Source organism: Phyllostomus discolor, chromosome 8 (genome assembly GCF_004126475.2).
Source record: "Phyllostomus discolor isolate MPI-MPIP mPhyDis1 chromosome 8, mPhyDis1.pri.v3, whole genome shotgun sequence".
In the NCBI taxonomy this organism is placed as follows: domain Eukaryota; kingdom Metazoa; phylum Chordata; class Mammalia; order Chiroptera; family Phyllostomidae; genus Phyllostomus; species Phyllostomus discolor.
The window spans coordinates 89,978,482-90,096,800 of record NC_040910.2 but is presented as its reverse complement, the minus strand read 5'-3'; the positions used below and the strand labels follow the sequence as shown (position 1 = coordinate 90,096,800).

The 118,319-nt window shown below is 43.9% G+C and overlaps 7 protein-coding genes and 1 long non-coding RNA gene across 25 annotated transcripts; 3 read left to right on the top strand and 5 right to left on the bottom strand.

Annotated features, from left to right (window-relative positions):
• Positions 1 to 1,105: 1,105 nt before the first annotated feature.
• On the bottom strand, positions 1,106 to 3,515 carry LIMD2 (LIM domain containing 2). Of its 2 annotated transcripts, none has more exons than XM_028521671.2 (5): positions 3,372 to 3,515; positions 2,546 to 2,639; positions 2,307 to 2,351; positions 2,086 to 2,225; positions 1,106 to 1,998 (listed from the first exon to the last, which is right to left on the bottom strand). In XM_028521671.2, the coding sequence occupies exons 2-5, from the start codon at positions 2,585 to 2,587 to the stop codon at positions 1,839 to 1,841; spliced, it is 387 nt and encodes a 128-aa protein (XP_028377472.1). In that variant the 5' UTR covers positions 2,588 to 2,639; positions 3,372 to 3,515; the 3' UTR covers positions 1,106 to 1,838. The 2 variants fall into 2 exon arrangements, with proteins under 2 accessions (XP_028377472.1, XP_035889420.1); XM_036033527.1 differs by lacking the exon at positions 3,372 to 3,515 and adding an exon at positions 3,306 to 3,325.
• A 3,400-nt stretch (positions 3,516 to 6,915) lies between these two features.
• STRADA (STE20 related adaptor alpha) lies at positions 6,916 to 37,368 on the bottom strand. Of its 12 annotated transcripts, none has more exons than XM_036033515.1 (13): positions 37,243 to 37,351; positions 28,301 to 28,380; positions 26,278 to 26,335; positions 24,017 to 24,045; positions 15,546 to 15,648; positions 15,003 to 15,124; positions 13,499 to 13,607; positions 13,253 to 13,376; positions 11,230 to 11,401; positions 10,591 to 10,695; positions 8,444 to 8,685; positions 8,101 to 8,143; positions 6,916 to 7,826 (listed from the first exon to the last, which is right to left on the bottom strand). In XM_036033515.1, exons 2-13 carry the CDS (start codon positions 28,334 to 28,336, stop codon positions 7,674 to 7,676), a joined length of 1,296 nt encoding a protein of 431 aa, XP_035889408.1. In that variant the 5' UTR covers positions 28,337 to 28,380; positions 37,243 to 37,351; the 3' UTR covers positions 6,916 to 7,673. The 12 variants fall into 12 exon arrangements, with proteins under 12 accessions (XP_035889408.1, XP_035889409.1, XP_028375618.1 ...); XM_036033516.1 differs by having other exon boundaries at positions 28,325 to 28,380; positions 37,243 to 37,348; XM_028519817.2 differs by having other exon boundaries at positions 37,219 to 37,339.
• On the top strand, positions 35,597 to 53,709 carry LOC118502169. The gene is made up of 2 exons (XR_004904865.1): positions 35,597 to 36,410; positions 53,263 to 53,709. It is a non-coding gene; the product is annotated as an uncharacterized LOC118502169 (long non-coding RNA).
• CCDC47 (coiled-coil domain containing 47) lies at positions 41,881 to 60,818 on the bottom strand. Its single transcript, XM_028519593.2, has 13 exons — positions 60,416 to 60,818; positions 54,170 to 54,438; positions 53,607 to 53,714; positions 52,927 to 53,101; positions 50,990 to 51,111; positions 50,659 to 50,724; positions 50,148 to 50,249; positions 49,854 to 49,964; positions 48,919 to 49,004; positions 47,556 to 47,614; positions 46,905 to 47,014; positions 46,524 to 46,691; positions 41,881 to 43,578 (listed from the first exon to the last, which is right to left on the bottom strand). Exons 2-13 carry the CDS (start codon positions 54,431 to 54,433, stop codon positions 43,498 to 43,500), a joined length of 1,452 nt encoding a protein of 483 aa, XP_028375394.1. The 5' UTR covers positions 54,434 to 54,438; positions 60,416 to 60,818; the 3' UTR covers positions 41,881 to 43,497.
• A 112-nt stretch (positions 60,819 to 60,930) lies between these two features.
• Positions 60,931 to 91,557, top strand: DDX42 (DEAD-box helicase 42). Of its 6 annotated transcripts, XM_036033512.1 has the most exons (19): positions 61,205 to 61,369; positions 62,581 to 62,583; positions 65,960 to 66,196; positions 68,317 to 68,467; positions 72,683 to 72,744; positions 74,070 to 74,106; positions 74,936 to 75,085; positions 78,057 to 78,161; positions 79,868 to 79,987; positions 80,805 to 80,981; positions 81,555 to 81,683; positions 82,493 to 82,592; positions 83,168 to 83,215; positions 83,721 to 83,818; positions 85,348 to 85,624; positions 86,117 to 86,343; positions 87,777 to 87,887; positions 89,080 to 89,181; positions 90,084 to 91,404. In XM_036033512.1, exons 3-19 carry the CDS (start codon positions 65,976 to 65,978, stop codon positions 90,774 to 90,776), a joined length of 2,808 nt encoding a protein of 935 aa, XP_035889405.1. In that variant the 5' UTR covers positions 61,205 to 61,369; positions 62,581 to 62,583; positions 65,960 to 65,975; the 3' UTR covers positions 90,777 to 91,404. The 6 variants fall into 6 exon arrangements, with proteins under 6 accessions (XP_035889404.1, XP_035889405.1, XP_028374960.1 ...); XM_036033511.1 differs by lacking the exons at positions 61,205 to 61,369; positions 62,581 to 62,583 and adding an exon at positions 60,931 to 61,192; XM_028519159.2 differs by lacking the exon at positions 62,581 to 62,583 and having other exon boundaries at positions 61,205 to 61,358; positions 90,084 to 91,557.
• Positions 91,558 to 91,720: 163 nt separating this feature from the next.
• On the bottom strand, positions 91,721 to 98,426 carry FTSJ3 (FtsJ RNA 2'-O-methyltransferase 3). The gene is given in 27 exon segments (XM_036034522.1): positions 91,721 to 92,332; positions 92,419 to 92,513; positions 92,590 to 92,773; positions 92,894 to 92,993; positions 93,089 to 93,174; positions 93,620 to 93,778; positions 93,780 to 93,874; positions 93,956 to 94,079; positions 94,183 to 94,364; positions 94,366 to 94,371; positions 95,117 to 95,252; positions 95,363 to 95,509; positions 95,604 to 95,684; positions 95,908 to 95,966; positions 95,968 to 96,015; positions 96,099 to 96,203; positions 96,319 to 96,341; positions 96,344 to 96,433; positions 96,515 to 96,557; positions 96,559 to 96,636; positions 96,638 to 96,711; positions 96,796 to 96,895; positions 97,329 to 97,408; positions 97,528 to 97,574; positions 97,867 to 97,972; positions 98,138 to 98,221; positions 98,375 to 98,426. Coding segments are annotated over 27 exon segments (2,577 nt in total). The 3' UTR covers positions 91,721 to 92,139.
• A 246-nt stretch (positions 98,427 to 98,672) lies between these two features.
• Positions 98,673 to 102,846, top strand: PSMC5 (proteasome 26S subunit, ATPase 5). Its single transcript, XM_036033523.1, is given in 18 exon segments — positions 98,673 to 98,793; positions 99,364 to 99,436; positions 100,353 to 100,422; positions 100,730 to 100,827; positions 100,989 to 101,045; positions 101,124 to 101,324; positions 101,326 to 101,355; positions 101,657 to 101,783; positions 101,885 to 101,943; positions 101,945 to 102,076; positions 102,150 to 102,219; positions 102,222 to 102,247; positions 102,327 to 102,372; positions 102,375 to 102,415; positions 102,417 to 102,437; positions 102,531 to 102,561; positions 102,564 to 102,616; positions 102,721 to 102,846. Coding segments are annotated over 18 exon segments (1,281 nt in total). The 5' UTR covers positions 98,673 to 98,701; the 3' UTR covers positions 102,775 to 102,846.
• Positions 102,345 to 112,644, bottom strand: SMARCD2 (SWI/SNF related, matrix associated, actin dependent regulator of chromatin, subfamily d, member 2). The gene is made up of 13 exons (XM_028520823.2): positions 112,124 to 112,644; positions 107,482 to 107,666; positions 107,246 to 107,288; positions 106,972 to 107,094; positions 106,106 to 106,261; positions 105,587 to 105,682; positions 105,348 to 105,449; positions 105,069 to 105,216; positions 104,787 to 104,898; positions 104,469 to 104,604; positions 104,160 to 104,282; positions 103,923 to 104,024; positions 102,345 to 103,846 (listed from the first exon to the last, which is right to left on the bottom strand). The coding sequence occupies exons 1-13, from the start codon at positions 112,337 to 112,339 to the stop codon at positions 103,793 to 103,795; spliced, it is 1,596 nt and encodes a 531-aa protein (XP_028376624.1). The 5' UTR covers positions 112,340 to 112,644; the 3' UTR covers positions 102,345 to 103,792.
• Positions 112,645 to 118,319: the final 5,675 nt, after the last annotated feature.

Below are 118,319 nucleotides of genomic sequence, written 5' to 3'. Positions count from 1 at the left end.
GGCTGGGGCCACTGCTAGCTCAGAGATGGCACCCCCTTCTCTCGCTCCCAGGAGCATCGCAGAGGGCAGTTTGTCAGCCCAGAGTGTCACCAGTTGTCTGGGTTCCCAGCTCCTTTGTGACATCTAGTAGTCTTCCCAGCCTAGAGGACTCTTGGTCCCATCCTTTCAAGGAAGGAATCAGATGCCTCCAGGAACCATCTTTCTCATATTCCCAATATGAGAAAGCTTTGAGCAGGGAGAGACCATCCCTGTCCCCATCTAAAGCTTCTGGTGCACCCAGTGCACCCACTCTGCCACTTCAAGGGGCATTGTCTACCTCAACAGCACAATAACCCATCTGCCACCAGAGCTTAAGGCCTAGCTCCCTACCCTGTCCTTTGGGCATGAGATCACTTAAAAACCTGAGTTGTACGGTGCAGTGGCAGCAAATCCCCAGGAATCTGCCCTCTTGCTCACAGGCAGTTTCGGGAAATCAGGACAGTTGGGTCTGGGGCAGGACAACCCACCCTTCCTGCCTTTATCCCATTGATGGGGAATGGGGTCTTAGATCCTCCAAGCTTGCCTTATTTGTCATCCCCTCAGAAGAGCAGACAAGCTACTTGGACTCCCTGGGACAGGGACTAAGGTGGCCCCACACACCAGACCTTGAAAAGGCAAGGCAAGATAATAGATGGGGGAGGGGCGCAGACACTCGGAAACCGACTGCACTTGCTGGATCTGCCGATTCCCTCCATCCCTTGCTGATTTCCAGGGCAAAGGGGGCCCAGACCAGGGCTCAGCAGGAGTCTCGCCTTGTACCCCAACATACTGAAGCGCATTGCAGCCAGGCACGATCACACACTGGTAGACTGGCCCTCTTAGCCAACACAAGGCTGAAGGACAAAGGAGTTTCGGTTATAAACACACTCGGTCTAACAGCATGGAGAGCCTGGCTGGGCCAGGGACATCCTTTCACTCCGGCTGGCTGCTATTTCTGACACTCATCACTGCTCCCCGACAAGGCCAGATGTGCTCTGAGCTGACCCTGTTCCCCCTCTTCACCTCTGCATGGTGAGTCTGTGCCCTTTCTTCCACAAAGACCCCCGTGAGGCCACATAATACAGAGTCAGGATCTGTTGAAACATGTTTAAAACAGGGTTGATCACAACGGAACCGGCAGAAACAGGAGAGAAGGGAGTGTGGCTGCTGCCAGTCTCTGGCTCTCAAGCTGGCAGGTGCTTTAGCTTCTGTTGCTCGATGCCAGTGGTGCGAGATGGTCCCAAGCCCCACTGGGGCCTGCCCTGCCTTGCTTTGCAGGGAGGGCAGGGCTGCTTCACTTCCCCTCCCCTCCCCCACGGGGCCCTGGTGGGCATTCTGAGGCCCAGCAGAAGGCATGCTGCCTCTCCTTCCTCCAAAGTCTCCATGGCTCAGAACCAGGCTAAGGGCAGAGGTAGATGGGGAGATATGGGGGCCACACAGGACCCCAGGTGGCAGTGAGGGAGCTTAGGACCCTGAGGGGAACATGCTGACTCCTAGTTGGAGAAAAGGCACCTAGATAAGGAAGCTGGGCTTGGGGGCCTCCAAGGGAGCCAGGGGGTGAGGTTGGGTAGGCTGAAAGAAGCAGGAAGCAGGGAGCAGGGTGGTGAGCAACCCCCTAATCCTGGTTCCCAAATCCCAACCCAATGAGAAAGAAGGAATCCTGGAGCAGAGCCCTGCCCCTGTAACCCTCTGCCTGAGCAAGACAGCCTCATCCCATTCCCACCCTGCCTCCCCACCCAAGCCCAGGTCCGATCTCTTTCCCACACTTCCCACCATCCTGCTGCAGGCCCTCCACAGAGGGAATGGACGGTCAGAGGGCCTCAGGCTGTCTTGGTGCTGGTGTCCACCTCCTTGTGGGCCCAGAGCTCCTTGTGCTGCTTTCGGCCGAAGCCTTCATCGTAGTTGCCTTTGCTCTTAAACAGCTGCTGAAAGTGGGGCTTGCAGTAAAATTCCCCGTGCAGTGCCGCGTAACTGCCCAGGCTGCAGAGGCAGAACAGCTGTGGTCAGGTCGGGTCAGGGCTGGCAGGTGAGGGCGAGGGCAAGGGCAAGGGCAGGGCAGAGGCGCACCTCAGCTTGGTGTGGCAGTGCTTGCAGCAGAAGCAAGAGTTGTGGAAAATGAGCTTGTCTGCCACCAGCCGCTCCATGGGGTACACGGTCTTCTGGCAGGCAGCGCAAGTCTCCTTCACCTGGGCGCGAAGGCTGAAGGACTGTCGAGGGGAGAGACTCAGCCAGGGGTCTGACCAGCGTCCATCCCTTCCCCCGCCTACACCCCACTCTCACCGCCCTACCTTGGAGCGCTGAACGGTGCTGGGGCCACAACCGCCTTTGGCTTCCTGAGGGGAGAGAGCCAGTCAGGGCAGGGGCAGCAGAGAGATGCCCCAGACCTTCACTGGGGTCACCAGCCCAGCTCCCAGGGGCACTCAAGGGGAAAGGGGCAAAGGGTGGTAGGCAAACACACCGCTCCTCACCCCTTCACCCCAAGCCAGACACCTGGTCGGGGTGTCCCCCCACCCGGCTGATCACCTACAGGAGAGGGGGTGGCCTGGGCGGCTCCTGCAGCCTGGAACATGGCTGGTTGGAAGTGATGGAGGCCTGGGTGGAGACGCGGCACCCGCTGGGTTCTGCAAGGGGAAGTCGGTCGGTTGGGCCCCACAAGTCCTTCCCCAGCCAGCAGGGTGGGGGTGGGGGTGTTTACAAGCAGGGGGCTGGGGGGCTGTGGTTGGGACTTTTTCTAAGTCATTTCCTGTTGCTCTGGGTCTTGCCACTTCCGCCCTCACCCACCTCCCCCTTCTCCCGCCCGCCCCCCACGCTGCTCCCCAAGGGCCAGGGGTCCCTGAGTGGAACCGTGTATCGGGGGATGGACAGAGCGGGTGAGGAGGGGGGCTGCTCCGCAGCCGCCGAGAGCGCCCCGCGGACCAGGACCCCGCATGCGGTGGGGGTGGGGTGAGAAAGGTCAGGAGAGGGCGGGCGGGGCAGGGCCGCGGCGACAACCCGCTGCCCTGGCCTGACCCCAACCCTACGCAGCCCAGCCCAGGGCCGAGGGCGCCCACAGCTCGGCTGACCCAGCCTCTGGACAGCGCTGTCCGGCAGCCCCGCGCCTCGGCCCCCAGACCCGCCTGGACCGGCCCCACACCGGGGCCCCCCGCGGGCCCAGCCCAGGGGGTCCTTGGCCCCGTTCCCGCCCGGAGGCCCGGCCCGAAGGCCAGCCGCTAGCCTCAGGGCCCGGGCGGCAGCGCCGGGCAGAAGCGCCCTGGGGACCCCGGAGAGGCGGCTCCCGCAGCCCCCACCTAGGCGCCCTGATTTGCGAACCGGCTGCAGACCCCTTCCTCCAGCCACACGCCCGCGTATCTCACCGGGTCCCGGCCTGGGCCGCGGGGCGGGGGTCGGTCTCCCGGGGGCGCCTCGAGTGCGAAGTGGGCGCGGGTGCGAGCTGCCGCCGCCTGCCTGTGGTCCCCGAGCCAACGCCGCCGCCGCCGCCTTATCGCGGCGCCGCCCCCGCCGGCCCCCGCCTCGCGCCCGCCCATTGGCTCCGCCGCGCCCGGCGCCGCCGCCGACCCCCTCTGCGCTTTGTCTTCCCCTCGCTCCCTCGCTCGCGGTCCCCGCCTTTGTCTGCCCCCCGCCCCAGCGCCCGCTCGCGGCGCCCTGCTCCTCCCCTCAGGCCCCGCGCTCGCTGGCCCCAGAGAACCGGCCGCTCGGTCCGCCCGACCCGGACGGGGAGGCAGGGACGGGAGCCCCGCGGCCCCGCACTGCGAGCCTCAGGGCGCGGATGAGTTCGGGACGAGACGCCTGGGGTCGCGGGACAAAAAGCGCTCCCGGCGAGACTCCTTCGGCAGAAGGGGAGTACCGGGCTTCGCCTGGGCCTGCTGCCTCAGTTTCCCCTATTTGGCCTTGGAGGGCGCAGGCCCGACTGCCCCCTTTCTTCCCGGAGTTCCGTGGGCCCTGCAGCCTGATAGACCCCGCGGGGCCCGCCCGGGAGGCCCGACCTGTGCCGGTGGCTCCCACGCCCCCTGGGGCTGCTCCGCGTGCACTGCTGCCGAGGAAGATGACAGCGGTGGCTGGGGCGCGCGGTCCCGCCACGCGCGGCCGCGGGGCTCCGAGGTAGAGCCTGCGCCTCACGGAGGGCCCTGGGACCTCGGTGTTCAGTCACCTTCACCTGCCCACTCTCCGCAGGGTCGGCCTGCACGAGGGTCCGGTGGGACCACCACCCCTTAGCGCCGTCCCCTGCGACCCTCAAGACTAGGGGCCCGGGAAGCTGCTGCCTTAGGTGTCCCAGAGTACTTGCTCTCCGAAAGCGTTTCTGTGGCCAGATTTTGTGGGGTTAGTCACCCCGGCCCTTGCGAGCATGTGCCCTGCCAGGCGTCAGGACACCCCTTTCAGGGAGGGAGATTTCCCTCAAGGCGAGCAAACCCCGGTGCACCCAAACCTCACCGGAGGCAAGGGAGCGAGTCCTGGAGGTCTGCAGTGATCCGTTCCCTGTACTGCAGCTGGTGACGCGGCTGGGTGAGAAGCGCGCCGCCTCGACTCGACCGTTCGTTCACTCCCTGCTTCGAGCCCGCGCCCCGCTTTCGAGCGCCCCGCACGACGGGTCTGAGGCAGGCGGCCATCCCTCACGTGGGGCAGAGTCTCGCTGCGCGGGAAACGGGCCGGAGCAGCCTCTGGACGGGCCTCTGCCTGGAGGGTAGGGGTCTGCCGGGCACCCGGGACTGCAAAGCCCTGCCTGCCCCCGGGATGGAAGCTGTTTCTCGAAGCACGGCCCTGAACACGGCGCAGGAATAGAACTAGCGGCCCCGGAGCGCGGCCCACACGCTCGCCGGGGAGCAGAGCAGCGCGGCGCCCGCACCTGGCCCACGCAGCTCTCCCACGCTGCGTGTCGCTTCTCCGCAGCCTCCCGCTCCTCTCTGGGGGGGGTTTGTGTTTGGGTTGAGCTGCAGGCCTGAGGGCTGCCTGGATGGGGTGTGTGTGAGAAACTTCAGGCCGAGTTTTCACACCCGTCATCAGATTCTCAAAGGGGGCGGTAGTGATTTCAGAAGGGTGAAGCCCTGGGGCAGAAGCAGCGGCCCAGCCCCAACCCTGAGGCCCCCTTGCCCTGCCCGGGGCAGTCCGTGGGCTGAACTGCAGGCAGCTGCCAGAGCCAGCAAAAGGAGCTGACAAGGTGAAGAAAGCAGTTTACAGGCCACGGAAACCGTCTGATAATGATGTTAAGAAAAAGGAACTTGAGGTTTAAAGAAAAAAAAAATGAGCTGGGCAGAGGAGAAGAGAGTTGGAAATAAATGTGACCTGGCCTTCTTACTGCATTTCAGGTCTCCCCACCCCACCTTGGGGTTAGTCATTCCTTCACATCAACCCCTGTAACTGCCCAAGGTTTCGTTCTTTATTTATTTTTATCCTCATCACCTGAGGACATTTTTTCATTGCTTTCAAAAAGAGGAAGGGAGAGACAGAAAAACATCAATGTGAGAAACATTGATTGGCTGCCTTTTCGTGTGCGCCCTGACTGGGGATTGAATCCATAACCTGGGTAAGTGCCCTGACGGGGAATTGAACCCACAACCCTTTGATCTTCCGGTTGCCACTCCAAGCAATCTCTAAGCAATTGAGCCATACTGGCCAAGGCCATTTTGTTATTTTTTAAATTGGTGTTACAGCTTCTGAGGAAAGGGAAAGTGAGAACATTTGATGGTTCAAAGCAGCTTCAGGGGAGGGGCACTTCCTTAATCTGACATTTGAAGTGCCTCACCCAGAGCAGGGCCCCTCTCCCAGGGGGACAGGTGCCAAGCTGGGGCACACGCAGGCAGGAAGCACCTCGGAGACCCAGGTTAGAGTCCCCCCCTGGCCTGGCCTCTCTGGCTGCCAGCCAGGATGATAGGGCAGGGCGCCGGTCTGATTCTTAGGTTACCTGCTCTTCTGGTATTAGTTCCAGTGGTAAGGAGACACCACAAGTCATGTTACAAAAAAAACCCCTCCACCCCCTTTCCTGCTAAAGGTGAGCATCTTCTGCCTGGACTCCTGGTGGCCTAGAGGTGGCCCTGCAGAGGGGCTGGTCTCTGGCACCTGTCAGGGGTGTCCAGGCTTCCAGCGTCTCTGGGCCACAATGGAAGAGTTGTCTTGGGCCACATGTTAAATACACTGCGATATGTAATCACACACCCACAAAAATTTCACGGTGTTTTAAGTCAATTCATGATTTTGCATTGGGTGGCCTTCATAGCCATCCTGAGCTGCATGTGACCCACAGCCTGCAGGTGGCAGACCTTTCCAAACCCAAAGTATTTTGATGGCCATACACTGTTAATAGTCTCTAAATTTTAGACAGTTAAGAGACAAATCTATTATGTGTTTTATTTAATCCTCACCTGACTACCTGCTTATTTATTTTAGAGGGGAGGGAGGAAGAGGAAGAGAAACATAGATCAATGGTTGCCTCTTGTATGGGCCCCCAAACGGGGATCAAAGCTGCAACCTAGGTGCGCCCTGACTGGGGATCAAACCCACAGCCCTTTTTCAGTTACGGGACAATGCTCCCACCAGCCGAGTCTATTACAGGTTTTGACAGAACTGGCGTGCCCTGGCCAGTGTGGTTCAGTTGGTGGGAGTCCCTTCAGGTTCGATTCCCTAAGTTGAGGGTTTGATCCCCAGCCGGGGTGCTTCTGGGAGACAACCCATCGATGTTTCTCTCCCTTCATTTCTCTCAAAGCAATGAAAAAGTGCCCTCGGGTGAGTGTAAATGCATATCCACACATGTAAACAAGAGAACTGGTGTGTTGTGAGGCTGTCTGTCCACTGACAAGTCACTGCTGCGCTCCCATGAGCACTCGCGGAGCTGCTCTCGGACGGCAGAACCCGGGGTGGAGTGAGACGCGTTTGAGCCTGTGTGGCCAACACACGACGATGCCACTCTCCAGAGGGGGCTCTGAACATTTTAATGTGTTCTGGCAACAGAACTAACACGCCATAAGGATGTGAGCCCCCTGGCTAGGCGAGACTCCATGGCCCTCAGAGGAAGCACCGAGGCAGCGGCAGGAGGCAGTAAGATGGATGGACTCTGGGTGGGAAAGAAATGCTCTATGCAGACGAAGTACGGCAGGTTTTAGGTGTCAGGGCCCAAGCGATAACAAGGATCAGGACGAACTGCCCCAGCTTTAACCTGATGCTTAAAAAGGAAAACAAATGCCCTTCCCTCCAGTTATCAGGGAGAGGTCAGAGGAGAGAGGGCACAGATTGCCTACTGCTTGCCTCTCCGTGGACCCACAGGATCTGAGAGCACTGGAAAAGAATGGAATCTGGCTGGTAGGAGAACAAGAGTGAGAAGAGGAAGTCACAGAGTTCCCTGTGTCAGTGAGTCAAACCCCAGACTTGAACTTCAGCCCCCAAGGGCCAGCTTCTCTTCCTTCTGAAGAGGCCGCCAGAGCTCCCTGGGCTGGGAATGTCAGCTTTCTGGCCCGTCCGGATCCCTTGTGTCTCAGATGCCTTGGAGCGGTAGAGAAGTTTCTCTCCAGGAACTTCTCTCCGGTCAGCAAGCAGGCACCTCTCCGAGCAGAAATGCCCTCTCTACCCAGTCTGCTCCTGAAGGACGGGAGTGTGGCCAGCCCTCAGGAAGGGCCCCAGAGGCTCCCACGTCCATCCCATGCTGGGAGGTGAGCACCTTCTCCAGAGACTCAGAACTCCCAGTCTTCCACCTCCAGCTCTTCCAAGTTTGTTACTAGGCCAAAGATTCCACTGTGATCCTGAGACTGGCTGCCCTCAAAATTGGTGATTGGGTTGACGGGCCGAAGTAACTCAGGCAAAGCCTCTGAGGCGCGTCGCTTGATCTGGGGGAGGAGAGAGAGTGGGGATGGATCCTGTCACTCTGGGTCCCAGGACATCACGGAGCAAGGAACCACGGCCCAGTGACAGATGGGCCTTTGGAGTCAAGAGTTCCTATAAGCGGAAAGAGCAGCACCTTTAAGGGGCTTCAGAAAATGGTCATTTCTTTAATTTGAAGGGAAGAGGAGAGAACACCCTAAAAACCCCAAAGCTAAGGGGACTGGGGGAGTTGAAACCACATGCGAGAAAACAAGGGGCTTCAGGAAAATGCTACTGTACCTGCTTGAAAAAGGAATGGTTCAGGAGGGTGCTGGCACTGGGTCTGCAGAGAGGGAGGGAGAGAGACCAGCATCACCCTGGGCCCCCAACTTCCAAAATCCTGTTTCTTATACTTCACCCCAACGCCCCTCTGCTTCGTCCCTCAGATCACTAAGAAAAGCAGCCAGAGCTGCTTAGCCTGGCTTCTTAGCAAACCCTTGGGCCGACCCCTCTTGCTATGGGGGCTCTGGACTCTTCTGGGGAACCCAGACTTTTACAGGACAGATGCATCCTCTCAAACCCTGCCTTAAACCCAGAGCCCCACTGCTCCCTGGAAGGCCCACCCCCAGCCCAGCAGAAGCACCTTACGTCTGGGTTGCGCTGAAGGCACTGCTCCACGAAGTGGTGGAAGTGGGGGGAAAAGGTTCGGTGATAGGGGTGGGACAGCGAGTCACCATTGGAGGTCCTGGGGGTGCTGGTGGCCAGGCTCTCGTTGAGGCCAGAGTTGGCTGCTGAGCGTGACGTGCTCATGGTCAGCTCCTCGGCAGGGATGGTGCTGGTGTCCAACAGGCAGGGCACAGTGCCATTCAGTTTCTCCAGCAGCATCTGGAGAGGACAGAGCCAGGACTGGGCTGGAGGGGCCCCTGGAGGCCTAGAGAGTTTCTTCACAAATACACTTTTCCCAACATACAAACGTGATTTGGGGGAGTAGAGAAAGGACAGAAGTAGAATAAATAACTTTTCCAAAGGAGTGCTGGCCACTGGCTTGGCAGCCACACCCTAGCTAGGGTGTTGGAAAGGGGCTGCAAAAAAGTGGCCCCTTCACCATGGCTGGAGGGAAGGGGCTCACAGCCTCCTCCCCTTTATAAGGCATCAGATCCTTTTAACTGTGGGACCTCACCCTAGGGTGAAGGCAGCAGCTGGCTGGCTTTGAAGCCCAGCCCCAATCTGCCAAGCCCAGGTGGGACTGATGGGGTCTATCGGGCTGCACCTGCAGCGCCACATCCTGGGCTGTCCCCGCAGCAGGCTGCACGGGAGCAGGATGCACAGGGACAGGCAAAGCTTGGGCAGCTGTCTGAAAGCCCTCAGACTCGGCACATGTAGAACCAACCCCATGCCGGGGATCGCTGTTCCAGTCCCCAGGGATTGAACCCTGGAAATCGCTCAGGAGCTGTGATACTATAGTAGCCACTCGCCACAAGTGGCTCTTTATTTTTAAATGAATTTAACTTAGGTTTAAAACTCAGTTCCTCAGTCTCGCTGGCCACGTTTCACACGCCTAATAGCCACAGGTGGCTAGTGGCTACCATATTGCACAATGCAGATATTGTGTCACTTCAGAAAATTCTATTGGACCGTGCTGTTTCTGGATCTGAACCTCTTATTCATCTTAAATAGCCTTTTAATTCTTTCCTGAGCATCTTTCTGTTAGTGCCTTATAGTTAGGTTTTCTAGATTCCAAGATTGCCACACCCTCCTAGTCTACCAGATCTAATGCACCTGTTGGAGTGATCTTCCTCAAATACATTGTAGATCTGATGCTATCACTCCTGTGCCTAAAAGCCTTCAGTGACTCTCCACATGCTTTGTGACAGGAACCAGATATCCTGGCATGGCACACGAAGCCGTGGTCTGCCCTAGCTCCCTCCTCCAGCCACATCACTCTGCCCGGCCCCAGGTGCACCTGTACTTCAGCCATTTACCACGACTTGTTGTTGCCAAGATCCCGTTCTTTCTTGACTCTGGGTCTTGGCACATGCTGTTTCCTCTGCCTAAAAGAGTTTCTTCTAGCTGCCATTCTTCAGTTAATTTCTATTTACCTTCAAGACTCAAGCCACCCCTTCCCAGAAGCCTCCCAGGCCCCCTGCTCTGCAGGGTTCCCTTTGGCCATTCCCGAGCTGCCCTCCTCCCCACAGGGCAAGCGGCTGTGGTTCAAGGGAGAGGCTCACTCAGACTGCGCAACCCTGCTCCCATCCCTCCCTGTTCCAGATCATGTCCCAGGTACCTGGGACCCAGGCGATCTTTGCCCCAATGACCTAAGTCTACTTCTTGGACTTCATAAAGCCTGACTTGATAGGCCTCTTCCCTGGGTCTATTGTAAGGGATGTGAACAGATGTCTGAGAATTCTAAATGAGAAACTGGTTTTCCATGTAAATTTATCAAGGTAGGGAGATGACGTATTTCATAAAGTTATAAAAATGTGTGAGATTGATTTGCACATTTTCAATAGACACCCGGTCTGTGGGCCTCCCTTCCACCTCCATGCCAGGACCTGCAGTTGCTGCAGTGGGCCTGCCCCTGAGCTCCCTCCCCCGGTCCCCACTGGCGCAGCAAGTATCACACATAAGTAAACAGTTACGAAAGCATCATCCTGGGTGAGCTCTTGAAGGAAGAAACTGTCTCTCATCTGAAGATCCCTGGTCAGTGTCCTGAGTGTGGCAGGTACTCAGTGAGCACTTGTGGAAGGAGGACAGGCAGGCAGGCAGGCAAGCGCTGGGCTGCAGGCTTACCTGGGTGGCAGGCATGTCCTTAAAGGGCACATGGCCGTTGGCCAGCTCACAGGCTGTGATTCCCACACTGTAGATGTCAGACTTGGCATCATAACCCTGAAGATTCTAAGTTGGGAGAAAAATGCCACACATCACTCCACTTTAGCCTTGGTCATTGTTCTTAGAAAAAGAACAGGGTGGAGCAAATACTGAGGAGTGGGAAAGAATGTCCCCAAATTAGGACCATCTGCTAAGACCCTCCTTGCTACACCACTAAAGAGGACTGCTCCGTGGGAGAACCGCCTGTGTGGTGGTGCTATGCAACAAGCAGGGGGAAGTGTGGGGCCTGCACTCCTGTGAGTGGAGGGACGGAGAGAGTGCCGAATGCACCTTTCCCACAAGAAGCAGAGATCTCTGAAGGGAGCTGCAATAGTGTCAGGCACAGTTTGGGACTCCACAGAGGGGGAACGACTCCACCTGCCAGGGATACATCATACCCGTGCGAGGCCTCCCAGGTCTGTCAACAGGAAAGCCTCCCTCCAGGAGCCCGTACTGCACTCGGATGGACGCAGAGAGCACCCCACCCCAGGAAAGTCCTGAAGGCTCCCTTGGGAAATCACAAGGTGGTGGGGTTGGGGCTCGTCGGGACCTGGTGCAGACCTGCTGGAGGACCTCCGGGCTGAGCCAAGGCAGAACCTTGATACTGTACTTGGGAAAATCGTGGACCACACGTTGCCGCTGCCCGTGGCTGATCATGCTGAGGTTGCTGCGTAAACCGGACAGGTAGACCTTCCCATCCACAGAGATCAGAATGTGGCTGGCTTTCACACTCCTGGGGGGGGGGCACATGGTGGGAGAAGGCTGTCATGGGGCGGCAGGAGCCCCTTCCACCGCAAACCTTTGGTCTTTACACACTAGATCCAGTCAGCTGTTTCCCTGGCCGTGTGTGTGTGTGTGTATATGTATTATACACATGTTAGACATATTATATATACAAATATATTTTTGTGAGTTTGAAAAATATACAAAAAAAGAAAATAACATGACCCCACTTACATATCACCAGATTTTAAAACATTTATACTTTGTTAAAGTTCTTTTATGCTCACAGACCACTACTTCCCCTACTAGCCACTACTGGTGACCTGTACTTTTTGAGTAGTCTTGTCAAGTGTGTCATTGTTTTGTTTGCATGTATTTTTAATTTACCTAATGCTACTGTGTTATGCATCCCATTCTTCCATTGTCTCTAAGTTCTGTTTTGAGATCCATCCATGCTGCCATCTGCGTACACCTCATCTTTGCCTCTAACTGCCACCTACACTCTGGGGTGGGACTAACACTTACTCATCCACTCTTCCAGCACGGGACACGCGCACTGTCTCCCACCATGAATATGAACAATGACATTGTGTACACGGCCCCAGTGGGCGTGTGTGAGGATTTCTTTGCAGTGCACACCCAGAGGCAGCACTGATGGTCCCGGTTCCGAGTGACCCTGACTGGTTGCGTTGGGCCGTCTTCTGCTATACAGATAGGAGGCCCCACCTCCTTATCGCACTGGGCCTCACCCAGCCTCCAAATTATGCCACTTGTCTGCTGTATAAGCTGACATCTTGTTTTTGTTTTTTTTTTAATTTATTTTTAGAGGGGAAAGGAGGGAGAAAGAGACAAAGAAACACTGATGTGTGAGAGAAACATTGATCCGCTATCTCTTGTATGCCCCCAACTGGGGACCTGGCCTGCAATCCAGGCGTGTGCCCTGACTGGGAATCAAACCAGCAACCTTTCAGTCCACAGGCCAATGCTCAGTCCACTGAGCCACACCAGCCAGGGCATCCTCCTGTTCTAATTTGCTTTTCTGATTATTGCTAGATTTGAGTGTATGTTCATATGGCTGTTAGTCTTTTGGGTTTCCTCTTTTATAAACTTCATATCCTTTACTCATGTCTCTATTACTTGGCTATCCTTCTCTTGGTGATTCCCAAGACTGCCTGGTTACTAATCTCCATGGATTTAGACAAAGCTAACATCTTCCATGCTGTCACCCATTTCTCAGCTTTGTTCAAGGGGTCCTTTATCGGAGAGAAATCTTTAACCTTGATATAATCAAATACATCAAGTTTTTGTCTTATGTCTTGGGCTTCTATAATATTTAGAAGTTCTCCTATACTTTTAGCCTCAAAAATATTTCCTCACATTTCCTTGTAAGTCTGTAGTTTTACACCTGACATTTACTTAGGCCTTTAATCCCTCTGAGATCTTCTGTATGTGAAATTAGGCAGGGGTCCAGTTTTATAACCTTCCCTACTGTGAGCCGGTCTCCTGACACCATCTACTGAACATTCTTTCTTCTCCCCAGCCCTCAGCATAGGGCCAACTCTGGGCTGGCTGCACACACCGGTTTGGGCGCCCCAAGGAAGAAGTGAGATGGGGGTGCCACAGTCCACCTCAGCTGTCCCTCCCACACAACACTCAGGACCACGCTGCTCAGGAAAGAGAAAGTCAGCAGCTCCAGCACCGACAGGCTAAGTGCTCTGTCCACCAACTCAGAGGCCAGGGCAGAATCCCAAGCCCGATTTACACTGGTTTCACTAACTTCGGTCAACCTTCCAGTGTTACTCGAGGGCTCACGGGCACAGACTGCCGCTCCTGTAAAGGGTGAATGCGCTCCAGAATGCACCTGTGTACATATCCCATGTGGTGGATGTAGTCGAGGGCCTTGAGCACCCCCTGCAGGATGTAAGCGATCGCCAGCTCATTCATGCCATCCATGAAGTGTGTACAGATGAGATCTTTTGCGGAACCTGAAGAGAAGAATTATGGGGAGACAGGGAAGAGTAACAGGGAAGGGAAACTGCACGTAAGCCAGCTGACAACAGAATTCTCAGAACGAACCCCTCTCTGCCAGCAGCCCTTTCCCACTCACCATATGCCATGAATGATGTGACAACCCATAGCTCGTTGTCTGCAATAAAGGTGGCTTGATACGGCAGGATATTGGGGTGGTTGAAGAGTTTAGAGACGTGAAGCTCCCCCTGAAACCAACGGTAAGCTGAAGTCAGAATCAAGGGGCACTGAGGAATGACACTCCACAGGAAGGTGGCAGCATGAATGATATAGGGACCTAGTACTTTCTTCTGGGTGCTCTTCTCAGAGTCCTGAGAGCAGGCTAAGCAGATGCCTCCAGGATGAGAGAAGCTGGCTCTGTTCTCCCTGCAGGGAAGGCAGCGCTGCTCTGCCAGCCAATCCCAGATAGCCCTCAGAAACAATTCCCCACCGACAGGAAAACTGCTAGCAACACAGTTCACCCCCATGGAGGTGATGAAAACAGACTGTTGACTGAAGACTTACGAACTTCTAAGTTTAGCTCAGTTTCGAGGGTCAAGGCACAGAACTCCTCTTGAAGATAAAAAAAAGGAAACGAAATATTTTCCTCTTATAAAGGAAAACGTAGCCAACAGAAACAAAGGAAGAAAGCATTCAAGAAAACGACAACTATTAATATGGAAAGCTATTTCTCCAGCAACTTCAGACTGAGAGATCGTTTCCTTAGGAGCAGCTATAGAAAGTGTGAGACCTATGCAATTTTAAAATTAATTTCGACAAAAGATGTGAAAAAAAATTGGACAAGTGAACTCTAGAAACTCTAGGGCCCTGGCCTTTGGGATGTGAGCTGAGGCCAAACAGGCAGTACCTTCTGTTCTGCTCCACAGAACATCCAACACGCTCTAGGACAAAGTCAGGTATGTGTTTCCCCAAATAACTCAGTTGGCTCTGATTTTCTGTCCCATCCTCTGATCTGCAAAACTACTCTGAATCTGTGAACTGGTATTAGAGCACCGTCAGATGAGCGTGATTTCAGAAAAACATCGTAAATAAAGAAGGGAAGGGGGTGCAACTACCTGTACTGAAAATACGCTGACACAGGCCCTAAATCTAAGGAGTTCCCGGAGCAAGCCTCCATCAGCCAAGGAGAAACTCAGTCTGCAGCCAGTCGTCAGACCAGCGGTCTCTCCTTCTCCAACAGAAAGGAGCCTCGGGCAAATAGGACGCTAAGAGCCACGAGATGGCCACCCGTGGCAGGGCAGGTTGCCCCCATCTGGAACAGAACTGCCTGGGTTTGAATCCTGCTTCTGCCACTTACTAGTGCGTGTGACTGTAGGCAAGTTACTTACTTAGCCTCCCAAAAATAAATAAATGAAACACAAAGGACTCACTGGAGAAAGGGGGACTATAAATTGGGCTGAGCAGTATTACAAAATCCTTAGTACCAACGGCCCAAGATTCTTCATTGAGACCATGCACAACTTGTTGGCTCTGTCTACCTTCATTTCCTGCCAGTTACTTGCAGGAGACGTAGGTAAAGCACTTTGTAATTACTACTGGACCTGAGAGCCCACCCTCCAAATGTCACATTCACATCTTATCACCTGCAAGAATGTCACCATCTCGTTGGAACAGGCTTCTAGGTTAACCCTTCGGACCGTCACGTACTCTCCAGTTGGTTTGTACCTTGCTAGATTCACTGTCATCAGGTCCTCAAAGCCTTTGCCTACAAGAAAAGAGGAATGCCATCAATAAGGACAATACCAACAAAGGTCCTCTTTCTCCTTTAAGAGACTTGAATTTAAAAGAAACTTCAAGTTAAAACTTTTATTACTTTTACTTTCATGGCTGACAGTTCTTGGTTTTTCTCCTGTTAGTTCCTTCTCAACCAGCCACTCGGACTGACTATGGCCCAGGACACCACAAGTGTGCAGCCAAAGAGAAAAAACTGCAAGAGTTCCTTTCCTGGTAATATGACCTCTCTTCCCATACTTGGAAAAACAAAGCCAAAGAAGACCCGTAAAAGCCAGTTGTATCACCACGAATCCTGCAAGTAGCTGACAGCCTCTGGCACACGTTCCGGGAGATGCTGGGAAGCTGCAGCCGAACCCCGGAGCATGACAGTCGTGACAGCACCTGGACATTACCTATAATGGTGAGGAGCTCGTAACACCCTCCTTCCGGCAGAAAGCTACTCATGATCTCCTGCTTGGGGAAGGATGCTATCGACTCTGAGCTCGCCTCATTGGTCTAAAGAAAAAGAAAAAGAAGTTAATAAGATAAAATTGGGGGTGGGACGGAAGTGGGCAGGTGGTAATTCAGACCCACAAGGAGACTGGCATCTAGACAAACAGAAATTCTGACTCTGGGGCAGAGAGCTGGTACCAGCACTCTCTGAGGAGGAATGTAGAGGAAAGCATTAGGGGCTGGACGTAGCCCGGGGACCGCAGCCAGTGTCGGCGCTATCCACAGATGGGGGGGGAGGCAAGGCCGGTTCCAGTCGGCTGTTGGTTTGCTTGTCCTTCCAACTGCCTCATTTGCCAAGAACTATGACTTCTTTTAAAATTAAAAAATCATACTTTTTCAACTTTAACAGACATTTAGTATTGTATTATTTTCAGGTATACAGCATAGTAAAAACTGAAATTCTCACCTGGGGAAAGAAAGGCACATTAACAAAACAGAAGGGAGATGGGAAGGTGGGAGAGTCTCTTGCATTTCCTGTTGCATTAGGGTCCTATTTTTAAGGTCCTGACTATAAGATCCCAAAGATCACACACTCAACCTTGCTATAGAAGGTCTCCCTTGCTTTTGCTCTTTAGCAAAGCAAGACCCCAGACCAGTCATTCCCTGACATTTCCAAGAGAAGCAAGAACACAGCCAACAGACATACTGGGCTGCGGGAGAGAAACAGATCTGTCAGGTCTCGGCCATCATCCCAGGCAGCAAAGGCAACCTGCTCCTTGCACCTGCCCACTCGTGCTGCAAATGAAGCTGGAGCCCGGCTGTTTAGGATGCGGGCGTCACACCACCACTGGCCTTCTGGGTCCCGAAGGGAAGCGCCCAGCAAAATACAGGGTGGACCAACAGCTCTTCCTTCAGCTTAACAGGCCCAGACCTAAATGTACTTGTAAGACTTAGGGGCTGTGTATTTTTCTTTCTTTTGGATCCTCTTTCTTTGGATGTGCACCTACCTAAAATGGAGAACCTTAGGCTACTTCATATTTCATATGCTGCGTCCATAAACCTGATCTCTACTCAGAAAGAGGTCTTTGTGAATGCACAAAAGGTTCTTGCCTCAGCACAAACCAGAACCATGTGAATTGAGAATGTTCTGACATGGTGGCACCACCTCATTTAATCAATGTTGTAATTCTAATATTCATTTATATTGTTGTATTTAGCCAGATTGCACACCCATGCTATATAATATTCACCTTGGGGACATATCTCAGTTTATCCATCCCAACATTGGTAGGCTTCTGGGTTATTTTTCAGTTCTGCTACTCTGAACCGTGCTACTAGAAACACCTTTGAATGTGTCTCCTGACACATATATGCAAGAGTTCCTCTAAAGCTGATACCTAGGAATGGGAATGCTAGGTCACAGAGTATATGAACAGCCAACTTCACAAGATAATGCCAAATTGCTTTGCAAAGTCATTATACCAAGACACTCTCCCACCAGCAATGTGTATGTGTGTTCTTGTTGGCCCATCTTTTCCCCAACACTTGCTGCACTCGGACTTAATTTCTGTCAGTCTCATAGTCTCCTTGTGGGTCTGATTTACATTTTCCTGATTGCTAATGAAGTTGAGCATCCCTTCACATATTTATTGGCCATCTGGGTTTCTCCAAAGTGGAAATCCTTCTTTCTGTCTCTTGTCCCTTTTTCTACTGAGTTGGTTTAATGCAGGATTTCCCCAAAGTAGGCCCCACAGGACGTTGATTCTGGCATTTAGGCATGAAAAAAGTCTATACATCCAATTAAGTTAGAAAATGCAGCACACTCTCTTTCATGGAGAAATCACAAGGTGTATCTGCACCTTAAAGGCTTTGGAAAGTTCCATAGTAAGGAAACGTGTTCAACTTTCTTTAACCTAGCATTTCCCAAAGGTACTTGTCCAGAGAACCCTTTCGCGCCTAACATCTGTTAAATTTTGGAAAGCATAATTTGGGAAAGGCTACTTTAAGTAAAACATGTAGTATAATGCAAAGACCATAGGCTTAGAGAAGCCAGCCAGTGGCAGACTTGAACTCGGGTCTCTCATATGTTCTGTGACCCTGGGCAAGTCACTCTCATCTCAAGGGATCTCCACTATCTCATCAGTGGAATAATTCCCACTTCATAGTGTTGTCGTGATAATTAAATGAGGTATAATGTGTAAAGAGTCTAGCACCGCCTGGTTTTCAGTAAATGCAAATTCTAGTCTCCTCCCTCTGCTGCTGACTACTTTTTGGTCACTCTCCTGCTCAACATAAAAGATGGACAAGAGAAAACAGAGAAGCCTATGTAGAGCTTGACTGACAGTTAAGGCTGGTTTGATCTAGGTTTTCAAATGTTCTGAAAACAAATTCTAGGCTCATTTAATGGCCACTGTAGCTTCTTGAAATAATCTGACCTTCAGAATCATCCGAAGACACTGGTTACTAACACACCAGGTGCCTCACGCAGGTAAGAGAGACACACGGCCAACACACAAAAACGGAGTAGCAATTTGAGCAAAAAGTTTAAACCAAAAGCTCTGAAATGGCGACTCCTCATTTGTTTAGAATTTACAAGCTGCATGCTAAGTTAATCCTGAAGGGTCCCATCTTCTTACCCTTATATCTCTAACCCGCTCCACATACCCTTGCTCTGCAGATCCTGTGTTCTCAAGTATCAGTCTACTCCTCGATAAAATCCAGGTGACCAGTTAACACAAGCCCAGGGGATTGCTTTCAGACCCAGCTGCCTCCTCTGGCCTGTGAGCATCCCCTTGCTTGGCCCCTGCCTGCTTCCAGGACTTCACCCTACACCACCTTCCCTTGACTCCTTAGTGGAGCTTGTTGCTCCAGCCTGGGGAAACTTGCACTAGCTGTCTTTGTTGGGAATATTGCTGCCCTACTCCTTGCCTGCTCCTGCCATTTTCTCACGGTTGCTTCCTCCTTATTAAGGAGGTCTGAAAACATCGTTTATTCATTGAAGACTGTCCAGTCAAAGTATATAGTAGGCTCTCAGCTTCTTTGTTATCTTGCTTTACTTTCTTCACAGTAGGTATCATTGCAGTCTTCTTATCTGTCACCTGTGTCCTCTAGTAGGATGCAGGCTCCACGAGGCCACAGACCACAGGCCAAGTCGTCTTGCGCACTGAGGCCTTGATCCCCAATGCCTACAACGATGTGGGCACGTACTTAAAAATCATTTAAGTAATCACTTGCTCAGGAACTGAGCAAGTTTCCTGCCCATGACCTCGTCATACCCACAGGCTGAAAAGGAGAGTAGGGTACCAGCCAGTTCCTTTGGAGACAGGGTTCAATACAAGGACCTATACTGGAAATGCCAGTCCTCATATAACACATTCTCTTGGGGGCACGGTATAGATCAGAATCTGTACCTGCATGTGAGAAAGTACAGCAGGCCCTCAAATAACGTCATTTCATTCAATGTCATTTCATTGTAACATGGATGAGATGCTGTAAGGACTTAACTCTTGTTTATATTAATTAGTCGATGGTTATGCATTATTTCTCTTAAAGTTGTAGAACCTATCAACAATGTTAAGTGAGGGCTTACTATACTGCATTTTTAAAAAAAGATTTTATTTATTTGTTTTAGAGAGAGGGGAAGGGAAGGAGAAAGACAGAGAAAAACATCGACATAAGAAAAACACTGATCAGTTGCCTCTGGCATGCGCCCCAGCCGGGGACCAGGCTTGTAACCCAGGCATGTGCCCTGACAGGGAATCAAACTGGCGACTCTTTTGCTCTGTGGGATGATGCCCAACCCACTGAGTCACTCCAGTCAGGGCTGTACTGCATATTTTTAGGGTTTTTTTTTTTGTCCCAGTGAGAACAAATCTAGCACTACTCTGAAGGTCTTCTTTCCTCTAATCTCCAGGCAAACTCCTAGAGGACAGCTGGAGTCCTAAGACTAAAATATTTATTACAGACATCTTAAATAACTCCCTTTGGGAAAATAGATACTTTTATTTACCTATGTCCCTCTTCCTTGCTAGGACTGCATATAAAATATACTGTCTGCTAGTCCACACTCCAAAGATACATGCTTGTTGAATCTGGGTAAGGAATGATTCATTAAACTACTGATATGATTAGTTAATAAATCTATAGATATTCCTACTATCTTTGTTGACAACAGAAAAGTACTCAAAAGCATTGGTTTTAGAAAATAAAATTCTTTGGGTAATTGGGAATATGAGTTCTTGGTCAATCTGCAATTGCATGAAGGGAACTCACCTAGTGGTTACTGTGGCTCCACTACCATTCTGCCCTCAACCCACTGGAAATGACCCTAAATCGGAGGCTTTACTTTTTGTGGAGGTCCTATAGGTCTGAACTCAGAGAAAAAGCAAACTTTACTAAGGAAACAAAGGTGATGTTTTGAAAGGAAGAGGTCTGTTCTGACATTGCCACAAGAAAGGAAGGTTAGTTCATTGTGTTGTTTCAAATTTAAAAAAGGTCAAAATTCAGATGAAAAGGATAAAATATTCAGTCCATTCTCTTTAAACACAGCATAACTGCCCTGGTTGGTGTTGCTCAGTGGGTTGGGCATAGTCATGCAGAGCAAAACAGTCGCCAGTTCGATTCCCAGTCAGGGCACATGCCTAGGGGACCTGGTCAGGTCCCCAGCCAGGGGCATGTGAGAGGCAAGAGATCTGTGTTTCTCTCCCTCTTTTTCCTTCCCTTCCCCTCTACTCTCTCTAATAAATAAAATCTTTTAAAAATAAAATAAACGCAGCATGGCATAGGTTTAATGTGATGCAAAATTTCACATTGCCTGAAGAAACTAACTCTGTCAAAGACTTTCCTTAGTTTCCCCCACCATAAAAAGCAATATTTTTCATTTTGAAACATTTGAAAAATACATAAGCTACTGATATCCAGAAATGACCATAACATGACAACTTTTTAAAGCGTTCAAAACAAAAAACAACAAAGCGCACAAAACAATATTGGTGAAAGGTTACCAAATAAACACATTTAACCTCCCCCAGGTTTCACACAGGAGAGCTTTTTGGTGTAAAATCGGCAACTGTGAAAATATAAAAATTATATATACTTGGCATTGTATTCTGAAGATACCTAACTGATCTTACAGAAAATATTTTTGGGCCCTGGCTAGTGTAGCTAAGTGGATTGTGTGTGGGCTGCAAACCAAAGGGTCGCTGGCTCGAGTCCCAGCCAGGGCACATGCCTGGGTTGCAGGCCAGGTCCCCAGTAGGGGGCCTATGAGAGGCAACCACACATTGATGTTTCTCTCCCTCTCTTTCTCCCTCCCTTCCCTTCTCTCTAAAAATAAATAAATTAAACCTTTAAAAGAGAGAGAGAAAAAAAACATTTTTGGTCTCCTGACTGGAAAATATTTGGATCTGAGAGAGAGGTTCTTGCTCCTGACTAGCAGACTATGTCAGAACAGCCAAAGCTTTGCTCAAAGAGAAATTCCTAGTCAACAGCCTCATCCTTTACTCAACCATGCGGCTGTTGCAAAGGTGCAAATGTCTGTCATCTGGAAAGTGTAGGAAGTGTCTTTAGAAAAGGCTTCTTACCCTCTCTGTTTATAAGACACTGATTCATACTTATCAAAAATAGCTTGGTACACTGTGCACATGTGGTGTTATTTTCTCCAGTAAAATAGCATTGAAGAGTAGGAAGCTGGGCAAGTCTTTTTACAGCTTTTGCCAATAAAAAAATGCATTTTCTGTTTTGTACTTTTTAATTTTGGGCTTTTTATTTTTTAATATATTTTATTGATTATGCTACTACAGTTGTCCCATTTTCCCCCTTCACTCCCCTCTACTCTGCACCCCCCCCCACATTCCCCCCTTTAGTTCATGTCCATGGGTCATACATAAAAGTTCTTTGGCTTCTACGTTTCCCATACTATCCTTACTCTCCCCCTGTCTATTTTCTACCTACCATCTATGCTACTTATTCTCGGCACCTTTTCCCCCTCTCTCCTCCTTCCCTGCTGATAACCCTCCATGTGATTCCATTTCTGTGGTTCTGTTCCTGTTCCAGTTGTTTGCTTAGTTTGCTTTTGTTTTTGTTTTAGGTGTGATTGTTAACAATTGTGAGTTTGCTGTCATTTTACTATACATGTTTTTTATCTTCTTTTTCTTAGATTAAGTCCCTTTAACATTTCATATAATAAGGGCTTGGTGATGATGAACTCCTTTAACTTGACCTTATCTGAGAAGCACTTTATCTGCCCTTCCATTCTAAATGAAAGCTTTACTGGATAGAGCAATCTGGGATGTAGGTCCTTGCCTTTCATGACTTGGAATACTTCTTTCCAGCCCCTTCTTGCCTGCAAGGTCTCTTTGGAGAAATCAGCTGTTATTTCATGGACACCCCTTTGTAGGTAACTGTCTCCTTTTCTCTTGATGCTTTTAAGATTCTCTTCTTATCTTTAATCTTGGCTAATGTAATTATGATGTGCCTTGGTGTGTTCCTCTTGGGTCCAACTTCTTTGGGACTCTCTGAGCTTCCTGGACTTCCTGGAAGTCTATTTCCTTTGCCAGCATGGGGAAGTTGTCCTTTATTATTTGTTCAAAATAACTTTTCCACTTGTTGCTCTTCCACTTCTCCTTCTGGTACCCCTATAATTTGGATGTTGGAATGTTTAAAGATGACCTGGAGGTTCCTAAGCCTCTCCTCATTTTTTTGAATTCTTGTTTCTTCATTCTTTTCTGATTGGATGTCTCTTTTTTCCTTCTGGTCTATACCATTGATTTGAGTCCCAGTTTCCTTCCCATCACTATTGGTTCCCTGTGCATTTTCCTTTATTTCACTTAGTGTGACCTTCATTTTTTCATCTAATTTGTAACCAAATTCAACCAATTCTGTAAGCATCCTGATTATCAGGATGTGTTTTGAACTGTGCACCTGATGAGTTGGCTACCTCTTCGTCGCTTCATTGTATTTTTTCTGGAGCTTTGACCTATTCTTTTGTTTGGGCCATTTTTTCTGTCTTGACACGCCTGTTACATAGGGAGGGGCAGAGCCTCAGGTGTTCACCAGGGCAGGGCAACCTATGTTGCTGGGTTGTCATGCGGTATGTAGGGCAGGGTTCCGAGAGGGAACAATGGCGCTTGCTCTGCTCTCTGCTGGATTTCAGTCACTCCCCAACTTCCCCCAAGCAAATTGGGCTCTTCTGGTGTTAATTCCCAGGAGGGTGGTGTGTGTATATTCCAGGACCCTGTGGGTCTCTCCAATGAGCTCTCCTGTGAGGCTGGGAGTTCCTCCCGGTACCTCAACCCCCACAGGTGTTTTCAATCAGTGTTTTGAGGCTTTATTTTCCTGTGCTGGGCCCTGGGTTGCGTGGTCTGTCTTGATCCCCAGTTTCACCTGGTGTATCTGTGTGCGAATGTGGGACTGCCCAGTCTGCCAGCTGCTTTGTGCACCCTGCCCCTCCACAATCCGCAGCCTTGCTGGGTCCACCAGCTGCTGCCTTGCACAACCAGGGCCCACCAGCCACTGCTTTGCCGGGAACCCCCAACCCCCCGCTATCTGACTCCGCCCCTCCTACAGGTCTGGATGAATGTGTCTACTTTAACTCCTTGGTTGTCGGACTTCCATACAGTTTGATTTTCTGTAAGTTCTGGTTGTTTTTTGTTTTTAAATTTGTTGTCCTTATTTCGGTTGTGTGAGGAGGCACAGTGTGTCTACCTACGTCTCCATTGTGGCCAGAAGTCCTAATTTTGAGATTTTTTAAAAAGATGTTATTTATTTATTTTTTAGAGAGGGGGAAGGGAGGGAGAAAGAGAGGGAGAGAAATATCAATGTGAGAGAGTAACATCAATGGGTTGCCTCTCTCACACCCCTGACCAGGCACCTGGCCTGCAATCCAGGCATGTGCCCTGAACAAGAATCAAACCTGAGACCTTTCAGTTTGCAGGACAATGCCCACCCTACTAAACCACACCAGTCAGGGCTTGGGTTTTGTTTTTAAGGTAGAAGATTAGACATCTTACCTTATAATCTAGACAGAGGTTATCCTTTGTCAATACCATCTCTGTAGACTAAAATCTATTAATAGACTAAGGATGAAAAATTTAGTACCACTAGCCACTAAAAGGTAACCACATTTTAGATTGTTGGACTTCCTCCTTTTTGGGAGGGGGTGGCAGGTAACTGGGAAGGTTGGGAAGAGGAGGAAACCTTAACTGCCAGGAGAGAGACAAAAAGTGACCAAGATTTTTTTAGTTTTCAAAGTATGCATCAAAATCTTTCCAGGGTGAAACCTGAATCTCCACAAGTAAAAGAATTATACTTCAAATAAAGCTCAATGACAGATAAGCAGAAACAAAATGATAAGCCAACAAAACACAGGAATTTCCACAAGAAGTCATGTCCATGCAACAGCCATAGTGCTAGAGCCTAGAAAGTCACTTACTTTTCTCCGAGTGTCACCCGGAGGCTGCTCTGGAGTAGAGAAACGGGTTGTTGGCATTTTGTTTTTTAGTAGAAGACATACACACATTCAGAACAGCAATTACTGCACTTAGGACTACATTTATTAATAGACACCATTTAAGAGTCGTTACAGTGGAGAAAGTGTCTGCAGTGCCACATATAAACACAGACACACACACACACACAACTGCACAGTAAAAATGCTGCAGACAAGATGGGGTTTTTAACATGAATCTATGACTCTTCAAAACTTGGCCAGGCTCCTATCCCATGGGCATTCTTGACTGAGTATAACTCAACTGCTATAACCCTGGTCATACGCTGACTTTTCATTGGCATGCAATGGTACTTCTATTAATCTGGTTTCAGAGTCTTGTACTGTGAACAAACAACTCATTATAAAGTTACAGTGATGGCTGGCTATTTCTCAGGGAATGCAGGGACTAGAAAACAGGTTTAAAAAAGAAGGCAAACAATGTTTTCATACAGTGGCATGTGTACCTGGGACCATTACCCAATTTGATTCTCTAGTCAGACATTCTATTCCAAATGCAAATAAAGCAAAGGCTTTGAGACCCTCTGCTCCCTTAGCAAAAATGAATGGAGCAGAGGAAAACTGAAACAACTTTCTGCTTTTAAATTGGACAAATTCTGTATCTGTGTTTTTTATTTTCTCCACTCTGTAAATAAAAATCATCAAAGCCAGATTTTTACTGTATTGGAAACATTTCCAAATACCTTAAAGTATAAATTATAGCATCTAAATGTGTTGCTAGAGGAGACTGGCTACAGAGTCAAGTAGCCTTGATTTATCAAAACAAGATTTTTTGGGGGGGGCATTGAACATCAGTTTTCTGGTACACAAATGGCAGGAACAGTTGCTTAAGACAATCTGCCAAAGGTAAGAGCCAGATGAATAGATTAAAGAAAATCAAACCAAATCTTCCAGAGTAGAGGGCAAATTTCAAGTTGTATAATACTTGGTAACACGTGCTTCATCAAGCTGTAAACAATATACAGAACAATCTCTTCATCTTCCCCAGGTCAGAGACTAGTGAATTGTCAAAACACAGCCAGAGATCCTACACTCAAGATACTGAAACCAAAATCCATTCATTCAATTCACATATACTAGAAAAATTTTAACTAATAGATTATAAACTGGATTCCAGCTCAATTTCCATCAATGCCGATGTTTATTTTTAAACCACTGTATTCCCATTAATGATGGGATGAAACTGAAAACAACCAGAATATAGTATTTTTGTACCATTAGCCTTTCCTTTACTGTATGGCTAATTTTTAGTCTTTATAACAAAAACAAAAATAATTCATCATTTTTCTAAACTCTCACTTGTCTAAAACACACTTTGACAAGCTTCACAAATAATTCTACTCCAGAAGTTTGTTGAGTGGCACTAGGAAAAATAAATCCATAGATATCACCTAGTAACTAACAAGTTTGAGTTTTCAATTACTTAAGCCACTCGAGGGGTATTCTGCATCAGCCACCCAATGCATTCAATCTGATGACCTGTTTCTTTAGCTACAGGTGCCAAAGAGAGTATCTTGGTGTTCAGACACAAAGTTTAGGGCTCTACTACTATTATTTTTCTAGAAAAGAATTTTACTTAGCATATTAAGATCACAGTTCCCAAAAAGGCTAAATTGGAAAATAGCCAAAGGAAGATGCCTGGGCCTGTTAAATCTCTAGGATGGAAACCTAAATTACTTCTGAAATCAACATTTAGATTTTCCAGTAGGAAGTTAATATTTTGGTCCCAACAGATTTTTTTTTCCTTAGTTCTCTTAAGTCTCATAACTTCTACCATGAAAAGATGAGTCAACTAAACTGATCAGTAAAACCAGAACTTTTACATCATTGCTACCTTCATCCTGACTATAATTTTATTTTTAAAATCTTCAAGGCTAGTGGCTTTTAAATGGTTACTTTTTTTCCCTATAAGAATACGTATTTCAACTGGACAAATACTTAGAAGAAGAAAGACATGTGCCTTTAAGTGAATGCTGGCTTTCTAACACTCAAGACAGGCTAACGACAACAGCCAGATTAGTCCTCAAGTCTCTGTGAAACTTGAATGGATTCAAAAGGAGCCAAATTAGTATAACAATTATAGTTTACACTTCCTCTTAGAATTGTTAATTTCTATAAATTGATTCAGTCAACAAGAGTAGTGAGATTTATCCTGAAGTAATGGCTAAATGCCATACTGTACTTACCTCCAAATAGTTCCAAATCTCTTAAGCCCTCAACAATGAACTTTTCCGAGACCCACCGCTAAAGAGGAAAACCCCAAAGAGAATTAGTATTTCTTCCAAGCCACAAAAAATTAGCTATCAGCCATTAGACAGACAATAAAACACAACTACAAAAACAGAACCATGCAGTAGAGTTAAGATACACTTTTATTGAAAAGTTTTGAAAAGATTCTTGGATTTAAACCAACCCAGAACAATAGATTAATTCCTTTCTCTATTCCTCTTTGCCTAATGTGAGAATAATTCTTAAATTGGAAAGATGAGAAACACGTAGTACTGGCCCTGATATGAAGAATGTTTTTCTCCTTCCTATATATAAAACAACCTTTTGGATCCATCTTACTTATTCCATAGCTGCCTATTATAGATGATTAGGACCATGAATGCCAATGTGAAAAATACTACTGAAATTCACAATACAGAAAATAGGAATGGAACTGTAGTTTTTCACAAGCCTCTATTAGTTTGTAAAAGGAAATTGCAAGCTGCATATTCTTTCATCTACTAGGATGTGTAAAGACATTACTGCTTACATTTGCTACCAAATGCTATCCTTACAAGGACGAAAACTAGCACGACCAACCTATGGTTCACTTTACTGGCCTATTTCAAACGAGTATTGGATTTCCACCATAGTGATCAGTGGTTTGGTTTCACCTGAATCAGACTAGGTTGAAATAGAAAAGAAGCTCATATTTAAAAGCAATGGAATCAAGATTGTATTTCACTTAAGGACTGGTGTTAAAGTTTGGCTTGGGGACATTCTTTCCACTGCGCAGAGTTCAGGCTAAGGAAAGAATCTGTTTTTCCTCTTAATTGAGAGTGAACTTTACTCTTTACAGTATAAATTATTTACACATATACACACGCACATATATACATACATAAAAAAGATTAAGTACCATTCAGAAATAAGTTGCATAATACAAATTACAAATTGGAGCTATAATGTTATTCTTTCTCTGTATCATTTTTTTCCAAATTAAAAATGAACTGTTAATTTTTTTAAATGATATATAAAAAAATCACATGCACTGTGTCACAAGATATTTGATAAAAATAAACTGTTTCACTTTAATATGTTAAGAAGGTGTCATATTGATAATGTCTCATAGCATTTATGCATTGGTACAAGATTTAAAAATAATTACTACTGCATTTAGAAAGTAACTACTTCATAATAAAATAAAGGATACAGAAATAGACCCATGCATACATATATGGTCAATTAATTTATGTTCAAAATATGATACTCTTTTATGAAATCATGGAAGCTTGTAAAGAAGCTAAGCCCAGTATTTGTTCTTGAGGTAATTTTAGCTGATGAAGTTCAGGTATAATGAAATTTTTCATGTTAAGAAAGTTCTCAATTAAAACCTATGATTATACTTAGAAAAAAGCAGTGTTCTAATGATTACAATTTGATAAACTGATTTATTTTTATTGTATTTTTTCCATTACCACTTGTCCTCCTTACACCACCCACCCCTGCAATCACCACACTGTTGCCTGTGTCCATGAGTCCTTTTTCCCCCTTTGCTCAATCCCTCCGCCCCCTAACCCTGCCCCAGCCGTCAGCCTGCTCTCTACCTTTGAGTCTGTCTCTGTTTTCCTGGTTAGTTCAGTTTGTTCATTAGATTTTTAAAACACATAATTGCTGAAAATACATACAAAATGGGGAGGTGGCCAGCGGTTACATATCTACACATTCAACTGATTTAATGTCGAATGACTGATATTCAAAAAATACATCACTTATTTCTCCTCTATCAGACAAGCTGGTGGGTGTATTCTGTGTCTCTGGTCGGCCTCTGCCGGCAAGCCCTTTTCTCAGGAGCAGAGGCGGAGATACTGGCTTAACTTCCCACGTCCCTCACTTCCGCATGATTCTGAGCATCACATAACAAACCACCTACAATACTACCAAAACACTTTGCTTTGCAGAAAATAAAAATAGTAAAGCCAGAAGAATAGAAACACTCACCCTAATTCGCTCTGGTTTACTTACAAGAAAAGACATGAGTTCCTAATGTGTAGACCTATTTCAATTTCGAAAATTTAAACCTAAAAGGAAAACAGAAACAGGTTGAGTTAGTCAAATCTCCTTTTATAGAAATACCTTTTGACTAACAAGAAACTTACTACAAATCTACCATTCAAAGCACTGTATTAAACCTATAAATTACTAGAGTCCAGTGATTTAGTTTCTCTAAACAATCAACTTGAATGTACTTTGGCCAAGTACATCCTGAAACAACACAATCTCTATAAGAGAGAAGTTTATTACATGATTTTCTTCCTTAATGTTTAAATTTCTCTCGACTCTGTTCTCACTGATCCTTTCCCAGAAATAGTTACCTTGCATTCTTTTGGCCTTTTAACCTGTTTTTCATCATCATCATCTTTTTTTTTATGATTCTGTTTGTTTATTTTTAGAGAGGAGAAGGGAAGGAGAAAGAGAGGGAGAGAAACATCAATGTGCGGTTGGCTCTTGTACACCCCTCACTGGGGACCTGGCCCGCAACCAAGGCATGTGCCCTAGACCGGGAATCAAACTGGTGACCCTCTGGTTCACAGGCCAGCATTCAATCCACTGAGCCACATCAGCCAGGGCCATCATCATCATGTTTGTAGATTGATTTTAGGTAGAGAGGAAAGGAGAGGGAGAGGGAGAGAAAGTGAGAAACATTTATCAGTTGCCTCCGTATACACCCTGAGTGGAGATCAAACCTGCAACCTTTTGGTGTATGGGAAGACATTCCAACCGAGCCACGCGACCAGGGCATTGTCATTCTTAAATAGTGTTTATATGGCCATGATTTACCCACTTTAGACATTTATGTACTAACTTCCAGCCACGGTAGATGAAGACTAAGCTCTGCTGTGTCACCTTCCTGCACATACTTTCCTGCCTTCATTCTTCCAGTGCAGTTCTGGCATAACTGTTGACTACATCAGTAGTACACATTTATATTACTTTGACAAACATGGTTCACAGCTGAGGCAAACAGGTAAAGATGACCATGTCTTCTTTCTTCACACCCATTTAATAATTGCCTCCCTTTTTTCATGCCCTTGGTTTTCCATATAGCTATTATTAACTTTCTCCAAATACTTTACATCTCTGCCATTTGTCTTACCAATATATTTTTCCATAAACTGAAATTCCCCTGGAGATTACCCTACCAGCACCCTCCATCCTCCTGCTGCAATTGGGACCAACTGCTTTCTCACTCATCTGCACTTTTCTATTCGAATCTCCCATTTCTGGGAAATGTTCTTGTATTATTTCTTTGATAATTTTGTCTCCTCTATTTTCTGTTCTCATGTTACAGAACTCCTAATAAAAATACATTTCTAGAGTTATCCCTTAATTTTATACTTGTTTCACTCCTATTCTATAACTCCATTTTCCAGGAGGTTTTTTCAACTTTACTTTCCAATCCTGCTATATTTTAACTTTTGGTTACACATTTTCCAGAGCTTTTGCCATTTCTTGAAGGTATCTTTTTTATCACATCATACTGATCTTGTTTTATGTTTGCTATTTACACTTAAAAAATTGTATCTAGAATGGCTAAAAGCCTAATACCGCACGATCAAGTGGGGTTTATCTCAGGATAGGTTGAAAATTTTAAAATGAATCACTGTATACAAAACTGTCTTTGTTGGAAGTTGTTTGCAAATAAATAACAACCAATTTTAACAAGCTTTTAAAATGGATCAGTCTAAATTTACTATATTAATGAGTAAATAAGAAAAAATATAATCATCTCAATCACCTAAATGGAGGAAAAGCATCTGACAAAAATTCAACATCAATTCATGATTTTAAAGAAACTCTAGTCAACTAGGAATAGTCAAATGGGAATAGAATGGAAATAGAATTTACCAAGTCAACTTGGTAAAAAACATGTATGAAAATTTTATAGCTGACATCATACCGAATGACAGAAAGAATGAATGAGTTTCCTCTAAGAACAGAAGCAAAGCAAGAATGCCTGCTCTCATCACTGTACTCATCATTGCACTAGTGGTCTTCCCTGATGCAAAAAGGCAAGAAGAACTCAAAGGCATACATGCTGAGGGCAGGGGCATATGAGGCGACTAAATGGCAATGGGGAAAAAATACAATAAAGATTAAATAAAAAATTTTAAAAAGGCATAAAGATTGGAAAGGAAGGTGTAAAAGACTATTCATAGACAACAAGACTGTGCACACAGAACAGGCTAAGTAGTCTACAAAAAATCATTAGACCTAAGAAAACAAATTTAGAAAGAAGGTCCATTATAAAACCCAACTTTATTTCTATATACTAGCAATGAACAATTAGAAGATGAAATTAAAAATATATATATATAAATAGTAAATATAAATAAAAACAACACAATGTATCAATAAAAATAAGTAGGAATGAGTTTAATAAATTATGGATAAGACCTGTGTATTTAAAATTCTACAACATTGTTAAGAGGGATTAAAGATGACCCAAATAATAGCTAAGCCATCTTCATAGATTGAAAGATTTAATATTGTTAAGACATCAATTCTCTCCAAATTGGTCTACAGATTGTGTATAACCCCAATCAAAATATTAGCAGAATTTTTAAGAGAAATTGATTAAACTGATTCTAAAACATACATGGAAATGTTCATAGAAATACAAGGGACCTAACATAACCAAAACAAATTTGAAAAAGAACAATGTTAGAAGATTTACATTACCTGATTTCTAGACTTACTTTAATGATACAATAATCAAGATAGTACACCTCAGTCTAAAGACCAACAAATGGATCAATGGAATGGAATAAAGGATCCAGACAAAGACCATGAATACATATATGGTCAACTAATTTTCAAGAGAGACCAAAGTAATCTCATGGGAAAAAAATAATCTTGATATATATTTAGAAAAAAAAAATAAACTTTGGTCCTTCCCCACACCATATACAAAAATTAACTTGAAATAAGAACCAAATGGGAGAATGAGCAAAAAAAGGTGAAGGGATTAAGATGTACAAATTGCCAGCTATAAAAACAGTCACAAGGATGTACACTACAGCACAGGGAATATAGTCAATACACTGTAATAACTATGTACAGTGTCAGGTGGGTACTAAGTTTACTGGGATGATCACTTCATTATATAAATGTCGAAACACTATGTTGTACACCTGAAACTAATACTATATGTTAACTGTAATTTAAAAATAAAAAATAATTTAAAACGGATCACAGAACTAAAGAAAAAGTTAAAGTTAAAACTACTAAAGAAAACACAGAAGAAAATCTTCAAGATCTTAGGATAAAGAGTCAAAAAAGAGCACAAAATATTAAAGAAAAATGATAAATTGAACTTTATTAAAATTAAAAACTCCTGCCTTTGAAAAGACACCACAAAGGACATGAGAAGGCTGGGAGAAAACAGTGTGTGCAGTGTCTACAAAGGACTTTATATAAAGACTACCTAACACAATGGAACACTACTCACCTGCAAAAAAAAGAAAATTTTACCCTTTGCAATAGCATGGATGGTCCTGGAGAATATTATGCTAAGTGAAATAAGCCAGTCAGAGAAAGACATAAGCCTGTCTCTATATGATTTCACTCATATGTGGAACCTAATGAACAAACTGAACTAACAAGCAAAATAGAGATAGACTCATAGACAGAAGGTAAGCTGACAGCTAGTGGGGAGGGGGAGATTAGGCAGTGGCGGGATTAGGCTAAAAGGAAAAAGGACTCATGGACATGGACAGCAGTGTGGTGATTGCAGGGGTGGGGTATTAAGGGGGATAAATGGTAATGGGTAAAAAAAAAAAAAAGACTGTCTAAAGAACTAGCCTTAGCAAGTAGCTCAGTCGGTTAGAGTGTTGTCCCAATAAGCTAAGGTTGTGGGCTCAATCCCCAGACAGGGCACATACAAAAATCAACCAATAAATGCATGAGTAAGTGGAACAACAAATCAATACTTCTCCCTTTCTCTCTCTTCCCCAAATCAATAAATAAAATTTGGGGGGCAGGGAAAGAACTTCTACAACTCAATAGCAAGACAACTCAATTTAAATAAAAGGCAACATATTGGAACACAAGGTATACGAATGGCCACATAAAATGATGATGTTCAATATCACTTGTCATCAGGGAAATGTACATGAAGCCATAATAAGATACTACTAACTACACTTCCACCAAAGTGGCTAAAAATACTGACAATACCAAGTGTTGACAAGAATATCAATCAACTGGAATTCTCATACATTGCTGGTATAAATGCAAACTAGAACAGTTACTTTGGAAAATAGTTTAACAGCATACTCAATGTTTGAATCCTCACCCAAGGACATGTCCATTGCTGGGGGATAGAGAGAGAGAGAGAGAGAGAGAACACAAGAATGTTGATCAGTTGCCTCCTGTAGGTGCCCTGACTAGGGATGAAACTTGAAACCTAGGCAGGTGCCTTGACAGAGAATAGAACCTATAACCCTTTGGTGCATGGGACAAGGCTCCAACCAAGCCACTTGGCAAGGACAGTTTAATATCTGCTTATGGCTTCTGCTCCTAAGTAATCTACTCAAAAGAAATGAAAACATACACTCACATAAACTTGTACAGGAATGTTCAGACACCATGAGTCATGATAGCCCCATATTGGAAACAATCCAAACATCCACCAATTGATAAGCATATAAACAAAAGGTGGTATATATACCAGTGGAATACTACTAAACAATAAAAGGGAACACCCATGGCTGGTGTGGCTCGGTGGATTCAGTGCTAGCCTGCAAAACAAGGGGTCATCAGTTCGATTCCCAGTCAGGGCACATGCCTGGGTTGTGGGCCAGGTCCCCAGCAGGGGGGTGCGTGAGAGGCAACCACACATTGATGTTTCTCTCCCTCAAAAAAAAAAAAAAAAGAGGAACAAACTACTGACACAGACAATGGTATCTTGTTAAGTGAAAGAAGTCAGACACAAATCTACAAATTATTTCCATTTACATGAAATACTAGAAAAAGTAAAAATACAAAAAGCTGATCATTGGTTGCCTAAGACCCAGGATGAGATGAGAGACCAACTTTAGACAGACAAGAACTTTTTGGGGTGATGGAAATGCTCTATATCTTATAGTAATTGCCTGGTGGATGCATGAGTATATCTGTCAAAAGTCAACAAACTGAACACTTAAAGTAGAAGTATTTTATTGTAGGTTAATTATATCTCAACAAAGTTGATCTAAAAGTAAAATGACTAATTATCAGAAATGCTTTTGAAAAACGTCCTACATTCCCTCTCCCTTTTTTTTAGGTGGGCTAGGGTTCTGGCAGTAATATAGCAGTGGGGGTGGGGCCTTAATCTGGTACCTGGAGTTCTAGGAATTCTCAAAACTGCTTCCAAAAAATCAAAGGAATATTTCTCAAACCATGGGAGGAGGCCTTTCAAAATTATCTACAGATTTTTATCAAATTGCATTTATTCTCACCTCTACTCTAATCTTATAAAAGCTACCCAACATGTAAAGAATCATTTATCCTGCTATGAAATAGAAAAACTGTAGATTGAATTTGAAAAAAAAATGCTAGAATGCATATTGTTTAATAACATTGAACACAAGGCAACATGCAAAAGAAATTTAAGAGGAAACAAGGTCCATACCCATGTGTAATCTACAGCAGAAAGGAATGTTAACATAAAGAGATGAGTTTTATCCACAGGAAAAAGACGTCTATGCTCTCAAAAAATATTGGAAATAAAAAGTCAATTCCAAAACACTGCTTAAACAAATAAAACTGCCCTTTTAAAGGGACCTGAGAACTTATTCTAAGTTGCCACATCAACAGCTTCACTAATGATCTGAACCCTCAGTTCCCAAACCAGGATGTTTCAAATTAATTGGTGTAGTTACAAAAGCCTATGGATGTCTAAATTCCCACCTTCGAAATTTTTAATTCAAGGAGGCCTGATGATGCACAAGTAGAAATGGGCAACCTCTTACTGAGCTCAGCAAAGGGAAAGATTACTGGAACAGGGCTGGATCTGGATAGTTTCATGAAGGGGTGGAGTTTGGATGAATTCTAAGCATGAAATAGTATTAGCTACTGATTATCCATGGCCTACACTGTCTTGTCCAGAGGTGTGCATATCTCCCCGTTTCTAGAGTAGTACCTACCACATGGTAGGCCCACAGCAATGTGGAATGACTGACCAAATGCGCTGAGAAGCGTGTCAGCACTTAATGGGAGGCAGTTATAGAGCAGAACTCCACACATACAAGAACAATGAATAGGTCTTAATTGCGTGCTAGAGTATGGATTTATTCAGGAGGCAGGAGAAAACCACTGTAGGTTTAAAACAGAAAGGGGACAAACACAAAACTGTGGTCTAAGGCAGCGTCTCTTAAACTTTATTGTACATGTAAATCGCTTGAGGATCTTGTTAAAATGCAGATTTCAATTCAGAAGGTCTGTGGTGGAGTCTGGTGGATCTAACAAGCTCCCAGACAGTGGGAATCCTACTGATCTGTGGGCCATAATATTTGACAAGCCTTATCCTGAGGAACATAGAAGGAATATTAAACTGTAAAGGGATGGGAAGGGGGTGAGGTAAAAATAACCCAGAGAAAGGAATGCCAGTTAGAGTACAATTATAGTGGACCGCAAGTGTGGTGAAAGAGCCTGTGGCAGAGGGAATGTTAAGAAATAGAACAAAATATAAAAAAAAGAAAGAGCTAGATGGGGGGGAGAAAAATTACAGAAATTGTAGTTAGTAGTAAGGACACCGAAAGTCACTTAGCCCATCTACCACCCTTTGAAGGGATAGCTTTTACAAACTCCTGGTTATAACGTTATCTAATCTCTGCTTAAAAATGTCCTATGCCAGAGACTTACTACCTTATCAGGGAGTCTATTCTATCTGTGGACAATGCTGATGACTCTGATTTTTTTGTGTGTGTGCTCAAGTAACTAGGAAAAGAGTAGTGTATCAACCATAAAACAGGAAAGCTCAGAGGTGAAAGTGGTTTCGGTGGAAAGATGAGTCCAAGTTTTTAAATCATGTTGCAGCTGAGAAATCAGCAATATATTCCAAGTTGAAATACATAGCATTCATTTAGAAAAGTTAAGGCTGATGCTCAACAGAGAGGTTAGAGATGGCTCTGTGGACCTCAGAAGCAGGAGTTAAAGCTATGCAAGTTCAGTGAAGGAAAAAAGTGGTGAGGGAAAAACAGAAGGGTGGGAAGAGCCTTGGGATAGGTCCACAGTGAGGTCATGGTGCTTGAAAGGCAGGGAGGAAATGGAACCCCAAGGAAACACGTTCAAGACACTGCTTTACCTTCAGAACCACCTTCCTGCCCCCAACCTGATTAACTTAGACCTGTCCCTCTCAGGTGTCCTGTGCTTCAGGAAGTCCTCCCTAACTTGCTTTGAATTCACCTCTTACACGCACCACACTCTTAATTGCCTATTTATCAGTTTCCTCCACCAGAATACAGAATCCCTGAGGGTAGGAAATGATGGAATGACCTTGTTCACTGCTGCATTCCTAGGGGCTACTGTGCCCAACACACAATATGGGCACTTGGTAGCTGCTAAATTAATAATAGTAAAAATTGTAAAAGCAGCAAGCATTTATGGTGCACTTACTGTGTACCAGGACCTGTGCTAAATGCCTCACAGAGATCAACTCACAATAAGTATTATCTTCCCTGTTTTATAGATCAGAAAATTCAGACTCAGAGAGGTTAAACATTGGAAGTTACTCTACAAACCAGTGACGCACAAGGGAGACCCGTCAAGACCGTGGCGCAAAGATAAAATGATGACTGAGAAGGCATTGCCTGATTTGACAATGCTGTTGACTAGATGACAAACGGTATACAAAGGAGAATTCCTTCATCTTGATTTAATTTTGTTTCATTTTTTCCTATTTTTAGCACTGGTTTTCTAAACTTCCTACATGTCTGGGGTTCAACTATAAATACTGCATTTGAGCCACAAAACCTCTAAGAGACCTGGTTAAAAAGTGAACAAATTTAACCAGTTCAGCATTGTAACCAGTGGCTGAAGAGGCTCCTGCCCTAGGACAGGTAATCAGGTAAGATTCGGTTTCTTCAACTCTCAGGGACAAGGAACGGTCTTGGATGTCTCAACAACGTATGAATCAATCAATGAAGAACTGCCTAACGCCACAAATACATACTGGAATACGGTTCTACACACAGATATTTAGATAAGGAAGGGGCCCATTCGAATGGCTGTTCCTTTTTGGGGGATAAAGTTAGGATACGTTAGGATATCTTAGCAGAAGGCTGGTCAGAGAAGTTAGTTGCCCATCTGAGAATTTGAACTGTTTCGTTTAACCACGCCCCTTCCCTCGCACACTTCCCTCCCTTCACCCCCAATCTGCTGTGGACACTTAAACATACTTGGGAAACAAGACAATGAGAAGGTCTTTGCTTTGGCTGATTCAGGCAGTCACCTGTATCTCTGTCCTCACGAGGTCTCAACCCCACTGCCTGATCAGCCCAGGAAGCGATGGGGATGGAGGGGGAGTAGGCGGGAGAGATAAACACTAGACTATGCTGCCTCTTTGCTTCAGCAGGAAAAACTGAACCTGGGCCCCAGGTTCGCCACCTGGAAGTCAGGGGGTTAGAAGGGGCGGGAAAGCAGGCGCTCGCCTCTCCGGCTCTGCAACTCCGCTCTGGCATCTCCCAGCCAGGCCCGAGCCTATTCTGCTCTCGTACTGCAGCCCCTCAGGGAGGGAATCGAGGAGGACTCAGGTGAAAAGGGGACTGTGGAGAGCGAGGCGGGGGCCCTGGAGGGCCGGTCTGAGGAAGGCCCGCCCCGAGAAGATGGAATCGGAGTTAGGGAGAGAGGATGGGCTGACGATCCCTGGAACGCACCAGGCGGCCCCGCCAGTCCCATACCTGGTCCTGGAGTTAGCAAGCAGTCGGGACAGCTTCTCAGCTCCGCCTCCTCAGTTTATGGCCTCGCCGCTGCCAGGCCGGTTGCTGGGGGGGGGGGGTTGGGGGGGTGGGATACGCAACGTGCCATGCGCAGTAGAGGGACCCGGGAAAGCTGGGGAAAGAGCCCCGCCCCGCAAGGGTGGGGAAGCCCCGCCAAGCCCCTCCCAGCTCCTCCCAGCTCCCCCCGTGGGTGGAGAACCTCGGGCGTGTTTCCCGGTTTTAGGCCGGTCCACAGGCCGCTCCCTGACTGGTTCTGTGGTGCGAGTTATCTTGTTTCGCACAGCGCTACCTGAGGGCCTTCTGTCTCCAACAGAAGGGACCCGTTTCCCCAAGTGGGTGAAGGCCAAAGACTTCTTCTTGGTGAGGGTTCTGGGTCTGAAAAGGGCTTCCCAGAGCCCCCGCCCCCACGGCAGGAAGGAAGTAGTCTTAATTTTAATAATGAAGAGCTAAGGGGACAGAGGCTAACCGGCACTGGCTGCTGACTTGGCTACTTGGAGAATTTTACTTTCATGTGGTAGGACTTGTGGAAAAACTCGTCCTATACTTGTTTTAAAAACTTGATTTTAGAGAGAGACATCTGTTTGTTTTTCCACTTTGATGCATTTACTGGTTCTTGTATGAGAAGACTGAACCCACGACCTTGGTATATCAGGACATTGCTCTAACCAACTGAGCCAGGGCATGCTTTAAAAAAAAAAATACATCCCAGTGTCCCTCACTTTGGTCTCTCCTGCAACAAACCGCCAAGCGGTATAGGGGAAACCCGTCCTTTCTCTGTGGTCCAGGTAAAAAAAGGAAAACAGTTCAACTAATGGGATCTATATATTTTTTAAAATTTATTTTTATTTTTAGAGAGGAAAGGGAGGGAGATAGAGAAAGAAACAAACATCAATGTGAGGTTGCTGGAGTTCATGGCCTGCAACCCAGGCATGTACCCTGACTGGGAATCGAACCTGCGACATTTTGGTTCGCAGCCCACGCTCAGTCCACGGATCTATAATTTTTATCTGGATCTTTTTCCCCCGGATTCTTCCTTATGTGCAACTCTTAGAGATATGTTCTGATTGCAGAAACCTGTAAGGTTTGCCTTGATGAGAAAGCTAGACTAAGCCCAGGCAGGGCTTCAGAAATGATGGAGCAATCTCAAGTGATGAAGCAAGTCTCCCCTCTGAGGCTGCATTTTTTGTTTTTTTCCCAGTGACTTACTCCACCCAAGGAGGGTTTTCCCCCCAGAACTGCTTATATACCATCAAGTAATGTACACTCACTCTCCACAGCTCTTACCCTGGGATGCAGATTTTTTTTTTTTTAGATTTATTTTTAGAGAGAGGGGAAGGGAGGGAGAAAGGGAGAGAAACATCAATGTGTGGTTGCCTCTCACACGCCCCCTGCTGGGGACCTGGCCCACAACCCAAGCATGTGCCCTGACTGGGAATTAAACCAGCAGTACTTTGGTTCCCAGGACGGCACTCAATCCACTGAGCCACACCAGCTAGGGGCCTGGATGCAGATTTATACTGGTCTGACTTCTAGGATGGGAGAGTTTAGTTACATCCAAACAGGAACTGATGAAAATATGGACACTGAAGGGGAATTTTGCCTGTGAAACAACAGACACCTCAAGGTCTCACTAAATTTTACCTACATCAGTGATCTTAGCTGGTTAGTGCTTTAACATTCCAAAGCACTAAACCTCATTATCCTTTTTTCCCTTCACTATTTTCTCATTCTCAAAATAAGATGCCTTCCTCACAAAAACTTGGTAAATTGACAATATACCATAGTAGCAGAAACTTAAGTAAAATTCTTGGTGGAGTTCTTCCGAAAAGACCTTCTGATGTGGTCTTTGGCATTCGGGGGTACTAGAAAAGTCAGTTCCTAAAAAGATGCCAAACTTCATGCAGCCAACACACTGGGGAATTTAAATATGTAAGTACTTTCCCTCTGTTCTAATACCTAGCCCAGTAACTGTCATTTTCAATCTGGGTATCAGTCTATCAAAGCGGCTAAAAGATTTCACCATCTTCCTGATTAGTCCACAAAAGCTAGAGAAACTTTTGGCCCAGACTGTTCCCTCTCAAGGAGCAAATCTCTATCAGCTTTAGTTTTCTGTGCAATTTATATAATTTAGAAAATTTAGAAAACCAGTGTAAAGACAGGTCAACTTTCAGAGTTTATGAAGTCAGTCTCTTCCTGTTTTGCTTTTTCACTTGTTATGAGCCCTGGGGTGCACACGCTCCCTCCTGCTTTTCACTTAAACTTAAGAGTTGGGACTCTCCAAGATTTCTGGCACTTTCTGAAACTGGCTTGAAGCCCAGAGGGATGGAAAAGGACTGAAGATCCTGTTTTGTTTTTAATTCTGGGCACCCAGTTTAAACTAAGTGCATTGCCCTCTTTGAAATACTATATAAATTAACTGAGAAAGGTAATAGCGTAGAATACTTAAGTAAAATGTTTATGATGTGTAGTTTAACAAACTGAGCAGGATTATTTAATTTACAGATTTTATATGTCAAAACACTTAATACATGTTATTTAATATGATCCTCTGAACAGCCATCTTAAAAAGGGGAGGAGATAATGCCCACTTACAGATGAGGAAACAGACTTGTTCAAGCACAGGGACAGCACCTGGGTCCCTGCCCACAAATCCAGGGCCTTTTCCTGAAGCAGAAAACTGGCTTCAATTCTAGCTTTGCTACAATCTTGCTAATTGATAGTCACATGTAAGAAAAAGATGCAAAAGACAGCTATTTAAGCATTTAATTTGAAAATGTGATAAGAAAGCAGTTAAAGAGTTCTCACTAGCGAAGTTGGTCCAATGAATAACTGAGGCAGATGTAATGTTATCTGATTTCCAAATAACTCCCATGGAACTAAATACTTAAAGGGCCTGGGTGCCTTTTTACATAAAGTTACACTATTTGGATAAAACCAAGGAGGTGAAATTAAAGAGGTCAGTTTATTTTAAAAGATGAAAATGAAAATAAGATCCATTAAAAGTGGTATTGCAATAAACATAAGGTTCTCCTTTTCACTGAAAAAAAGAAAAAAATTAGCCCCGGCAGGGTAGCTGTTTGTTTGAGCATTGTCGCCCTTACATCCAAAGGCTGAGGGTTCGATTCCCAGTTGGGGTTTGTGTGGGAGGTGGGCCATCCATGTTCCTTTTTCACACTGATGTATGTTTCTCTCTCTCTTCCCCTGCCCCTTCCTCTGTCTTTCAAAAAGGTCAATGATAAAGAAATCCTTGAGTGAGGATTAAAAAAAAAAATTAGCTTTCTTCTAAAGATGGTATTCCCAGTTCACAGAGCTGAGAAAATGTCCTTCAACCTGTGCAAAGATAAAAGGCACTGCACTTTCTTCCAATACAAATAAATCTTTTGCTGATCACCAAACTCCAAAAACTCAAAAAAGTAATACTTTTTGCTACTGCTTTAGCAGTCTGTAACAGAAGCCACTCCAATGGGTATAACTGCCCCTTGCCTAAATCCTTTCATTCAAAATGAATGAAGGCAGGAACAGTAAGAAAAGAGAACCCAGGATGATATAAAGTACAGTATTTCACCCCCCCCCCCCACCAAAATAGATCCTGTAGACACTGCTCTAAATAATTTTCACACTGCCCATTCCTGCTGGATGAGTGGAATGAAAACATCAATCAGTGTTTATCTTTGGGCTAAGCCCCATCTCAGGAAAAGAGTTTCCCATCTGGTACTTGACAGGAAAAGCTTATATTACTAACGAAACAGAATTATAGACTATTACTCTCCCCCCACAAGAAGCATGCCGTCAAATTTTGCAGATAAAGTAAGAGAACTCTGGAAGGATCTGCTGGTTTCCATTGGGAGAAAGAAACACAAGAGAGTAAAGCAAAAAGGCACCACTTGGAAAATAGTTCTAGAAGACATCTTACATTTTAATTTTCTTTAACTATAAAAGGAAATTTATTCAGAAAGTTACAAAGGTGGCAGAAGTGAGCCAGCTGGGCTGTGCAGGCTCAGGAAACAAGCAAAAGGGCCCTTGGAGCTTAGGAGACTGGGGTGGAGAGGAAGGAAGAAGAGGGGGACGGGAAAAGCATCCCTTATATTTTTAAAGTGCTATAGTTTAGAAGAGAATTTTACAGATATTATCTCTTGGTGTTGACATACCTGTGAGGTAGGCAGAGAAAATAATTACTATCCTCACTTTGTAGAAGGAAGAACAGAACAGAGATTCAAAGAGGTTCATGACTTGCCCCAAGTCAAAGGATTTGTTACTGGGTTTGCATGCACAGGCGTATGAACAAAATTAGGGAGCTCAGTGGCTTTCCAATGCATGACAGTAGACAACATTCTCCTCTCGGTCTTATTCCTAGGAGAGAGAATGATGACCTAGTTCAAGAGGGAGACTTCAGGGAGGAGCCCATTAAGAACATATGGGGCTCTAAAAATAGAAAACATTTAAAAATACTGGCAACAAATAAGGGATTTTTTTGTCAAGGCCAACTCTTATGAAGGAAAAGCATTTCAGTGCTGATTTTTATTGAACAGGAAAAAACATTCCTATGGTCTTATACTGTTGTAAGGAAACCCCAGAAAAGTACAGTAGGCACTCCTGAGATTTTTGTTAATGAGTTTAATTTATGTCCATTAGTTACCATTCATATGAATGCTTAAATTACAAAATTAGCTGCCATGGTCCAAAAGTGTGGGGCTTTAAGAAAGATTTATTAATCAAAAGATAGCTAAATATATCAATTTTTATTTCTAAAACATCTTTTAAAGATTTGTAAAACAAGGCTCATTCTAGAATTACATAGGATTAAATTTTGTTATTTTTGTTTTATTTTAATAACTTAATTTCATGAACTGTTAAAAAAATTACAATTACATCTCCCAGTTGACACATTTCTGTACTAATCTAGAGAAAAATCCATGTGAAAAGTTTCCATGCTGTTACAAAGGCCCATTCTGTTTCCACAGCAACTTGTTATTGCCTCAGAACACTTTTGCACAAAAAGCATCAGCAAAAAAGTACCCGCCCACCCCTCGCCCACCAAAAAACCCAACCCTTCCCAACCCCAGCAAAAGTTACCTGGTACAAGCAGTGACTTAAAAAAAATGCTTTCTTAGTAGGAAGCATTTATAAAATGCAGAGATCTGAACGAGCTCAATGCTCATGCAGATAGATGGGCCTCTCCCCCATGAGTTCCTTCCTCAAGAGGCAGAAAGAACTCTCAATAGTTTAGAAAAGCTCACTTTTAAAAGTATATTTATGCATATTCATGGCTATTTCTTTGAAAGAATATATACCCAGCCTCAGCTGTGGAAGAAATAAAAGCAAAGGAGAAGCGAAGGGACACGGCCACAGCACAGATAACAGGGCTTCTCCATTATCGTCCAATCGAGCGAAGCAACCAAGGAGGAAAACATCTGCGACTTCACATAGACCCGTGATCTGCTCTAGGTGAAGCGGTTAATTTTTCATGCATTTGTTATTCACGAAAAACATACAACCACTTAAAATACAGCATTCACAATGTCATTAGCTTATGGTATTAGCTAAGGAGAAAACGGTGCTCCTGTACTACCTATCCCTAGAGTTTTCCACATACATGTCAGTAGATTAAAAGTGTCCAGATATCATATAATACTGTCATCAGTACCCCCCCACCTATAAAACATACACTGAACTATACTGTTTTGAGTCCCTGAAATTCCAATACCACAGATAGTGTTCCAAATTTTATTTTACAAGTTTAATGTACACACAGAAGAAAACATCAAACAATGTTTACTGTGCAATTCCAACGGTTATTTGTGGAATCTTGGTTTAGAGTCATTCTTTATAGCCATTTCAACTGCCTAGTTTAAACAAAAAGCAACATTCTAATTATATATCTATAAATTCATGATGTTTTCAAATATAATAGCACTAAAAGCACTGATGATTCATATTATAATTTTAAAAGTATTTTAAAACTACAGAGTTCATATATCATTCCTTTCAAAAATAATCTAAATAATTTGATTATCTGGAAGAAAATTACTGGAACAGAGTCCTTCCAATGTATCCCTAACCTCTGTGAAACTCCAAATCAAAAGCAGAACAGATGATGAAATATCGATTTCTCAGTCACCAGGAGTGTTTGTTAAGATGAGAAACGGACTGGAAATTACATTTCCTGCGAATTCAGAGCTTACTGGTGACACCAGGACTCAGACCTCTGGGATGACTTTACATGGCTTTCACCTTGATTTGTTTCATTTTCATTTGCTTCTTTTCTAATTTCTTTTGTTCACGTCTCAAGGCAGCTTCCTAGAGAAAGAGAACCCAAAGTAAGCTCTAAGCACATGTTTAAAAAAAAAAAACAAAACCAGAAAATACTGCCTAAAATATTATTCAAAAACCTAGACTTGCACCATAAATAACATTCCAGAAGATAGTTATAAAATTGCTAATATGCGCTGACTGGTGTGGCTCAGTTGGTTGGGTGCAGTCCCGCACAGCAGAAGGTACTGGTCTGATTTCTGGTTAGGGCACATGCCTGGGTTCTGCCTAGGAGAGGCAACTGATCCATGTTTTTCTCCCTCATGTTCTCCCTCCCTTCTCCTCTTTCTAAAAATAAATAAATAAAACCTCTAAAAAAAATTGCTAGTATCTACATTGTTTAACAAAAAATTAACTTGAAATGAAGCAAAAGTAACTAAAATTTCAAGTTAGAAATGAAATACATTTAAGCTAGCTTTATTAGTGTGGTCCGATTTTTCCTATACCAGGAAACACCAGCTCAACTTTCATCACAACATTTACATGTATTTGCCAAGGATTTGTACTTCAGTTCAGAAAACCATAAGATCTTGTTTAAGCAAGTTACTAATTATAAATGTCTTATTAGCATAGATGTTATACCTGAACACAATACTTCATAATGTTCAACTGGTAATTTTTATTATATTTTTATTTAGGAATTAAGCTGTTATGCAAAAAGAGAGAAAGCAGCTTCAAACACACTATTTTACTAACAAGTCCGAACGTTTATCTGTTTATAGCTGTGCTACTGTGTTAAGTATCCTGAAGAACTGAACTATCGTTGTTAACACTGCTTTCATGGGAAAATGCATTCTGAGTTTGGGTTCACAGAGGCAGAATGAGCCCACTCCCTGTGGCAGGTGCTGCCTCCTGTCAAGGCCCAGTAACAAGTAAATAGCAACAGCACACATGTCAAAAGCTATACTCCTCTGAGACAGCTACATGAAGTGGCCAAAGTACTATTCCAAGGTCCCTTTCTTCCCACTGTCCCAACCCCTACCTCCATTATATTAATTCTTTCCTCAACGTGATCCATCCCTTCCCATATTACATATTATACACGTGTATAAAACTCCCACTATAAAGAATATGGTATAGTGGTTAAGAGAAATTTACTTATGTTAACATATATTTATGTCAATGGCAAAAATATGTGAAAAAAGTTCAACTTCAGTTATAATTCAAAAAACACAAAATAAATGAGATGCCATTTCCCCACCATCAGAATCATACATGTAAAAAATTAAGAATCAGTTGTCATAAAGACATGAGTAAAAAGGAGCTCTCATATCACATACTGTAACAGAATATTATTGGCAGCCTATCACTCCCTCTCTCCCAGGATTCTTTTCCTCAGGAAATAAAAAAAGCATATATATGGAAAGACACATTTTTTTTTTTTAAAGATTTCATTTATTTATTTCCTGAAAGAGGGGAAGGGAGGGAGAAAGAGACAGAGAGCAACACTGATGTGAGAAAGAAACATCAGTTGCTTCCCGCACTTAAGTTCTGGGCCCTCCATTTTCTTAAATCCGTTGTTGTTTCAAACCCTAGAAAGAACTGGAAAACTCCTTTTTTTTTTTTTCCATAAAAACTGAAAGGTATTACCTATTAATGATTCCATATAGATTCTTCCACTTATTTATTAAAAAGCTATTTTTATTTGTATAGAAGGTGGCATAAACACAGAGCTCTATTTTCAGGAGAAAAATACTCATCAACTAAACCAAAACAAAGAAAAAATGATGATAAATGGTAAGATGGGAGGAGGCCTGTGGTGTCCTGGGCACTTTGCTCAGTAGCATCAATGATTCTACGGGTGACTGAAGTGCCAACAGCAGCTCACGTTGACTTGGCGGCATGCTTCCCCCCAGTTCTAAGAATTTTCTTCTGTCCTCAAGATTATCCTCATTAAAATTCACATTTCCCACCCTGGCTGGCGTAGCTCAGTGGATTGAGTGTGGGCTTCGAACCAAAGCATCTCAGGTTCAATTCCCAGTCAGGGCACATGCCTGGGTTGCAGGCCATGACCCCCAGCAACCGCACATTGATGTTTCTCTCTCTCTCTCTTTCTCCTCCCTTCCCTCTCTAAAAATAAATAAAATCTTTAAAAAAAAATCTTAAAAAAAATTCACATCTCCCAGAACTTTGTTCTCCTATTTTGACCAGCATTTATAAAGTTTAAAATTTTAGAGTTGGACTACGGCACCTTATTTCACAAAAGCGTGGGCATGCTGATGTTTGAAACGTAACAGCCTAAAAAGCTCTTGAGTTGGAGATTGTAGTTATGTACAACATAAATACCAAAAATCCAAAAAAACAAAAAAATCAGAATCCTCTAATTCTATAATCAAATTAAAAATGTTATAAAACAATTTTATTTGGACCACAGGGCACATGTGCTGGCTTCTATTAAAATTCCTAATTTCTACCTCATTAAGTATTTGGCTTGAAAGATGATAGTGGAACTCTCAAAACAAGACTGTGCTGGGGGAATAGGATAATTCACATCATTCTCCAGGATCAGACTCAATTTAACATGGTTTGCAGCCCTGCTTTTCTTTTTTTTTTTTTTAAAGATTTTATTTATTTATTTTTTAGAGAGGGAAGGGAAGGAGATAGAGAGAGAGAAACATCAACGTGCGGTTGCTGGGGGTCATGGCCTGCAACCCAGGCATGTGCCCTGACTGGGAATCGAACCTGCGACACTTTGGTTCACAGCCCGAGCTCAATCCACTGAGCTAAACCAGCCAGGGCTTTTTTTTTTTTTTTAAGATTTCATTTTCTGTTTTTCTTTATAGTGTTATCAACTAACTGTCCTAAGTTCTGAGAAAATGCTAAACTTTTAGTCTGTGTACATCCCTCCACGACATTATTTTAACAGTTAATATGGTACAAATAGGTATCTTTTAAATCTTGTTTTAATCCCCGTGATATGAAGTTTCTCTTACCTCCAGCCTGCGTTGCTTCTCAGGATCTTCCTCATTCATGATTCGCTCCTTCTCTGCTCTTTTCTTCTCCTCACGCCGAGACTGCGCAGCTTCCTGTCTTTGCACATGTGTCAGCTTCAAGAAGTTCTCTTCAACTCGAGCTCGGTTCTTGTCTGCTTTTTGTTTGCCCTTTCCCCAGGAAACAAAAAATTTCATGAGAAACCCATTTTAATTCAACAGAAGCAAAATTCCATTTAGTTAGTATTCTTTCATAAAACTCCCATCCAGCACTTCTAAAGTAAATTAGCAAAATACAATCACTGAAATCCTCAATAGATGGCCCCCTCAGAGGAAAAAAAATAATAAAAGGTGCCAACTTATACTAAAGGCTGCGGGTCTTACTTCTCTGTTGAGTCGGAACTTTTTGGCTTTGTCAATAGAATAGATCACCATGTTCATCAGGGGTAGCAAAGCCTCCATATCCTTTGGGTAAGTGTTACCTGAGCCAGGCACTGGAAAACAAAGCCATTTTCCTATTGAGTTAACAGCAGCATTAATACTTCTCAGTCATCCACCTAAAATGTCATATGGTACTTGAGTGAGATATTGTTATATTACAGAATTACATGCTTATGATTTTGTAATAAAAAGGGGCCATTATTTATGTTGGAATCTCTTATTGAAAAAACCCAAAGGCAATAAGCAAGAATGAAGTTAGTGTTTGTTTGTTTTTTAAGATCTTATTTATCTCCTTTTTAGAGAGAAAAGGGAAGGAAAACCAGAGGGAGGAAAACATCATGCTAGAGATATGTCAGTCACCTCTCGCACACTCCCAACTGGGGACCTGGCCTGTACCCCAGGCATGTGCCCTGACTAGGAATCGAACTGGAGACCTTTTGATTCACAGGCCGGAGCTCAATCCACTGACCCATACCATCCAGGGCATGAGGTCAGTTTTAATGTAGTTTTTTTATAGCTGTCACTTAGTAGGGAACAATATCCTCCTTAGGGTCATCTCAGAAAACAAAGAACAGACAGGACACAAATACCTACCATTAAATGTAAACAGTAGCGTCCTCTTAGTTTCAGGTAGCTTTAAAGGCTGACCTTCCCTATCATAAAAGAAAAGGCTATTAAGAAAGAACACAGGAAAAGATATTCTCTATGGACACAAGTCACCCAGTTCACTTAGATGAACAGGTACCTACAAATAATCACCATAATATTTAGCTTGGCACTCCCAAGTCAAATATAATCTCAGAGCCTAAAGGACACATGATCCACTTGTCTCTCTAATGAATGCATTCCCAAGTGATCTTTATCCTAAACTTGAACACTGCCAACGATGTACCCTCCAGGCAAGAGACACTCCATCTCACCTGGGGAACATAAGCCTATATTTAAGTATGAGGCCCATATTTTAAACAATGTTTTGGCTTATTTTGATGGGTTTTTATGTTTTATTTCCAATTCCTATTCTACCTTCTTTCCAATAATGAAGTATCTTATTTTTAAGCCAGGCTCAGCATAAACTTTGAAATAATCTACTATAGCATATATAATTTAGTTTCAACTCACCAAAGATTCCCTTGTAATCTTTGACTATCAACTCACTTTCCCCCACCCCAGGAGGCTCCATGGTTACCATAATGTGGTACTTTGCCCACAGTGTTGATACTGAGTTGAACAAGGCAAGGATGAGGCAACACCACCTAAAGGCGAAAGGACCCAAGTAATCCTGACACACAATGAAAATCCAGAATGGCTTTTAATTGTACTCCATTCCATACCCTATGAGAGAGTAGTACTTAAGCAAAAATTTAGGTGAGAACATTTCTCCACTAAGGGTAAACTTAAATAAGTAAGCTCTCCTGAAATGGGATATGAATTCAAACAACAAATTCAAGCCTTGAATATGTACTTTCAAAAATTATTATAAAGCCAAAAGCTCAACAGGTGTTGAGGATGTCTTGAAAATATACTAGGAAAAATTATAATCATCCAATGTACAAAGAAAGAAGCCAGAAAAGGCCAGATTTGCTATCAATCAAACACAAATCAAATATCACAGATTGATTTCATAAATTAAAAAGAGAAAAAAAAACCCTAGACCACAAAGGACAAAGAGATTAGCAACTGCATTTTCTCACTATTAGCCATTTTGTAAGATTCTCTCCCACATCACTGAGCGTAAGGTGCACACGTGGGTGATACATGCGAACTGGGGAGGCCTGTTTGCCTCCCACAGGCTTCTAACTACCTTTGTGTTGCATGTAGTCAAAGCAAAAGAAAACCTGGGAGTCAGGAACTTACCTCACTCATCTGGTTAAGGGAAATTGCAGAAGCACCTTGCAGGTGTTTCAACACAGAAAGCTAAAGAAGAAAATAATTTTCAGTATTTTTATTGCATACATACTCTTGCATAATTTTTGGACCCGAGAACTGGTCTGAAAAATGAACGGATTCAATCTTGTCAGCGTAGTGTGTAAAAAAGTGAACCATCTGAAATAGAGAAAATTATTGTTTTTTAAGTAGGGTTTGATGCATTTCCCTTTTTTCATAAAGATATTCCACTCTTCAGCCTGGGCTGGTGTGGCTCAGTGGATTGAGCCCCAGAGCATGAACTGGAAGGTTGCAGGTTAGATTCCTGGTCAGGGCACATGCCTGGGTTGTAGGCCAAGCCCCCAGTTGGAGGTGTGTGAGAGGCAACAGATCAATGTTTGTCTCTTGCTCTTTCTCTCTCCCTTCCCCTCTCTCTAAAAATAAATAAAAACTTAAAAAAAAAAAAGATATTCACTCTTCAATCCACCTGACTTTTATATAATGTCATTAAGGCTAAAGCTTTAAAAAAATTAAATTTAAATAAGATAAGGAATCTCTCTACAATGAGACCAGTACCTTTCCTTAGTAATACCAATACTTAAACTGTTCTTATTGAGCAGTCAAAATAATGTTCTAATTAAGAATGAAAGCATGAGGTTAAATCTAAAACAAAAAAAATGGCTATACATCCCTCTTACACTAGTTGAACTAAAATAATGGACTAATTCACATGGTGATAAAGATTAAAAGTTGAAAAAAAAAGATTAAAGTTGTAATCTTTAATCTTTTTTCAAAAAACCTGAAAGCCATTAGCAACCCTAGGAACAATTTGCTCTTGATTTAGAATTTCACTAAAGACTTTTTGACAAGTTAATCTACTGCTTAAAGAAAATATTGTAATGGTTTTGTGAGAAAGGAATACATAACCAGTGCATTGTCATAAAATAAAGAACTTGTACAGTGTAACTTTTAGGGAGAGTGCCCTGTAAATGCCAAGGTCTGCAAACACATGTCACCTACTGCATTTACCTTTGTGTCCATCATTCCTTCTGTGACTTCTCCCATCTCTGACAGGATGGCCAAGGAGTCTGGTAGTCCATACTTCGCTCCAGACTTAGGTTTGTCACTACAAAACTCACTCTACATGAAGAAGTAATTGAAAGTAAGACATCATATTTTATTATGCACAGACCTTTTCTTCTCAAGAGACTATTCACTGACCTATTTCAAAATGGTTAATTATGCTATGCTCTAAAGGTGAATGTCTATGTAATAAACAGGCACAGTTTGTACATATATCTAAGTTGGAATAACTCAACATACCAGATCCTGCATCTCTTTCTGCAGTCGTACCAAGGCTTTCCGAGTACCAACAGCAAACACATAGGTATCCATGTCTTCATCATTCATGGTTACTTTTATTTGCTTAAAAAACAACAACAACAACAAAACTCACCTGTTAGGTTCTGTAATAGGCAGGCTTCTAAGACGGAACCCCAAACTCCCACCCCCTTGAATGTAAGCGCGACTTGTGAACATGATGGGCTATCACTCCAACGATTCTGCTGTGTTATGTAGCAGAAGGTCCCTAATCAGCTGACTTTTGCTATTAAACAAAAGGGACATTATCCTAGTGACTGACCTAAAAACATGCACCTGTCCCCACAACAGCTGTACACTGAATGGAAGATGACCTGTCTGAACAGAAAAGGGTCCATTTTTTGGCAAAGGACATAAGTTGTCAGAAACTCCAAACAGAATCCAAGCATGGATTAAGCTCTAAGTAGTTAAGAGTTCAATCTGTATAGAGAAAACCAGCAGGAAGAATACATACCACTTGATCACTCATGGGCCTCATCATCCGGGCTAGGACATTCAGTAAGTCCTGTCTCTTGAGGAACTAAAAAAACAAAACACACACACACACACACACAAAGAACAGCTGTGACTTCTACTTACTACAAATAAGAGATCTTGGAGTAGGATCAGAAATCAGATGCTTCAAATATACTTGACATTTACCAGTCACCAGTAGAAAGATGATTTTCAGACCTCATTTTAAGTCAAACATGAAAGGATAAGACACTAAACTCAGAGGATTTGTAATCATGTTGGAAAAAAACAAAAGGTAGACATAAATATGGTACCAGAAATTCCCTACATACCCTGAGCTGGATAAGCATCCCCTCACAGCACACTCGACCAGAACACCACAGGTTGTAGATATGCTCGTTCTCCTGGTTCAGCTTGCCTGTGCTTGTGGCTTCTTTGTTTGTTCCATCATCCCCTAGGGGTAAAATCACTTAATGTGATTCCCTGACAAGGTTATGCCTAATCACCATACCCGCCTACACCCTGACCCCACAATGATCTTAGTTTCAGGGTGACAATACTTTGCTATCTTATAGAACTCTCCTTTGGGCATAGATGATAACAGACAGTCATTGTTCCTTTTACTTTTAAAATTCTTTATTGTCTCTATTAAAAAATTAGACTCTAGCATCACGCCTATGTCCTTGTTAATGACAATCAGCTTGGATTATAAATTTCTTAAGAGTAGATAAAATATGGCTCTGGCTGGTGTGGCTCAGTGGATTGAGTGCCAACCTGTGAACCAAAGGGTCGCCAGTTGGATTCCTAGTCAGGGCACATGCCTGGGTTGCGGGCCAGATTCCCAGCAGGGGGCACGCAAGAGGCAACCACACACTGATGTTTCTCTCCTTCTTTCCCTCCATTCCCCTCTCTAAAAAACAAAATAAAATCTTTTTTAAAAAAAGACCATGCCCTTTAAAAAAAATGGAGCAAAATCAATTTACATGTTTCCCCCCAAACACTCCTATGCACTGAGTAAAAACCATCATTACTGCCCTGGCTGGTGTGGCTCAGTGGATTGAGCTCCAGCCTGTGAACCAAAGGGTCGAGAGTTTGATTTCCACTCAGGGCACAAGCCTGGGCTGCAGGCCAGGTCCCAGGGTTGCGGGCGGGGGGTCAAGCGAGCGAGAGGCAACCGCACATTGATGTTTCTCTCCCCCTTTCTCCTTCCCTTCCCTTCTTTCTAAATATAAATAAAATCTTAAGAAAAAAACAAACTACCATTACTACAAACTAACATTCCCTCATTGTGTCTTCTATGAGTTAACTTGAACCAAGTCTGCTTTTCCAACAGCAAAATGATAACAGTGGCAGTAACAGCTATATTTAGATCCAAAAAAAAGCTCAAATTCCAATTATTTCCTCTCTTCATTTAATTAAGTGTACAAATGAAACTGTTCAACCTCACAAGGTAAAACAGACTGATACACCAAAAAACAAACAAACAAACAAACAAAAAAGAACCCCCCACACAAGGGGAAGTAGAAGGCATTAAAGGCTGCTTATTATTTTCCTAACATCCAGGTGGGAAAGTACACTGAAATAACATGGTACAGAAGAGAGTGTGGAGTTTGAAAGCATGTAGACTAGGTTTAATATGCTGGTTGCAACAGAATAGTGTAAATTCTACCATTTCTGGATTTCAGTCCCCTCCTTAGGAAAACAGAAACTATCTAACTGAAGAAATACTGTAGCAAAGTATCTAGCACAACATATAAATGGTCTGCTAAAGAGGAAAGCAGACGGATACTTGCTATTAAAGAGAAACAAAGTGTTAAACACCAAATAGAGGTGAGTGGGCAAGTTCACCTTACACTATAGAACTACAGGGGCTCCTCTAAGGTTAAGGTACTTCAGTGTACCTCTTTGGCGAATCCAAAACTCAAGCGTCCAGACCCTGAGGGAATTCTGAGGGATTTCTAATTTCTAAAAGATGACGGCAAACATTTATCAAGCCATTTAAAATGTCAAAATTCCCTGTCTTCAGTCAGACTTTTGTCAGCTTGTTTTGATAACACTGCTGATCTCATTCTAATCAGAAGCTGCTTAGCAACTGTTGATTAATGACAGATGAGAAAATTATTTCATACATATAATTTATTCAGCATATCAAACTTAACAAAAAATAAGATCCTTAAAAGAGAATAAAAAAGCATCCACTTAAAGTCCAAGAAAACAGTTCCTACTAGATGGGTTTCCAGCCCAGAGCATGACTATGAGCCTAACTTACCTACTAAGGTAAAGTTGCTCTCCAGAAGCTCTCTATGAGTGTTAAACCAGGCCTGCGCAAGGCGACTGTTTTTATTCTTCCCAATGATGTAATTCATGATGTAGGCGAGCAAACCAGTCACCATCAAAATTTCTAGATAATAACTCTCCCAACTGTTCTGGAGGTGTGCAGGAACCTAAAGAAAAACAATGATTCCATTTAATGTTGGCTGAGGCTGAAGGATGGAATCTAATTCACAAGATGAAGGAGAATGAGAAAACCCATAAACAGTGGATGCTTTAGGTAACTGTCACTAAATATGGTTCTACTTAAAATACGCCTATTTTGATATTCCAGGTTTGCTTTGTAAAAGACTCTTCAAGGAAATGTGAGTACAGTCAAATGGAATAAAAAAAAATGGAAAGCTCTCTGTATTAAACTTGATTCTGAGCCCCACCCCAAAATAAATCCAACGTCTATCCTCTTCTCATCATTCCCTGATAAAAACTATGAGGGCTAGAACAAAAATACAAGGGTTGCTTATCTAGGCATGGAGTTTTATCACAAGAATAGATGTCAAACTCTTTTACCAGCTCCCACTATTACATCAACACCAGCGAAGTTACTAATTATATTTCTGGGATTAATAACAGCAAGATATTTTGTTGGTTAGTATGGAATACAGAATCCCATATACTTACATCAACAATTGTTATTGGGTCTTTATTTTTGCTAGAAGAAGTATCTGGTTTGTCTTCATAACCTTCAAATTCTTCATCATCATATGGCTCACCCTCGGTATCTCCCTCCTACAAAAAAGAGGCACCATCTGTTTTTCCCTACAAATGTCACCAGCAAATGTATCTCATTTTTGTAGGCAACAGTTGTAGAGGAAAACAGAACATGTAAGGAGCAAGCACACAGAAATATTACATGTTTTTAACAAAGGATGACTCTCTACGCTTTTGAACCCTGAATTCTAAATGATATAATTCTCATCCATACACAGACTCTATTTGCCACCCCTTCTCTAAGCGAGGCTTTCCACAGAGGAGAAAAGTACAATTCATTCTTCCATCAATGTGAAAGTGGGAACACACCACAAAACATTCAGAAGCGCTCCACCTACTACATGAAAATAAAGATAACAGAGAGTAAAGGCCTCCCTAAACCTGGGTCTTACTTTTAATGTCTGAGGAAAATGCTAGTTACAAATTTTCTCATCCTTCCAATTTCCCAAGAAATCAATAAAAAAGAGTATCACCTGGGTATCTACATCTTCAAAATCTCCTTCTTGGTTTTCGTCCTGCCCTTCCAACTCCACAGTGGTCTCGTCTTCGTCATCTTCAGTGGTAATCACCCGTTGAGGAGATTCAGTAACAGAATCTTCTGTGACATCCTCAAATTCAGCAAAGTCATTATCATCATACTCTACTATGTCTTCCTCATCTTCGAAATCATCAAACTTGGCTTCAGAGACACTCTCGAACACCAAAAGGACAATGCAGAAAGCATAGAAGACTTTCATTGCACCTTAAAAATGAGTTAAAACAAAACAAAACAAAATGCTTAAATCAACTGTTACTATACATGCACCAATCAAATTTCAAAACAATTAAAAATATATCTATGACTCTCTCCTGCTTTCCTCTTAATAGAAAAGCCAATCATATTTAGATCAACTCTGTCTTCATGTGTGAACAGCATTACGATAAAAGCAAATGTTTCAGACACCAAGTCCCAGGCACTGTCCTAAAGGCTTTACAAAAAGCAATTTTATCTTTTTAACAATGTTTTGAGGAAAAGCAGTATTATCAACACCCCCATTTCACAGATAAGAAAATGAGGCACAGAGATACTACATACTACAACTACCAAGTAACATGAAGCTATGGATTAATTCCAGTTTTGCCTCTAGAATCCCTGCCATGAACCACTTCTCAGGCCACTTCCTAAGTGTAAGCCACTGGCTGTGATTTTATACTGTTTACTTAGAGTAGTATATTTTTGGCTAACAAAATTGTTCCTAGCGTGCATGATGGAGTTACATCCCAAATGATATGGATACATGAAGGACACTGCAATCATCTTACAAATAGATAAGACTTTATGGAAAAAAGGGGTGGGAGAGAATATTTGAGCCAGAGTTTTAAACGCAGTTAGATTTCAACCATTAAACCTATTTAGTCTGTATTTCTCATCCTCTGCTCTAATCTAACCACCAGCCCTCTATCATCAGTTGTCTAACAGACATGTCCATTTTGATGCCCTACAAACTTTTTCTGTAGAGTCAGATAGTAAATATTTTAGGCATTGTGGGCCACATAGCCTGTCTGTTGCATATTAGTCTTAAAAAAAAACCAACACCACCACAATCCCCTTTAACACACCTGTCAGAATGGCAATCATCAATAAAACAACAAACAAGTGTTGGTGAGGATGTAGAGAAAAGAAAACCCTCATGCACTATTGGTGGAATTGCAGATTGGTGCAACCACTATAGAAAGTAGTATGGAGGCTCCTCAAAAAATTAAAAATTGAACTGCCTCATGACCCACAATTCCACTTCTGGGTATATACCTGAAGAAACACAAAATACTAATTTGAAAGAATACATGCATCCATGTTTACTGTAGTGTCATTTAAAAAAAAATTTATTTATTTTTTAACGAGGGGGGAAGGGAGGGAGAAAGGGAGAGAAACATCCATATGTGGGAGAAACATCAATCAGTTGCCTCTCACACACCCCCAAACGAGGACCCGGCCCACAGCCCAGGCTTGTGCCCGGACTGGGAATCAAACCAGCGACCCTTTGGTTCACAGGCTGGTGCTCAATTCACTGAGCCATACCAGCCAGGCCTGTTTATTGCAGTGTTATTCATAATAGCCAAGATATGAAAGCAACCCAAGTGCCCATCAACAGACAAGTAGATAAAAAAGCTGCTGCCCTGGCTGATGTGACTCACTTGGTTGGAGTGTCATCATGAACAAAAGAGCTATGGGTTTGATTCCCAGTCAGGGCACCTGCCTGGGTTGCGGATTTGGTCCCCTAGTTAGTTGAAGAGCCTACAAGAGGTCCCCAGGGCACATACAGAATGCAACCAGTCAATATTTCTCTCTCACATTGATGCTTCTCTCCCTTTCTCTCTCTTTACTTTCCTCTCTCTCTAAAATCAATAAGCATGTCTTCAGGTGAGGATTAAAAAAAAGAAAGCTGCGGTACATATATACAATGGAGTATTACTGGCCATACAAAAGAATGAAATCTTACCATTTGCAACAACATGAATGGACCTAGAGATCATTATGCTAAGTGAAATAAAGTAGACAAAGACAAATACCACATAATTTCACTTACATGTGGACTCCAAAGAACAAAATAAATGAACAAACAAAATAGAAACAGACTCAGATATAGAGAACAGACAGATGGTTGTCACAGGGGAGGGGCTGGGTTGGGGACTGGGTGAAAAGTGAAGGGATTAAGAAATACAAATCAGTAGTCACAAAACAGTCCTGGAGATGTAAAGTACAGCATAGGGAATATAGTCAAAGATACTGCAATAACTACGTATGGTGCCAGGTAGGTACTTGAAATATCAGGGGGACCATTTTGTTAAGTATCACTGTCTAACCACTATGCTATACTCTTGAAACTAATACAAAATAAAACTAAAAAAACAAAACAAAACAAAAACCCCTTTAAAATGGTAAAAACCACTCTTCATTCACAGGCTGTACAAAAACAGTCCATCTCTCAGACAGCAGTCTGCTGATCCCTCCCCCACAATTTTCTCAAAATCAACAGGTACCTGATTTTCTCTATTTTTGTATTAATATCAATCCCACTTTCACAGTCTTGTTGAATAAAAAAGCAAGATACCTAATTCTCACTTTCTTTTCTCTTTGAAATCTAACCAGCCACCAAATCCTGGTGTTTTGTTCTTTGATTCCCAAAACCACCATGATAACCTAAGTTACTATCACCTGCTGAAGAACCATAGTACCTTCCTAAAGACAGTCTCCCCTGTCTCAGCTCTCCCTGCTTCTTAAAAACCATGACCATCTTTCTAAAACACAACTTTTGTTTTGAAAGGTTTCGATAACCATCAAAGACTAAGCAATTCCTGCAGAGTAATATAGAAACTCTGGCTTTCACTGCTTTCCATAAAATGATCCTACCATACCTACCAAATATACCTTCACTGAGCATATCATGTCAGACACTAGACCAAGAGAAAACATGACTCCTGAATACAGTTGTAAATATGCACAAAGATTCAGTTTCAAGGACATGTTACAGAATTACTTACAACAGTGAAAAATTTGAAATTGTTTGATTAAACTATGGGTACATACAAAAACATTTATTTTGTACATTAAAAATTTTTACAAATGAAGTTAGAACCCACATTATTATAGAAGCAAATATATAAAACAAAAAGGTTTAGAAGGATGTATATACATCTATACATAAACAGTAGTTATTTTGTATGGTAGGATTATGAGCATTTTGCCTTTATTTTTCTTTATATTTTCTTATTTTCCTATGATGTGCTTTTGTAATAAAAAGTTATCTTAAAAAATAAAAAGTATGGTTCTTACACTCAAGAAGAGGCACTGCAGATGGAGGAATAGCTATAGCATAAAGGCCTAAAGTAATGTATTGTTAAGAGTTTGGTATGATGGGTTTATAGACCCAAGAGGGGGAAATCAGGCTAGAAAGGCCAACAGGGGCCAGATCATAGTGATCCTTATTTAAATACCAAACTAGTAAGTTTGGATAACTAGAATTACCTAAAGGATTTAAGTAGGAGAGTGACACTATCAGATTTGCAATTCAATACTGATAGCTCATATGCAGGGTGAATTGGAGAAGGGCACCTGAGGGAGGAAAAATAAATGGTTGGAATAAATAAATAAGAAAACAGGATTGAACTGGCACTAGTATTGGGAATGAAGAGGAAAACAGACTTAAGAGTTGAATTTGTCACCATAAAATGTTTGGATGTAGAGAATGCAGGAAAGGAAGATCTGGAATGATTCCAAGTTTTGGCTTGATTAATAATTGGAAAAAGTCTTCACTGAGATAAAGAACAACAAAGGAGGGAAATATTGGAGAGAAAGACAATAAATTAAATCTAGTACTTGCTGAAACATCTGGGGTGTTTTTAAGCAATTTATGATAAATGATTAATATTTGTCTCTTAATTCTCACAATATCCCTAAAAGGAATCATAATCTATTTTACAGATGAAGAAAAGGAAGTAGGTAGGAATATAAGTCTTAAGTTCAGGATACAAGGCTAAGCTGGAAATACAGATGGTGTGGGAATGGATGAAATTCCCAGGGTGTATTAAGAGTTAGATTTAGCCCAGACCAGTGTGGCTAGGTCGGTTGGGCCTCATCCCTCAAAGTGAAAGGTTCCCAGTTCAAGTCTCAGTCAGGGCACATGCCTGGATTGCAGGTTTGGTCCCCCGTCAGGGGGAGTGTGAGTAGCAACCAATAGACGTTTCTTTCCTTCTTTCTCTCTCCTTTCTCCTCTCTCTAAAAATAAATAAATAAAATCTTTAAAAAGACAGAGAGTGCACACAACCAAACAGTTAAAAGGTGGTTATAATAGGAAGAACTGGAACAGAAAACTAAGAAGGCATGGTTAGAGAAAAAGAGACTCTGGTCAAAGGGGCATTATGTTGTAGAAGTCAAAGGAGAAGCACATTTCTTAGAAGGAAAGAGCACTGTAGAATGTTCACGTAAGATATGGATTGCAGAAACTTCAAGTAAGAGATGGGCCAAAGTTTTCCAAATGTTAATGAATCATTTTTGGCAACTGCAGGTATGTATGTGGTAAGAATGGAAGCTGAAATGCAGGTTTTAATGGAGGTGAGCAGGTGGCACAAGGGAGTATGTACTACTTTTTCAAGATGCTCTGGGGTGCCCTGACCAGTGTGGCTCAGTTTGTTAGGCATTGATTTGCAAAGCAAAAGGTCACAGGTTTGATTCTTGGTCAGGGCACACGCCTGGGTTGCAGGTTTGGTCTCCGATCGGGGTGTGTATGAGAGGCACATCAATGTTTCTTCCCCTCTCTCTAAAAATAATAAAATATTTTTTTAAAAAAGATGCTCTGGGATAGTGAATATTCTATTCTACATCTTATATCTACAATACCATAAATTCTTAGAAGGATTTAATTCTTATAGTTCAGTATCAAAGGTTATTGCCTAACACTTTTCAACACATGGCTGCAAGAAATAGTCTTCGAAATGGACAAAGTTCATCAATTTGAAAGGCACATATGATTTGAGAAGTGCTATATACTATACCCTTTCCAATATTCTCCACCTTTGAGGTTAGCACCAGGGAACATTTTATGGGAAAACATAGCTGCCTTCTCAAAGTCAACCTCAAAAAAGTTTGCGATGTGTCTCCAAACATCGCTGACTTCCTTCAATCTTTTATTGCAGTCAAAAGTAGAAGAAACTTGGAAAACAGCAAGCAGTTTGGTGTATTTAGATTTGGTTTAATGTCAGCTCTCCCATTTACTAGCCATATTATCTTGGGCTAGTGATTTAAAATTCCCTGTTCCCCACTTAGAAAAAAGAAATACCATTGCCTCATAGGGTTGTAGTGGGTGGCACAGGAGATTTGTTCCTGACACATAGAAAATATACAATAAATATTAGTTCCCATTATTTCCTTCCCCAGAGCCTTATGCACGTTTAAGATTTAAAAACTTCATTTTTAGTTTCCCTTTTAAGATCTGTTTTAAACATTTTCAAATAGAAGCAAATAAAGGTTAACACTGACACAGTCAACTAAACTGCCTGCCAAAGATCTGATCATTTCAAATTGCATTTCCACTTAGAATGTTCTCACCATGGAGGTAACTCAGTACTGTAACAGCGCTCCTTCAAGGTTATTTAGGTCAAAAGTATCCAAGATATTTGTGCCTTGCCCTTCCCTCTCAGAAGCTCTCTGCTACACCTGTCAATTCATTTCTTAAATGCACAATTCCTTGCCAGGCCACCCGGTCCTGAAGAAGGCTCCATGCACGGCAAGGAACACAAACACTCACAAGCCTGGTTTGATGATCTTCTACAAGTTCATTTGGTAGTCTCTCAAAGATTAGGTCTGGACTTAGACTGGTTAAAGATGGTTGCTTTTTTTAGACCACAAGGGATCTAGTCAATTCATTCTAACGTCTGTACTCCATTTTTCCAGCTGCACACTGTAAACTTCCTCAAACTTGTGGGGAAATTCCTCAAAACCGTTAAAATCACCCCAATCCGTAAGACCAACAAAAATGGGCCTCGCGATAGACAAAGTTTGCTTGTTTGTTTTAAGCAAGTCGGGAGAAGTGAGAAGTGGGGAGCGATGGATGTCACCACAGGCCTGACTTAGGGGGTTGGGTGGGAAACGGAAACAGGACCAAGCTACGCCACGCAACTCAGGGTGACCACTCGGCCTGGCCCGGCCCCCATCGACTAACACGTCATAGCCCGCTTCCTACCTGTACCGGGGGTAGAAACCGGCTCAGAGCTCCTGCGACCGTCACCTCTACCCCGCGGGCCTCTCCACCTGGCCGCCGCCTGTGCGGTCACCGCGGTTTTAGTGCCCCTAATGCCTTTAGGACACAGGTACACCAGGTAGCTCAGTCACGCCACCCTACTCTGCTCGTAGTCTCCACCATCCGTTACGTAAACCGCGTGCGGCCCGTCCGAGGCTGCGCGCGGCAAGGGGGCGGGACGCAGTCCAGGGGACAGCGCGCGACCTGCCCCACCCCTGCCCTGCGGGAGTGTGTGGGGCTGTTCGGAAAATTACACAATCCCTGCCCCTGGGCCGGAACTGCTCACACCAATCCCAGCCCTCTCCGCTAGGATTAAGTCAAATTGTCATCGCGCTGAACCGATGCTCCGGAAGCTAAAGGTGGCCATGCTCTATGGAACCACGTGGCCAGAAGCACGCGGAGAAATGTTGCCCAGGTCGTATTTACCAAGGACCAAAGTGTACTGAATCGACAATTTTATGTATAAGCGGTTTCCGCCCAATCCCTTTTCTTGTAATTATTGCGCGGCTTCCTGTCACCGCTACTCTTTTTTCACTTGCAGGCCCACTTCCTACACAGGCCACGAACACTCCTCAGCCAAGGGCAGAGCCCAATTCGAAGTGCGTGAGAAGCCTGCGAGACATTCTGGAGCAAAAAAGGCCAGAAAGTCCCGAAGCCCTTCCCGGCAGCCGTAGACCCAGGCCCCGCCCTTCGGTCCGCGCTCTGCAATGCGCATGTCAGGTTTGTTTTCCCCTCCCCCACAGTCGGCAACGGGTCTGGAAGCGGCAGCGGCGGTGAAAGGGGCGGAGAGGGAGGAGTACGGCGGGACGCGTCCTGGTCCGCGCGTACTTCGGGCCGTGGCATCTCCCCGCGTCGGTGGAGGTAGTAGGTCCCGCTATTGCAGCAGGTTTGTGCGAGGTGGGTCTAGACGCGGGGTTGCGGCCCCTTGGTGGCACTGGAGGCAACTGCGGGGCCTAGGGAAGGCCGGGGAACCGCGGCCTCACTTAACAAAGAGTCAGCGGAGCGCTTGGGCTCCGGAGGCCCAGGGAGCTGGCGGGGGGTAGGAGTGCGGGGCTGAGGCCCCAAAAGGTTCTTCCGAGCCGCGTCGCCCTCCCACGGCTCTTGCTTCTCCCATACTCTTGCGGAGGCCCATTTGGCGGCTTTCCCGAGGCGGCGCCGGCTCGCTTGGCTGCGGAAGGGATTTGCAAGGTGCTGAGCTCCTTGGTAGGGGTAGCCACCGGGGGATTCTGATTTTAGCCGGCAGCAGTTGGCAGAGGCAAGCCTCCAAGTCAGAGGGAACCTGTAGGCAAAAGTTGCCAAGTCGGAAGGCGAGAGACAAAGTCGGTGATCTTCGTGCAGTCTTCAGAAGATAGTGATTAGCATCACTATCGTTACCCAAACTTTTTTTGCGGCCTGCCTAAAAGCCTGTCTAATGTGAGTAAATAATTTACGTGGAGATGCAAGTTTACGAACCAATAATATAGAGAAATTTTACAAGTCGAGAGTTTGGAGGAAATCATACATATCTTCCTTGTCACATTAGTGAATGAAGAAGCATTTCCTCTTTTGCTCTTCTTTCAGGTTCCAAATATTTCCTTTGGCTTCTGTGTCTTGCTTTGTTTTGTTTCGTTTTGTTTTGGGGTAACGATGTTTCTGTATTTCTTCTTCCCCCCATATAAACACCCGGGTGCTCCTAATAGGCAGAGATTATTTCTTATTCACTGTAACTTTCAAGAGCCGAGCACAGTTCTGGCATGTAGGTGGTGAGCAATAAGTGTTTCATACAAAATTAATTTTTAGATTCTCAGTGAAAAAAGTATGCTGTGTTTTCCTGTACCTAGAGGGGGCATTATATGGCCTAATTTGCGATTCATTCATTTAAGAAATGTTCTCATTGATTCCTAATGTGCGCCTATTTGCTAGCACTGTTTTAGGTCTCTGAATCCTGCCCTCCTGAAACTTCCCAGTGAGAGTAAACAAATATATAAATTCTACTGTATGTTAGATTATTAGTGCCTTAGGAAAAAATACAGCTGGAGAGATACATGAGAAAGGGTTGCATTTTGAAAGAGTGGTCGGGAATATATTTATAGATAAGAGATGTATAGATAAGCTAAGCAGACTAAAAGCAGGTGAGGGATGATGAGCCCAGCCAGTGTCTAGGGAAAGGAATGTTGTAGGCAAAGGGAACAGCAAGTGTAAAAGGCCTGGAAGATGACAATGCTGACCTGTTAGAGGAACAATTAGAAAACCAATGTGCTTGCAGCACTGTGAGCAAAGGAGGGAGTATTAGGAGATACAAGGTCAGGAAAGAAAAAGAGTTGGGGGTGGGAGCAGAATAGCCAGGATCTTTTAGGCTATTGTGAGGCTTTTTCACTTTTGCATTGCTTGAGATGGGAACCACCTGAGAGTTTGAGCAGAGGAGTGATAAGATCTGACTTCGATTGTAATATTAAAACTTAGTATGATTCATGGAGGAGTACAGTTTTTATTTTTGTTTTATCAACTTGGTACTATTCACATAATTAGTTCTTAGTTTCTTTAAGCTAACCGAGAGGAAAGAGCCTTCTAAAATAAGTATAACCTAGCATGAATTTATATTTGGCTTTAAAAGAAAGTGTTGAAATTCTTAGGTTCTGTGCACATTTTTGTTAAAAGAACTGGACAGTTTATGGTGTGTGAAATGTTCTCAAGGCATATTAAGTAGATGCTAATCAGATGTAACCAGAACTCTTCTCTTACTCCCCAAAACACAAGTTTTCATAAAATAAGATGGTTTTATAATCAGTTGTATTTATTTTCCACCATTGTCCAAAACATAAACTCAAGACAATTTATCTTTCTTATGTTCCACATTTATTCTAACTTTCTAGCCTTTGCTATTTCTAGCTTTTCTCCCTACAGTGTCTTCCTTCACATTTCTCTACCCAGCTTGCATCTTTCTGTGCCTCCCATGGGTTCTGACTCCCTTAGGAAGCCTATTCTCATTTGGCAGCTGGTAGTGATCTCTGACAACCTCAGTGTCACTAGCACTTATGTATGGAATCCCTGAGTTGAAAGAGATCTGAGAAGTGTAACTTGATATTCTCCAGTTACCAATAGAGAAACTGATTTCTGGAGAAAAAAATAATGATAAACATGACTACTAATAAATATTGTGTACTTACTATGTTGTAAATGTGTTTTTGTGTATGAACTCAATTTCTCATACCAGCTGTTAAGTAGGTGATATTCTTACCATCTTACAGATGAGGAAACTGAGGCACAGAGAAGCTAAGTTACTTCCTTGAGCTTCCTTGAGATTCATATTGAGTTAGTGGCAAAGCTCATTAGTGGCAAAGCTCGAGTTTGAACATCGTCTCACTCCATCATTTGTGTTATTTTACTACGGTATTATGATTGCCTACTAAATCACAGTATTTTAGGGCCTAGAACCATACCAAGTAGGCCTTTATACTATCTTTAATTTTTCTGTTTGCCCAATTTGTAAATCTCCTTGGGTCTCCTGTATTGAATAAACTTGATTAATGAACATATACTCTTTTGTTTTCCAAACAGAATGGAGAAGCCTGTTTCTTCATGCATGAAACCCATAACCTGGAGTTGGAGAGCTAAAACAAGGACACAAATAGGATTAAATGTTGGGTGTTTTATGACTAGGAAGGGAGATTGAGGAAGGAGATGGCACTTCTCTGGTGGAATCATACTCCTGTCATAGTTCTAGCAGTTGGTATTGAGATGGGCTTTGAAGGATAGAACTTTGGTAGGTAGGTGTAATGAGAGATTTGGTAGGGAGGGAACCCAGGTAGAGGGAAGAGCACTTACCAAAGAAACCATGTGGGGAAACCCTGGGAGATAAGAATGGTAAAGTAGTTTCTTGCCACAGTGGAGAGTCTTCTTCCAGCCTTACTTGAGTAACTGAAGAGTTACTGAATTGAAGGGATGACAGAATCAGCAACATGCATCAGGAGGGTTTGAGGCCAGGATCTGGAAGAATGTGGAAGAGGGTTTTTGCTGAGCATCTGAATGCTCACCTCACTTGGATGTGACTTTCCCTAGTTCCACGTTACTAACAACATCTTGCTTGTAAATATTGTTACTGAATCTCATCTCACTAGACTTACATTAGAATTAGAATTATTTCCATTAAAGGATTCCTGAGGACAGCAGGAGATGATCTTAATTAAGATTAGGCAAACTGGTGCTCATCAAGTAATTATTTTAGCCATGCATTAACGTCTATGGAAAGTCCAAAGTGAGTAAAGACAGTCCCAATCTGGAACTATGGTGGTCCAAGGGCAAAGTTTGACCTAGCATAAATCAAATTGAATACTAAGCAGACTGAACTAAGTGCTACATAATAGTTCAAACAAAACCTGTAAGGTATATATGGGGGAGGGTCACAGAACCAGAAAATTAGAGCATGTTGTTCTTTGTCCCTTCAGCAGTATCAGTAAAAAGCTGTTTTTGACACTCTTCCACATTGGCTTCAGAGTCCATTGTGAACATTTAAATTTTTATTACTACTGGTAAACTTTAATACAAAGGAGAAAGTAAAAATCAAATAACTGCAGTTAGCATTTTGATTAACAGCCCTCTGGCTATTTCTGTATATGTAACTCATGCTATTACGTTGAATCATAATCATCCACCTTGTTTTAGTCTCTTATTTGACTGAACCTATTTGACTCACATTTATTTTTCCTAAATGTCAGTGGTAATTAACATTTTTAAAAGTTAGAATGCATAGTCCCGTTGGCTAAGCAATCACATTTTAAAAAATGATCCTAAAGAAATAATTAAGGGTATGCACAAAGATACAGCTGTATGATATGTTTCACAACATCATAAAACAGTGGAGAAGTACATTTATTGACATTTAAAGATGTTCATAGTGTATCATTAGGTGAAAAAATCAGTAACTGAAACAATATGTACAGTAGGGTTTTAGTTTTGTGTTTAAATTGTGTGTATATATACATAAATGTAGGAAAAAACAAAAAGAGATTAGCAAAATTGCATATCTGAGAGAGGAAATACCAGGTATTTTAAAGTTTTGTTCTTGTTTGCTCAATGAGCTTCCTGCTTTTCAACAAAACTTGGGTAACTTGTGCCCTGGCTCGTGTGGCTCAGTTATTTGAAGCGTCGCCCTATAACCACAAGGCTATGGGTTTGATTCCTGGTCAGGGCACATCACCTAGGTTCCAGATCCTGTCTCCAGTTGGAATGTGTGGGGGAGGCAACTGATTTTTGCTTTTCTCTCTTGTGGCCTTGCCTCGGTGTTTCCCTTCTCCCTTCCCCTCTCTCTAGCAATAGTGAAAAATAAAGTATTTGAGAGAATGTAACCATTTGGCTGAGATTAGCATATTGCATGTCTGAGTTACAAAGATGAAGTTTTAATGGAGAGGCAAAAGTTTAAAATGAAATTGTAGGTAGAGGTTGGGAAAGACGAAATCAATGGGCTGTCTATAAAGTTAAATTTATATTAATGTATCTTGTCACTAATAGATCCATTGTTGACACCATGAACTGGAATAAAGGTGGCCCTGGCACGAAGAGGGGGTTTGGCTTTGGAGGTTTTGCCATTAGTGCTGGAAAGAAGGAGGAACCCAAACTCCCACAACAGTCCCACAGTGCCTTTGGGGCAACCAGTTCTTCTTCTGGATTTGGAAAGTCTGCTCCACCACAGCTCCCTTCTTTCTACAAAATTGGATCTAAACGAGCCAATTTTGATGAAGAAAATGCGTAAGTGGTAATTCCTGATAATTTAGCAAAGGTTGGGCTTTGAGATAATTCATTTTATCAGCAGAAATTGAGGCAAAGAAACACTTTATTTCCTGAACAATAATATAACTTCTTAAATTGGCTATCTCACTGAATTACATTGTTGCTAATAAGATATATTGTCACCTTTACTTATTTGTAAGAAATGTAATACTTGTGTGCTTACTTATCCTTTTACTTGTTCCAAAAAGGATTTGAGGTCATTGAGACCTAAATATGACTGAAGAGATTTTTAGTGGTCTTTACTGAAGTCTTCTATTGATACCATATAAATTGTTTTGTAAACACAGGCAGTTGTCAGAACTGGTAGAGACACAGTTTGCCTCAACACCCAAGTCCTTAAAACTATTATGTCGTAAGATATTAATAGTGGTAGAAAAATTTCAGATTTTTGCCCACAGTTCTCAAGAAACATATTTAGCAATTATCTCTTTTAACTTTGTCTAATAAGGTGGTTATTATAGAAAGATGGGATTTAAAGGTTTGAATTCTAATTCCTGTATAATTTCTGTCTTTGCTAAATCTGAAGAATTTCTTGCTGTTAATAATTTACCTGGTTGTGACACTGCTAGAGTTTTTTGTTTTTTTTTTTAATTAAAAAATAGCTCCTCAATATCAAGAATTTTAAAAGTAAAACAGCAGCATTTTAAAAAGCTGTTATAGCATTCAGGAATTCAATACAGAAGTAGGTGTTTAAGGTTCAACAAAGTCAAGAGTCATTATTCTAGAGAGCAGTTTACCAGTTCAGGGACATGGTTTTATTAAATGAAAACCTATGTTCAGTTAAATGAAACCTATGTAAATGAATATGCGTGTGTGTGTGTGTGTGTGTAGCACATAACAGCTTTTAAAAAATTCCTATAAATGAAGAAATGCTTTAAAATTTTAAGCAGCAGTTACTTATTTATACTTGTTTATTTATAGTTATACTGTATTTAAATTTATTTATTAAATATTTGGTTATATTACTGTTTTATTTAATTTTGAGATAAGGTCTAAACAATGTGTTTGTTTTGTTTTAGTTTATAAAGAGCTATAGCCATTTCTGGGCTTTTTGTTAGTGAAAAAGTGGTACTCTCTCCAGACTTGGAAGTTGTCTTTTCTTTCTTTTATTTTTTAAAAAAAGATTTTACTTATTTATTTTTAGAGAGGGAAGGGAGGGAGAAAGAGAGAGAGAGAGAGAAACATCAATGTGCGGTTGCTGGGGGTTATGGCCTGTAACCCAGGCATGTACCCTGACTGGGAATCGAACCTGCGACACTTTGGTTCACAACCCGCGCTCAATCCACTGAGCTATGCCAGCCAGGGCTGAAGTTGTCTTTTCTGAATACTTAGGTAGTATGATGAATGGTTTGGGATTGAGCATTTTTCTTTAAATTCTAGAAGTTTTCTGTTGGTCCTCAGAAAATAGCCCAGAACTTCTGATGGAAGAGTCCCTAGTCTAATGAATGTATCTCTAAAAGATTTTAAAGGATTATAATAATAAAACGGTTTTTAATATTTCATATGAAAGTAATTTTTTTCTGCCCTGGCTGGTGTGGCTCAGTGGCCTGAGCACTGGCCTGTGAACCAAAGGGTCGCCGATTCGATTCCCAGTCAGGGCATGTGCTTGAGTTGCAGGCCAGGTCCCCAGTGGGAGGTGTGTGAGAAGCAACCACACATTGATGTTTCTCTCCCTCTCTTCCTGCCTTCCCTCTGTTAATAAATAAAGAAAATCTAAAAAAGAAGAAGAAGAAAGAAATTTTTTTCCATAGCATACATTCTTTAATATTTGCTGTATCTATCCAACAGTGATACACTGTTTTGCTGAAAATTTTACAGCTGAAAATTAATTTGAACAGCCACTGTTGAAGTAGTGAATCTGCTGTGACTAGTTTTGTTTTTCTTTTTGGCAATGTTAGACTTTTGCTTGTATTAAGTAATAATTACTAAGTCTTTAGCCAAAGCCTGGAGGTCTTTAATCTACGTAGTTTAAATTTCTTAATAGTAACATATATCATAATAAACATTTCTGTTAAATGAAAAATTCACTCACGCCAAACTAAACATTGACTTTACCAGTCATGCATCTTAATTTTCAGATATTTTGAAGATGAGGAAGAAGACTCGAGCAACGTTGATTTACCTTATATTCCTGCTGAAAACTCGCCTACTCGCCAGCAGTTCCGTTCCAAGCCTGCAGATTCCGACAGTGATGACGATCCCTTGGAGGCGTTCATGGCTGAAGTAGAAGCAAGTATCAGCTCTGTTTTATTAAAACACTCAGCAATTAGAAGGAACTCAAATTAACCTGCTGTTCAGTCCTCATTCAGAATTTGTTTTCTGGCCCTTTTTGTGAGAATTTTGCTCTCATACTCTTTTCTTAAATAAACTTCCAGTTGATCCATGACCCTTGAACATAATAGCTCAGGATTTTTGTGTGTATTTTATTTTAATAATTCTTGATATATTCTTAAATGGAATGAACATTATTTCATTTGACTTATATTTATTAAATACATATGTGAGACAATTAAATTTAAGGAACTTGCTAAAATTACAAATTCTGTACTTTCAATGTTTAGTATTTCTTACTATTAACACTCATAACCTCCCTGTAGTAATTTAAACTTTTGACCGCTTTTCTTAAAATTCTTCTCACTAGGCTTTTGTGATTTTGAATTTTGTCCTTACTCCCAGCTCTTTGACTGTTTTCTATGTATTTACTAATTTGTTATTAAGAAAAAATTTAAGTGCATACAAAAGTGGAATATAAAATGAGCCCCCAACCCTGTGTACCCTTCACCCTACTTTATCCGTTAACTTTTGTTATCTGACTCATAAAGTAAACATAATCATTTCATCTGTCAGTATTTCTGTATCTCTAAGATAACTCAAAAAATGTGGCTACTGTGTGATTATTGTACCAAAAATAAGCATTACATATCTATGTGACTGTTGTCTGTTCTTGTGATTCTCTTCTAGTTTTTCAAATATAATTCTCCCATTCTCTATTGATTTGCTATATTCACTCTATACATTCCTTAGGGACCTCATCCACTTCTACAACTTAACTTCTATATGAACAGTTCATGTCTTTAGTCTCTCCTGGGTTTCAGCTCTGCTTTTCTAGAAGCGTGTTGGCCATTTATATATGGGTATGTGCTCCTGGCACCTTGAAACCAATCCATTGTCTTTTTATGTCTTTTAATGGCACCAATATTCACATAGTCACCTTGGCTTTAACTTTTGTTACCTGTCCCTCTCATTTTCTTTTTAACTGATGATCAAACATGTTCATCACTTAGTTCATTTAACCCTCAGGATAACATTGGGGAATAGGCAGAAAGAAAATATGTAAATGTAATTATATAACTAGTAAGAAAACTGAACCCTAAGATAATTCGAGTCCCTTTGCACCAGATCACATAGGTACTGTGTGGCAGAGCTGGGACTTACTTGCTTGTTAGTGCTGATAGCCTAGCTCTTTCTAGTACATCATGCTACCTTAACTCATTTGCCAGGTTCTGTCAGTCTTTACATTTCTCTTGCATCTGTTCCTTCTGTTTTTGCTGTGTTCATCATTCTTTATTCCCTTTCTAACTCTTGCCTGGTCTAAATTCTCTCTGCTTTAGGCCCTTTGCTCTCTCACTTATGTGGTATATAGCTAGAGAGTAATTAGACTAACACTAAAGCATGTTTCTTATGTTCAAAACTGTCACTTCATTGTTTATGAAATGGAGTCCTTCCAGATTACTCACTTACTTGTTACTTGAAGTCTTCCGTTCATTTCTCTAAGGAAGGAGGGAAAGAAAGAACCCAATATGGGTGTGTTTTTGGTTGGCCTAGGCATTGCTTTTTAAAAATGTGAACTGACATATTTAAGATCAGGAGATTTTGTCTAAAAGTTTAGACTCTCAAAAAGTGGAAGATTTGGTAATACTAAGCCTGCATTCTGAAATGGAAAAAGCAAGCCATTGCTGACCAAATGACTGCTTTCTGTAGACAAGGCATGCTTTTTCTGGTTCACCACAGTTCTGCCAATCCCTTTTGTCTTCTTGACAGGGAGGCCACCAGTTAGAGCCATTTATTATCACACTTGCATTGTGGTTTTCTTACAGTGGAGAAATACTTTCCTAGGCTTGGACCTCCTGTCAAATATCAAAAAATAAAAGACTCAGGGCTATGTTATACACGAAAAATTAGAACATGCTTTAGAAGAATATTCCTGCTTACTAAAGTACAAGCAAAGCATGTCTGTCAAAAGAATACACCTTTTCTTATCCTGGCTCACTTCATTCATTGTGATTGACACCCATTAGGTATTTGAATTTCCTACCTTTAATTTAGAACAACTCAAATTACTTGCTGAAGAATATACACCCAATAGGTTAGCAGAGCCAGGATTCAACTCCAAAGCCCATATTCTTTCTGGGGTATCATTTTGTATCTGAGTTCTCATAACACTGCATATTTTTATGCCATAACACTTACCAGAACTCTTCACAGTATACATGTGCTTTGCACCATGGTGATGATTTAGTAAATATATTAAATGGTTCTCTTTAGAAGTAAAGGCAGTAAATAAGACTCATGTCGAGATATCTTTTTACATATATATATATATTTTTTTTCATTTTCTTGAGATACGGACATTTCTCAAAGGGCAGTGTTTCTCATTATTTCTTGAGTTATCTCTAGTGATGAATTAGAAGAAAAGTCAGCTCATTTTCTAGGTTTAAATTTAGATTTGATTTTGGTAGTGCAACCTGCCACCGCCCTTTCTGAGTAGGAGTATCCAAGAATGGCCCATATTCTCTTGCTTGGCATGTCAAGTAGTTGAAGCAGTTTGGAGGTTCAGTCTTTTTGAATGATACCATTCTTCGGGAATTTTTTTGGTATGGTATCTGAAGAGGTTTTACTGACTTTAGAACAGAGATATTGGATATTGTCTGATCTTGGAGAGAGAGTTGTTGCTGAAGTATGTATTAATTCCTAATCTTCAATATGTAAACTTTTCTAGTGATAAAACTCAAAACAAGGATTTATTTTTAACCTTTGTTCCCCCCAAAAAAGATTCGTGTGGCTTAAGAAATGTTTCATAAGGGTTTGTGTCCCTTTATTAGGGTCACTTGATTAGATAGGATGCCTGACCATGTCAGGTTTAATACAGTGTGGGGTTTGTTTGTTTTTTAATTTTTAAAAGAGATTTTATTTATTTATTTTTAGAGAGGGGAAGGGAGGGAGAAAGAGAGAGAGAAACATCAATGTGTGGTTGCCTCTCATGTGGCCCCCACTGGGAACCTGGCCCGCAACCTAGGCGTGTGCCCTGACTGGGAATCGAACCTGCGATACTTTGGTTTGCAGCCCGTACTGAATTCACTGAGCTACACCAGCCAGGGCTGTGTTTTGCTTTTTTAAATCTAAGTCAGAAAATTTCAATGTTGCTTTATAACAAGAAACAGCTCTGCAGCATGTGTTTAACCTTGGGAAAAATTCTTCTGACTTTGGTTTTTACACACACAAAACAAAGAGTTGCCGCGTTTTTCAGACTATAAGATGCCCCCCCGCCCCGCCCCGGGAGGAATAATGGTGGTTAATGCTGCTGTTGAATTCTGTTTACATTTACATTGGTGAAATATTATGTTATTTATGTTATTAAATATTTTACCACATTTTTTTGCTTCAAAATTTTTTTCCTATTTTCCTCTTCTAAAACTTAGGTGTGTCTTATAGTCCAAAAAATACGGTGATTTAAATCAGTGACTACTAGTTTGTTTTGTATAAGAATGCCTATGGAAAAATTACATGCAGTTAACTCTACCCCCAAAGATTCTGTTTAGTAGGTTTAGAGCAGAGTTTTCAACTTCAGGACTATTGGGGTTCGGTAATTCCTTGCTGTGGGGACTATTCTGTGCATTGTTGGATGTTCAGCAGCATATGTGGCCTTGACCCACTAGATACCAGTAAGAATCTCTGCTTCGTTCTCGCCGCGCGCTCCCCTCCTTCCCGTTTGTGACAGTCAGAAATGTCTCCAGACATCGCCAGGTGTCCATGGGAACAAAATTGCCCCAGGTTGATAACAGCCTTTCCAGAGTCAGGTCCAGAAATCTGCCCTTTTTGCTATCCCCAATGGTAATGTTATACAAATGGTCTTAAGCTGCACCTTGAGAAAATCTGATTTGCATGAATTTAAGGTCCTTTATAGTCACGATTATTATCAATTTAAGAAAAAGTAACCAGGCATTTTTTAAATTTTTCTATGCACGTAATAGATTGCAAATAAAAGTTGTCCAGTCCACATATGGCCAAGTTTTTAGAACATTTGGGTATTTGTCTGAAAAACTAAAAATGCAGTTGTCAAGATGCATAGCTAAAAGTATGATGGTCCTTGTTCAAATCTAAAAATTCTTTGTAAAGAAATTTCCTTTTTTAGGTGATATGATTCCATGCCTTTTGTTTCATTAGGATCAGGCAGCTAGAGACATGAAGAGGCTTGAAGAAAAGGACAAGGAAAGAAAAAACGTAAAGTAAGTTGTTTTCTCCCTCACAAAGGTTATATAGAAGTAAAATATTATATAAAATACTATCTTCCAAAGTTTATAGAGGGAAAATTAAAATACATAAGTTTTTGACATGAAGTTATCCTTGTATCTTGAACATGTTGCAGATAATAGAGATGACAAAAGTCTTTAAGTTTGCAGTAATTAAAAACCATTTTTGGTAGAATGGTATTTGGTGGTGTGTAAGATTTTTTAGTTAACTCAAGAATGAATTACAGTGGAAGTTAAAGCATAATTACTAAAGTCTGGGTTCATTGTTCTGGGTTTTGTTCCATAATTAATATAAATAGGTTAATCCCTATAGGATTGATTATGAGAAATAATGGTGATTGTCATTTAAAAACTATATTATTAATAAATAGTGAAATTTATTTAAGGAGTGACACCATGCTTGAGCAGTCAGTCAGAACTTGAAATACATTATTTTCTGGGAAAGAGAATTCTCTATCCCTTGCTGAATACACTCCTCTTAAAGCTTTTGCTACCAGGCACAAGTAGGCATGATTGGACTTTTCCCTCTGCTTGGTAATCAGTGCTTTAGGCCCGCCCCCAAGGTTCCTGTGCCATAAGGAGGTTCAGCCCTCTTTTTGCTGCTTACTCTGTGTTGCATCCTCTTTCAGTTGCCTTATGCTGGTGGTGAGGCTGGCATTAGGAATAGCAAGTACTCTAGGTTAGGCAGGAAGTCTGATCAGAAAGAGATGGTTGTGCGAACTAAGCAACCATATTTTCAATAGCTCCTGAGAGGTGCAGCAGGTGACATTTATCCCCTCCTCTATGTGAATTGTTTAGGAGTTGTAGTCTCAGACTTACCAAGAGTTGATTTAGTTTTCTCTCTGTCCCCAGAGATTCTAGCTGAATGCAGTTACCCCAGAGCTAGAAACTGGGGGACATTAAGAAAATTGTGGCTTTCTTGTTAGCATATAACAAAAGCAGAATTTTTAAAAAATACAAAATGCTTTTCACAACTGCATTGTTTGTTATATGGGGTTCATAAGGCTAGGATCCTTGGGTATATGTCTTCAGAAGTTTTTGTTCCTTACACCCGTGTTAGTAATTGATGTTTCTAGGGGTACCATATCACCCCTTTTAGAAGAAATGCAAACTGCAGCATATAGAGTGAAACTACGCATATATGATGGATGGATAGTTTACAGTGTGCTTATTGCTGCTTTGTTATTATTAGTGTTGAGAGTTCCTTTGCTGTATGGAATTCAACACTAATCTGCTATAAGTATGGAGCTGGGTATGTGGAACATTTGCAGGGAAGTTTGTTTCTCCGCTTGTTTTTCCAGGGGTATTCGAGATGACATTGAAGAGGAAGATGACCAAGTGAGTTCCTATGCAGTATTTCTATCTTTTATTTTTATCCCACAAAGTCTGTACCTGGGGACAAGCTAGAGCTTGCCTTCACTGAAATGGCCATTCCTGACATTCAGCAGGGAATGTCATTTGACTTGCTCCTTTTCTACATGTGTGACCAGTTGGTAATATAAAGATTCACATGGCTTTCCTCCATGTTGAAGATGGAACTTTCGATCAACTGTGACATCAAAAACAAATAACTTCATTCAGCTTGATTTTTTTAAATCCAAATTAATGTTATTCTCATAAATCAAGAAGTAGAGTAGTGTGTGATCTGCTGGTGCCCTTTAGCAGCATCTGACCTCTGCCTCTTTCTAGGGGTTCTGTTTGTGATTTTTTTATTTCAAGGTGGAACATTAATGACTGTCCTTTAGTATTTTTTCATCATTGTTCAGTATGGGATGGTGAGAAAGGAACGAAAGTGAGCAGTAGCCCTTTCCAGGTTTGTGACTCTTCTAATCAGTGTCAGCTTCTAAACTTGGATTGGTAAAGCCACAGCATGTGTTCCACAGCTCTGGGCAGGGTAGGTAGACACCCCACCCCAGGAAAGATGTGGAACAGATTTGTCTTTTGTTAAACAAGTTCAATCATTTCATAGTACTAACTGTCTCACTCATTTCTTCTGATTGTCCCTCCGAGTACTGCTATTGTTAAAGGAATCATTACTAGTAAACGTCTTGTCTTACTTGGTAGGTATTTAAACTGCAGTCATCTGGTACACTGTGTACACTAATTACAGGAGCAGAAATGTCCCCAGTTGTACTTGGTATGATTATGTTCTTGTGCTTTCCTGCAGGAAGCTTATTTTCGGTACATGGCAGAGAACCCAACTGCTGGTGTGGTTCAAGAGGAAGAGGAAGATAATTTGGAATATGATAGTGATGGAAATCCAATTGCACCTTCCAAAAAAATCATCGATCCTCTTCCTCCCATTGATCATTCAGAGGTATGGTGTTTCTTGCTCAATTTGATTCTAGTTTGAAGCTGATACAATTGCTTCAGCATTAATATTTAGGTGTTCTCAATGACTGATTACTCCTGACTTCTTACATCATGAGAGTATTTGTTCTTTGGAATCTTGTCAGCCCTGCTAAGTGATTGAGTCAAAAAGTGACTGAGGGATGCAGGCTTTACAGCTCATGTTGTTTAAAGTGCAGCTGAATTGCCTGTTCACATTTAATTTTATGTGAAGAATTTTTTTTTTCAAGCAGTTGTTCTTCTTTTCCACACTATCAATTATACCATCTTGCTTTCAAAATGAGCCCTTAGGCCTGCACTTTTTTAATTGCTGTAAACCTTTACGATTTTTATCAGATCTGCAGCAGATAAGAGACTGTTCTTTCAAAGGGTACCAGGAATTACAGGTTCCTTAAATTAGGAAAAGGAAATAAAGACATTAGAATACCCACTTGAAAAAGAATCAGTATCTCATTGAGATTAAATGTCAGACTAGCTCTTGCATATCCTAATGATTCTAGACCTAGAACAGTGGTTCTTTAAGTGCGGTCCAAGGACTCCTGATGAATTCTGCAAAGTCAAAAAACTTTTCATAATAATGCTGTGATTTTTGCCTTTTGTTTTCTGGGTCAGCATTTGCATCAGTGGCTGAAAGCAATGGCAGATAAAACTGCCAAGACCTTAGCACGAATCAAGACACTAGTACCAACTGTTCTAGTCAATATATTCTTTCCTGCCAGACAATCACAGTTTTAAGGAAAAAAAAAGCCAGTCACTTAAGAATGTATTTGAAATAGTAAAAATTATTATTTATTAAATCTTGATCCTTATGTTACACGTCTTTATTCTGTGTCACAAAATGGGAAGTACTAACAAAGCACTTAGGTGTTTGAGTTGTGAGTTGAAGTAGCTGCTTTTTCCATGGAGCATTGTTTTCACTTGAAAAAATGACACTTAAAAGAAAACAATTGAGAGTGTTTATTAACAAAGATAGAAATTTAAGCTTTCAACCAAAAATTAGAACTTGAGAAACATACTCACCACAGTGAGCTTGGCAGCTTTCTAATATTTAAAGTTTGTTGTAATACATTGGTGGTAATAACTCTGGTTTTTAAAAAATGTAAAATGAAATTTCTCCATTTAAATGATCTGCCTACTACCTCAGTAAACCAGTATTTTCAAGTGGCCAGTGCATGATGTTGTAAAATCATGCATGAATAAAGACTCCATTCAAAATGCACGATAGACCCATGGGTTATAATGTAATGAAATTTGAAAAGTTCATGATATGGTTTCAGATTACACGATAAAAATAACCTTTAAGAAATCACCTCTTGTCAGGTTTTAGTAATAGTATCGAAGAAGAGTAAAAAGCCACAAGAATTTGAAAAGTCTGTTAATAAATGCTTTTTTTTTTTCCCCAACATCATGTCTTTGAAAAGCCAGATTTTCTTCATGGGCTAGTAGCACGTATCACAACAATTTGCTTCGAGTTGGAACCCTTTTCTTTTGTCAGACATTAAAGAGATTTGTAAATATGTGAATTAATACATTTAAGTTTTTTCTGTTTTAATACAGTAAATATCAGTAGATATAGTCCACATAAGAGAAAATTCATTTTTGTTAAGTGTAAAGGGAACCTGGGGCTGAAAAGTTTGAGAACTACTGGTCTATTCAATTTTTTAAATGTTTCCTTTTGCACAGATGCTACCACATAATACCTTGGTATTTTACATGTGGCAAATGAAACTAAATATTTGAGCCTGCTCTAGGAAGAAAATTGCACAATAAAGAGTGAAAGTCCAATAGGGAAAGCACATGAGTACTTGAAATAATAATCTACTTAAAAATATTTGAGATATTTGACAAAGCACTCAAACTTCATTCTGGTGTATTCACAGTGGTCTTAATGTATGTAATAGGCAGTCAGCCAGGAGAGACCAGAAGTAAGGAAGGATACCCCTTCTACCTATAACTAGCTTTCTTCTCGTTCTGGTTTGTTTGTTTGTTTGTTTGTTTGTTCTCCCCCCTCCCCCGACAGTGGCTGCTGGCTCTCCACCTGTTTTTAAAAAATGTGTGTGTGTGTGTAATTTACATATTTATATATGTAAAATTTATGATCAAAGACAAAATTCTTGCCCTCACTGATTGTCCATCCTGATAAAGAGAAGACAACTAAAGAAAACCCTGTTATGTATAGCATTGTGGGGTACATAACAAAAATTTCCTGCCTGTTAATTTTAGGTTATATCCAGAATTATGAAAATTTTGACCATCTAGGAAAGGCTTACATTCTTCTTTTTAAAAAAGTTTATTATAGACATACCATGCTGTCAGAAAGAAAATCATGCAGCCAAATTCATATGTGATGGTTTGTTTCTGTTTTGTATTCTTAGTACAGGAAACTATGAAAAATAGCAGAAATTATTTCTTCCCTCTTTGAAATTGGAAATGCTTGGTCAGTCCTTTTTTTCAAAAGTTATGTAACAGTTCCACATGTCCCCCCCACCCCTGCTGCCCCCCCAAAAATCTCTGAACACAGATCTCTCCCCAAAGGAAATACTAGAAATGTTTTTAAATGCCTAGAACTAAGTGAACAGCTTTCTCCAAAATATTTAAATATTATAGGGTGGATTGTTTCCTTTAAAATACTTCTTTAAAATCTGAGGCCCTTGGCATTGTAGAGAGAGATTCTTTAGTCTGCATTAAGATTGTTCAGATCTGGAGTGTGTTCTTAAGAATCTCTTTAGAATGCAGGTTGGTGTTTATGTTGAAAATGGGATTTGGGGAAGGTACTGGCTGTAGGTTGGGGGGGTGTGTCATGAGTAAGTAAATTCCTTTTCTCTAGTTGGTTATGGCTTTACGTATGTAATATTTGTAAAAGGTTATTTTGCATTAAAATCAAACTCACAGGATTGACTCTTGAATTCTAGACTAACTTTGAATAATTGGACCTGCAGATTGACTATCCGCCATTTGAAAAAAATTTTTACAATGAGCATGAAGAGATAACCAACCTCACCCCACAGCAGCTGATAGATCTCCGGCATAAGCTCAATCTTCGGGTAAGTCAATCATTATGCCAGATGTTTTTGAAGTGCATTTTTAATTTTATTTTTTTCATCACCATTTATATCCCCCATACCTTCTTCCACCTTCACTGCTTCCTTCCACTGCCGTGCCCCCCAGATATTCTTTTAAGTTAAATAGTAATATTTAGGGTTAGTAAGTATTCTCACCCAAACTAAAATAACATTGAGTTTCTTTTCTAATGGTGTCTGAACTGTCTTTGGTAGAGTAATAATATATCCCTTGGGCTTATGTGTCTTGCTTTTATTGTATTATTAGTCTTTTAGCTATTTTAGGATAGGGTTGTTTTTTCTTTCATATGTCACAACATGAATGCCAAATTGTTTGGTTAACTATGTTGTGTAGTACAGTACGTCGTTGAGATCTTAAAATTAGTCAGCAAGTATTTCTCCGGTGAGTACAGTGCTGAGAACTGTTGGGTGGGCTAGAGATGAAGGGTAGGAGTCCCCATGTTCAGGAAGAGGAGACGAGATTAGTAGGTATGAACAATATGTACAGTCAAGAATACTTTAGAGTTGAGATATACTTCTCAAATTACATACAGCACTTTTTTTTAATTAGAAGAAATTAATACCTTTTCAAAAAACACCCATGCACTTATTTCACAGTAATTTTTTAAATAGTCCACTCAGAAAGTTTAGGTTCTACATTGACCACATTATTCAGGGCGCTACTAGATACTAAGTGAAATACACATAGATACTACAGTGATAGTTGCTCTGGTATAGGCAGCTTTCTGGCCTATGCCTTCCGTACCAGTTGCTATGTGATATTTGAACTTCTGTTTTCTCAGAGGTGTGTGTGTGTTTTCCAGATGTGTTCCCTCCTGCATAAAAATGCCTTTTAAGTGAAATCCTGATTAGAAATAGCATCACTAGAGGAAATATTGAAAGGTTACTGATGTTGGAATCAATGTGGAGGTTATAAGCCTCATTGTTCACCTGAGTACAGTTTGAACAATGCTTAACAGTGGCTGGACCATCACTAAGTGGGACATTAACTCTTCAGACAGTACTAAAGATGGAGGTGGTATGTAGATATTTTTGTAGCCAGTGGGTATAGACATGTCGTATTTAGAGCTCATTTACACTCTATTTTAAGAGTAAATTTTATTTGTTCTACCATCTGACTAATAGTGATGCAAAATGGTTTAAAAATTACCTGTATTTTTGGACGTAGGTTTTAGAGGAGGAAAATAGGGGAAAAATTTTGAAGCCAAAAATGTGGTAAAATATTTAATAACATAAATAACATAATATTTCACCAATGTAAATGTAAACAGAACACAACAGCAGCATTAACAACCATGATTCCTTCCAAATTTGGAGTGGGAGGAGTACATTGTATAGTCAGAAAAATACAGTAATGACTTTTTCCAATTCATTGAACAATATATATTTTTAAATTTCTTATAGAAAGTTAATTTTGATTGAAGAGATGTCTAGGCACTTAATTGTTTTATTATATGACAGTTATCTCAGGAATATTTTTATAGAATTTTTTATATGAGGTTTTAGATCTGTCATTTTTTACCTTTTCAAACAGCCTGTGCTTTTGGCTATAGACTTATATTTTCACTTTAAACTCAAGCTGAATGCTAGATAATGGCAAATACCTTTGAACTTCCAGTGCTGTTGATTTTGAAGTACAAGTCATTCCTGGAAGTTGTCTTTTTCTCCAGGTCTCTGGTGCCGCACCTCCTAGACCAGGAAGTAGTTTTGCTCATTTTGGGTTTGATGAACAACTTATGCACCAGATTCGGAAATCTGAATACACACAGCCCACTCCAATACAGTGCCAGGTAAGTAGAACATAATGAAAGAAAAATGAAGTAGAATGATAGTCAGTGGCTATATTTATTTTATAAACAAGTCAAATCAATAAAACTCGAGTTAGTGCTTTATTGACATGGATAGAATGTGTTCATATATTCCGTCTCTGGCCTAGTGTTCAACTTTTGCTTTAAATGAGGGGATGCGGGGAGATATACATGAGTGTTTTTGAGACCTCGAAAATTAAAGAGCAAAGTAAATTATTTACCACTCTAAAAAGTTGCTAAAGAACCTGTTAAGTGTTTTGTATCTGATGTCTTGAAAATATGATCTGAAGGAAATAGTTCTTTAGGCCTAAACTAAGTAGAAAATACTTCTGTGTGTACAGATTTAGCACTCTCAGTGACTAGGAGTTCTTTGTGAATGAAAGTAATAGCTTCTGTTTCACATTTATTTATGAGATTTAATCATTCCTACACAGAAAATGAGAATTTTTCTGGATATGGGTGAGGTAGTCTATACCTTGTTAAGGGGACAAGATTTTTAAGTTTTAGCAATCTACTTATAAATTATAATTTTTATATCTATATTTTAAGTAAAATGGAGTCATTCATATTTCTAAATGGTGGTTGATCCCCATGAACGCAGTGGTGATGTTTCTTACAGATCAAGAAGTTGAGGGGAATGCCAGGTGTTGTTATTTTTTCGCCAGTATGCCTAGCCCAGGATATTCTGTTGCAGTGGAAATAAGAGTCATTAATAGTCATTTACTCCTTCCCCGGGATTTCCTTCAGGACACCTTTAAAATAGAAGGTTGAGAGTAGATATACTTTATTATTTCTCCAGGGTGTGCCTGTGGCATTAAGTGGAAGAGACATGATTGGTATTGCCAAAACAGGCAGTGGAAAAACTGCAGCCTTTATCTGGCCCATGCTGATTCATATAATGGACCAGAAGGAACTGGAACCAGGTGATGGACCAATTGCAGTGATTGTGTGTCCCACTAGGGAGCTTTGCCAGCAGGTATGTGCCTTGTGTGGAATGCCTTCTTTTATATGTGAACTAGTAAAGGACTAACCAGTCAAGTGAACTTCTTTTTTAATTGTAGTGAAACACACATAAAATTTCCTGTTTTAACCATTTTTAAGTGTACAGTTCGGTAGTATTGAGTACATTCATATTGTTGTGCTACCAGGAAACTTTTGGAAAATATTGTTACATATTTTTTATGTAACTAAATACACACTTTTCCTTAAAATACTACTGTTTTAAGAGAAAAAATATGGTACAGGAATTGTTTGTATTGTACACTCCGTATGTATTCCTCCTGGATAAATTATTTTGCTTGGTAGAAGGGCAACGACAGGGCCAGGAAGAGAAGAAGAGAGTGAATAATAAGATTTCAGATAGTCTGTTGAGACACGATAATCTATTCACTTACTTTATGGATAAAACAGATCTTAAAGTATTTTTTAGCTTTTTCTTCTCTGTGACATTGCATTCTGCATGTCTTTTAGCACTCGGGTTTTGGTTGTGACAGAGGTTTTTGTTGGTGTCAAAGTTTGTTAATATATCATTGTGTCAACAACTTTGTAGATCCATGCGGAATGTAAGCGGTTTGGGAAAGCATATAATCTCCGATCAGTGGCCGTGTACGGTGGAGGGAGCATGTGGGAGCAAGCCAAGGCCCTTCAGGAAGGGGCAGAGATCGTTGTGTGTACCCCAGTAAGTATGTCTTGGGTCTAAATGGCTTCTCAGCCTCTCTTGGTGTGGAAAAATAATTATTGGAGGGAATTTTCCCTAAAATGTGGTAGAGCAGGGGTTGAGAATACTGTGGTTTGGTTTAATTTTGATTAGTCGACTAAAATAGCAGTCTCGCAAGATTCTCTGAACTATATATTAATAGCTACAAATTTCTCTCTCTTTCAATTAGTTTTTCTTATGCTCTCCTAGAAGATGCAGGCACTGACCTTTGTGGCTCAGTTGACTGGGTCGGCCTTGTCCTGCAAAGCAAACTGTTAGGGCACATGCCTGGGTTGCAGGTTTAGCCCCTGGGCGGAATGGGTATGAGAAGCAGCTGGTGGATGTTTCTGTCCCTCTCTTTCTTCCTTCCTTCCTCTCTCTCTAAAAATAAATAAAATCTTAAAAAAAAAAAAAGAAAATGGATTTGAGGTCACTGGAGAGCATTGAGAATCAATTCAGAACCATTCAGAGTATGGTTAAACTGCCTAGAAGAGTGTAGTCTAAACTAAAGCTCACCAGTAAGGTTTCAAATTAGGTCATTTCAGCATGCCTCACAAAAGTAGTTCTGGCTATTTCCCCACAATTTAAATCACAATGTAAAGGAAGAATCTAACAGTTCTCAAATTTTCTGTTTTAGGCTTTGTAGTGCATGAAGTCCAGGGCCATCTGACTAGGGTCTTACAGTCTAAGATTGGAGTATTAATATTAATACTTCTGCCAGGAGCACAGCTCTAGAAAGGTTTTGTAAATGCCTTTAATTACACTTACTGTTCATTCTCTGGATCTTGTAGGGCCGACTGATTGATCATGTAAAGAAGAAAGCTACCAATCTTCAAAGAGTCTCTTACCTTGTGTTTGATGAAGCAGATCGAATGTTTGACATGGGATTTGGTATGCTTTGAATACCAGTTTCTTCTGTCCCCCACCTTACGATACTAGTTTTTTCTGTGTCTGGACTTAACAGAGGTTTTGTCTGCATGAGAAAAGCTAAAAATACTCCTGGGTAGAGTTAGAATGGATAGGGCTAAAACATTAACTCTGTTTAGGTATTTTCTCAGGAAAAGTCTTAGGTGTTAATTAAATTGAGGATATTCAAAAGTGTCTTTGTAAAAGGGGAATATTTTCTCTGTGCTTTTTCGTATGCCTTTGGTTGTGGAGGTCAAAGTCTGTGTTCTCAGGTAGGTGGAGGTGGTATCATTCAAGGCCCTTCACATTCCTGTCCTCCTTCACTTAGTTGTGTGAAAATTTGAATTATCTGTATTGATTGGGATACCACCGGGCCTGACCCAGCAGGGTGGAGGACAGATGTTGCGGAATTTTACTCTGAATGATAGGTCTAGGAGCTTCAAAATTTTCTTAATTCTTATAACCTCTTATATAAAGACTTCTACTAAAATGACTTTTCCAGGTATCCCAGACTGTGTTGCAGAGTTACAACATTAATTTTATTGTTCTACTTCTTCCAGAGTACCAGGTGCGATCCATAGCCAGTCATGTCCGTCCTGACAGACAGAGTATGTATGAAGCGTTTTTTAAGCTACATTTATACTCAGAATAAACTTCTATTTATTTTATAATCAGTGTTGGCATTAAAAATGGTCTGATGAGAACGATAAAGAGTGAGTTAATGAGAGTTTATCTTAGCTACACAGGATCTTAGAGGTCAGCAGGTGTAAGTCACTCAGTTTTATAGATAAGAACTAGGGCTGAGAACTGAGTGACTTGCCCTGATTTATAGTTTTATTGGTGGGTAGAGGTGATGCACAGTGCAGTTCCACTGATTTGAAGTCAAGAGCCTTTTCCTGAACCATGCTGACAGCAACCCCTGTCTTAACTGAAAAGTGTAAAAACAGAATAGGAACAAGTCTTTTTTTCTTAGTGAATCATTTTTTTAAACTAAAGTTCAGGTAGGTTTATTTTTTGAAACAATATATAAAAAATATATTTTGTAGGAACTGTAATGGTTGTTCAAAAAAGAAGTCCTGCTGTTTGTTCAACAGAATCTGCTTTACCTTCTAGCTCTCTTATTCAGTGCAACTTTTCGGAAAAAGATTGAAAAACTGGCCAGAGACATCCTGATCGACCCTATTCGAGTGGTGCAGGGAGACATCGGAGAGGTAACCCTAAGCAGGGCCGAATGGGACCGCAAAGGGTTATTTCTCGTATTACAGAGATATGGAACTAATTTCTCACTACTGAGGAAAAAATGTTACATATTTATGGATGAGGCAGCATGTTTCAAACTTGCTTTAAAAATCACAAGAAGGAGGGTAGATGAAAGAGATTGAGAAGTGTTGGTTGGTAAATAATTGTTGAAAAAGATTGGTAAGTGTTGATTGGTGAATGACTGTTGAAACTTGGTGATGGACACATGGGAATTGATTATGTTAATTTCACTTATTTTTTTTTTAATGTTTAAAATTCTTCCATAATAATTTTTGTAACTGAATTTATTGGGGTCACACTGGTTAACAAAACTATACAGGTTTTAGGTGCCCAGTTCTACTACATATCATGTGTCCATTGTATTGTGTGTTCACCATCCCAAGTCAAGTCTCAGTCCATCATCATTTGTCCCCCCATACCCTTCTTCACCTCCCTCCATAATAAGTTTAAAAACTTATTGAGGGGAGGGAAGCAAGCTTTACCTAGAAGGTGACCAGTCAGGATGCAACTAACATTTGAAATGATGGTGGGAGGAGGTCTGCGCAGCATAGGGTGGGGGGACTTGAAAGGCTTGGTGAAAATAAGGGTTTTTTCCTTACCTACACAGAGTGTAGTTTTATTGATTATGGTATTCCAGTTGTCCCATTTTTTCCCTCCCCTTTATCCCCCTCCACCCTGCACCCCCCCACCCCTCTAATATTCCCCCCTCCTTAGTTTATGTCCATGGGTCATACATATATGTTCTTTGGCTTCTCCATTTCCTATACTATTCTTAACCTCCCCCTGTCTATTTTGTTCCTACCATTTATGCTTTTATTCCACATATCTTTTCCCCTATTCTCCCCTTGCCCCTCGCCACTGATAAACCCTTTTTGTGACCTCCATTTCTGTTATTCTGTTCCTGTTCTAGTTTTTTTCTTAGTTCTTATTTTTTAGGTTCGGTGGTTGATAGTTGTGAATTTACTGTCAGTTATTTCTCATTTTTGTGTGCCTTCTGTGTGTGTATGGACTGTACTAGGAACAGTGAGGGAGAGGGTGCAGTCCATAGCCAATCATGTCTGTCCTGACAGAGTATGTATGAAGCAGTGTTATTACGCCACCTTTATACTCAGAATAAAATTCTATTTATTTTATAAGCAGTCATGGCATCAAAAATGATCTGATGAGAATCAATAAAGGGTGAGATAACAGTTTCATAATGACAGCCTAATTTATTAAGAATAATCTGAATAGGCATATAAAAAAGTATTGCAGCTAACAGATTAGTTGGTGTACGTACTCCTCAGGGGAGGCAGGGAGTATAGTGATTGGAGAAGGGACCTAAGTTTTGAGCTACACTTGACTTGCTGAAGGAACACCCCAGGAGAAAGAAGCATTGTTCAGGGTTCTTCCAGATATAGGTAGAATATGTGATGTCTGGTCCTTATTCGGGTGCCCTGTGGCACAAAGGTCACAATCCTCTATTTTGTTTCTTTTTCAGGCAAATGAAGATGTGACACAGATTGTGGAGATTCTCCATTCTGGGCCTAGTAAATGGAACTGGCTTACCCGGCGTTTGGTGGAGTTTACTTCTTCGGGGAGTGTCCTCCTGTTTGTTACTAAAAAAGCCAATGCTGAGGAGCTAGCCAATAACCTTAAACAGGAGGGTCATAATCTTGGGCTGCTTCATGGGGACATGGACCAGAGTGAAAGAAACAAGGTCATTTCAGACTTTAAGAAAAAGGACATCCCCATCCTGGTGGCCACAGATGTTGCAGGTAGAGTATGAGTTTCCCCAATAACCTTAGATTTCCATGCTGTCAGGGTGCTCAGTCTTGCTGTATAAGACCTATAATATTAGGCCAAGCTGGTTAAGGTCACTCTGCTGGCCAGGCCCCATGGAGCAACAGTTCAGACCACACTGAACACAACCAGAAAGAGGTTACTTTCTTAGCCTCAGGCACCTTTGATGCTGTTTTTAAATTTTTTTATATATTCCTGGCACAAGAGAGAGGCCATGGCAGGTTATTGATGGCAGAAGATGCGTGTCCCTTACGACAGGTGGCCCAGCATCATAGAATCTACAATAATGGCATTCATTCTAGATGGGTAACTTAATACCTGTATTTCAGGTCAGCAAACCATGCACTTTGCCTAGATAAGATAAATGTGAGTTTTTAGAGGTTTAGCATTCTGGTTTACTTTGGTTTTTGACTCCTAAAAGTGAATAAAAGGATTTGGGGTGTGTGTGTGTTGTTTTTTAATCTCAGCTCGTGGTCTGGACATTCCTTCAATTAAGACTGTCATTAACTATGATGTGGCACGAGACATTGATACCCATACTCACAGGATTGGCCGCACGGGACGAGCGGGTGAGAAGGGTGTGGCCTATACCTTGTTGACCCCCAAGGACAGCAATTTTGCTGGTGACCTTGTCCGGAATTTGGAAGGAGCCAATCAACACGTTTCCAAGGAACTCCTAGATCTGGCCATGCAGGTGAGGGCCTGGGCACCTTTCACATTGCTCCAAGTTGTGAAACTAAATGAAAAAATTCAACAAGCCTGAGGCAGATAACCTAGGAACATGTCAAGAAAAGGGCATGAGGGTAGGGAAGGATGGCGCATACGAGGTGCTGATTGTATTGTAGGACATTAAAATTCATCTGGTCTGTCTTCTCATCCTCTCCTGTAAGCATCTATGTTGAAAAGCTATTCCTTCCTTTGTTCTAAAACTCTGTCCCTCTGAAATTTCTACCCGTTTGCCCCAAAACGCACTTGTAAGTAAGTCTGATCTCAAAGATGGCTTCTGTTCCCTCCAGTCTTCTCTTTTAGAGGCTAAAAATGTGTGATGTCTTAAGAAATGATACATTTAACTCTTCCCTGTAGACTCAGATTTCAAATTTGGACTCCACTGATTACCAGTCCAAAGCTGAGTGATGCATTCTACCAAAGTAAGCCTTGAGTGGTGTTAATACATGCAGTCCCCAAATTACAGATGTGTTCAAGATACACGTTTTCATGGCAGAGACTTAGGTGTTTTCAGATAGGCTAGCTCACGGCACCGTTAACCTGTGATGCAGTTGTCACGCGCTGCTGCTTGTGCTACAGGTCCTGGAGGTAAAGGACCTGGATTGCTTAAGAGAATGATGTGTCCTTCCCTTTCATGCATGTAGAAAGCCAGTCCTGAACTGAAATTTTGAACAAGATATGTTTTGTCTTTGGCATTTTTCTCATCTCATTCTGTGCCTCTGGATTCCTGTGCTCTGAGACTGATCGGCTTCTCTCATCAGCACCTTTCTCGAGCCTGCCCTGCCTTTCGAGAACTTTGTCCTGTGCGGTTGTCAGATAAAGTTGCTGCCTCCCCCAGAGATGTTCGCATTCTGAAGAGAATGTGAATACATGTGATCCGTAGTATTCTGGCAGTGACCAAATTCAATGAAAACTTTTAGGTTCTGTGGGTAAATAAAATTTTATTTTATTTTTTATGTGTCTGCCAGTCCTGGGCCTCTGCCCCTAGAGTGAATTCTAATAAACCTTACTTCACATAGGTTTTTTTCCTTTACTTCTGAACCCACTAATTCTGTAAAAGCTTTGAATTTTTATGTCCAGTGGTATGTATAGATTTTTTGAAGAATAGAAAATAAATGTATATTCCTCAAGGAAGTTAAAAGTGGCCAGAATAACCACTTCACTTCCTGGAGGCCTGGGGGAAGAAGCAGTAAAGGAAGCCTTAGATAAGAATCTAAGCCTCCTGATAAACTGGTGCATTAAACAACCAAAGGATTGAATCTGTGGTTCTTATAAGCAGTTCTCTTGCCATAAATACATTGGCAAAAGATTAAGCAAAAAGTTCTTCTCTCCCACTTAGTTTTCTTTTCTTCTGGACCCATCTCCATACCCTGGCTTCACCTTGAATTGTGTTTAATGCAGAATGCCTGGTTTCGAAAATCCCGATTCAAAGGAGGGAAAGGCAAGAAGCTGAATATTGGTGGAGGAGGCCTGGGCTACAGGGAGCGGCCTGGCCTGGGCTCAGAAAACACGGTGAGTCCACACTATAGTAGTGTCCATAAGGTGGTCCCAAGTCCTGGGCGATGCTAGGACTGTTATCTGAGAAACTCTCAATGAGTTCAGAATTCTGTCTAGAAGGGAGCTTTTGTTTAATCTGCTAGTTTAAGTCCATCTTAATGCTAGTTTCTAGTGTTGTGACTATTGATGAAGCACCTATGTGTACTTAGGAAAAGAAATGTGTGCTCAGGAAGTCAGTCTATATTAGCAGTGGTTCTCAAGTTGTGATTCCGGACCAGCTGCAAATGCACCCTTATGCCCCACTACAGACCTGGTGAACCAGAATCTCTGGAGGTGGGTCCTAGTAGCCTCTTACCAAGACTGGCCTAGAGGCTGCTGCTGGAAAGACATCGCCAAAGTATCACTGTGTAAATTCTAGCAATATCTTTTAACTGCATTAAACTGGGTAGTTTCATCAGAGAGATGAACAACAGCTTTTCTCACAAACCATGTAACAAAAGCTTCCCCTGACTGGTTGTCTTAACTGCCTATTTCCTATTACTCTTGATTCCTAACTCAAATCTACATTTCTGGAGCATTGTAGTTAATTTAGTGTCTTTGATAAATAATCTGTTCCCACGTTACATCGATGATGATGCAGATGATAGCAGTAGCTCAGTTCGAGCACTTATCTGTGCCCGGGCCGTTCCAAGCAGGCACTGTGTTGCCTCAGTCTTCTCGACCTGTTGGTGAGAGTAAGTACAGACAGTACAACTGAGGCACCCGAGGTTCCACACTGGTCACTGAAGCCGAGTCCCTAAGGTCTGGGTCCCCGCAAACCCCTACGGGTCTGGATTCAAAGCCTGAACAGTCATGCACGTGCTCTACTGCCTTGTGGCCTTTACATCTTTGCTATAAGTTTTACATAATTACATAAACATGTTCATGTTTGCCTGTATAAGTAGTACCACATAATCAGCTTTGGGTATTATCTGACCTCATTTCTGCTTATTAGGGTTAGTTCCCAGAAATAGAAGTACTGGATTGAAAAGCATAGCATTTTAAAATGATTCTTCATTTCAGCACCTTTTTCTCACAAAACAGAAGTAACTTTCTAAAAATACCGCATCCCCATTCCCACTCTAGCTTTCTGTATGTTAAGACCCAGTCTGTAGTGAGGGGCCTTTCCTACTTTTCATCCATCTTCATGGGTGCCCTTATTTTTTAGGATCGAGGGAACAACAACAATGTAATGAGCAACTATGAGGCCTACAAGCCCTCCACGGGAGCCATGGGAGATCGGCTGACGGCAATGAAAGCGGCTTTCCAGGTCTGAGACAAGCATTTCGCTAAGAGCTTTCAGCAGTAACTCTTGGGCAGTCTTCCTCTGACTGATGTGGTTCAGTGGGTTGGGTATTGTCCCACAAACTGAAAGGTTGCTGATTCCATTCCCAGTCAGAGTCGTGCCTGGGTTGTGGGCCAGATCCCCAGCTGGGGACATGGGAAAGGCAACTCGTTGATGTTTCTCTCGATGTTTCTGTCACACATCAGTGTTTCTCTCCCTTTCTTTCTCCCTCCCTTCCCTTTCTCTAAAAATAGTCTTGGAGAAAAACACCAAACTTGGGCAGTCCCAAGGGGCCCTAGTTTGAGATATAGCTGGGCTTGTAGACTCAGTGCTGCCTAGCATATTTAGGGCCTTCTTACTGCTTTTCATATGAATATAAACTTAATTGCAGCTGACCTACAGATGCAGCTGCAGAGGTTGCAGAAACCCCTCATACTGGTCATCTGCTTCAGGCACACCCAGAGCCTGGGACTGTTGTGCTGCAGCAGGATCGCTGGCCCCTCCCTGCCTGAGCAGCCCACCGTGTGGCCTATCTCCATGGCTGTTGTCATCTATCAGTGATTGCCTTTTTAGTTAAGACAAGTTTGATTCTGTATCTCTTGTGAACTCTGAACCTTTCTTCTACATTTACTCTCCAATTTGCTAGTTGGCCTTAATTTGCAGTTTACCCATTTCCAGACTGGTATCTTTGTTGGGTCCCAAGATGTATTCCTTCTTCACTAATAGAGGAGCACAGAAACCACAGGATTGCGGGGCCATCAGTATGCTCAAGTGCCAAAATAATCATGGATACTATCTAAGATACTAAGTTTCTATATACTTGATCAGTGCCGGGCTTATATATTCAAGTTTCTTAAACTGTCTTACCTATTTTCATTCTCTTTTAGTCACAGTACAAGAGTCACTTTGTTGCTGCCAGCTTAAGCAACCAGAAGGCTGGAAGTTCTGCTGCTGGGGCAAGTGGATGGACAAGTGCAGGGAGCTTGAATTCTGTTCCAACTAATTCAGCCCAGCAGGGCCTTAACAGTTCTGACAGCCCCGCTGCCAGTGCCACCAAGGGCATCCCAGGCTTTGGCAATACTGGGAACCTCAGCAGTGCCCCGGTGACGTACCCCACTGCCGGAGCCCAGGGAGTCAACAACACAGCTTCAGGGAGTAACAGCCGAGAAGGGATTGGGGGTAGCAATGGGAAAAGAGAGAGATATACTGAGAACCGGGGTGGCAACCGTCATAGCCATGGAGAGAGTGGCAGTGGCAAGCATGGCGATAGCCCACATCATGGAGATGGTGGTCGATACGGAGATGGATACCGCTATCCAGAAAGCAGTAGCCGGCATGCCGATAGCCATCGTCATGGGGAGAACAAGCATGGAGGAGGTGGAAGCCGACATGGGGAGAGTCGAGGTGCAAGTGATGGCCGGAATGGTGAAAACAGGAAAGAAGGTTGTAACCGTGAAAGCAAGGTGGACCCCAAGGTGGACAGCAAGACGGACAAGATGGACAGCAAGACAGATAAGACAGCTGATGGTTTTGCTGTCCCTGAGCCACCCAAGCGCAAGAAAAGCAGATGGGACAGTTAGATGGTATGTGCTGAAGTGTGAAATCCTTTAATTTTATTTTTAGAAAGATTTTTGGTAACTAGGTGTCTCAGGGCTGGGTTGGGGCCCAAGGTGTAAAGGCCCTCTGCCCTTAGTGGATAGCTGGCGCTTGGAGACATTACCCCTTCTGGATTTTCAGATTATTTTCTTGGGAAACTGCTTTGGTCCTTAGGAGTAATGAGAGCTGGGAAGCTTCTTTTTGGCTCTGGATTTGTGAGGGTCAGGTGAGGATACTTGGGAAGAAAGGGCCTTATAGGGTACAAAGCTCACTCTAGGTTTGTATTATGTGTAGTGTATATTTTTTACTGTCATCTTACAAACATCCTTTTTTGTAGCTATGTGGCTAGGCAGTTGCTTTAGGAGTCGGCGTCTGCAAACACAGTCCTTTAAGGTATAGGGATGTTTGGAAAGCTGGTGCTTCCAGACATTTGCAGGGAAGGGAGGTACCTGATTCCTAAATGGAGTCAGTGTTCTCAGGTTCCCCAGCCAGGTTGGATCCAGCCCAGAGATGGGCGGCAGCAGCCTACCTGACCTAGAGCCACTGTTGGAGGAATGATGACCCTGAAAACAGATTGCTTCAGGTCTGCGTGAAGTATTGCTAAATTAAAAACACACAAAAACCTAGCAGCTTTTAAACTGTCCTCTATTCACTGTATTTTTTTTAACTTGCCACAATGGTAGAAAATCTTTTGCTCAAATGATTTTGATCATTTTTGTTCTATCTTGTTTATAAACAAAAGAAATACACATACTTCGAATTTTGTGACTTTGTGAAGGTTTCTTTAAGATGTGCATTCCTTATGCTTGCTCTAGTAAATGTTTTACTACTGGGACCTGTGGATTGTCCATTTCTACTTAAATGAGTTAGTACATGTTAATATGACTTAGAACAGTGCAGCATGTAAGGTTAGCAATTTAACAGGAACTGTCAGCAAACACACCTATAATCATGGTTTTATTTAAATGATAATGAAGAGGATGGTGACATGGGGGAAGATTAGAATGAACGCCACTCTAGCCCTCAGCGTCCCCTTATGATTTAATAATAAAGGTATTTTTCATCCAGTACCCCCACATTCTTCCCCACAGGGTTGTGGGGTCTGGTACGGCACCAACGGGACATTTCAGCAGTGCTTTAACGGGAGCCCTTACTTGAGGCAGAGGATGTCCTCACCATTCAGTGTCATCACTAAGATGGAGTGATAGGTGCTCCACCTCACACAGTCTTTTTCAGGTGACTGCAATGCAAGCAAGGGCAGGGCTGGTACCAAGGAAGCTGCAGAAAAGGTCACAGAATCCCTCCTCTTTGTCCTCACACTGCCTTTTCAGACCCTAGAGGCTCTGTTCACTTCCGCTTGTTTTTTCTCTTCTGCTCCTTCCGTTGCAGTGCTCTTTGGTCTTTCTTCATCCTTGAGTCCACTACCTTGAAATGGCCTCTGACTCCAGCTGGCCGGCGCACTTTGCGGCCCACACCTTTTTTGGCTACAACATAGGTGACATGGCGTTTCTCCTTACCAAGCCCAGCCTTCTTGTAGAGACTGTAAATGGAAAGAAACAGGTTAGAAACTTCCTTCTGCCACTCTTTAAAACCCTTGTACCTTTGTGGGTGACCTCCCTCCATCACCTTCTGAGTTGTGCCATTTTCTCTCGTTCTGAGATGTCCACCGTGTTCACCACAGCTTCTGCCTTCTTCTTGGTTTGCTCCAGCTTCTTCAACATCTGTGTGAGGCCCTCAGTCAGGGTGACTTCTTACCCACTCCTGCCTGACCCACCCCTCATCTCACCCACCACGTACCCTCCGTTTCTTTCTGGCTTTAGCCTCAGCCACTTTCTTGATGGGACGTGCATTGATTTCCCGCCAGCGTTTCCGGTAATGCTCCACCTCTTTCTTGTCAATAGGCAACTGCCGTATCCTGTGCTGCTTCTCCTCCTGCACAAACCACTCTGGAAGCTCCCCCTCATCCTCATTAAATGCATACCTAGGTGGAGAGGACACGGTTCTAATGACCACTCAAGGCTTTCTAGAGAAGAAACCACCACTTAAAACCCACCCCATCCTGGGCCACTTCTCATCTCATATGATTTTCTGGCCCCCTTACCGGTTGAAGGAGTTATCTATGAGGTCTCTCTTGGCCTTTTTGGAGGAGGCAATAATAGCACCTAAAGCAAGGCCTTCAGGGTCTAGTATCCGATGTTTCACTAGAGAGAGGAATACAAAAAGCCAAGTTCAGTTCCCAACCTGAAACTTCTTCCACTGTCTCCTCCCATTCCACTGGGCGCAGACCCACCCTCACCTGGGTCCTGAATAGGCACTATCTCGAATCCATCATCATCTGACTTAGGTCCATGGCTTCGCTTCTTACCATGTCGTGGTTCCCAGCTACAGAAGAGAGGAGGACCTGCATGAATGCCCCACCATTCCCCACACCACTCACCCACTCCCACTTCACCTCAAACCCTGGCTCCTATTGAGACTGCCTAGGTAACTTCCAGAAACCACGGGCTATACTGCAGACCACTTCAATTAGAATCATCAGGTTGGTTGGTTTGTTAAAGGAAGAGAAACAGCATCTGTGGTTGCCTCTCATGTGTCCCCCATTGGGGACCTGGCCTACAACCTAGGCACGAGCCCCGACCGAGAACCAAACCAGCAACCCTTTGGTTCAAAGGCTGGCACTCAATCCACTGAGCCCACCAGCCAGGGCTGATCATCCGTACTTTTAAAACTCTCAGAATCTACAGCAAAGGCTGAAACCTCCAACTTAAGAGAAAAGGTTAGTATCACCACTTCCTCATCTCTTCTCCCATCAGCTACAACCACTCACCTCTCTTCATCCTCACTGCTGCTATCACTGTCAGAATTGTCATCACTGTCTTCCCCGCCAGTGCCAGCCTCTGTCCCTGATGGAGCCTCTGCCTCCTTAGGGGCCTCGTCCTGGCACCGGGAAGGTTTTCTCTCAGTCTTCAACTGGAGGGTGGTGGTGCTGTGACTGCCCCTTTCGACGGCTCTCATACAACAGCTGGGCCTGACTGATCTCCAGAGCCTCGTCAGCATCATCCTCTATCCCACTGAAACCATCCTGTGATAGGGGAAATCTTCAGCCATCCTTCTCCAGGGAATGCCAATCCCTGTCTTATCTTGGTCCCCAGTCCCTTCTTACCTTTGAGAACCACAGGTTGGCTTGTTCTTCCTGCAGGACCTCCTTTTCCTCCAATGGCACCAGCAGTGGATTCTCTTCTTTTTCCTCCTCCTCTTTATCATCTTCTGCTTCAGCAAATCGTACACTGTAGGACCCGAGGAAAGGGGGTGGAGGGTCAGTGCCCTGGAGGAACCGTCCCCTCACCCTACCCAATCCGTCTGGCAGCAACCTCCGGCACCCCAGCCCACCTTAACTGCTTTTGGTCCTTTAGACTCTGAGGTTCTCTGACTCCTGCTAGCTCCTCTGGATCCAGGTCACTATCCAGAGATGCCTCGTCGTCATCCTCAACATCTGATACATAGATGTCATCTCTTGGCAGATCAGAGAGAAACATGTCTGCAGCACTCATATCCCCTTGTGTTACCCTCCTCTAACAACTAAAGTTTGAGAGAGAAAGAGAGCAGGGGTACTTAAAAGAACATACTGCTTTTTTCCTACGTTCATTATCTTGGTTTACCCTCAGCAACATTAGGAAGTACACTGTGGCAAACACTTGGCCTTTTACAGACAGGAAAGTGGCGGGGCGATTGAAAACACCCCATTCTAGGCTGAATCACTTGTCTGTCCTGCTCAGCTGTCTCATCTTCAGTGGCAGGAGAAATAGGGTTATGGAAAAGTTCCCATAGCCAGCCTCTACAGCATCAAATCTTAAAATTTCCTGGAACACTGGGTTTTCTTTTAAAAGTTATTCTCAGAAGGTACCTCATCACCTTTTGAGAATTAACAAATTTTTCCATTGAATAAAGGAGCCCAGGCAACACACATCTTTCTCTTCCTTCCCTAACCCTAAGACATAAGTTCTGTTATTTTCATCCTTACATATTATGTATTATACAAACACATAATATTCTCGTATTATAGTTCTGGCAAGAACAAATCTGTATCAATCAGACTCACAAATCTTACTTCACATTAGGTTTATGTTCCTTCCAGGCCTCTGAGACAGGAGGTTTTTGGGTTTTTTCCCCCAGTTTCTCCTCACAGTTATATTTGTGGGTGGACACAGCAACCATTAGTGAGGATCATGCAGCATACTTAAACAAAAGACATTCAATCCCTGCCCCCTTCCAAATATGCAGACAGATTCTCCTGTCTTGTCCGTCTGTGCCAACCCCGCCTCACCTGGTGACCGCGGATGGTGCGCAGGGAGAACATGCCAGTCTCCCCTTCATCTGCGATGGAAACCCCAGGAAGATCCATCTTCAGCTCCACACGCTCCCGCTGCTTTCTCTGCTCACGCAGCAGCTTCTTTTTCTTCCTGAGGGAACAGTTCAAAGAATTAAAACACCTGCCCAGCCCTAAAGATCCCAATTACTCCACTCTCTTCCTCTGTTTCCATTCCCCAAGCTCCTACCCTGCTACCCTTACCTCTTTAATTCTGCCACCTCCTGGGCCTTCATCTCTGCCAGGGTCTGGTTCAGTTGTTCCTCCTCTTCCTCCTCCTTAGAGATCTGCCTCACATTCCCAGTTGTTGATTCCTCTTCATCACCTTCTTCCTCCTCTCCTGAGCTGAGACTGACAAAGCAGTCCCAGGAGTTTGGTTATTTCCCAGTTATTTTCCCCCAACCCCAGTCAACACCTACCCTGCTTTACTTAGTTCCCCCCTCACCTGATGTCCAGTGCCTTTGCTTGCTCTTTCAGCTTCTTCGCCATGTACCGCCGAAGTTTAGTTCTCCAGTTCAGTAAGGACCTGACCCACAAATACCATTACTGACCTTACCATCTCCCTGTGTCCCTGCCCCCTCCTATTTTAGGCCCACACCCTAGTTTCACATTTGAGTCACAAATCCTAGGGCTCAGGTCCCCACCCCAAACCTCTAGCAGAGTAGCATCCTGTTCCCAGAGACCAACATCATGGTCTTCAAAAGCTTTTCCCTGCCTTTGGGGTTCCTGGCACCTACAACCACCCCCACCGCATACCTAAGCTCCTTGCGCCCAGCACTTTGATATCCTGACAACACACCCGTAATGTACTCAGTGGTAGCTGGATTCTGTGCCAACTCTTCATCATCTAGCGCTATCTGGGAAGAGCAAAAGGAATTGGGGTAATTTCAGGCCATGTTCCTGGGTTCCCCTACAACCCTTCTCAAGTCTGGGGACTCACTTCGCTGGCTTTGGAGAGGAAGTCAACAGGGTTGGCAGCTCGGAGGAAGTCTGTGACTGAGGTACGATGATACAGAGTGAGGTCGCCCTCTGCATAGCCTTCAGCCTTAAAGAGGGAATCAAAGGTTGAGCAGTCCCTTTTGGGCTGTCAATAGGACCCACCAGGCTCAATCTCCCCGAGTTTCAGGATCTGAGAGGATGGCCACACTCCTCAAACACACCTTTGGTTTTTTCTTAGTTACCACTCAGTAACAGTCTTGGCCTGAACTTCAACCTCCTTGAAGGCAAATTTGGGGTCGAAGAATTTACTGTCAACCTTGTCGGGAGCCAGGAATCCTAAGATGATAGGATATATAAGAAAGTGTGGTTTGGTAGTTGGCAGACAAGTCAAGAGAGGAAGTAGTGATGCCCACCCACCTTGGCAGACTACAAAGATCTCTGCAGATTCATGGCGAGAGACGCTGGGGCTTGGTGGCCTGGACTTGGCGAAATAGCTGCTGGAAGATCCACAGCAGGGACTGATAATCACGGGAACGGAAAAACCTTTGTGATGAAGCAGCCACCACGGGCCAGAAAATCACAAGCCAAACGCAGAGCCATCAGTGTCAAGTGGGCTGTGGGAAAGAGAGAGTTGGCTGATGACATATGTAGCCCGACAGGACAGGCCCACCTCCAGCCTCATCCCATGCCTCTGGCACCTTGTGAATAAGCATCATTGGACCCAACTAGCTCCAACATTGGGGCCCCATCATTGAGCACAACATCAACTTTCCAGGTCTTCAGCTCCTTCCTCAAGGCCTACAAAGAAGGAAAGGGATTACAGCAGCAGAAATACAGGTATGCCTTCAAATGGAGTCCCTGATTGAGCATTTGTCCACCCAGGCATTTGCTGAGTGCCCATCAAGGCCTAATACTGTGGCCTGGCACAGGGATACAATGATCAACAAAAATAACACATCTGTCTTCAGACAGCTTACAGTTTACTAGTGAGCTCACTGGAAAGGATTTCACTGAAATCCATGCACTTCTTCCAATTCTATGCACCTCATTCCTGAGCAAATAAACAGCTAGAGTTGACACGACATACCTCTGGCTTACAGACATGCCATGCAGGCACTGCTCAAAGCATGGCAAACAAAAATCTCGCCTTTAGAAGATTTGGATGATTAGAACAGGCACAGAAGTAGTAGTTTGCATATAAAGAGAACAGGAAGAGAGAGATTCCTATCACCTGCCTACAGCGTTCTGTTGTGATGTCCTCCTGGAGTGTCACCACATTGGGAAGAGGCTTGATTGGAACCAGGTCCACCCCTGGAAGAAATCAAATCAGAGTATTGCAAAATTTGCCTCAGGCGTGAAAAAAGGAAATTTAAACACAACACCTTATACTGCCACCCCTAAAACACCTGGGAGAGCCACCTGTCACTCACCCACAATAAGACTGGATACAGGCATAAACTTGGCAGCCACCTGCAGCCTATAAAAAGGAGCAAAGATTAAAAATGCCCAGGATAATCCTTCACCTCCCTTGGCAATATGATCTATCACTCCCATTATTAGGAGGAATCCTGGCAAGTGCAGTGGCCAGAGCATGGCATATGTACACGTGCCAAACCTCTTCTCTACAGTGTAATGTTTTCAGGAGTAGAGAATTTGAGGCTTAGTGTACTGTATCCCTCTCTCTTCCCTAATGCAACTCTGAGTCACCCCAGAGCAGATGGAGCCCAGCAAGCCGCCGACCCGAGCGACAGGTGCTGATTGTTACCCACCATCCCCCTGGCGCAGCACACAGGTCCAGCAAGGCTCGGGCCTTCTGTAGGAATTGAAAGCGGCGATTCAGCTGAATCAACTTGAAAGCAGAGCGAGAACGATAACCTGAGGGTGTCGGTAAAATAAGAAAAGTCCACAGAGTGCTTTCCCAGAGAGATTTCGGCGGCCTCACAACCCGCTACCCCTTCCGCGAAACTCAATATTCAGAAAGGGGGACAAACCCGACAAAGTCGCTCATCTAGCTGGCGGAAGGTGCGAACCCTGACTCACCGGTCTCCTTCGCCAAGTGATAGAACTTGTCCCGCCGACTTTTCCCAACTTTGGCCCTTCTTGCCCATGGTGAGACGGGGAAGTGTCACTCAACCTAGGGAGAAAGTAGAAATTGGAAGGTTTCTTCCCGGAGCACTAGATTCCGCTTTCAGTAGCAACCACACACCTTGCAACTCACCACCGATCAGCGGCGTTTCCACCACTCTAAAGAGTGGCACATGGGAGCAGCAAACGTACTTCCGCTTTCCGCCTGCGTAGCCTGCGTCCCTGGTTCCAAGTTTTCCGTCATTTGGGGCGTGGCCACAGAAATTCTTTACACTCTGTTGTCGGTTTTGTAAGTTGGAAATGAAGACCAAGAGAATAGAACAATTATACTGAAACCGAGTGTCTAAAAGCAACATTTAGGAGTTCTTGTGCCTTCATCACCCACCTCCAAAGTTCCCGACTTTGCGTAGCTCTCCCCCACTCCTTTCCTTCAGGATCCCAGTTACTTATTATTGTTTCTACCGACACCACCCGCCCATTGACACCCGGAACTCCTCTTTGCCCGGGTTTTCCGGCTCCATGTCCCTGCTTCTGCGCCTGCGCGCCGAGGCGGCTGGGATACCGGCGTTGTCCGCTACAGAAAGAAGATGGCGGTTGACGGGCCAGAGCAGGTATGGAGGAGGCGGCGGCCGCTGGGCAGGGGCTGGGGCTGGATGCGAAGCAAGGCGTGATCCGAGGTGGACCGCCGGCCGAGGCTGGAGGGCTGGGTAGGTCGGTAGTGGTGGACCAATCCAGACCGGGCCCCGCTTGGGACCAGATCTGCTGTGTCAGCGCCGCCTGGGTGGGTCGGGACAGCGGCGGAGGAGGATACGTTGGAAGCCCAGTGAGAGGAGCTTTGGGGAGCGGGAGTGGCACGTCCGTGAGTCGCAGGATACAGGAAATTCATTCTTCTGCTGGCTCAGCCTGTGGTAGTAATACCTTGTCTCCGTTTAGCGCTTCCGTACAGCGTTCGGAACTCTGTACAGCGTTCTCCGGTGCATGTCGAATATTGATCCTTGTGCAAGCTTTAGGAGGTGGGCGGCATTCTAACTCTGCTTTTAGTTTGGTTATGGTAAATGGAGGACTCTGAAGAACCGCAGTAGGGATTAGATCCAAATCTTAAACCTCCAAAGTTCAAGCTGGAAGTGGCTTTCAGCCTCGGTTGTTTAGCCTGTTTTTTAATAATTACACTGTGTCTTCAGATGGAGCTGGAAGAGGGGAAGTCAGGCAGTGGACTGCGCCAATATTATCTGTCCAAGATTGAAAGAACTCCAGGTGAGGACGGACGCCTGAGGTCCAGAGGGAGCTAGAAGCGGGGATGAAGGATTGATGGAGCAGATTTCTACAAATCCACAAAATTCCATTGGGGGCGCAGTGGAAGAGATCATCGTTTGTCACACATCTTTAAGAGTCAAATAGAAAAGGCCATTCCTTTTGGAAGAAGCCTGATAGAGGACACAGGCTCAGGAGATGAGGTTTATCAGACAGGGGCACAGGCATTGTGAGAGTGCAAGGGAAGGCAGAAACAATGCTGATTCCATGGGACTGAATGGAAAAGATTGGGTGAGCCAGTGCTCTAGCCCAAAGAGGGAACAGGGACCATAGGAATAAGGGAGATAATTAATATAAGTTGGATGGAGGAAAGCCATAGGGAAGATTTCCGTACTCCAGGTACATTTTCAGGTATTGGTATATGGTTTATCATTTTTGAAATGGATTCATGTGTGATTTCATTTGTTCGTCACAACAGTCCTGAAAAGAGGCAGGGAGTAAGTGATGCTATGCCTACTTGCAGTTGGTAACAGAGCTAGATCTTTTAAATGGCTTCCCTTAGCTTTACCCAGCTGTTAAGTGGCAGCAGGAAGGCTAGAACTTAGGCTTCTGGCCCAAAGATCTTGCCACTGGTAACAAGTTGATATGCCGCCCTGCCAAGAAATTGAGCACATGAGCCTGCTGTAACGTCCCCGTTGGGGTTTGTTATTCCTAGACCACTGTTAGACAAGTAGCCTTTTTGATGGCTGCCCTAGGCTCCAAGGGGCTGAAGGACAGGCCAGGGTCATCAGGATCATAGTGGAGAATGCGAAACATGCAGGTGCCTGTGCTCTCCCCTCACTGCGTCATACCAGCCTGAGGGTCTCAGCCAGTTTCTTAACCTCCTACTGGTTTCTGCCCTTTGAAATGTCTTCCACAGCTGATTGTGAATGATAAAAGCCAAAATCTGCGGAGGCTGCAGGCACAGAGGAATGAGCTTAATGCAAAAGGTGAGCGGTGAGGGGGAAGGCAAGGGTGCATGTGGGCAGTTGGTCGAGGTCTGAATGTTCAGATCTCCCTGAGTTGAGTCTTCACATTGGTGCTGTTGTTTTCTCCGTCCAAGGTGATGTTCACATGCGCATCTCTCTGCCAAGCTCCCCATTGTAACCCCCTTAAAGAAGACATGAACTTTTATTTTCTTTTTGTGGCTATTCCTTCAAAAACTTCAAAGTGGTGGTTAGTTTCACATGAACACAGAATTGAGTTGAGGGAGAGCACACCAAAGCCATCTGGGTGACCCTTCTGTTTCCCATCTAGTTCGCCTGTTACGGGAGGAGCTGCAGCTGCTACAGGAACAGGGTTCCTATGTAGGGGAAGTAGTCCGGGCCATGGATAAGAAGAAAGTGTTGGTTAAGGTAAAGGCAGCATGACCCCAGGGGCCATCCCTACATTTCCATACCTTGGTGTGTAGCCTATGCGAGCACATTGTTCACGTTATTCTAGATTTGTGGGTCTTCCTGAGTGAGATTGGTGATTTGGTGGCTGTCGGGAAAGGTCACGAGCCCTGTTTCTTTAGGTGCATCCTGAGGGCAAGTTTGTTGTAGATGTGGACAAGAACATCGACATCAATGATGTTAGTGCAGCAGGTGAGGGGGGAGGTCAGGGTCAGTTCTCATCATACAGCCTCCTGAAAGTTTCCCCCCTCACCTAGGTGACACCAAACTGCCGGGTGGCTCTAGAAATGACAGCTACACCTCTGCACAAGATCCTGCCCAACAAGGTAGACCCACTGGTATCACTGATGATGGTGGAGAAGGTGCCAGATTCAACTTATGAGATGATTGGTGGACTTGACAAGCAGATCAAGGAGATCAAGGAAGTCATTGAGCTGCCTGTTAAGCATCCTGAACTCTTTTGAAGCGCTGGGCATTGCACAGCCCAAGGTGAGAAGCAGGGCCTCTGGGGGAGGGTCATACTGTTAACTACATCTGTCCTAGGCCAAACTGAGTGCAGGGATTGGGGAGGTACAAGCTGGCCCTCCCTGCTGAAGAGGGCTTGGGGGAGAGATGCTACCAGGTCACTGAGGCAGTTGAATGTATGTTCCAGAAGGGACCTTGACATTCATTCTTATATATCTCTAAGCATCTAGTTAGGGATCTGGTGCAGAGCACGTGCTCAGTGAAGATTCATTGAATGACATATGGGGCTGGCTTTCTGCCCTGAGTCCTGCTGTTTTTTTCTTAGGGAGTGCTGCTGTATGGACCCCCTGGCACTGGCAAGACACTATTGGCCCGGGCTGTCGCTCATCATACTGACTGTACTTTTATTCGTGTCTCTGGCTCTGAGTTGGTACAGAAATTCATTGGGGAAGGTAATTGTGGCTAGAAACATGAAAACCAAGCAGAAGTATGGGGCAGAAGTGGGGGTAAGGAGCTCAGCAGCTTCTTTAATGCCAGCTTGGCCTCTGCGCAGGGGCAAGGATGGTGAGGGAGCTGTTTGTCATGGCACGAGAACACGCCCCATCTATCATCTTTCATGGACGAAATCGACTCCATCGGCTCCTCTCGGCTGGAGGGGGGTTCTGGAGGCGACAGTGAGGTGCAGCGCACCATGCTGGAGCTGCTCAACCAGCTGGATGGCTTTGAGGCGACCAAAAACATCAAGGTAACGTGTTGGCCCTGGCCGAGGTGCAGCCTGGGGAGGGGCTTAGCTGATGCCATGCCCCTTCTGCACTCAGGTGATCATGGCTACTAACAGGATTGATATCTTGGACTCAGCTTTGCTTCGCCCTGGACGCATCGACAGAAAATTGAATTCCCACCCCCTAACGAGGAGGTTTGTATGGGCAGTGCTGGGGTGGCTCTGGCTGTGGGTGTCAGCAGCAGGGCTCAGTCCTTTTCCTCTCACCCTCTAGGCCCGGCTGGACATTCTGAAGATCCATTCTCGGAAAATGAACCTGACCCGGGTATCAACCTAAGAAAAATTGCTGAGCTCATGCCAGGAGGCATCAGGGGCTGAAGTGAAGGTAATTGGGGTACACAAGGAGAAGGAAAGGGGCAGAGGCAGGAAGCTGTGGGTTCAAGAGCCCAGGAACATCCGGTCGTCCTTTTCTTCTCAGGGTGTGTGCACCGAAGCTGGCATGTATGCCCTGCGGAACGGCGAGTCCATGTCACCCAGGAGGACTTTGAAATGGCAGTAGCCAAGGTATAGAGGTCTACATCTTTGCCTTTGCTGATGGTGGCTCTAGAGCATTGGGGATAGGGCCTGTGTTCACTCACTTTGGAACTGAATGTTTTCTCTCTCTGCAGGTCATGCAGAAGGATAGTGAGAAAAACATGTCTATCAAGAAGCTATGGAAGTGAGGTGGATGTTGTTTGTGTGGATCCCTCAAATAAAGCTCTGCAGGACAAGCCCTTTAGGACTCAGTTGGTTAATGAGTGGCTGTGAGTGGCTGCACTGTTCAATAACCAGGTCTAGGTACCACCAATAAACAAAGATTTATTTGGAAATTTCCAAACCTGCCAGAAGTGGCACTTTCTAAAGCCCTAGGCCCACCCTCCAGATAGCAATGAGTTTCTTCCCCACCTCCCCCTGCCCTCCGCCAAGCTCGTACACCCATACCTCAGGCCATGCCAGAGCACCTGAACATCCCCTGTCCCCTTCCCTCTAGGAGGCTTTACAGCCTGGGCCCAAGAGCTGGGTGGTGGCCCTCTGGCATCCCAGGAGATGATGGCGGCCAGAGCCGCTTGCATAGATTGAGGAAAGAAATAAGGGAGGAGGCACCAAATAGGGCTCCCTGAAAAACCCCCAACTTACCCCCTGTACAAAAAAAAATGGCTCCCAAATAGAAGAACCTGCTCCCCAAATAGTGCAAATACCCAAAGAAAAGGAAAAAATCCAGCAGCAAGGCTGGGCTGGTAGGAATGGCAAAGAACTTCGGTTTAGAAAGGCGAGGAAGAGTGTGGGCTGTGCCCTCCTCCTTGCCCAGCTCCCAGAGCCAGCTAGGGCACTTGCCCCAAGGGGGAGTCTGTAAACAAGCAAAGCCAGTGAGTGGCCTTTGGTTCCAAAACGTCTGCTTTACAATGACAAAGCAAGGCCTCTAGTAGTCCTACTTGGGCCTGCCTGCAGGGGGCAGAGGCATCCATTGTGTACCCAATTAAAGCCAATGCATAAAGTAAGTAATAAGGCTTTGGGGACCGAGAGCAACAAGGAATCCTATCACTACAGTTAGGAAACTAAAGCTGGGAAGCAGAGGGTAACAGGAGACACCCCTTACCCACCCACCCCCCTTATCCTGTGTGCAGCCTCAGATGGTGGTCCCTTCCAGGCTGAGGAGGGGGTGGTCCAGGGCTGGGTAGAAAGGAAGGGATCCCTGAGCAGTTAGGTCAGGCGAATTCCCAGCACCTGTTCCAGTTCCTGCCTTCGCTGCTGCACCTGGAAGACAGAGAGACTGGCAGCTCAGGCCTCTGCTGCTCACAACCGCAGGAGGACAAACAGGGCAGAGCCTCACCTTGGCAAAGATGTGCCTCCCCACTGCTTCCTGGGCCCAGGGCTGGTGGTAGAAAGCAGCTCGTCTCTCCTCCTCAGGATTCCCAATCACATCAGTGATGATCTGCAAAGAGCCAGAAGGGAAGTGGTAGCTTAATTCCCACTCTGAGCCAATCTGCCCCCGGAACTGAAAGAACAGTCTGAGGATAAAACCATCCAGAGCTTAACATGGAATCAACTCCAGCAAAGAGGACCACACCTTGAGGTCACGGCGCTGCGAACGGAGCCATTCCTGGATGAAGTCCTGGGGGTCAGTGCTAAAGCTGAGCATGAAATCCCTCTGGGTTTTCAGCTGGTTGATGGACTCAATGGTCTCATGGATCTGGGGGAAGGGGTACATACATGTGTCAGACTGGCCCCCACCCCTAGGGGGTCTGTTTCCAGGCCTAACACCAAAGGATTTGGAGAGAAATCCCATTCCAAGGTACTACAAATATGGAAATGTCCAACAGAGCCTTCCCATCACCATTCTGGGCCCCAGAGGAGGCTGGGAAGGCAGAGAGCCCACCTTAACATCAAGGGAGGCAATCTCCTGCTGATTGGTGGTAGAGGCCAGAAAATTGCTCATCTGGGCCTTCAGTGGGTCATCCACCTCCACATCGATGTCATAGCAGGCTGTCTTCTTCTGGTCGTTAGGGTCCACGCTGCAGGCAGCGCCAAGGAGGGGAAGGGTACATACATAGTGGTGTCCATCCCATCCACCTGGGCCAACCCAGCACACACTTGGGGAGCAGGAAACCACACCTGCTGCTTCTCTTTGGCTTTAGATCAACCCAAAGGTAAGCTGCTCTTAGAAGAGCCTTCGTATTGCCCTCTTCCCATTTACCTAATAACATGGTTGATGACAATGGGGTCTGGATGCTGCAGCAACCCAGCCAGCTTCATGGGAATCTCGGAGAAACGGAGTCGACCACAACTGAAGATCTGCGGAGAGTACCAAATACGCCTTTCAGGGCACAGGAGGAAGTGGATGATCCCAGGGTCAGTGTGAAGAATGTGGCCAAGAGCTAGCCCAGTGGGGCTGGGGCTCTGGAGCAGCAGGGAAGGCGGAGGCTGTGAAACCAGAGGGGGCACGGCGACCCAGCTAACCTGGCGGAGTAAAGTAACGGTTTGCAGTTGATGTACTCGCGCTCATGCCCGTCCTGCAGCTGGTTGTGTTTGATATAAAGCCACAGGGCCTGCATGATGGCGGCCCTCGTCTGTGTGTGCACTCCCAGCAGCCTCGCCAGTCGGGGGTCCAACTTGTACTGGGGAGGCTGGGGATGGCCAGAAGGGAGTTAGATGAGGGGTTCTTGTGGAAAATCAAAGCAAAGGAATAGGGCAGGGACCGGAAGGGTTTACAGGAAGAACAGCCCAGTCCCCCAGACATGGCCCCAGGGCATGTCACCTGATGATCCAGCATGAGCAGGAGGGTGCACTTGACGTTGAGGTCTCCGGGCCGTTTCACCTGGAAGCCATCCGTCTCCTGGGTGGTGGGCATCCGATGCCACTGGCAGAGGAGGGGAGCAGAACTCATCAAGGGGATGGGCGTGAACATACACAGGTGGCCCTCCAAGAGGCCCAAGGCCATTTTGCTGTCCACCTGACACATCAGCTTGTGCTCTCAAGCCCCAGGTCAATTCTTACCTCCACTAGGTGGTTGTCAGGTCCGTATAGTTCTTTGTCCAGCTCAATGACAAGACTCTTAAAGAATGAAGAGAACTTCCTCTTCTGTTTGCTAGGCTGGGGACAGAAAGGGGTGAGATGGGAGTGCTGCTGAGCTCTCAAAGCTAAGCTATGCTAAGCCCCAGAAAGAAGAATATTGTTTCAGCCCTGAAGTTCAGGGTACAGAGGATTCTTGGTCCCTGAAGGAAGCAGGGAAGAGTGAGACACTGGAGGCAGGGGAAAGACTCTCCGTGGAGCCCCACTGTTAGCCAGCACCGGATTATGAATTCAAAAGGGGACCCTTCCTCAAGACCCTTGACTGCCACCTGCAGGACAACTGTTGTAATAACCTTACAAATCAACCTCTTCCCTGGCCTGGCCCTGCACAAAGCTTGACCAGGAGCACTGCCCTCTCCCCAGGCAGGACTTCCCCTGATATACCCGACCGTCTTTAAATCCCACAGGCCAAGTCCTCTCCAGACACCTCCTTCCCCAACTCACATCATCCAGGAGTTTTCCCTCCACTCGGAGTTCCCAGGAAGCCACCTTGTCCCCAGCTGGGGTTCCCCCAGGGGTCCCTGCAGTTCCTGCACTGTCACCTTCTGCCTTGCTAGGACTGAACGTATTGGAAATATAGATCCGCAGCTTTCGTTTTTGCTGAAGAGAAAAAAAGACAACCAGCTAGAGGTGGACCAACATGTTAGGAAACAATGCTGCCCAATCTTCCCATCCGAACGCATTCCGCATCAGTGCTGGGTGGCAACTGTGGGCCAGGCCCCTTGTTAGGTACCAGGAATTGGGACTAGGAAATCCGAGTGCTATCGGGCAAACCAGAAACCTCCAGCTCTTATTTTAAATGAAACTCAACCACCCATCATGGCCCCAAATTATTCTCGTCTCCTAGAAAGCTTTCAGGAATTGTTCTAGATTATCATTCAAAAAAGAAAAAAGGAAAGAAAGCTTCTCTAGGGATAGCTTAGGAGACAGGAATTACCCTCATCTACCCTCTCGTCTTGCTTTTCAAACTGCTGACCACCAGCAACATGATTTACATTTTAAAGCATGACCCAGGATCCACACACACCTATATACACATCTGAAACAAAATTGTTATAAAATAATACCTTTACTACTGTGGTAAATACCTTAGTGTGAAGAATTATTATTGTAACTTCTACTATTGTATATTTCATCAAAAACATGTGAGTCCTACCACATTAAACTGAGTTCATGCTCCACTAAAGGACTGCACTGCAGTGTGAAAATTCTGTTTTACCCACGTAGACTCTTGCTTGGCCCCTGGGAAACCAGGCGAAGGAGAGGCAAAGCACTTGAGAAGGCCCGGGAATAGCCAGGGCCGCACTCACCGTCAAAGGCTTTTTGATGGCCTCCTGGATCTCCATCCGCTTGCGAGCAATGGTCTGGTCCAGCTTCCGCTCAAAAGCCAAGAGATCCATGTACGCCTGAGACTCTGGGACAAGCTCCCGAATCTGGAGGAAGAAGGAATTATCAGCGTGTTTCAGCTGTAGCTCTGGCTCTTTCCTCCCTTCCTTCTCCGTCACATGATTGGGGGAGACTGACTCCATCCATAGCCAGCTAGCCATTGGGTGGCCCTCCTATACCCCCTCCCAACATACTCACTCTCTGAGGTAGAACCTTATCTGCCATCTTCCTCCTCTTTAACCTGGGAAGGACAGAAACTCACTTAAGAGGTCAGTGGTCCAAAGGACCTCCCCGTCCATCCCTCCAGTCCCCAGGACCCTCCCCCAACAGAATGGGGAGTCTTCCTCAGTCCTCACAGCTCTTAGAACAGAAGGAAGCCCTCTGTTACCGCTAGGGCTGTGCTAGGTAGGCTGGGAGAAATAGGACAGGCTTACCCCCGGCGCTGGGTGGGCATCGGGGGCTGGGCCTGAGGCACAAGCAGGCGTTTTCGGAATGGGTCCATCATGGTGGGTGGCATGCCAGGTCGAAGTGGAGTAGCTGTGCCAAATGGGGAGCCCGCAGGGGGTCCCACCTGCAAGCCAGCCATGGGCATCCGGCTCCCTGGAGACATGCCAGGCCGCTGGGGGAAGTGAGCCAAAGGCAATGCATAGGTCAGTGGCAGAGCCCCATGAGACCCACAGCCCATTCCCTCCATTCTGTCCTCGGCCAGGTCCAGCCCTGAGCAGCACACCACAGAGGCCGGGCTAGAATGCCAGTAACAAAGGGGAGCAGGCGCACAGAGCAGAAGTGTAAACTACACCTGCCCCGCCCCTTCAACCCCTGGCAGCAGTGCCAACAAATGAGACCTGCACAGTCTGCGCGGTGGGAGGAGAATCCTGCCTGCAGAGGGAAAGGCCTGGGGGAGTTTTTCAGGGCCTATGGCCACCTTCTAGCCCCAGCAGGCTATGCCCCTGCTCCTTGGGACCAGCTTCAAGGCATTCCTGAGGCCCTCAAATGGTCCCACCAAGCACTCCCATCCTTCTAGGATGGAGAGGCACAGCATGGGAAGTTTGGGGGGGGGGGCGGGAGGAGGGCTGTGTCACAGCCAAGCAGTGGGTGGAGTGTGTGCTATGAGCAGGCTGACCTGGCAGAGCCCTTACACCCATCCCCTGTTGCCAGCCTGGAGTTGTAACTGAAGAGGAAAGAAGTCCAGAGGGCTGGCAAGCCCATCAGGCAGCGGCACTCCAGGTGAGCAAGCTGCAACAGTTTGGCTTGGACAGGTCCCAACTGGTGGGGGTGGCCACAGGCACAGCAGAGACCATCTGGTTACCATATGGCCCCTACTCACATCCCAGAACTAGGCCCTTCTCTCACCTCCCTACTGCCCAGCCCCCAAACCCCGGAAGATCCCAAAAGGGGAGCTGTGCCTCTGGGTGGATTGTGGGAGACAAAGCAGCTGACACCTGGACGCTGCCTATGGCCCACACACCACCTGGCTCAACTTAGCACTCACAATCCCAAATTGGAGAATGGAGATAAGATTATCCTGGGATGCAAGAATCAGAGTCATAGGTCAGCAGAGGAAATGTGGGTGACAGAAACGCCTTCTTTAGAAGCCCGCAGAAGGATTTCCTAAAGAGGTCCAGCTCCCCAACATTTGTGGAGCCCATCTGGGAGTACCCTCCCCCCACAACCCCTCGCACCGTGGCTGCATCTGCAAGGCCTGTTTGGCAGCTCTGCCTGACACACACACTGTCCCTGGCAGCTTCACAGGGCTGGCCCCAGGGCCCGGATTATGCAAGCAGCACAACCAGCCAACCGAGCCAGGCTGGGTGGGGCCTCGCACCAAATCAAAGGACCCCTGGCCCATATCAGGGAGATGAGATTCTTCCCCCATCTCCTCATCTAGCATGAGACCCATGTTCTCACTACAGAGGGTCAGATTCTTGACCAGATGCAGAGATAGGGAGAAACATGACCCAAAGCATGGGGAAGGGAAAAGGAAGAGCAGAGTGAAAAGGAAGCATCTGGGAAAATGGAGAGTTCAACACTGAGGGTGCTCGGGGACCCTCAGGAGTCCTGTCATAAGTCTCTCCTCATCAAGGAGAGGTTCATCTGAGCTGTTGAAACATGAAAGACAGCGGTTTCTCTGCCTTAATGAGCCATGGCTGAGATTACAGAAAAAAAGTCAGTGTGACCACAGCTGGAAGCCCAGCCCTCCAACATCCCAGATGTGGGCTTTGAAAAGCCCACCCGGTGCCTGATCCGAAGGGGAGAGACACCTGAGGCAATGCAACCTGCAGAGTGTGCGCTGTGGTTCCCCACAAAGCTACTCACTAGGGTGTTCACAAAACCTCTGCGGCACCACCCCTCCTGGGCAGGTGCTCGAAAAACAGGAAGTCCCAAGACAGGGCGGCACGGGCAGGCCTGGAATAGGCCCCTCCCAGACATCTGCTCCAGACTTCCCAGGCACAGAGCCTTCAGCAGGCCCAGGGCCCTCGGCTTCCTCTAAGAGGGGGAAGGGGCCCAGGGGAAGGCTGCTTTTAGTTCATGAAGTCTCAGCTTGGCCCTGCCAAGCTCCACTAGTAACTCTTCCTCTTCCAAAAAACAACCCAAGGGTTATAAAAAATGAAAAAGAATGCAACCCAGAACTCACAGGCTCCCTAACTCCCCACCTGCAGAAGTGCTAGGCAGGCTGGCTCAGTGCCCTGAACCCTAGAAGCGTGCAATGAACTCCTCGCCCTGTAGCCTAGCACCAACGCACATCCTAAGCTTTACTCTGCCTCCACCACCGAGGGACAGAAGGCTGGGCCTAGACGCTGCCGCCTCCAGGCCTCCAGAGGGCATGTTCGGCCCTGCCTCATAGCTGGTGGTACTGGTGCTCCCGGAGGCTGGGCCTAAGGGCCTAGAAGAAGAGAACATAACCCTCCACCAGTAAAAAGTATTTTAAACTCTCTGGAGTGAACCCAGCAATCTGTGGGGTATTTTTGTTTCTCAGCTATATGCTTCACGGTGATCCACAGCTAGAACCACTGCCTGGAGGAAGGTGGGTCATCACTTTCCTCCTGTCAACAGGCTTCCCTGTTTGCTCAACTTGGGCCCTGAAATGCCCTGAAATCCTTGCTCTTCCCAGCTCACCTCATGCGCCCTAGTAGACAGGAACCCCTTTGCTGCTCAGATCTTAAGTCCCTCCTCCTTGAGCACACAGATGGACTTGGTAAGAGGCCAAATGTGATCCTCCCTGATGTCAGACAAAGAACTGTGTCCTCCCTCTCCCCATCTACCTCTATGACTTTTCCCTGAAAGAGGAGGAGGAGGAGGCCATGAGAAACTGGTGGGATGCAAGGCCAAGGGAAGCAGAGGCTCAGTGCTTTCCTCATGTTCTTACTCCCTTCCCCAACCCCAGTAGCCAGAGGCTACCCAGCTAGCCTGCTCAGCCTTGCCATTGGCCCAAGGCCACTCCCTAGAAGTTGTTGTGGCATCTACCCTCTCAGGGGCTTTCCCCAAGGCACATGTCTCCTGGGTTGCAAGGCAAGGAAACTGGAGAGGCTCCTATCATTCCTTAGTTCCCTCCCAGGCCAAAGGCCCACAGGGAGGCTCCCAGGCCAGGTCTCAGCTAGCAGGCCCAGGGTTGGAAGGACTGATGCAGGCATCCATCCCTAAACGACACCTCTGGCCCATGAATCCCCAAGGGGAAGAGCAAAATGACAAAGACAATGCCCAGCTACAGTCCACACCAGGTCTGTCTCTGTCAAAACCCAGACCCTTTGTTTTGTTTTGTTTTGTTTTGTTTGAGGAACAAGAATGAGTAGTAAGAGAGAAAAATCACTGTTCCCAGTTAAGCATCTCTTTGGAAAGTGAGAACACAGAGCTCCTGGGAAGACATGCATCTACACTGTTCTATGAGGATCCATTTCTAGGACCTCTACTTGGAGACATGAGGAGAGAACAGAAGAAGCCCCAGCTTGCTTGCTTGCTTGCTTCCTTCCTTCAAACTTGCTAGAAGCCAAAAGCTGGGAGCACTGGGTTGGGAATATGGCATTGTTAGAACCTAAAGGCTAAATAGAAGTGGAGAGAGGACAGGAAAAAAGATGGGCACAATCCCAAGCATTCTGGAACAACCAGAAACAATGGACTGGGAGACTGATGAGTCCCACCAGCAGAGTCAGGCTAAGTTCCTCACACAGGCACCACGTCTCGCTGCCTCTCAGTAGGCTTTGAAGCTGCAACCTGAGAAGCTCTCTTTGAAGCCAAACCCCAAAGGGGTCAGGACAGAACCCTTTGAAGCAACTCTCACAGGCCCCTCCAGTCCCAGAGCAGCAGAGCTCAGTGGAGCCTCTCCACTCCTCCAAACTAATCAACTCCTGGACACTGCGACACCAGGCAGAAAGCCAAAATGAAAGTCTGCCCAGAACACGACGGGCTGTGTCCTCCTTCTTTGGGACTGGCCACCACACTCTCTGGTCTAACTCAGAGTCTCCAATGCAAAGACTCCTGGGCCTGACCCAGGAGTCAATTCTCCACTGCACAGGCTAGAATCCCCTGGCCCTAGCCCAGGCCTCCCGTGCCCATGGGAAGCCAGGCCCTTCTTCCTCCTCATTAACAGCTGGGAGCCATCTCAGACAGGCTAGAACTCTGCCAGTTCCCAACTAGAAAAAAAACAAAGCAGACTTGGAGTGGGACCAAGGCCAATCGCAGGGTAACCCTGGTTTCTCAGGGAGGGCCCTTTCCTAAAACTTTCTGATCACTTCCCAGGAACCCTTACCGTAGGATCTACACTATTTCTCAGCCCACCCGCCCACAACTTACTGGCTCCCAAAACTCCTCCATCTCTCAGGTACTCTGAATCCCTGTTCTAAAGAAGCCCACAGAGCCTCCCAACTGCTTCAAACCCTCCCCTCTCTTCGCCTGTCCCCAAGTCTTCCTCCACCACCTAGAGATTCCGAGGGTCCCTGGCCTTGCCCTCCACAATGTCTTATGCACTCCGCATGCAGGGCCCCTGTGTCTTCTGTCTAGGAGGTTGCCGCAAGAACCCCCTCTCCTTGTCCCCTGCGACCCGCGTGCTCGTGGCGCCGCCCGCTCACCCGTCTTGCTCACCTGGTACTGCGCCGCGGGGCCCGCGGGCCCCATGGGGCGGAAGGCGGCGGACCCGGGGCCCCCCACGCCTCCAGCCGGCCCTGGTCCTCTGAGCGCCGGTCCGGGCAGCATGCCTGGTCCAGCTGGAGGAGGTGGCGCTCCCAAAGCCGCAGCAACGGCACCGCCGCCGGGGCTCAGAGGGGGCAGCGGGAACCCGCCCGCGCCACGGCCCGACATCGCTCCGTCCCGTCCGGCGGTAGAGCGATCCGGACTCCGGGCTCCGCGCCGAGTCCGCTCCGGGGTCCGTGCTCCGGGACTTTCCGATCTAAATTCCGGGTTCTGGGGTTTGTTGATCCAGGTTCCGGGATTTCCTAATCCAAGTTCCCGAGGTCCTCACAGCCTGCGTTTGAGGCAGGCCGATCCTGACTGTGGTCCGGCCCGGGAAATCCTAGATGCGGGACCGCTTCGGGTCTGCCTGCTGCCCTCGGCCTACGGAGGTTTAGCCACCCGAGGCCAGTTAACCCAGAGGCGGCAACTAACTCCTTGCTCCGCCCAACTCAGCCCCGCGCTAGGCCCCGCCTACACCCCGCAGCCCAATGCTGGGATGCCTACTCAAATCCCGCCCCTCGCGAGAACCGCCCCCAACAAGCACGGTTCGTAACCGCCGACCCCAGGGCCCTGCCCGCAGCCCTTGGGCGGGCCTTTCGCAGGAGGGGCGGAGGCGGAAGCTGCTCCGAGAAACGCCGAGCAAGGCATGGGGTCAAAGGTCGAAGGTCAGCTAGGGCTAAAGCTGGGAATAATTAGTTGATGCCCTCTCCTCGGTGTACCTTACTCGCCCAAGTACCCAGCCACGCTCCTAGAAATAGTTTTGCTCTTAGAAATTCTACTTTCTACAATTTCACCATTAAAGACTCAACTTAGAGCTGCTCTCAGGGACAGAACAGCTGCCAACTTAACTGTCTTTAGAAGTCCACCTTGTTGGCTGACTTGCCAAGGGAGATGGGCTATCCCAGATCTGGTCCAGCTCTGTTAAGGGTTGACCAGGCCAAGCGACGATTTCTTTTTTCTTTTGTATGATTTTAATCTATTTTTAGAGATAAGAGAAGGCGGGGAGAAAGAGAGGGAGAGAAACATCAATGTGTGGCTGCCTCCCACTCACCCCCCAGCTGGGGACCTGGCCTGCAACCCAGGCATGTGCCCTGACTGGGAATCAACCTCACGACCCTTTGGTTGCAGGTGGGCACTCAGTCCACTGAGCCACACCAGCCAGGGCCCAAGCGACCATTTCTTATCTCATATTTTTAATGTGGCCCTGCTTCACTTTAAGGAAGCTGAGTACTTTACTCCACAGGAAGTGTTTCTAGGAGAAGGAATTTTGTGTTATGAGAAAATTCCCTGAAGTTCAATAAACAAGATCTTTCTCTAGGATTTATAGCACCTAATTTTCAAATATTAAATACCTTTTCAAAAACCACTGTCCTGTATCACAAAGGATTCCAAATAAAGTGCCTCAGCTATGCCCAGTAGCCTATCCTCTTGGTGGTCTGGGTTTTTCTCCCCATCATACATGCCAGTGCTTCTTAAACTTTTAATAAGCATAAGAAACATCTGGGGCTCTTGTCAAAAATGCAGATTATGACTCAGTAGGCCTAGACTCTGGGGTAGGGCTCAAGGTCCCTCATTGATAATAAGCTACTGTTGCTCTTAGGTTGAACATCATAGTCCCTCCTGTGGAATATAAGGTTCTCCTGGTCCTGGCTCCTGTTTAACTCCTTTGGCTCATTTTAAATCACTGCGTTTGGCTAAGAGTCAGTCCAGAGGTTCTCTGGACAATTTCTCAGACTGCTAAACCCCTTCCCATCTCAGAACCTCTCTGCCTCCAACTCTTGCTTAACTTTTCTCCTCTCTTTATCACTATAAGTGCCAGGCTCTCTGGCTTCCAAGTTTCTCTACTGCACCACAATGCTTTAGCTGTCTCTTCCCTACTCTACCTCAAAAGATGGAGGTTCCCAGTCAATTTGTTAGAATGTGGCTGCCAAGTTTGATAACCATTATTATAAAAACAGTGATTCTCAACATTGACGTTGGAATACCCTAGAAAGAATTTTTAATGCTGGTGGTGAATGTGGGCACGGAAAGGGTTGAAGCTGAAAAGGGAGGAGTTGGGAGGAGGGGAACTGGAAGGGGACATTTGAAGCCTTCTGGGGTTGTCATAATGTCTATCTTATTTCTTGATCTGGGTGCTGGTTATTTGGATGTATTAATTTTATGTGAAAATCATTGAGCTGTATCTTTATGATTTGTGTACTTTTCTATATGCATGTCAATCTACAGTAAATATTTTTAAAATATATATTTTTAAGTAAACAAAAAAGCAGGCGTCATCAGCCACTTCACTGCCTCCTGGGAAAAGGCCCTGGACTTGTCATCTCAGGGATGCTTTTCACGGTATCAAGCAGCTGTTGGCCTTTGAGTCTGTGCCTGTCCTTGACAATGCACACACATGCTTTCTCACCCTGACGCTTCTTCCTGGGCTGATGCCATGGTTCGCTACAAAATCCCTACTGTGGCTGCAGTAGCAGGTACTCACCAACAGTCAAGCCCTGCGGCGAGCCTCTGCAGCTCCTTTCTCCCCACAGCCAAGCCCCTGGACCCAGGGCAGCAGGAATGTAGAAAGCTATAGCCTTGCACCTGGGCCCAAGCTGAGTCTGGTACTGACCTCTGTCTTGATTAACTGCATTCACAGTTTAGCCTCTTGCCTAACACACTGAGAGGGCTCAATATTGTCAGCAATCATTTTTATTGAGAGGCTTCCACTGTAGCATCCCAGTAAGTGCTCCACCATCACCTCCCCACCGCTATGTAAACCTTCCCTCTCCCATAGAAAAAGTACCTTTTCAATGTTCCATTCTTTAGCCTGCTTGCAATGGGATGTTGCCATGTCTGGCAATGGACACTTGCTTTGTTTTAAAACGATGGGGTTTCTGGCAAGGTTGAAGGTCAATACAGAGAGTATTCCCAGCCTGGGAGGTCTTCTAGAGGCACTTTAAGCATCACATCTCTTGATGCCACCTCTAATTTCTCTACATCAGCCCTGCAGACTGGGGCTATAACTGCTGCCCCACTGGGGACAGGACGCCCTTTTAAAGTTTATGGTAGCACAGCGAGGACACTTAGTGTTAAGGAACCAACAAGGTGGAATCGGGAAATAAAGAGACCACACCCCAAATTCCTGCTCTACCATTGTGTAAAATGGAGATATTGACTCCCACCTTCCCAGCTAGTGAACATAGAGAGAAATCTGTGCGGGTGCCCGCCACCTCACCTTCCTGTTCCTAAGCTGCTTCTGCCCTCTAGTGGCCACTGGGTAAATTACACAACGAGTTGGCCTGAAGATGGGGATGAGGGAGCTTTCTCCCACTTCTGAATCTACCTGGTGCTGGAGTTCTCGACCTTGACAGACCCATAACTCCCCTTTTCATGAATTGTTATCAACTTTATTACTTCATCAAATATTTCCGACTTTATAATTTCATAAACTTGATATGTTAATGACCTTTTTGTGGTTTTAGAAACCTTTAATTCCAGATTTTGATTTACCTTTGGCCCAGTAATTACTCTGTGTGTGTGTTTCATTGTTTGATTTGATTTTGTTTTCTAATTGTAGCCAGAGTATGGAGCCTATAGAAGCCCTCTTTTCGGGGGACAGGGGGGGTTGAGGTATTATTTGTAGTCTAGTTTTTATTCAATGTGTAAAGTATTTGAAAAGATATATATTCTATGGGGTAATATATAAGCCTGATAATAAAGCCCAAAACCCACAGTGTTATTAATATGTAGTTTGAATATGTGTAAGTGGTGACCGTCCTTTCATATACTTCCCTGGGATGTAGGATACCTGCCAGACCCACATGCTCACCTTTTTGAGCACTGGTGTCTTTGTCCCAGTATACGCCACTGATCCTGGTCCTCCGTATCCTTCCTCTTCTGTCTCGTTTTCCACATGTCTTTCTGCTCTGCATTGGGGGAACTTCTCAAATGTGCACCTGCGCCCTTGGCTGAGTTTTCTTCATGAGGATCCTGCTCTCTTCTGCCTGCAGGGCAGGTTTCATTTGTTACTGATGTTAGTTCTTCGCGCTCTGCATCTCAGCAGGCTGTGTCATTTGGGGGTTTTCTCATATTTTATCGAAAACTCAAAGCAGACATTTCCTCACATTTTTCTCAGTTTTCTATAGCTATTTATTTCCAGAAGCATATTTTTCACTATCATCTTGAGTACTGGCAAGAGAATCCCCATCCAGGCCCTGTACTTTCGAGTCCCCCTCATACAAAATGATTAAATTTGTTAACAACCACAGCAGGTGCCTCTGGCGCACAGGATCTGGCACACAGCCCTGGCCCAGCATGACCTAACCCTGAACATCCACTCTCTTGACTAATGATGTTCAAGGCCCAGGGAGGTGCTTCACATCTTACCCTAAATCCATGGGGGAGAAAAAAATGCCTCTGCAGGTTTAATGAAAGCTGAACAGGTCCCCTGCTGGGTACTCTCTGGAAGTGCAAAGAGGCTTTGAGCAGAAAGGTATCACTTAGGTGAGAGAAAAGACGAGTTAAGGAACTTGTCAGAGCTTTCCTCTCAGATGACAATAGATGTGAGTGCAATGAAAAAGCACTTTATAGTAACGCTGAGTGTACGATTTCTTGTTTTTGTGTTCCTGTTAGTGGTTCTGGAGGTACACATGAATTAGTATGGTATTTGCCTCAGTTGTAAATGGAAGATGAGGACATTTGCGTTTTGCACGATATTATTTAAATCACATTACACATTACTCTTAATCTTGTCTGTATGTCTAGACTTTAGACATAACATGATACTGATTCTCCACATTGGCACATAGATGGACACTGAATGCTAGAATTACGTATTTTAACATTTTTGCTTAAAAAATTACTTAAGTTTTAAATTAAAATTTCAATTAAATTTGTAATTTAAATACAATTTAAATTTTATAATTGAAAGTTACTTAAAATTGAATTAAGCTCTCAAAACGTGAAGTAAAATATTAGGATTTATGTAAATAATTTTGATATAAAAGTTGGATATGCATTAATTCTAATTTGCATTTAGCCTTTTGAATTATTAATGACTTTTCAATATGTAAAAAGCTAACATTTGGAAAAACATTGAAAATATTTAATTAAAAAATTTACATACATTTATACTTCACAAAAATATATTTAAATTTTTTTACTGTGACTATAATTGCTTTTAATCCTTAAATGTATTTTAAAATCTTGATAATAACATAACTAGTGATTCTGGTGAGAGAAAGGTAGGAGAAATAAATTTCATGGAATCGTCATGGTCATTTATGAATTATGTGTAATTTATCACTTATCCCAATGTGGCCAGCCCGTCAACAGACCACCCAGACATGTGCAATAAAAATTACATCTGGTCATTTTTGACATGTTGCTACCTTTCAGTCATATACACACCTTAACTTTATACACATCTTAAAAATGTATCCTTTTAAAGGAATATTTGTGAGAATATGAGGATAGAACACATTTGACTTAACAGCTTGTTAGTTTGATTTACAACTTTTAAACACTTAGACAGATGATCTGTGGCCTCCGTTTGCCTTCTTGCCCCAGGCTGTGACACCCAAAAGGTGCTCATGGACCCCAGCCTGGGTTTTCCAGTTCCTTGAGTGGGTAGGGATCCCCCTAGGCTTCCTGTCTGTCACATTTTGGGGGAGGTTGGGGCAGAGGGTACTTCCAGCCCCCTTTGAGTGCTGACATCATCCCCTCTAAGATTTTAAGCTACAGGGAGGCATTCCCCTGCCAAATTTCCAGCACGTGGCCCTGGGCTACAGAAGCCTGCCCTCCCACTCACGGCTCCAGTCCTGTACAGACAGGTTTATTTGGGTCACTGAGGCACCTGTAGATTTGTGGCCACAAATGGTAGCTTATAAAATAGTATTGTAACAGAGGGACACACACCCCCTCCCAGAAATAGGGGAGGGCTTTGAGCTGCGCATATGTGGCTGGAGACTTTGCCCCTTTGCTAAACACATGGCTGGAAGAGGGGCGAAGGCAAATATGGCCAACACTGGCCCTCACTGGTTGGAAGTCTGGATGTTCCCACTGCTTTCTGCATGCATAGGATTCTGGGAAAGGACTTTGGATAGTGGAGCACCAGAAAGCAAAAAGT

Excerpts from the sequence above, each read along its gene's own strand:
- LIMD2 (XM_028521671.2), bottom strand. The coding sequence starts at position 2,587 with ATGTTCCAGGCTGCAGGAGCCGCCCAGGCCACCCCCTCTCCT. Across the intron at positions 2,352-2,545 it reads CCCAGGCCACCCCCTCTCCT|GAAGCCAAAGGCGGTTGTGG; the intron begins GTAGGTGATCAG and ends CTCTCCCCTCAG. Across the intron at positions 1,999-2,085 it reads CACTGCCACACCAAGCTGAG|CCTGGGCAGTTACGCGGCAC; the intron begins GTGCGCCTCTGC and ends CTGCCTCTGCAG.
- STRADA (XM_036033515.1), bottom strand. The coding sequence starts at position 28,336 with ATGTCTTTTCTTGTAAGTAAACCAGAGCGAATTAGG. Across the intron at positions 8,686-10,590 it reads AGGACATGCCTGCCACCCAG|ATGCTGCTGGAGAAACTGAA; the intron begins GTAAGCCTGCAG and ends TGTCCTCTCCAG. Across the intron at positions 7,827-8,100 it reads ACCATTCCTTTTTCAAGCAG|ATCAAGCGACGCGCCTCAGA; the intron begins GTACAGTAGCAT and ends CTCCTCCCCCAG.
- CCDC47 (XM_028519593.2), bottom strand. The coding sequence starts at position 54,433 with ATGAAAGTCTTCTATGCTTTCTGCATTGTCCTTTTGGTGTTCGAGAGT. Across the intron at positions 51,112-52,926 it reads GAGCAACTTTACCTTAGTAG|GGGATGATGGAACAAACAAA; the intron begins GTAAGTTAGGCT and ends TTTTACCCCTAG. Across the intron at positions 49,005-49,853 it reads AAGGAATGATGGACACAAAG|ATGGTTCACTTTTTTACACA; the intron begins GTAAATGCAGTA and ends TCTCTATTTCAG.
- DDX42 (XM_028519159.2), top strand. The coding sequence starts at position 65,976 with ATGAACTGGAATAAAGGTGGCCCTGGCACGAAGAGGGGGTTTGGCTTT. Across the intron at positions 83,216-83,720 it reads TGTCCGTCCTGACAGACAGA|CTCTCTTATTCAGTGCAACT; the intron begins GTATGTATGAAG and ends TTTACCTTCTAG. Across the intron at positions 85,625-86,116 it reads GGTGGCCACAGATGTTGCAG|CTCGTGGTCTGGACATTCCT; the intron begins GTAGAGTATGAG and ends TTTTAATCTCAG.
- SMARCD2 (XM_028520823.2), bottom strand. The coding sequence starts at position 112,339 with ATGTCGGGCCGTGGCGCGGGCGGGTTCCCGCTGCCCCCTCTGAGCCCC. Across the intron at positions 107,095-107,245 it reads ATAAGGTTCTACCTCAGAGA|ATTCGGGAGCTTGTCCCAGA; the intron begins GTGAGTATGTTG and ends TTCTTCCTCCAG. Across the intron at positions 105,450-105,586 it reads CTGACAACCACCTAGTGGAG|TGGCATCGGATGCCCACCAC; the intron begins GTAAGAATTGAC and ends CTCCTCTGCCAG.